A 144179-nucleotide genomic window follows, 5' to 3' on the forward strand; every position below is an offset into this window, starting at 1 on the left:
GGTGGCCGCTCAGGACCCCCGGGCGGAAGGCGCGGGGCTGGAGGATGTGGGGCACCTCTCGGTCACAGCCCGCCTGGGGACAGCGGGACGGGCAGCACGGACATTGGTGTCCAGCCTGGCAGGCGGGCGTTTTTAGCAAACAGATGTAATGACAGCAACGCTCCTTTGGAAGTCGGCTGCGTGGCTGGGCGCAGGGACCGCTGGTGAGACCACGAGTCTCTGGAGCCAACCTGGAGCTGCTTCCCAGGGGCCACGGAAGTACCTGCCCTGCCCTGCCCTTGCGCCGTCTCTAATCACGGACACAATTTTGGTCAGGGGCTCGCGGCCGGGCTTCCTCAGGGCCAGCCCAGGGAGGAATGGGGATGGGCAAGTGCCTCCTGCAGCTCCCCAGTTTGCAGCGCCCAGGCCTGGCCTCCGGTGCTGGGGCATTGGTGCGAGGGGCCAGGGGAGGTAGCGTGGGGTTTTAGGGCAGTGGGGATGTAGGAAAAAACCCCCAGCCCCGGGGTCTCGGCTCTGCTCCCCGGGGTCCCGGCCAGGGCCTCTCAGGGCGGTGCCGAGGTTGTGGCTCTCGAGGTGGCTTCTTGCCCCGCTGATCAGGGCACGAGGGTTTGGGCAGGTTGGGATGCTCTGGTGAGAAAAAGCCCTCCGGTCCTCACCTCGCTCGCTTTTCTGTGCTTAAATTGTATTTTCTCAGTTTGCAGTGTCAGGGGGCCAGGCGCACCGTGAAGCTATTTGGATTCTGCGTTGGTAAGGCGAGTGCAAACTGTCCCCGCAGCTCTCGAGAGCAGAATCAAACTGAAACTTCCCACTCAGAGTAGAAAGCACATAACACCCACAGCTACAGACATGCACAAATTGCTGCAATATAGGTTAGAAAAAGAGCCCTGTTCTGCACCCTCCAGTCTCATTAAAAACACACACGCACACACACAGAGAAAATCTTCTCTGAATGACTACAAGCACCAGTGCGTGTTCCCTCCTAAACACCCAACTAACTTGTAACGGCTTATTAAAAAGGCAAATTTTCACTTTTCATGTATCCTTGCTCCCTTTCGCACCTGGTTGCAGTTTCTACAACATTTTTAACTTTTGTTTGTTTCATGACCGGTTGCGAGTAAAGTGAGACCTCTCGGGGACACCACCCAGCCTGGGTAACTGGGTCCCCCCTGGGGACACGGCCCCGGCACAGCCAGGAGAAGCCGAGCCTTCCCCCCTTCCCAAGGAATTTCTGCATGGGGCTCGGAGGCCGACAAGAAGAGTAGGTCTTAGATCTTGTCTGCAAAGACACGCAGGACCTGTCCTTTAAAAAAACAAAGGCCATCTGAGTACGCAAGGTAGGCTGAGGGCGGGGGAAAGCGATGTGGATGCTGCCATGTAAAACTGTACTGGTAAAGGCAGGAACGTTGGGGTCTCCGTCACCCACAGCCCGGCGTCGCCGAGCGACGGCTGAGCCCTCAGCGCGGGGGAACTGGCACAGGGGTTTCCACCCGCTGGTTTTGCTGTGTGCGGCTGCAGTACTGCAGGAATCGCCGCTCTTCCCGGCGCAGCGCAGCCACTTTGAGGCAGGAATGCTGTAAGGAATCTCACTCGGTCCTCGGATAAGGAAATGATCAAGGACTTGCCTATTCACAATTAATGGGAAGAAAAAAAAAAGAGCTGAAGGCCTTTATTAATCATTGCACAATAAGGAAGTCATACTGGTTTGGCTCCCTTCAGCAGGGCTATTTGGTCACACCTGCCTCAGTGGTTTGGCATCCCAGCCATCTCCCCGTGCGTAGCCGGAGAGGAGGAGGAGGAGGAAGAGGAGGAGGGATGATGGGCCACTGCACCCGTGTGCCACGCAGGTGCCTGGCCACCAGCTCGCGGGGCAGGGAGAGCTCTGAGTGCCCGTCTCCCTTTGCCAGAGGGCCGGGCATCTCTTTTTAGAGCTCTCCGCCCAACGCACACACCGGTACCGCCCGGCCCTGTGCCCTGGGCACAGGTTTCCGCCCCAAACCCTGGCAGCAAACAGGAGCAGAAGTTCAGGGGTGCCCTATCCCGGAGTTTGCCCCCACCACAGGAGGGTCTCCTCCCAGGGTTGCGTGCCACCTGCCAGTGACCGCAGCTCCTTGCTCCGCTGCTGGGCTTCCACTCGGGGCCCGGCTTTACCTCTCATGGCAGCCAGCCTGTGTGAGCCCCAGCTCCAGAAAGCAGTTTGTGGCCAGATGCGGTGGCTGGTTGGATGCCTCCGAGCTGCCAGGAGACGGATGTTCAGGCGCTGGGCTTCGGCTGGTGCGCGGGGCTGCATCACCCCGCCCTAGGAGAGGGCGCCTGGAGAATTCTATAGCGAGTGGTAGGACAACCTCAGCACAGGGTGAGAGACAACGCTTCGGGAGCCCAGGCTACGGCTCAGGTGCTTTTCTTCGACGAGCTTGTGCGGGCCGTTTGCAGAGCTGAACGGCCAAAGCCAGCGGAGCCCGTGCTGCCTGGAGGTAGAAAGCATCATCTCACCTTCCCTGCGCTGGGTTTCCCTGTACAGAGCGCCGTTCGACCTGGGCCGAGCTGCAGGCTGTCGTGGTGGAGGTGGGCAGGCTCGGCTCTGGAGCAGAAGGCGGTGTCTGCTCGCATGTGTCTCTAAGCAATCGACATCTGACCCCCCCCTCCAGCACGGGACAAGAATGCAACTGCATCCGAAGTAGGCGCCGAGGCGGCAGGGGCTCGACGAGGATTAGCGGCTCCTCTCCCCGTCGGCCACCACTGTGAAATGCTGGGAAATCATCCCCAACCTCCCTGAAGGAGTGAAAGCGGAGTCGTGCCGCGCGTTGGAAACGCTCGAGCCTTCTGCCATTGCCGGCGGTCAGTGCAAACGTGGCCTCGATGGGCGCAGAAGAGCAAGGGAGCGGCAGCCGTGCTGGTTGCAGGACGGCCCTTTTCCAGCACCTGGTGACAATCAGACACCTGCGTTTGTGGGAAGTGTCGCATCTCTGACCGAAAGCCCCGTCTTCCCGCCGTTCAGGCAGGACTGGTCAGTGCTGGTGTCTCCACGGTCTCCGTCTGTGCCCCCACATCCCAGGCAGCTGCTCCTTCCCTGCCGCCCTGCCCCGGCCCCCCCGAGGAGGAGGACCTCCGTCTCCGTGCCAGGCCGGCTACCTTGGTGCCATCAGCCAGCTTCTCCTAGGCCATCATGGCAGACTGTGTTTTGCAGATACCTGCCCCGTGACGGGCGCATTCCTCGGCCGCGCCGCAGCCACTCAGCCCCGGCTCACGCAGTAATTAGCCAAGTGCTTCCTGGCTGCCTTTAATTACAGCCACAACTATTTCCCTCGCCCTAACGTAACGCCTCTGAATGACAGCAAAGGTTTTGGGCTGCTTTTTGCACGGTCCCAGCACGTGTCAGGACGCAGCCTTGCACCGGCGGCCGCCAATTTGAACCCGAAGGGCTCATACCCCCTCGCTGAGTCACGCGGTTCGTTTTCGACCTCAAGGCTGTAATTGCCCGTGCTGGGAATTAGCGGTGTCTCCCCCAGCACCCAGCTGAGGGACCCCGGGCTTTCCAGCCCAGTCAAGAGGGTGGGAACCTCCTCGCACTTGTGTGAGGCTCTCCCAGCCGTAACTGAGAGCAAGGTGGGCGCCCAGGCAGCCCGGGGCTCCGGGCCGGGGGCACGCCGCCTCGCAGGGCTGCGTTTTATGGCAGCACCCAAACGAGGAGCCTCCCCCCTCCCCTGCACCACGCTAACGCTGTCACGGTGAGCCAAGCTGGTGGTTGTCGTGACCGACACGCGTCCGCCGCAGCTCTCGGCCGGCGTGGGGGCTGCCGGGACCCAACGCGGCATCTGCCGGGCTCGGCCTCACCAGGCTGTGCTCTGTGACGTGCGCTGCCTTTTTATGTAATGTGTTTTATTAAACATCTTCTAAAGCTTACAAGTGTCCCCAGGACATAACTCTCCAGCGCAATGTAACGCTTTGCCAAGTAATGAAGTATGATTTATGGCGGTAACGGTTATCCTAGGTTTGGGTTTTTTTAAAATTATTACAGCAATAGCTCTGTCGAATATAGGAATATAACATGCTGCATTTGGCACGTTTATGACAACAGTGCTCTGGTTTTCTTAACTCCACAGTTCGGTGTTGGCAGTATTTCAAATTCTTGAGACAGATGTTTAAATGAATTTTTTAAGAGGACAGTGGAATACTTTTAAAACATCACACGGCGCCGAGTGTCTCAATACGAGCGGGAACGTTATTTCTTTAACGTTCAGGTAGGGCAGGGCAGCACATGGCCGCTCTGGTTTAGATCTTGCGGTGAAGGATGGCAGCAGCTCGTGTTGAGGTGGCTGTTCTGGGGCATCCAGGCCCGTTGTTACTTTTCGGCTGAGGTGGCGGCGGGGGAGCGGACACTCGGCCTTCTGCTGGATTTAGTTCGCGTTCGCATCTCGTTTGTGAGCAGCGAAACCAGATCCACATTTGTTTTGAATGCCGTTCCCACCATGTCGATACAGGACTAAGTGGTCTCACGCTGACATTCTGAGTGTGTCATTGTGGTCCCAGTGGTTAGGGTTTCAGGCCAGAAATGACAATCATTTGGAAATATGTAAATAAGAACCCTGGTCACATATCAGCACGGCAGGCGATAGCGTTCAAGGATTTCCATCGAAATGCTGAAAATTCTTGGGGCTTTTTTAAAAAAAAAGGGTACCGCCTAGAACTGCAGAGGAAGAGTGATTAACCGAGCCCGGGCGCTCGGCTCCTGCACTGCTGTTTGCAGCTTGCGGTCACGGGAAACGGGAGCCTGCAGCGGCAGAAGCCGGCATGGTTGGCGACATCGCTGTCGCCCTCGGCGCAGCGCGCGTCTGCGTCGGGGAGGGGACGGTGCCCGGCAAGGAGGCTGCGCAGGGAGAGTGAAGACAAGGGAAGCGCCAGTAAAGCAATGAACACAGATTTAATTTACATTTGACAATTTGCACATAAATAATGATGTAAACCAATACGTAAACATATGATAGTTTGTTGTTCTAGCAAAGTAAAAAGCCTGTTAACTTTGGTCAGAGTCTTTCTTAAGAGAGACAAAAAAAAAAAAACCCCAAAACACTGTTGATCGTTGCTACATTCACATGTAAAACTTCTAAGGGAAGGGGGAAACAGTAAAGAGAAGTAACAATTCTTAAAGCTGATGCATATAAATCCTTGTAAAATTTGTATCAAATACAAGAAAGCGCTACAGGCAAATAACAGGAAAAGTGTGTGTCCAGTGACAGAGTAGTGATACTTTGGTTTATCCTACAAGTAAGTACTATACTTATGAACTATTGCTACATTTAAAAGATGTCAGCCTCACAACTGGCAGGGTGGAAATGTCATGAACTGTAGTCCTTCAAAAGCTGTTGAGAGATTTGTTATTATTTCAGGAGCGTTCGGTTCTTAACAGAAGGCGTCAAAATGAAGTTTGCCAAAAAAAAAGATCACCGAATCCTGGGCTGCTGAAGTGGGCTATTGTGAAATTTGTCACGCAACCAGACAAAAAGCTGTCTGTGGAGGGGAGGTGTCTGATAATGCTAATTCCGCTTACGCGAGGCGAGCGCGCAACTCAACGGCGGGGTGAGACGAGACGAGGGGCTCGTCCCAGCTGACCCCCGCCCTGCCCTTCCCGGGCCGTGCACTCGCACCGCGCAGGGGTCGGGTCTGGCAGCTTTTCAAGGCCGTTCAGTGGCAGCTCCTGGCTGTTCGCTCGCTGACCGCCTGCCTCCTTCCCTCGGCGCGCGCTGCCAGCAGAGCCGGGGACCGCTGCCCCCCGTCCTGCTAATGGGCTCACCCACCCCCTCCGAATTCGCCGCAGCGCCACGGGTGGGTGACGTCACGGGTGCGTGATGTCACTCGCACGAGGTGTTCGCAAGCGCAGGCTTCGCCTGGACGGCGGCGCGGGCCTACTCGCAAGTGCCAAATGCCGTGGTACAGCCTTCTGGTTCTGAGGTCACTGGTAACATGCAGAACTGGAGAACATCTGATTTTCACGCTTAGATGAAAAATAGGTTTTATTACATGGTTTGGCTCACAACTTAAGTGGTATAAATATATATACATATACATATATAGTATAGTGGTATAAATATATCTATAAATATACATGTATTCTTTGCTACACCTCAAACGTCACCGTATCATCTTTGGGCTTAGCAAAACAAAAAGATAAAAGGACGTGCATTCTATCTTTCCCTGTGCACATTTTGGTTTCTTCTCTAAAGTAGCAAAGCGTTTCGATAAAACAGCATTGTCTGCACCACTGGACACAAGCACTGAGGTAATTGTTGTTCAACAACTTTGCAATGCCCTTTTCTTCTTTAATTAAATTAACCACAAAATGTACAAACACAAATACTGAGAAAAATCTGAGTCGTATGGGAAGGAAGAAAAAAAAAAATGTATGTGCCAGGAAAGGACTTTGTTCCCCACTTCTACCCAGGCAAAGTGGGAGAGGAAAATACAAGTAAAACCGAACCCCTTCTTTCTCAGGGAATCTGACCATCTTTTTTTAATCCCTGGAAGGCTCTGGCCGAAAAAAAAAAAAAGAGAGAAAAAAAGAAAGAGAAGAAAGAAGTCTGCCAAACCCCTTCTTTTAGGCAGAATATTAAGAATATTTGTGTGTTTGCTTTCGAACTGCTTTTGGAAACAAGAGAACGTGAGTGAGATTTGATTTTGGAAGAGCCACTTTAAGCTGATGCATCCTTTGGTCACAGAGTTACACGCCAACGTGTGGGGCGAGGGCTGCTCTCCAGAATCCTGGGGTGCTGCCCATGGCCGGCGGGCGGCTGCTGTGCCCCAGCTGCTCCGGGCAGCGCCGCAGGTAGAAGCACCTCTGTCCGCTCCTCAGAGAGGCAGGGGCAACAGTTTCTTCCCTGCTTGCTGCTACTCTGGGTTTGGTTTTATTTTCTCAATTCCCAGTGGGGCGATTTGCACATAAAAGTACAACAGCATTTTTTTCCAACCAACGGATCTAGGATTCTGTATGTCAAATGTCCAACTTTGGCAATATGAAAAACCACATTTTTTTAAAAGACATTGGTACATAAAACACATTTACTGAAACCCCAATCTTAGGTTCTCAAAAGAGATGTGCAGAAAAAAATATCTACAAGGAATGGCCACAAAACAAACAAAAACCCCCATTTAACGTAAAAATTACAATGAATTTTCCAGTCATTGTAAACATTTTCCTAATTATTGCTTTTAGAATGATTAATTGCATAATAAATTATGAAGTACTATCATTGAAAAAATAATTATGGATAGATGATTGTCTTTTAGTAACTGGCGAGGCAATGCGCAGTCCTTTGCCCCTTTTTATGCCCTGAGAAAACAGTAACTTTGGAGTTCCTTCTTTCAGCTGGAGAGCGTAGGGAAACTACTGTAAGCCAAGATTGCTTTGCAGCATTGACACTATGTACAAGCAACTGCTACAGGCACCCTGACTTGCCAAGTCATAAATAATAATAATAATAAAAAAAAAAGAATCACTTTGCCGAAAAGTCTTAAGGGTCCATTGGTTCAACTGTTTCTTGCTTGACCTTTACAGGTAACAGAGGTAGTGGGTGACCGTGAGGCAACTTCATAACTGACACGTCGGACGACTCGTAAAGGTTGCATCCTGAGGAGAGAAGTCCATTTCCCAGGTTCCTCTGCAGAGACGCTTTCAGATTGGCTCCTTCCATCTCCCTCCTGAGCATGGTCAGTATATCCTTCTCCACGATCGACGTGAGGTCGATATTGTCCTCCACTTCTTCCAGCTTGTCGGCGTTGTCGCTGATGTCGAACTTCTCGATCTCCTCGTTGATCCGATTCAGGTCCTCCATGGAGAGGCCGGAGGCAGGGGCGACGGGGCAGTTGCCCTTCAGGTGGACCTGGAGGCTGCAGAGGTGAATGTAGCTCTTGTGGCAGTGGATGCATTTGTGGGGCCGTTCCCGGGTGTGGAGACGCTTGTGCAGCTTCAGGTGCACAAACTGGGTGAATTTGGCCGGGCAGAGCTTGCACTGGTAAGGCTTCTCTCCGGAGTGGAGCCGCAGGTGGGTTTTGAGATTGCTGGTGCTGCTGAACCGCTTGTGACAAACCTAGTGGGGGGTGGCAGAGAAACAGCGAGTGAGTGGGAGGGGATTTCACGGTTTACATCACAGACACCTAGGAGGGGACAGCGGGATGAAGCAGCACCAGCAGCTTTTTGTACCTTCACGCTTTCTCACAAAAGGGGAAAAAAAAAAACCCCGCCTTTTTTATTTAAATATTGCTGAGCAGCATTTTGAGCGTGGCCGACGGCAAGGCTGGATCAGGCCGACATCGCTCTGGCGGGCTGGAGGCAGCCCTGCCGTCTCGCAGACGCTGCTGCGCCGGGGCCGGCAGCGGCCGTCCGGCGGGCTCCAGCCCCAGCAGCCGCGGGCGTGTGGTCCCAGCGCCCCGGTCCCACCGCCCTGCCCGCATGCCATCCCTCCAGCCCCCAAGGGAGGGGGGTCTCTCCGGCGCCTCACGTACCTGACACTCGTGGGGCTTCTCTCCCGTGTGCACCAGGTAGTGCTTCTGGAGGTGAGCCAGCTGCGTGAAGCCTTTGTTGCAAGTCTGGCATTTGAAGGGTCTCTCTCCGCTGTGTACTCGGAGGTGCACCTGGGGAGAAGCAAAGCCATTACCAACCTGCAGTTCCCAGCACCAGGACAGAAGCGCTTTCAGATGTTTCCTAAAGTTAGCGGAAGGCTCCCATTGCAAAATACAATGTTATCTCGTCAATGAGGCGGCGTCAGTACTAAACGCAGTCTTTACAACCCTGCCTTCTTGCTTGCCAGACTGATACCGAGCTGGGGAGGCCTGCCCCTACTTTTCCTACAGGGAGACACCAGAGCCTTCCAAGAAGGCTCAGCGTCTTGCTCTCCGCTGCCTACCTTCAGGTTGGAGAGCTGGCCAAAGGTCTTGGAGCAAACGTTGCATTCGTACTTGATCTTCCCATTCTGCTTCTTCAGCGGGTACGGGAGGGTTTTGTAACCGGTCACATTCCTCTTGCTTTTAATGAGATTCATGGCTTCTTCGCCGCCGGTGGCAGCCAACACCACTGAGGTAGGTTTAGGTTGCATTATGTGTTCCGAACTGGCGGCCGTCCCAGCTGTGGGCGACCCGCTGGTAGGACTGCAGGGCTTGTCCTTCATGCTGGCAGCAGCGCCCGTGACGGAGAAGGCACTGTTGGGCGCTGGGATGAGGAAGTCTCTCGGGTGATCGGGCTGCAGCAGTCGACGGCCTCCTTCACTGGGCAGCGAACTGGGGAGCGTGGTGGGGGTCAGCACGTGGTGGGGAAGGCTACCTCCACCCAGCAGGTTGCTGTAGAGAGGATACATCCGCGGGAAGAGGTTGAAATTGTTGATGCCGTTGATATTGTTCAAAGCGCTCAGGTTGTTACAGCTCATATTGAACGGAGGTAACAGGAATTTGGGGTAGTGGGGGTTATAGGACGGCAGAAAGGCAGGTGGGAGGTGGCCAGGGGGTGCATACCCAGGGTAAGACCCCAAACCTTCCGAGCCATACGATCCGTTCAAGTAAGAGTAGGGCTCTCTGTGCTCTTGGGAAGTAGGCGCCAGGGGCGAAACCGTGACCCCTGGACTGCTGTGAGGGCTTGAACTTTTTAAACTTTGGTCTGGGCTGCTCCTCCCGGAAGGACTCGGCGTAGTAGACGTCTGGATGGGTGAGTGAGTAATGTAGCTGGGTCTGTCCATCCCGTATGCTAAGGAAGCTTTCAGATAGTCTTCTGGGATGTGAGGTCGGATCGGGTAGACAACTCGAGGGAAGAAACACCTCTCCGGGCTATAGTTCTTACGCAAATCATCCAAGTCTTTTTCTGGAGTAACTGGTGAAATGTTGGTCTGGAAGAAGTCCTTTCCTTTTGGAGGATTGGATTCCATTTTCAGGATTTCTTTCACACTGTGCTCCTTCTTTGGGATGCTTTTCTGATAGAGCTCATCTTTATCAGCGCTGTGCTGCTTTGGATTAACGTGGGTTTGTGCTGAAATACAAAGACAAGGTAATGATTATTTAGCTATGCCACCGTCATTATCTCTTTTCAAAACACAGTCTAACTCCTGCAAGTTTGCTGCAAGGGAAGGGCCGCTCTTGGAGATGAGCGATCGTTTAACTCCCCAAAAAACTAATTTCTGCACAAAGAAATGCCTGCTGGTATTAAGTGTTAATCAAAAGCACTGTTAATTTAAGGGACACCAGCCAGCACATAACCAGCTCTTGACGATGATTCATTTGCAGGGTGCCAGTCTCCACTTTGCAAACTGATTTCACCTTCCCTTCCCCTGAAATCTGACAGGCTTTGCTGCCGAATGTCTATTTAAGCAGCGTTTCTAATAAACGCAGTAGCAAGCATTCGTTCACAGCACCGGTTTAATAGCAGGACTTTGCAGAACGCAAGCTCCCAGAAATGTTCCTCAGTAAAATAACAAGGCATGACAAATCGGCTTTTGCCAAGCCGCAGCAGTCACTTCACCAGCCAGTTCAATTACTTACAGTACCAAAAAACCCATGGCTGGCTAGGATGAAAGCCTTCTTCAAAGAGAAGGTACTCTCCATCAGTAAACAGATCATTACTCATTAAATGTACTGCTTAGGAACATCTACAACAAAGCAGGCTATTTGCTGCAGATTTCTGTGGCATTCAGTCTATGCAAAACTCCTCTGCTTCCAGCTGTACTTTATAAAAAAAATGCTGAAGCAAAGCAAAAGAAAGCAAGACTGGTTGGCTCCAGCTGAAGTTGAAATGTACTTTGAAAAAAAAAGGGGGGGGGGGGGAAGAAATATGTAAGAAATATGTATTTAGAAGGAAATAGATGCTAGCATCCATTCGGCTCCGTTCATTGCATACGCTGTTTATTTGTCTTCAAAGACCCTACCTCGTTTTCTGGACACAACAGACACAGTACATAGAAAAAGAAGTCTGCTTTTATCTAATCTCCCAAAGTTAACAGTTGTATCATCTTGAAATGATGACTTGTAAGATATTTTATTCTAGGTGAAAAACTACAAGAAGGTTTTGTATTTGTGGTTAGTTACGTGCAAGGTTTTCCACCAGAAGGTACACGTCAATGCCGACAGGTACGCAGCTCCAAAGCATCGCAGCCCTTCAGCCAGGCTTCTGCTCTGCTGACTGACTGCTCTTACTTCGCTAACAGGGGTGAGAAACAGTTCCTTCTGATTTTTGGAGGACCAGCTGAACCCAGTGCGGAAGACGGGAACAGGCAATGACCACGCTGCTTTCAGCGCGGATTCTCGGCCTCGCTATTCACTGCCCTGACGGAATCTACCATTTGGCAACATTACCCTATAAGGCAAAGCAACACTCATTCATTAAACGTATCCAAGAAAACGGCTGCCTTCAAAGCACGCTCCTGCTCACAGCGACCCACTTTGACGGCAGCATCCTTTTTCAAACGGCATTAGTGTAGTAGCAAGCAAATTTGGTTTGAGATACGCGGGCAGTTTGTGTGTTTTCAAGTCGCAATGAGATGCAGTTGAACGCAGTTACATTCAATTAAAGTATTTATGGTAAAACACAGGGTGTGTGGTACAGCAAGCATGTACACACGTAAGTGCGCAGATAGCTTCCCAATTACTCCTCTCGATGCTAAAGTTTAATGCAGAGCTGTTTCAAAAATACATTAATAGCGTGTCGCGTTGTCTGGCACTGAAAATCACCCACTTTCTTTGGTCATTTCGTCAGTACTCGTGAATTGGTAACTCACTTCCTAAACATCCACCCAGATTTATGGGTATAACGTCGAGGTCCCACTAGTTTCAAGAAGCTCCACAATGGCACTGTGGATAATATTATCTACATCTTCTTATCAGCTGCCTGTCACCACGCCAGCGTCTCGGAGCAAACATTCCCGGTGACGCTATCAGCATCGGGAAGTACCGAGACCGGGAAGTATTGAAAGCCGGGCGGGCAGGGGGGAAGCAGGACTTGTAAAGCCTCGCAGCAGAAAAAATAAATAAATACCACCTTATCAGGCCCCTATCAGTTTCTCAGTGGGGTCTGGCCAGCAGGAAGTTCAAATTGACACTCTTCTCTTTTAAAGAAAAAAAAACGCAGGGGGAGGGGAAGAGGAAGGAGAAGAGCTGGCGCTGCTGGAAAAGTGATAGAGCAAGTGGGGCCGCTTCGGCTGGAGGAAGGGCTCCTGCCGCCGCACGGCCGAACGCCAGGGCAGGGACCAGCGTGAGCGACAGCAAGGACGCTCACACTGAGAACGTCCTTCACTTTGTGCTACGGGCCCACGTCCCCACCTGACAGACTGAAGAGAACTGCCCTTTCCTTCCCTTCAAAGTTCTCCCTGCTACTAATTTCCACTTGTAGACAGAAGTTGGAGTATTTAAAGATTGTTTTTCAGGTCTAACTGTGACAGCTCTTTTCGATCCACAAATCCCCTCTTGGCTTTTTCCCCTTTTACCTGAGCACAAGGGATGCTTGGGAACACCAGAGAGATCAAAACACCAGCAAGTGTGTCGGCGCCATGTAAAATCAGAGCAGGTAATGTCGGCGCCCAAGGAGAGGTTCTTACGTTTTACACTGAGCGTGGATTTAAACCAGGGTTGAAACTGAGAGGTTTACAACCTTTCTTGTTGCTCTTAAAGGAGCCACACTTCAAAGTTAAAGAGACACATTTCTTATAAATGGATTTTTTTAACGTGTGATTTCAGATTTAAGTTCTTACCGATCGCAATGTCTCCTTCTCGCTACTGAAATGCATTTCTCCCTCCCACCCCCATACACACTAAACATAAGCACACACTCTTCCAAGGTCTGTCTAGTTTCTGTGGTCAGAGAGACACACAGAAAAGAGGTTCATGACAAAACAAGAACAGTGCAGCTGCAGTTCTAAGTTGCTGATCTGAAGGGAGAGTGGGGGGGAAAGAGAAAGAAAAAACCCCAGACGTGCCTCTTTCGCAGCCCGATCCACTCCTAGCCGAGGCCAACAGACTGTTTGCTCAGATCTGAGATCAGCGAGTGTGCACAAGACGAGAAATGGACAAAACTCCTGTTACTTTTAAGTATTAATAAAACTGGAGCGGAGGGGCTGCCTGAAGTCGCTCCACTGTGGGTGTTCCAGCTACAGACCGCTGCACAGCCATAGGCTTTGCTCTCATTTCTTGCGCTCCGAGCTGCAGCCTGAGAAAGGCTTCATAAAAACAAGGATCTGTTTTTTCTAAAAACTTGAAAAACGGTTGTAGGCAGACAGTAATTTCAATAGTAGTTTCAGGAGTGAGATGGTACTGAACACTTTGAGTGATAGAGCTTAATTATGCCGATTCACATTTTCGATCTAAAATAAGCACCTCTCGTGCTAGTAGAAAGAGAACCTCGAAGTTGTGAAGCAGGCAAAACAAAGAGTGTTTCCACTCAAAATGAGAATGGAGACCAACATATAGAGGTATATAATTTGATCATCTGTTTTCTAAATGTGTCCAAGGCAGGGTGACATGCCTTTGAAAACATTTTGCTCGGAGAAGGTCTTCAAGGGAGCCTTCAAATAATCCTCAATATTAGGTCAAACTTTAGCCCCCGAATTCTGGTTTTGTGAAGACAACCTTTCATACCGTTTTCCTGAGCCCTTTTGAAGATTCCAGGGGGCATTTTTTTTTTAAACAAGTGCAGATGTTTCCTCTCAATCCAAACAGAAAAGCTTCAACACCAGAAAGTGAAACTGCCCATAAACAAAAGGGAAAGCGAGCGGCAGGGCTTAGCTAATGGCCAGCGTGTCAGGGCCAGCAGGAAGAAGAAAAGAATAAATCACATTTAAGAAACAAGCATTAAAAAGTTAATCTTCAGAGAATCCGAAAGACTTTAAATCGCTAATCCTCTTAACGAAACAGAAAGATTGCAAAATGTTTTGTAAATATGCAAACTCTCTTTCCCCAACTCAAACTTTTTTCCTGAAGCTTGACCAAAAGAAGATGTCACCTGCCTGTACTTGACTGAGGAGACAAACACAACATGAGCACCAGGAAGTTGCATCACATGATTGCAATACACGAACATTATTATCAAATAGTCATGTCCTGAGTCAATGCAATTGTTTGGTTTTTTTATTGTTGGTTGGGGTTTTTTTTTGTTTGTTTGTTTTTTTTAATGTTACCCTCTCCACCCTCCAACCCCCAAAAATCCTCCTACGATGAGGCAGGAATGAAATGCTAAACTACGTGGGACCCCCGAAGCAAATTTCCTTGCCCTGTTTGCTAGCCCCAGAATAAAACACCACAGACTAAATGGCAATCTGGGGGCTCAGCTGAACGAGGTCAAGCACATTTAACAAATTACAGAAAACTGACTTTTTGGCCAGCAGAATACAGAAACCTCGTGCCATCGCACTTAAAACTGCTTACTGGGCAATGGCACCCTCCAAAGGTGACGCATCTCAAATCCTGACAGAAAACATCAGTGGCCTCAGAAGAGGCAGGAAGGAGAAGGGGATCATTTGAAACGAGACCGGGGTAACACAGAGTCTTGCCTCTACCACTATTGTGCAACCCCACGCAGGCACCTCAACATCCACTCGACGTCACGCAGCTCCACTCGGGGCTAATCACGGCCGGGAAGGTAGGCGTGTGCTTCAGCGTCCGAGGGACTGGGGCAAAGGCCCCAATTCAAGACAACACAGAGGACAGGGCTAAACCCTTAACTAAGCACCCGCCTGACTGCTCTCCTGAACCTGGCCGCTCTCCTCCTATGGCACAAAGAACGAACGCTGGAGGAGTTACCTTTAATTTGGAAGTTTGCTGTTGCAGAGGCAAGTAGATGTTACATGTGGATGTGTAAATACATTTATCCTCTAAAGTGGCAGTTCTCTCATTTTTGAGGCTACTAATTACAGGAAATCAAGCCAGAGAAATTCTCTGATCCATTTTTCCCCGGAGGCCCATCCCGCTCGGGTGCTTGAAGAAGAACTGAGATGCTGAACTCCAAGACCATATGATCCCCAAACCCCTGAGGCACCCGAAGCAGCTGCCTGCATTTTAAGTTGGCAAGACCGAGGCCGCACTGGAAGCTCTCTATAGGTGTGCGTCCCAGGCGGCCTCTCCTGTGCCGGGCCAGGCAACCAGCCAAGGCACGGCTCTTCCACAGCCTCCGGCGGGCACCGGGATGCTCCGCACACCCAGGACACCGAGAGCTGGGCGCAGCCACCACAGCCGTGGGCTGGCAGTGCCATGGCCGCGGGCTGGCCGTGCTGCTGCCCCGGCCTGTGTCCCAGCGGGAGGGAGCCCCGCGGGGACCTGGACACCGACTCTACCTCCCTCTTCCTTGGAGGGTGCAGAAAGCAGCAGCCAGGAGCTGGGAGAGGCGGCCGTGCTTGCCCGCTCCTCTGAGGGAAGCCATCCCACTTCAGACACCAAATTATCTGCGATCCGTTGGGCTGGAAAGGGCTTTCCTGACTTGGCAGCAGGCGGAGGCGGCGACCAGCGGGGCGGTCCGCCTAAGCAATGCTGTGTTACGCTGTTTTGATGGGGCAAAGCCCCACATCTGCAGCAGGCACAAGGACGCTCGCTACCTGGGGATGAGCCTTCTGCACTTCATTCACAGCTGAACGCAGCGTGAGGGCACCTCGGCCAGGCTTGCGCTGGAGAGGCAGCGGGATGTTCGCTAATCTTAGATGTAACTAGAAAAAGTGGCCTGGGAGAAAGGGATAGAAGAAAACTGAACAGCACCGACATTCACTTCGAACTCATCCGGTTCCAGTACTAACGCTGCAAAAACCATCCCTGCTCACACTGTTGCTACCGGGCCTTCAGCAAAGAAGCACCTTTGGGAAACCTCTGGATTTTTTTCCCATACTTTTCAAGAAAGGGCAGCGAAACTTTAGAAAACCTCAGTCCTTACAGCACCGGCAGGGTTTCTGGCCTAACTGCAGGCCTCAGGCTGGAATGTGTTTGTCACAAAAACGAAGGGAAAAGATAAAACCAGTGAGAACTTTTTCTCATTTTTCTGAAATGCTATTTTCTGTAGGTAGATAGGGCTAACATAAAATTTCTGAATGGTTTGAACAGAATTATCTTTACAAAGCAGAAGGGCTATTTCGATCTCAGCGTCTGGAAAGACTGCTCTTGCGAATGTCAAGGCTGAACTACACAACTGTTGCTCAAGATCCCATCTCTTTAAATCCACATATTGAGCCTACTTTCACTAGAACTGATTATTCTGCACATGTCCAGACACCCCTAGTTTTGACCTGAATAAGAGTAACCAGGGAATTAGCTGGCACTTCACAAATACGCTCCTCGCTACTTCTGCAAGGCAACCTGAGGTGCCAGCAGACACAGGAAAACTGAGGCTGCATTTGTGGATCCTCCCAGCTAAACATGTCTGGATGGATCTCTGCAAAGCCCTTCACCACAGGAACCCTTAAGGCTGTTGTCTCGCCCCGCCAAAAAGCCAACAGTTCATCGTATCGGGAAATAAAACCGCGCAGCGAGTGGTGAAATGGCATAGGTGCAAAGATGACAGAATCAGTGAGGTATTTTTTGAATAGGGAATAGAGCAGCATAGGACACCCCTCCCCCTCTTCCCTCTGCCATTAAGAGAAAGCAAATTTTCTTCTACAATTTGTTACATTTAGTAGGCAAAGACCAAAAACTGGTGAACGGACGACATCCACGGAGGACAGATGTACTTTTGATTAATCTGAACGCGTGACATCATTTTCATGATGCGGGGTTACATTTAGCTCTAACGATCCCCGAAGCAACACTGATATTTTATAACCCACTATTTGTTGCCGAGTAACAGCAAATAGTCCTTTTCATAAAAAAAACTGCTTGCAGCTTTTCCTTCAAATTTCAGCGTAGGTGCTGGCAGAAGGACGAAAGAATGCTCTGCTCTATCTCAGAGCAGCTAGGAGGAGGGGAGGCGGCCAAAGAGTCGAATGAGCAGTCAGCAAGAATCTCTCCCTCTCTTCGAGGGGCTCTGGGTGAGGTGCTAGGCCGTGATTAAGCTATGAGTAAAGCGCCAAAGCTGGAAATGGTCAGAAACCACAGAGGAACACAGAGATAAACTCCTGGAAATACCTCTTCCCCCTGCTACCAGAGCTATTATTTTTGAACAGAAAACGAAAGCTGCGATCTACAGCCAAGAAACGGGGACAAAATACACCGAGCTTAAAAAACAAGCAGCCAGATGAGAAGACCACAGGAGGGTTGCTCCTGTAAGATAAGTAAGCACAGACACAGGGCTCAAGGAGCACTACGCAGTCAACATATATTTTTGTTAGAGGCCCAGACAGAGTCATGGCACACGGCCACTTCCTCGTAGAGCGAGGGCAGCCCTCTGGGAGCGTGACTGGACAGCCTTCAGCACAGGCTACCAAAGCAGCCTTGCTCAACGCACGACGAGATCTGGACTTGGAAAGTCTGAGAGTGAACCGACATCTACAGTTCTGAAGGCAGAGGGTATATTCGGGTTATCTGTCCAGAACTTCATCAGATAAGACTCGGATTGTAAACCAGTAACTGTTCAGATTATTTATAATCTGTTTACATTTGAACGGGCACGGGGAGCTCGTTCTGTTGTGCTGGGTTTTTTAATTCCCCTTTTCCACTCCGAGCTACCTGCTGTGACACAACAGATGATGCCGCTGTGTAATTATACAACTTATTATTAGCTCACATAGGCAGAAGAGACATTGCTAGCATTCCTTGTTTATAGTGTAATCGACTTACTGAGGTTCATCATTGTCAGCTCTCTGGAGGAGGGATAGTGCAGCCTCTCTGCAAAGTCTCGGCAATACCACACAAGCAGCTCTTGGTTGGCGGGAATGGGCTTGATGGTGTAGAAGTAGATGTTCATTCCATTCTGACAAGCAGCCAAGTTCTGTTCCTGAACAGAGTAGCCGGGGTTTACATAACGCATCCAGTTGCTCTTCTCCTCGTTAAATCCGTCAATGAAGTGGTGAAGCTCACCACTTGAATAGATCTGGAATAGAGAGGAAGTGCCTATGAGTATATATACGCACGACAGGCAACACGTGCGCACAGAGTCCAGAGGGGAAAAATGATAAGCCTTGTTATTTTTCCCAATAAACAAGAAGATATTACTGAAATAAGAAGTCAAGCTGGGTTCCCCCTTTCCAGCTACGATATCCTCTGTGTTAAGAAGAGAGACGCTTATCCAAAGGTAAGTCCAGTCACCTTTTCCATTTCTGCTTAGCCTGTGTCTCTGCTGGTATGGACAAATCAGACCCAAAATCTGAAATGCAGAGTACTCTCCCTGCGTGAACAGTCTACCTTAGAGCCCTTTTCCTGGTGCTCTGACCGACAACTGGGTGATGCTAATGACGGCAGGTCTGAGTGCATGCTTGCATTAATGCTTTGAGTCACCTGTGTATAAGGCTGACTGGCTGCGCTACGTCAAGAGTCTTTCTCGCCTTTTTCTATGGCCTCTGTACTTGCAGTTTCCTACCACCTCCGCCCAAAGGTTTAAACTATGCAAACATCCTCCACCCCCCCCAGAGTCCTAAAGCAACACTTGCTCACAGTTGGACTGTAGCCCTTTTGTAGAAAGGCTGGGCGAGGCAAAGATGAACTTCACCTGCCATAACTTAACGAAGACCTGGAGAGGGGCCAGCCGATGAGAAGTCACTTTTCCTATCAAGGGACACGTTCTGGCTTGTCCACAGAGGGGAAAGAAAATGAGAATCTAAAAACTGCTCAGCGCTTTGGGGGGAAAGAAGCCCCAACCAGCGACAGAAGCTACTGTTTCTTCGAGGGGTAAGAGAATTATTAAAAAAAATTAAATAAATCAAGAAAAACCCAGGAGGTATGTTTGTTAGAGACACATCCCTTGCTCTCGGAGGGCACCAGCTCTGAGCTGGGTGAAATGGGGTTCCTGGGTTTCGCAGAACAGATGACTGGGCAAAAGCCAGTCGTCGGGGCGGGAGCAGCGCGCACCAGCGACGCGCCTCGCCGAGCAGGAAATGCCTTCCTGAAAGGGAGACGGAACTTATCTCAGGGCAAAAACACTCCGCCGCACATTCCCGCCTCTGTGCTGGCACCACTTTCGTTCGCACCTACCTGGCCGGGCAGCGTGCCCCGCCAGCGCCCACCGGCCGGCTGGGACCTCTCCTCTGCTCCCCAAGAGGCAGCCTGGCCCTTTAACGCGGGCCGTAAACACCAGAATCACTTTCTTTAAGAGTAACTTCCTGTAAACTGAGAAGGGGGAAATACATGTGGCCTCATCAAAGCGGCCTGCGAGAGATTTTGCGGTGTGTTTGTTATGAGAAGATGGAAGGGAGCCGGGCGAGTTGCGCTGCATCAAGAGGAGCCTTCGGGTTTCTCTGCTCACCCCGGCTCGCAAACTTCCAGGAACGCGGGGCTCCGGCGCTCGACGCCTGCCACCGCTTCCCAAATGGGCCCTTCGCGGTGGGGCCACGGTCGCTAGCGGTCCCGGTGCCCGGGCTGGGGGGCCCCACCGGGCTCCCCCCGGCCCTGGGGAAGGCAGGCCAGATGTGCTGAGTCACGGCGCGGTTCCCAGAAATGACGTCGGCCCTGCTCCCCTCGCGCGGGCAGCAGATGTTCCCGCTCCTGCCGGCGAGCCCGGGATGCCTTCAGCAACACGTGGGAAGTTATCTCCCACAATTTCCTTCGCATATGCAAGCCTGTTTCAGACCCCTAGGAAGGAATTCATTTTCGGTGCAGCAGCGTGTCTTGAACGAATCAAGAGATTATAACGGAGAATTTAACGATGCTTAGATGGCTCCTAGGATATGACTTCTGAGGCTCCCTCCGCATTAAGGCTTAACATCACATCACAGGAATGATGCCATCTTTCTCGCTGCAATGCACGAATCAAGCCCTGCAGTATGGTCAGCAGCCCCTCCTCCCGGTGTTTGCCACCTCGGCAGCTAGCAGGGCTAGGACTGGCACACCAGGTTCTTCCTATGCTGGACACAAGCTCCCAAAAAATTCGGCTAAAGGAAACGTTTTGCAGCCTTCCGAACGTGAAAACAGTCGCCCGCTTCGTAAAAACGCTTATGCAAATAACTGCCTGTGCAATGCTGTATTACATCGCACAAAGACGATCCGAGAAAACCAAAATGATGCAATTAGGTAGGAAGAAAGGGGTGTGGGCAACGCTGGTGCTTGCCCTGGGCTTCACCTGGATGTGAGGTCGGGATATTGCTACGGCAGGAAGGCACCTGGGCACAGAGGCTTGGATATACTCCCAAATCCACCGATTTAGACACAACCTAAATGGCTAGAAGGCAGCAAAACAAACCCATGGAAGGAGATGGGGCTGAAGGAATGCTCTCTAACAATTAATAATGGGCCTGTAAAGGAGGCTGAGGATTATGTCAACTGATAAACCGGGAGCATATTCCCCAGCACCGGCTTCCCAAGCCAAAACAAACTGGCTGGTGCTCCCTTCCAGCTTATACTATGGAGTACAAATTAGGCATCACCTCTAGGGTTTGTCTGGCATGAACAGATTTTTCTCTTCGCTAAGATCCGTGGGCTGCTCTTTTAACACCTTCTGAAGCGGACTAGAAAAGCTTACAACTTGAATGCGTATACACTGAAGACCGCCACCCCTGTGGTAAAGCAGTTCTGATCAAAACCCAGGAAAAAACGCCACAAAATGTTATCATAATTCCAGAGTAAAAGACGATGCAGTACTTTCACAGCTCCTTCATAGCTGGAAAAGTCAGGGAGATGTGACATTTGCATAAACAAGAATGACTTTCCACTGTGAAGAAATGCAAGATAACCTGCCCCTACAGCAAGCAGCAGAGCCATTTCTTCACACCATCAAGCACCGATCCGTTTCGGAAGACGGAGCCGGGCAGGGCTGTGCGTCTCCCCCTGGTCTCTCCACCCACGCGGTCCCTACATCCACGGCAGCCAGGCTTTTCCTCGGCTCAGTTCACCCCGCGGGCTCTGCTCGTGCCCGGCAGCGCGGAGCAGCTGCCCCCCGCGCTCGCGCAGGGCTGGCGCAGGAAGTGACCCAGCTTCTCAGCTGCACTCATTTAGCGATCTGCTTGCTGCAACGACGCCGTGCTGTTTTTTCCTGCTTACCCGCCAAAAGTATTTTCTGTTCGCATTCTTGGGAACCGTATCGCTGGTATAGATCTCTCCTACCAGGGGTCCAAAGCGTGTTCCTTTTGGGATGTACTCTTTGCTTATAACTCCAGTGACCTACAAGAAGAGCAGCACAGGATCAGTCCATCGCCAGCAGAAATCGAAAAGTCTGCCTTCCTCTCCCCTGTCCCCCGAACTGAACGAGGTAAAGCAACCGGTGCGAGAGATTTCTAGTGACAGGTCAGCAAAACAGAAATAAATTAACAGCCGTGTTGGATATCGATACGACCCGCTTTGTTAGATACCAGCATCTTACCGAGACGTACGGAAGCCAAGGATGAGCACCGCCTGAAAAACGTGTTTTGTGGAAATAAATTTACAAGAACAAACGGTGAGCGAAATGTACAGAGACCGTCAAATACCTTCAGAAATTATTTCTCCTATCAAAGGCAACCCCCAAAAGCCTAGTTCCAGCAAACAACAATATTCAATAGCTTTCAGTCACTTCACTGCTACAGAGCTCACTTTTCTAGTAAGTTAGGAACTGGAATGACTGCTCCTCCAGATCAAAATGAAACTTCCGCACCACCACCACCTTCTTCGTTCTATACCCGTCCTGACAGCTAAAAAGAGAACAACAACAACAAAAAAAAGACGACCTACAATTCTCTCACCAGCATACAGTGGCACACAAAACAGAGTACGAAATGGCTCTGGGACATGTACTCACAGATCACCCTCTTTTATAAAAAGGAGGCAGCAGTTCCGGTAACATATGTCAAGTGGGTTTGGTCAAAAAGGCGTAAGGGTTTTGATGAAAACGCTCCACTGTGCTAGGTCGAAGAAATGCGCTCTAGCTGTTCGGCTTCCTTCTTGACAGTAATTACACCAAAAAAAGTCACTGACCACAAATCAGGAAGCAATTCATCATTATTCAGAAGAACGTGCCTTGGAGTAACCCTTTGCAAAACACTGCTGAGTTATTGGTTTTGTCTCTCTCTGTTCCTCACCAATCTTCTTAAATTGAATGTATCCACACAATGTTAGAAAACCAACAGTTTTGTAAACCAAAAACCCCAAGCCTTTGCAAGATTGATCCTGCTGCTCAGATAGTGGGGGGGAAAGGGAGGCAAAAAGCCCACTAATTTGCTATTACAACCAAACTTTCATTGCAAAATGTATTAATCGTATCCCCTCCACACATCTTGCCACTCATCTTACTGCTCGCCAGGATTTCAGAACAAGACAGGAAAAGCAGCAGCGGCTGACGATCACCGAGCATCGGGATTAGTGCTCTCTGTACCCCACAGGGAATCAATGCTCTCACCAAAGCAGATCAGCACTCATCAGACCCTGCAGATAGCTCACTTCAGCGAGCATTTCTTCTTCTTCTTCACAGTCCTCCGCAGAAAAGGACGGTAAAAACCCCGGGGTGTAGACAGCACTTCCCAAACTAGCTAAGCCTTGTGATTTTCTCAAGCTACATCTTCTTCTGTTGTATCGCCCTTGGTGTGAGAGAGGGAGAGAGACAGGCAGAGATGTACTCGCCTGTGTATTGGTCAAGATTAAAAATCCCAGTAAACAACTAATGCCTAGCATAATTTCGCGTTAAATGTCAGAATAAGGGGGACAAATAACAGCCGTGGGCTGAAGGAAGTAATCCACCTGGAAAGGGATTGCTGGGTGTACGTCGCGGCTGTCTGCGCTCGCCTGTGTCTCAACATGTGTTTCAGCACACTACAAAAAAAAATTAAACGTCAACACTAGAGGTAGTTAAATGCTCCATTGATCTGTGCATCTGGACTGAAGAGAGAGAAACGGGACTTCCAGAAATTTTCCTACACCTACCACAAGCTGAAACAAGCTCAGTGGCTCAGTTTTATTTTTGTCTTGCTTGTACATTTCTCAGAGAGAGCTGAAAAAGGCAGATGTTCTTCTCGTCTTCCCCATATATCTTCATTTACATCCATCTGCCCTCTCAAGAAAAGTTCACAATCAAGCTACAGCACACCCTACCAGTTTTACTGCACAGTAGCTCGAGTTTCTTCATGGTTTTAAAATACCTTGCCCTTAATTAAAATGACTTTAATGAAATTCTCAGAATCTCTAGAAATCACTCCTCGAACTAGTCAACTTGAAACACTCACTGCACTGGCGTCTCTGACACAGCAGATACTTTTTGATATCCACCTTACACGCACGCAGGGTTTGCTTCTCGCCCGGCGCAGCCGAACAGGCGGACGATTTCTCACCCTGTACCCACCAGGAGGTTATTTTGGCAGAGGATGTTCTGCACATCCGCGTGTGCCAACGCTGAAGTTTTGCTAAACCAGATGAAAGCCGTCCACAGATGACTTTCAAGCGAGGGTGACTTTCCGGTCGGCAACGCTTGGCCTCCGTCGTGCCCCCGCCAGCTCGGCAGCGGTGGTCGAGGAGGGGCACCCTCCAGGGGAGGGGTGCCGGCAGCCCCCCTGCCGCAGCCAAGCTGGGCTCCCGCCTTGCCGCAGCTCCACGGCGATGGCGGCTTACCAAGAGCCTGCAAAGCAGGGAGCTGCCGAGGGCTTGCAGGCGAAGCAGCGAAGGAAGCCCACGTCCGGAGCTGAGGGGACGCCGCCTCCGAGCTGCGAGCCGCCGTCGCGGGGAGGCGTTTCGGACGCGTGTCCGCCAGGCGTCCTTCAGCGCAGCAACCTTCCCGGGCAGCACCGTGCGGGGAACCGCCGCGGAGCGCGACCCCAGCCCCCTCCCCACCTCGGGCAGCCGTCACGGACCCGCCGAGCAGCTCCCTCTCCGCAGTCCCTCTCCCTCCGCAGCTCCAGCTCTCCACGCTCCCGCGTTTTCGCTGTGGGGTTTTTGCGGCGTTCCGAGCAGGAAGGTGACGCCGGAGGTCGGCCGGGGCGGCCCGGCCCGGCTCCCGGCGCTGCGGGCCCGCCGCCCCCTCGGGCCGGGCTGCGCGGAGAGGAGCCGGGGGCCGGGCCGCAGGCGGGAGCCCCGGGCCGGGGCCGGGCGCGGCCTGGAACTGACCAGGGTCCTAACGCGGCGCCGGGGGCAGCGCCGGGCGGGCGCGCTGCGGGGAGCGGCCCCGGCACCGAGGGGCCCGGCACCGAGGGGCCCGGCAGGGCAGCGCTCCCGCACCGCGCTGGGGCAGAGGGCGCGGGGAGGACGCGCGGCCGCTGCCAGCCCTGACGGGGGGAACGGCTGGCAGCGGGGCGACCAACTGCCCTGAAACCCAACGCAACCCCTGCGCCGCCCAACCAGCCCTCGCTGGGGTCAGCCAAGTCACAGCGTGCCCCAAACGCAGGCAGCGAGGGCCATCGCCTGCGCTGGAGTCACACCGAGCTTTCTGAACTGCTACGGCACACATAAATTTCACCCCCTCGTTGACCAGTTCTCTAAAACACATGGCACAAAACAAAACGCCCTCAGACAGACAGCCTCCTCCGTGATCGCGTATGCGAGAAATAAAATCAAAGCGACTGAGGTCAGCAACGGCTCAGAATCGCTGCTGTCGTCAGGATCGCTGACTCGGGGTCTGTCTCTAGCGATCGGCCGTACCAGAGAAATGCGACGAGTAACGGGTTCGCGGGGATGCGCTGCTCTCGGCTGAGCTCACGGACCAGGACGAGACACTCGTAATATCCAAGGCAGCAGAACAACTGGCACTTTATAGCCAGGAGGGCTGTTTGAGCTTTAAGGGCTGAGACCAAAGGGAAAAATTAGTGAAAAAAACGGTTTTAAGTGTCTGTGTGAAAAAGATTATTCACATATGGCCTTCTAGAGTGTGATTTTGGCACTGCGTTTCATCAGTTTTTTGTCAATTGCCAGAACTGGAGGAAAGGATAAATAACTCACACGCAGAAATAAATGACTTCATGTAAATCTAGCAGCCTAACATGTTACGAGCAGTAGTAATTCATTTTTTAAAATGCTGACACATACTGTGAACTCATAATGAAAAATGCGTCCTTCGGAAAAATCCCCCATCGAGATCCAAGAATAAACAAGAGTATGACGTGTCATGGACTCCCTTGCAAATTCAATAAACCTGTAAAGAGGAGCTACTCGCTTCACAAAGCGTGCAAGGGAAAGAATCACAAAAAGCAACCCTCCCCAAACAACAGCGGTTGCACTTCCTCCCTCCTGAGCAGGCACGCAGTACTTTTCCTAGTCCAAGCGGAGATACAATACTAACCATGACAGCACTACGATTTCATGATCTAATCATGACAGTATTAGTATTTCACAAGCAATGTATTATGTATGTTTTGGTCAATAAACTGACTCAGCATTTAAAACTCTCGGCCAGATGAAGCCACAGCTCTCCCCAAAGTTAACAATGGAGACAGCTCACATCTGAAACCCACTGGCAAGCACGCAGGCATGCACCCCCAGAAGTCTTACCTCACCGTTTCGCAAGTGAAAAAAAACCCACCGCACCGAGCCGTCAGGACTCCAGTGGTTTTCCAGGAGGTCAAAACCAGCACCAGGCCCCCTCGTGGACCCCGCGCAAACACTGATGTGCCAGAGCAACAGGCACCCAGTCCTGACCCCACCGAACAAAAATCAAACTTGGAAGGCAGACAGAAAAGAGTAGTGTTTCACGTCAGAAGTTGCTAGAACGCGAGCAGATTATGCCACTCACAACTGTCTCACCCTGCAGACAAGTAGCAAAGGAGTGGCCTGTCCATACGTCCACAGCACCGCAGCTTTCACAGAGTATGGGGGGAAAAAAAAAAGGATCAGATCGGCCCTTTCTTTCAGAGCTGCCTTAGAAATCGTCAGGGTTGGAAAGTTCCTGTTGCTCCTTACGGTAGGTGCTATTCAGCACAAATAAAAGGCCGGGGGGAACTCTGGAGAACAAAAGGAGGATGTCCTATATTCAGACTCCCACTAGCAGGGACCTGCACGGGTCACATTTTACACGGAAGAACCAAGAATCCTTCAACGACTGCTCTCTCCCCCCCACCTCCTACACAGAGACGGCAGCAATCCTCCCACCCTGATCCACTGACCCGAGTTACAGCGCAGGCAAAGCACGCCTCGATATTTCCAAACACAGCACTGGGAATTTTGAAAGCTCCTCGGACATCTCCCGCTGTGGCGGCAGGACTGAACAGGGGCAGAGCGCAGCCCGAGCAGCCCATCAGTCACCAGCCGGCTGACGAGGATCTGCCCGAGCTGCCACGCCGCCAGCTCGTCCTTCAGCCAAAAAACCCTCCGGTATCACGCAGCGGAGTCACAGCTTTATCACCCCCCCACCCCACCAAAGTAAGACCTATCTGACGATGCAGTAACACAAAACCAGGTTTCGCACTTTTTCTTCTGGAGCCTGTCCTTCCTCTGCCAAAGTTCTGCAGGGCAGGGCAGGGCAGATGGGAAAAGAAGAGTGATTTGACAGGAGAATTTAGCTTTAACCTCTTACCAAACCTCCTAGGCACTGTATTAGGCACTGCCAAGCTAAATTCCACGGTGCCAATACCCTCCAGCTGGGGGTCCGGCCCTATTTCTGTACGCAGGATTAAACAAGTACCTGCTTCGGAAGGAAATATTTGATAGGCACGGATGAGTGTGCCTCTTCTTTTCAGCTCTGTGGTCAGTGCGTTTAGCCAAAGTAGAAGCACAGGTAATAGCTGCTGCACCACAAGTCTCAGCACAAGGAGAAATGAAGGGTTGTCCCTTGGGTTATTACCCTGCCGAACATCACACCTAGCTATAATAGCTACTCTATACGAAGGAGTAAACACAAAACCAAATTGCTCATCCGGGCTCATTTCTTTCCAGCCCTTCTGAAACAACAACAAAGAATGTACCCACTCCAGGGACACGGATAGGACAGACTCGCACGGCTAGCTACCAGTGCAGATACTGTCCCAGATAAACAAAAGTCAACTTCAGCTACGGCCACCCTTCTGTCAAGCTTTCTACAGTTCTACCATCACTTCCTTAACCGGTATGCCGGAGTTTTTAAGAATTTAGGAAGTCGGGAATACGGCAAGCTCACGAAAAGAATAAAGCAATTTCATAACCAAAGGGAAAACAAAAAGAAGTAATTAAACACATTTCCAGGAATTTGTTTTCTTCCCCCCCCCTCTACTTTTTTTAAAGCTATTTATTGGACAACTGAGGCACTTTAATCTCTGAGCCAGAGGCAATGAATGGTCCTGGCAAACAGCAGTCTAGAAATTGGCACAGAGAACTACCCCACAGTTTAAATATGCTTATTCAGATGCTGTTCAAATTGTGTGAAAATTTAACTGTTTGCGAATTGGTACAGAACCAGTTTCAGGACTGAGGCTGGCTGCGATGTCCAGGGAAAACACTACGTGACAGATGACCAGCTCACAGTTTCTTAAAAGGCTTATTAGGGTCCCACCTTAAAAGCCAGCGGGCGGCATTTGTTGTTGGTGGTGGGGTGTGTGCGCCCGTGTTAAAAGAGTGGAAACCAGGGCGAGCATACGCTTTCCAAAGCGCTGTGATTTGGCTTGCCTGACTCCCAACCTTCCCCAGAGCACTGCCACTTACCTCTTTGCAGTTAGATGCGTATTTGAAAGTCAAGTTCCTTGGCAAGGAAGCCTCTGCCTGAGTTAGGGTGCCTCCGTCGGCACTGGGATCCAACGGGTGATCGTTTACAATGTACGTGCACTTCTCTTCAAAATCGGCTTCCGTCCACAGAGTCATGTCAGCATCCTCCATGTCCATTTTCATTGTCCACTCTCTCCCTTTCACCAGATTCTTGAAACTCACAGCGTCCGAGCTACACTGCGTAGCAGCCTGGAAAATAAGAAAACAGCCTTTAATCCTCATTGTCCTTCAGTGTTGTGGTTTCCGTTGAGACAGCGTGACTAATACAGTAGTCTGTGACACTTGAAAAGCGTATGCAGGATAGTTGGTACAGTTGAGTAATAGCCAAAAAGCAGTGTAAACGAAGCTGCTCTGACTGAAGCAGCGCCTTGAGACGCCAGCCTCGGTAATAACGAGGAGGGAACAACAACAAAGAGGAAAAAATCCCTAGGCTGACAGCTGCTTTACCTTTCTCAGACCCTTTCCTTAATGCCTCAGAGGGAAAAAAACCATTCCACGCTGCAGAAACCGTGGGGTCATGGCCGCCAGACCACTCGGTCGCCTGTGGAAAAGCTGCCTCAGAAAAGTGTCACAAACAAGGAGAGGAAGAGGAAAGGAGCCGCTGTCTGCGTCTGAATGAAGCTAAAAATGGAAAGCGTGTGTTGGAAGAGCGGAACTCAGCCTTGCGTCTTCCAAATGGGGAAGCCTGAACTTTCCCACCGGCTTTCAACACACAAACAACTTTCAAAACAACCTGGCCCCCCCCCGCCTCCTCCTGACGTCCCCTTCTCCTCTGGCACGGACGGCCCAGAGAGCCGACATCCTGCCAGCATCGCCCCGCTCCAGGCGCGAACGAGAAGAGGAGCGGGGGACGCGAGCAGAACAAATAATTAAAACAAAAAAGTTTTTCGCTCCCTTCTGGCGGTGCCCCTGCGCACGGCCAGCTCCAGGCACTGGCCGGCAGCCCCGCCGAGCCCCCAGCCCCTCCGCCTGCGCAGGAGGGAAGCGCCGTTGCCAAACCTATCCCCACACGGGCGCTAGGTCGGGCTCTTTCCACAGCGTTCCGAGGGACCGAAATCCGTGCCTGCGCCGGGATCGACGCCCCAGCCCGGCGCCGGATCCCTCCATCCTCCCCTCTGGGATACGCGGCTGCCGTGAGACCCGCGCCCCTCTCTCCGGGAGAAACGCAACGCGGAGGCTGGAAGCGCCCCGTCTTCCGAGGAAGAGGTTAAGGGGCCGGCTGACTCCGGCTCAACGGGAGACCCCCGGGGCCGCGACCCCCGCGGCGGGGAGGCACGGCCGGGCCGGAGGGGCCGAGGCGAGGGGTGGCGGCCGGCGGCTGCCCGGCGCGGGCTGCGGGCGAGGCGGGCGGCGCGGCAGCCACCGAGTCTCGGCGCCGGCGGGGGGCGAGGAGGCCAACGGCGAAAGGCGGCGGCGGGGGGCGGGTGGGGTGTGAGGGGGCTGGCAGCAGCGCGGCGGAGCGAAGGGGTTAACGCCGGCGGGACGAGCGCTCCCGACCCGGCACCGGCGACGGGGAAACTTCGGGCGCCGGGCGCCGGGGAGCGGGGAGAAGGAGCCGGGGAGGCGGCGGGGGTGAGGGGACGCGGGAGGGAGTCACGGCGCTCCTTACCGGGGCAGAGTCGGCGCGCGTTCCCACAGCGAAGCCCACCGTCGGCGGCAGCCCTGGCTCATCTCTGCCCAGTAAACATTCCTCCCTCCTTCCAGCGGCTGGGTCCCCGGGAGACTGACTCACACCTCCAGCCGCCGCTCCCCTCCGCTCCTCCCCCGCTGTCACAGACAGGTGCTGCCGCTCGCCCTGCTCTTGCCTCTGCGGAACGCTGGGGGGCCGCCTGCCACAGCGCCGCCATCGCCCCGCCCGGCCCCGGCCCGCCGCTGCCCCTCACGCAACGGCCCGGCCCGGCCCGGCGCCTCCCGCCCGCTCCCCGCAGCGGGGGATCCACCTGCGGTCCCCCCCGCCCGCCCTGCGCCGAGACCCCCCCGCGACCCACCGGGGGTTTTATCAAAACTGAGAAGTTTTTCGTCCCCAGGAGGAGAGCGGCCCGGGCCCGGCGGGCGGGCCGGCCCCGCCGCGCTGCGCGGGAAGCGCACCCGAGGCAGCCGTTACCAGAAACCGGCCTGCCGTGCGAGTTTAAGCCCCGGAGACCGACACGTACCCGGGTTTCGTTCTCCCTCCACTCGACCAGACAGAACACTACAAAAACAACAATCAAACTGTCCCCCAGGTTCCAGAATAGCGACGAAATCCCGATTTAAAGCGCTTGCTCCCAAACCTGAACGATGACGGTACTTTGGCTGATGTGACCAGTGTGGGAGCTTCAGAGTCATAATTTTATCCCTTTCCCAAGTCCCTTTCTAACCAGCGCCTGGGAAAGGAACCGGGAGAAGCGTTTCAGCTCCTGCCCGCCGGTCCCATCTCCCCTCCCCTGGTACCAGCGGGGAAGGTGGCAGGGGCAGGGCAGGGCGGCCGGCGTCGCCGGGCTCGACGCCTCCTTCACAGCGCGGTGAGGGACCGCGACCGTCCGGCAGCACGCCGGCGACGGCAGGAGGACCCCGCACCCCATTTCCACCCCCCCCGTCCCGTCCCCCCCCCGATCCAAGTCGGCGTGCTGGCCGAAGGAAGGACATCCTGTGATGATGCCATACAATGTCCTGTTTGTTTATTATTAAGAGCATTCCTGCTTCTCGTTACAAAACAACCAGATGCCTGACTTCCTTCAGTGGTCCTGTCTCTTCGGCGAGGCGTCCTCCAGCTCAGAGGAACGGTGATGCACAATTCCATTTATAGCCATCCACGCTGCTTCGCCGCGGGGCAACTCTGCCACCCTTCCTTCTTCTCGCACGGCTGCGGGAGTGTTTCTCATCACTTTCCCGGCACTTTACGTGGCAGCTGGTTTCACATTCTTCTTTTAAACACACGCGCGCTTGTATTTTGGGGTGACCTGGGTGTTTCGTACTTCTTCACGGGAAAAAGGGAGAAAGGAAAAGAAGGCAGGTTTTATGCAATCGGGTGCCTGTCTGTCCCTCTGACCGGTGTACGCACATCCCTTTCCCTCAACCTGCTCCTCCTCCGTCTGCTAGAAAGATGCGCGGAAAGGATTACCTGCCCTTTTCGGACCGCGACGCTGAGAATAGTACATCTGCGTAAAGACCTTCCGTACGCGCTAGCACGGGCGGGCTCGTGGCAGCAGACATAAGTAGGGCGACTGCTCGCAAGTGAGTGTCCCGGCTTAACTTCCACCGCAGCGTAATTCCGCAAGAGAGGTGGCCCGAGCACCAGGCCGAAGGATATAAATGTAATTGGATATACCCGGTAAAACCCAGGCGCATCCAAAATGAGGTCTAGGAAGGCTCTGATGTAGGAAGAACCATTCATTAAAGGAGAGAAATCCGGCCTACTTGATTGGGTTAATTAACTGATGCTGAGTCACACCGCATAGAACAGAAAAACAATGTAGTCATACTGAAGGTGATTATTTTACCGAAAAATAGTCTCACTCTGAGAGGCAGCTGTTTCAGAGCTTTTCACTTCCCTGTTAGCTTGAAAGAAAAAAAAAAGGGGGGGGGAGGGGGGTGCAAGAGAAAAAAGGGTTGATGTGTTTCCTTCAGGGGCTGATCTTCTTAACGTGAAGGAGAGCAGGAGAAAAGCAAATCTGCCTTTCAAGGAACTGAGAGTGCTTTTGGGCTGGAGAAGAAGAGGAAGCAGAGATTAGATCAGATGAGATGAAGTGAAATATCCATCAGGACAACGGGAGGATGCCACTACCCCCGGTCCGTGTGGCTCTCTCCCCAGAGCCTGGGGAGGTGAGCGCAGCCCGTGAAGCCTGCAGACTTCAAACACCTCCGCGGCACGCTCCGAGGCTACCCTGAAGTTAGCTCCAGGTGCCCCAGTGAAGCTGAGCCCGGAACTGCCGCAGCGCAGAAGGGATTTCACTGGCGTGCAGGTCGAGCCTAACGGTGCCTGATCTGGAATAAAACTAAGTTTATCAAGAAAGAAGAGACAGAAACAAATTGTGAAGAATGTGTACTCAAGCAGGAATCACAAAAACTCTGCCATTAAAGAAATATATAGACTGACCTTCTGACCTTCCTCCTTAATAGAGAAACATGAAAAGACGTCCTGATCGACCAGCAGTTTTCTGCTCTTTTATAGAAATCTTTCATACCAGTAGCCGCTATTGTCTGGAATGTGCAATCTCAAAATGTTGTTCATTTCAAAAAGAACATTTTTAGTCATATTTTCATTTTTTCCTTCTCGCTCACAGAAAACCTCAATTACCGTATTAATCAGCATTTCTCAGGCAGTGCTCTCTGCAGCAGCTTTCAGCCTGGCAACAAATCATGAATGGCCCTAACAGCTCTGATCTCAGAAATCCCCATCCATTTCCTTTGATGCTATCACCGCCTCAGCTCAACAACAAGCCTGCGCGACTCGGCCTCAGCCGCCGCTGCTCTCCCTGCGCCTGCGAGAGCTGTAATTGCGAGGGGAAGGAGGAGGGAAGGAAGGGAGCTGGCTCGCATAGATGAAACTTCTTTAGAAAGTTGGAGGGGAGATAAATTGCACACAAGAGATTGAAGTGGAGTCTCATTTTCACATCCTCCCCTTCCCCTTACCCAAACAAGGTCAGTGGCAGATTGACCACATCAAGAGTCGCTACCAGACCCACCCCCATTTCCCACTTCCTGCATGTAGGCATCCTTGTGCTGGTAAACATTTGGGGACCAGTTGTGGTCATTGCTCGGAGAAGGTACATGATGTAGTCACAGGGCTGCACATCTTTCAAAAGCCAACCGAGAAATCAAACTCAAAGAAGAACTTGCTTTCAAGTTCTGCTGAGATACACCCGGGTTTTGGGGCCACGTTTCTGAAAACGTGGTTGCTTGTCAGATTCAAGGGGGAGAGAGAGACTCAGCACGCTCTAGCGACTGCGCAGCAGGAAAAGTTAAAGCCTTCTTCTCATAGACTGGCCTGACCTTTACAAAACACAGCCTATAGGCTTCAGATACGATCTCAAAGGCTTTGTATGCCCTGGACTACTTCAGCATGGTATAGCCTATAAGGAGAGAAATTAAAATTGCACTTGAATCTACATGAAGGTTTTTGCAAGGGCATTTTGGGTGGCGTATGTTGTAGCCAGGAGGCTTTTGAATTAACACATGCAGCTTTCAGGGACTGCCTTTAATTACAGAGCACCCTGGTCATTGCCTCGTAGCACTTCCAAAGGCCTTTACGTTTATTTTTGTCTTGGCTGTGTAGTACCAAGAGCAGATCTTTTGGCTGCACTCTCAGCTACTGCCTAGCGCAAGCCTTAGCATCTCTTGACTTCAACGTTGGTTTATCCTCTCAAGAAATTTTCCTCAAAAAGCGAAGAAAGCAATCAAACTAGACTACCGTATCCCCTTTTGTTTCCAGCTAGGCCTTATTAAAATACTGCTCAGATGACTTATGAATAAGCCAAAACAACCCTCCTCCAATGGAAAACACATTTTTGCAGCACACAGAAGCGAGAACTAAGCTTCAGCCATTTCCTCTTGTTGAGGCTCGAGTCTGAGCAGAAGGAGCAGAGGCTGTCTGGGCCTGCTATCTCGAGGGCAAGAAGTCACCGTGAGAAGCTGGGCTTCTCGTCACTGAGAACGCAGCTGAGCAGCAAAGACGAAACAGTCTGAAGCCACTTGCTCTTGTTTCCCAGGAAGCAAGCTGGGGTGAAGGTATTGAGAAAGCAGCAGCAGAGGCTATGTCACTGCACTTCTGTTTTTTGTTTTGTTCATCATGGGAGAAGGCAGCAGACTTCAGGGTCTGGACTAAACATAAGGAGCCATCTACTTGTCGTTCAGGAGGAGGGAAATGCCTCCCAGCAAAGACCACGGACCTCTTGATTACCATCAGCCTTGCCATCACACTTGGGAGCGATGGTGGTCTTGGGAAAGGCAGGGATGATAGCCAGAAGCCCATACAACAATGCTTGTGTTGTCTTTGCGCGCTTCTACCAACCCAAGCTCTTACTGGACAAGAAAACCTGAGCAAAAAAATGAACCTTCCACATCCCAAACATGGACTTTTGAACATTTTGTCCACAGCAATAGACCGAGTCTGAGGAAAAATAAAGAAAACAGGCCAACTCACTCCAACCACTTTCCGACCTTACTGGTGACAGAGGACTGAAAAAAAGCTGTGCTCTGGGAAATTTTCCTTTAAAACAGGCTGATTCCCAGATTGTTATGGAGGAGGGATAGGACAGTAGACATATGTTAGCAGGCTCACTCCTGTGAATGTTTCAAAGACATCAGCTCCGCAACAAGCCCACAACAATTTGAAATAACAAAGTCACCTCAGAATTAATTGCGTTAATTCAACTTCCGTGTCCCTTCCCAGCTTGGCAGTCTTGACACTTTTTGGGGTACCCTCTCCGTAACCTGCCTGGTAAGTCACAGTGACACAAACCACAGTCACCCTCTGGACTCTGTTCATGCACAATTCCGTTTTCATTTCAGATACTCTCCAGGCTGCCCAATCTCATGGAGCTGACGAACACAGCAGAAGGTGAGATCCACGGGTGGAACCACACCACTTTTCTCAGACAAAGAACTGGCCAGGGAGCGCATTTCAAAACAGATTAACAAAAACAACAGCTACACACCATGACAAAGCGCATATGGTGGAAACGAAAATATTTACCCACAGATTATCACAGATCCAGCAATGCGACTACCGTGCATGGAGGACCAAAGCAGTCGAAACAGGGGCTGTATGTTTAGAGCTGATTAGGGAATCTGGCCGGGGTGGGCTGAAGGACCGCTTTTTAAGCTTCTAAGAGTCCATTCGTCATTTCTCCACCTTTCCTACCCCAGGGTGGTGAAATAACAGTCTTTTCATACCTGTGTGTTGGCTGGGGGAGGGAAGAATTCCTCTGCTATTAAACACAACTTCTCATTAAATAGTTGACACCTTATCCTTCTTTAAATGTTGTAATGTTTACTTTGCAAAACCCAGGAAAGCTTTTAAAATAAAGATAGCAGAGAGATTCTTAAGCCGGGTGTCCTTGCTTATCTGCTCTTTATCAACCAGCTATTGTTTCTGGAGGAGCTCGTTGGGGAAGGTGGAGCAAAGGGGGTTAATGTTCAATAGGTATCTATCAGTTCCCCTGAAGGAATAGCGCTGCTGACAGAAGAGCAACACTGGGCTCTCAGCTACTTCCTGCAGAATGTGACAAACCAGAGAGAGAAAAAAAAAAAAAACCGAGGGCTGCAGCTACTTCTTTTTTTTCTTTTCCCTCTCCCTCTCCCTCTCCCAAAACAACTAGTTTTTAAGCAAGACATTGTCCTTAGGAGAGATAATCCCACAATAGAGAGTCCATTAGAGGTATTAAAGCATTGCCAGCGCCTGATCTACAAGAAGGGCTCTGTCCTGACAATAGACAATTAAAGCTGATAAATCTGCACTACTTGTTGCCGTTCTAATTCCTCGTAATTGTATGCTACTTGTCCCTGCCTCCTGCGTCCAGGGATGAAGCATGCTTCTTTAATCTCCAGAGTACCTGACCTAGTTCCTATGTGGTCTTTTCAGGACCTGTTTTCTTCCCATCTGGACTTCTTCCCTCCTACTCTCCTCTCCTGCTTCCCTCCCCTACGCATTAAGCAGAGGTTACGATAGAGGGCACAGAAAACACCAGAGCACAGCACCCGGATCAATAATTCTGGAGCCCCAGACAATGCACTAATCTGCAATAACAGCTAATCATGGTCAATTTGGCACACCAGTGATTAAACTGTACTTTTCATTAGGCTCAACAAGTAGAGCAGACGCACACTGACGATTCAAATTGCCCGATCAGTAAGAGCTGCCAAGCTTGCGTGTACTTCTGCGTTCGTAGCTGCTGCATCACTGGGCTTGCCAGGCTACACGCTTTCTGGGGGCTTATCTTTTTCTTCTGACATTTTACGGACTGCGACCCTTAGCTGTCTCTTCTATAAAAAGCAAGCCCCTGCCTCACTTTACTACCACGAGTTCTCCTAGTTAAAGGGCTCAGTGGGCCAAACTCTGATGCGCTGTGCAGGATGCTGAAAAACAATCATCGCAATTACGTTACCTCCTGGTGCCAACAATATTCTTGGTTTTATTTTACATCTCAAAGATATTTGCTTCTTCTGAATTTTTTTTTTTCTACGAAAGCTTGGAAGCCTACTGGTGACACAGCAGAAGCATCAAAATGTTTTCTTCTCTTGATGTTTAAATATCAGAATGTTTTCACAGGACTTCAAAAAGAAAAGGAGTAAAAATTACCTCGCATCTATTTATTTTGCAAACCGAACTGTTCAGCCAACCTCACAAAAGATTTCAAGACTGAAGACTGGTTTGGATTTTCTTTTTTTCACCAGCAGGTGAATAAGCCACTACTGTGTCCACTTTCGAAATCTGCAAAGTTATTAACCCTTCCATGCCATTTTGCTAGTGACCTTCCCATCACCCTCACAGAACAATTTCTTCTGACAACAATTTCTTCTGGTTACAATCGTACCTAGCGGACCCGTTTTGAAAACTGCCCTGAAAGCCTCACCCAAGAGTTTACCACAATCTTTTAAGCACAGCACCAAATTCCCGGACTCCTAGAGACTGACCCCACACACTCAGGGGTCTCCTTCTATTTAACTTTAGCTTATCAACCTTGTATTATACTTGAATAAGTGTTAAAACTGCACTCCAGGTTGCTCTTGAAAAAAAAAAAAAGAGCAAAGGGGAAAAAAAAAAGAGCGAGGAAGATGTCAAACGAATACAGGAAATGTCTATTCTACTATTAATATTAATGAATCCCTAATGCATTTGCAAGCCACTTGAGGTAAGTCAGTGGAGTTCTTCTGACAGCTATTCCTCATCAGACTGCTGCTGCTAAAGATGTTGATGCTTTCCCTTTTGCTTTGTAATCTTTAAACCAAGTGTAAATCGCACCACAGCCTACCACAAAATAATGTATTTTATCCTAAGTGAACACAAAGCCCTGGAGACTGAGGTTTAAAACAGCGCACATGTCCGCTCAATTTATCATTTGAAGATAGGAAGCTGCCGCAACAAACAAAACACCTCCTTGAAAGTGGGACAGCAGCAGATTGCGGTGCAGAAAGCTCTGGGATCTTTTGTTTTCCTGGAGAGCAACAACGGGGCTTTGCAGAGAAAGACAACAGGCTCCCTTTGCTGAAATCTAAATCAGTGCATATAGGAAAGCCTGCCAACTGCTAGTTAGATGGTAACAAAATATTGCAGATAATTCACTTTTCCCGATAAAGCAGAAACAAGCAGGCATGCAGCACCCAGCAGGGGCTCAACTGATAAAACGGTGTCAAACTCAAACCATTTGTCAATTGGGAGGAAAGAGAGCAAGCTGAGAGATGGACTCAGGAAGTAGATTTATCTAGCGCGACACATTAACTAGTATAAATACTAAGGAAAAAGTAAACACATTTACCCAGCAGTATCTCCAGCCAGCAAAGAAAAGGCTTCTGCGCCTCAGCCCCACGCTGGCCATCTCACCACTCAGCTGTCAGCTCCAACAGCAGTGGCATTTTTCTTCTTGTGCAGGATTGCCGTGCCATTTAATTCACGGCACTGAAAGGATTTATTAAAAGCGCACATTATAATTAAGCTAAACAAAAGCGTGACTCCTCTGCTGTTGGAGCCTCCTCCCTCCACCCAGGAGCCGAAACAGTAAAACCACCTTGGCAGCAAACAAGTCAGGTAACATACCCCGGAGAAGAGCACAGATTTGTTATATCATCATTTACTTCGCGTCTGGCTTGCTCCAAACTGCCTTATCAGAAACTCGTGTCCCGGAGTTCGGCTCCCGAGGCAACGGAGGTCAGGCACAGTAAGTCGCCAGCAGCGTCATGTGGGGCACGCAAACAAACCGGAATAACGCAGGGCAGGAGGGCTCTTTGGATGCGTGCTTCCCAACTGGAAAGTCTAAACAAATGACACGGTTTGTGGGCAGCACCACGCCGCCGCAGCCACAGGGAAGCAGGAAAACGGTTCAAAGGGACCTAGGATAGACACCAACCCTCAGCCACCTACACACGCACCTCGTGCCCGCAACCCCGTCGTATCAAAGGGGGGCACGTAACGTCAGCAAACCATTCTGACGCTCAACCCCACACAAAATTCAAAAATTAACAGCGAAAATAAGTAATCTGCAACATGCCCTCCCCCCACCCCAAAAAAAAAAGAGAAAGAAAAAGGAGTTAATTCATAAAGCAAAATACAGCACGTTTCTTTGTTCAGCCGTACCTTCGTGTGTCCCCGCTGCTCAGGTTCCCCACCTCCAGCTCACGCATCTCCGGATTTTAGTCCATATGGGAAGTCTGCCATTCACTCGCACCCCCGCGCTCTCGCTCCCCAACACGCACTGCCTGGAACCGCTCCGAGGATTTTAGAATTTCCTCTCGCTAGCAGATTCCTCCCTCCCCTCGCATCCACTCCACCCCGTTCTGTAATTAGGCTTAACAAGAGCAATTAACAAAACAAACTCCTCTCCGCCTGGTGGCCTGATAATTCTGATTGTCATAATGTATTAAGATGTGTAAGCCAGTTTAAAATAAAGGTAAATTACAACGTTGCACAAGAGCCATTTTGCACCTATTTTTACTGCTTTTATCATAGGGATAATGAACATTCAGCCACGCCTTTAATTTAAAACAGAAAAAACAAAACTCATGTCCGAACACCAGAACTCAGAATTGTCACTTTTGGACCAACGAGACTATACTGGGTTTTTCCTAGTTTATTAGTGCACAGATCCCTCTTCCTAGGTACAGAGCAAACGCCGTAGAAACATAGTTTTCTCTCTGGAACTACCCTAAAACTTTTAAGATGTAAAATCAAGTTTAAATGTGTCTTCTGGCTTTACAGGCATCCATGAATCACAGGTTTGTAACTGTTCCTTTTTCCCTGCCTGGTGTCTAATGGCACGATATGGGAGGCCAAAGCCTCAAAATTTATTTTTCTGATGTTTTGTCTACCTACTTGCAGTCTGCTTTCCTTCAGCAATCAAATCAAAGAATTTTAGTGTCAGAATAATCAAAAAAACAACAATTTCGGACTAACTGATTTCAGGTGGTCAGTGAAGAAACTTTGATATGCTTTGATTTTGGTGAGCTATGGATTCAGCCCACACAGAAAATTTACGTGCAGCCTGAATTCAGTTGGAAAACATATCTAGCTCATATTCTGCTTATGCAGTCTGGGAGCATGTAATTAAAACTGTCGACATAACATTAGTAAACATATCAAAATCATAAGCACACAGAAACTTCATGAGCAGAAGAGAAGACCAGAAAATTAAAACCAGTTTGGTACGTGACATGGACTCACGGACTCAGGTTCATATGAACTGAAAAAATATTCTGCTCCCCCAGATACGTATAACCTGATTCACAACACCATCTGCCAACTAACCACAAACAACAACAAAAAAAAAAAAAAAAGAAAAAGCAAAAAGAAAGGATGATGTTGTTAGCGTATTGTTGGAATCCTGCAGTTTCTGATAAGCTAGATATGTTTTCCTAAGTCAATGATTTCATCTCAGCTGGGTGTCAACATTTGCACAAGAATAATTTCGGGGGTCAGAAAGACATGAGCAAATGAGATTTCAAAAGGTTTCATAAGAGCACAGATTGCTCAAACACAGGGAAAGGAGGGTTTCATCTTCCAGAAGTTCACTCTTCTGCTTCTTCATTCCTCCTTCCCTGAAGCTGAGTCAAAGTTCTGTAAAAACCTACAGCAAACCATCAGATTTGCAAGACAACAGCCTCACATAAAAAGCCACGCTTTGCAGTGAGACGATCGACCCAAGATGACGGTAAAGGCAGACTATTCTGGTGCAAAACCAGGCACGCTTTCAAATGGTAGGAGATGCCAGGTGTAGAAGTGCATACAGAAAATCAGTTCTGCACTCCCGGCATCCCATGCACCATCTTTTTTTCGACCCAATCTCTTCCTCATTTTGTGTTTACAAAGAAGAGTCCTGACTAACAAAACGTCATTTTGCCAGATTTTTTCTCCCTTGAAAGGCCCCATGCCTTACTTTTACCACAGACTGTTCAAATGCAAGACAAACCTATTTCATCTTGCATTTTTCCACTTTGCTCATCGCAACTGTAGCACTTTGAATGCCTCACAAATATCAAATAATGACTAATCTGATTTTCACAATACCTCCCCCATATGCTGATGCAGGTATTCTTGCTATTCTCGCTTGCAGGAGGGGTATGGAGACCCAGTGACATGAACATCAAAAGTGTATATTGATTTTGGGATGCAGAGCAGCTGATTCACTCAGCACGGCGTATTACTTTCTATGTTCAAAGCATTTCTCTTCCTGGCATCCGTGATAGCTCTGTACTTTGCAGGGCTTCAAATCGGGCACCCAGAAGATGCCAAAATTAATGACCATCTGCAAAAGGCTTTGCTGAGGTGAACTGGTACGACCCTTACTCAGAACCAAGGGCAGAAACGCTACGTGGTTCCCGAGAGCAGAGCTCACCTGCCCCGAGAAGAGCAACACTTCTTCCTATCACAGCCATTCTACTTCCTCACACTGCAGCAAATGAGACGGGGGAAGAGGTGTCCTAAAGATAACGTTTTATTACACCACCCCGATTCATCTCCCCTAGCAAGCCTGTCTGATGCCTGAATGAGGCAAGTAACCAGTAGAAAAAAACAGTAATTAAATGAGTAATTAAAGACTGTATCATAACACATAAGAGGATCAAATTGGGGTTAGGCAAACAACCTAAACTCTAGAGAACTCGAGTTTGCAGTTTTAGTAATGTTCTTCAACACTTTTTGTGCTGATTTTTGAAACTGCAGATAGAAAAGCAGAGATCCCACGACCTGGCATCACACCAACACCCACACGGATCATCAGCAGAGCTGGGGTATTCTGACCTGCCACAGGCAGACCTCTGTGGGGAAGCTACCAGACCTGGCTCACAGCAACCATACGGCTGTTTCTAGCGAGGTCAGCACAAGCACTAGGGACACTTCTGCTGGTGGGTTCCCCCAGGTGATGTGCTGGAAGCACAGGAATGACCGCTTTCAGGCATCTCGGTTTCACACCAGGTTTGGTGTGGAGTTTGTTCCTCCTCCCCTCTCTTCCTGTCTCAGCCAATCTTCCAGACCTCACCTCAGACTTCTGACTGGTGTCCTTGCTCAGCATGTCCTCACCTTGTTCCTCCTGACCCCTCTTGTAGTTCCCCTTTCCAGTCACTCCCATTTTCCTCTCCCACACCCAGGCGCCTTGTGCCAGGTCTTCTCATCAAGCCAGTTTCAGCACCTCCCGGTTCCTCATCCGCACTGCACTTCTTTCCCCTCCTGACCTAAGGAAACATGGTAGGCTCTCCACCCCCATGTGCCCCTTCCCGCTGACACAGGCCTGGCCTCCACAGCCTGGACAGTAGCATGGTGGTGTCAAGCCTCCAGGCATCTCCTGGTGCTCCTCCGCAGGCACATAGCGGCGAGCTCAGTCCACCCTTTGAGCAGACACGGTGTCAAGCCAACTGGAAGTCCTGTGACTATGTTAGCGTGGCACTGAGCCCGAGCTAATAAGCCCTGGTGAGAAGCCGGATATATTAGCTTGGGCTTAGCACCGTGCTAATGCAGTCAGCAGCTTTTGGATCAGAGCTGGCTTACATCCCACCCACTTTTAACATCGAGCTTGCTCTTCTTTGTCTACAGTAACACATAAAGATAAATCCCTCGGTCTTGTACCAACCTTACTCTCAGTTTCCCTCCTCCCTGATACCGCTCATCTCCAGGCGGCGTGGTCTCTCCTCCTTCATAATCCCCACCAGGTTCAGCTCTTGCCCGCAGGCTTTTAAAAACATCTCCTTTTGACGACTCTTTGGCCTCAGGATGGTCTGCAGTAAGAATGCACTGAACAGGCACTCTTCTGCTCTCCGTTCAGGCACTCAGACCCAGACCCAACAGCGTTCACTCACCGAAGCAAGCCGTGAAGCCCTCCTACAGCTCCTGGGCGGGCTGCTCTGCCAGTCATCTCAGGTGGCTTCTAGGTTGGCTTCTAGCTCAAAAGCAACTCTCCTGGGCGTGGGAGTCAGTGACGGAGGCGGGGTCAGGACTGGTGTGTGTCCTGGTCTTGCTCTGACAAGCCCCAGTGATAAGTGAGGCTCCAGGAACTGGGAAGTGCTCCCAGCGGAGGGACAGTATTTGAGCATCCCTGACAACAGCAGCCACCACTCTCCCCTGCCACATTCACTGTCTTTCCCCTGGCCACTGAATTGGTCTTCTGCTCCAAAAAATGGGGGCTGTCATGGCAGAGATTACTTTTCAAAAGAAAAGTCATCTCACTTATAATGTTAGCAACACAATTTTTGACATAGCCCAGTTCTTGGAAATGGCAGAATAGATTTTGGGGAAAAAATACAGCCTGAGGAAAGTACAATGTAAGAAACAACTGTGCCACACGTTCAGATTTGGGCAGATTTATGAGCATCTAAAACGGGGATCTCCTAATGCCAATGGTCTGTCTGTCTTAGCAACAGGTGATGCTACCAGCCCTGCTTACACCAGAGATCAGTTTCCTGAGATTAACTTTAGGGGGATATTATTAAACATTCTCCTTTGTACAACAACGAGAATATGAACATAATACACAAATCACATACTAAGCACGTGCACAGATTTAAACCTTATTTCCTTGGCCCGCTATTCCTCTTTCAGTGTCCCAGGCCACGTATTCTATTAACTACGTGACATGGTAAGGTTTGATAAAGACAAAGAGGATGCTCCTGTTGCAACATGTTTACATAAAGTGCTCCCTTTCATATACTAAATCCTAAAGAGCAACGGAGACAACAAAAATGCTGATGCGACTATTTTTCATCACTGTTAAGGTTAAAAAAGTAAACAAGTGACTATCTAATTGCTGTAGTTTGCTGCAAGAAAACCAGATCCTTAAGTGACTCATCTGCTCACCAAATAATTTTTTTTTTTAAAGATAAACTTGCACCAGTCTGCCCCAGCATAGCCCTCATCTAGAATTATTTGCACACAAATAAGGCAACAGGGAGTAAGGGAAGCTTGCAATCAGCCCTAATGTCTTCCCTTCCTCTCAGCCCCCAGTACAGGACAGCCACTTCCTTTCTACAAACGCTTTGCTCAGATCTGTACACAAGACAGGCCACATCTTCCGGGGAGGCTCAAAGTCTTTGCAGACGCATGGTTGCCTTCAAAGCATCACTGGAAATCTGTGTGGGAAGAGTCTAAAATATTAAAACCATCCTCTACTCTTTTCTTCTAAGCCAACAACAAACCCCCTTTAAACTTCTCTATCACTTCTCTATTCAGTTTACTCTGGGCTGCAGAATAAACTTTCTGACTACTGAAAAAGACGCGCAGAGACTCAAGCTGCAGCACGCGTGCAAAAGAAAACAACAGAGAAACCTGTACACCCTTTTCAGAAAGACAGTTCTCTTCCAGAGCATTACAGTTATGCCTAGGCTTTTCCTCTGTTACCAAAAGCAGGCAAAAAAGCAGGCTGGTGTGAAAATACTGCACCTCAAAGTGTAGCTTATCTGTCCTAAATCCGAACTGACTTACCTTTTGGATCAACACTCCATTACCATCTTGCCCGATTTTCTTCTCACAAAGGTAACCGCTTGCCCTCTAGCAGATTCATGAGTTATTTAAGCCATGATCTTCAGCCTTAAGAAATCCCCAGCTGAAAGTTCGCTGCGGCACTCGTAACCACAGCCTAGCAGCGAGCAGCACGCGACACTGCTCTGCCTCGCCCGACAGCCAGCCTGTGCTTGCTGACTGCAGGCGAGAGATTCTCATGTTTTCTCAGTTTCCCCATTTCTAACCTGAGAGCTGCCCTGTGCAGCGGGATGGCTTTCAGCGACACATCCTTTGTACCCTCTCCTTGCTGCCAGATGTCCTCTGTAGCCAGTCCATGGCTTGTGTTCTGTATTTCACAATAGCTTAACAATTTCAGTAAAAATTCACAGACTACTACTACGGAAAAAGCAGGTATTATTCTTGAAGGTGGACAGGCCAAAACATCCGATTCTCAGTTAAATCATCTGAATTTCTCTCATTTCACATTTCTTTCTGACTGTCAAAGCCAGACTTTTGCCAGTCCTATGTATAGATAACTGGATCCTTTTGAAATATGGTCAAGATGACAAGGTGTGGGGCAGTACAACTGAGATGCTGTTTCCCTGAAATACCTGCCACGTTTGCAGGGAGCTAGGACACCAGAAGAGCGCAAATTATCACAACGCAAGGCACAGAGAGAAGAGCGCCCTAACAGACCTTCAGAGGCTCACGATCAGTTTCTGAGGACGGATGCTGTAACCCTACAGATAACAGGGAGGCTGAGTAAATTGGTTTAAATCTAGCGAAGATCTAAAGACAAACAGGTACCAGAAATGCAGGGTATGTACTGGCTACCAAAACAGACAAGACACATGGAAATATTTTTTCAGATTAATTTACATAAAAGTAGATTTGACTTTTGTACAGTAGACATGATTTTGCAAATCACCGCGCTGAAGAAATCTAAAGAAAAATCCATCTGCATTCTTATTAACACGTAAAAGTGTTTAAGGGACATAATATGTTAAAAAAGAGTCACAATAATGGTTAGTCCATGCTTCCAATTATATTTTCTTCAATTAGTCTTGAAGAAACTAACACCTCTATTAATCATTTCAATTAACTCCACGCACCACACGACATCCGCACCAGCAGCCCATATGTTGCGTTCCAATCACCCAAATATTAAAGCCTTTTTAATTGATTGATCTAAAGAACATTCAACAGGCTCAAGGTGGCAGCCAGCCAGGAAATCCCAAAAGAAGATGACAAAAAGGTGGGGGTGCTAAACCAGCTTCCCAATTTGTTTTTCCTCTTCCTCCAGGGTTCACTAAGTTAATCCAATCACAGCCCATAAAGCCCCTTTTTAATAAAATAAATAAATAGATAAGAGAACACACATGTTGGCTTTCCCCCAGAGAAGCCCCCTCCGCTAAAGCCAGAGAGCCATCCTGTTAAGAAAGTGCCGCATAGGAGGGTGCATTTTTTATCCAGCAGAAATATTTAGCTTGGCCGCCCGCCAGGGAATGCTGAAAGAATAGACTGAATTAGGGGATTTACCTTCCACGTGTTTGGCACGCGTCATTAGAGGCTCTGAAGAGCTTGACTCTCTTGCTCTCTCACTCTCCGTTTTTTTCTCCCCCCACCACCACCGCTTTGATGCAGAGAATAAAGTACGAGCTACAAGAGCAGCTGATGTGTTGCATTTCTACATGTTGGCACAGTGGCTTTTGTTCTGTCGAAGAAAACTGATGCCCAGTTTCTGAAGGTAGATCAGGTTGGTTTTTTCCAATTCCAGTCAGGTATGTTTCAAAAGCATTCACTTTAATGCAGAAAAAAAGCATGCTATTTTTCCTTCTCTCTCTTCCTTAAAAAAAAAAATTCTCAAAGTTTTTTCTAGACAGATTTAAACTTGAAGAAAGTGGCTTTAAAGTAAATTCTTTAAGTGAAACTCCAACCGCAGAGTATTTCAGGAGATCATTAGAAAGGTTAGTTTTGTAACAACAACCCATGAATTGCTCTGTCATTTGACTTTTATATGCTGTCATGTGGACTTATGTCATTTTAAAAAACACTTCTTTACATAAGTGTAAAGTGGTCCTGCAAATAACTCTTAAGATGTATCACCAGAACACATTAGTCAAGATGGTTGGCCCATACCTCAAGTAAACCATGCATCTTCCCAGCTTCTGACTTGTGAAGGGAAAGGCGATACTGTAAGTTAGCCTCTGCCCCCCTTAACTTATTGAGGGGTGGGAGGCAGAATAAAAAGAACCCGTTTCCAGCTGAGTAAAAGCATGGAGGCCCTTAAACCAACAATAAATGCAAATGTTTGTGTCTGGCACACATGCCAACCCTGTCCACAGAGCGGAGTTTTGCAGAACGACTCCCAGTGCCACCAACACCCATCCACTGAACTGGTGTGAGCCCTGCTGCAGCTGTCTCTGCTGCGGTCTCGTCACAGTATCAGATGCCCTGTTCACACACGGGTTTTATCATTATTGGTTCAAGAAAATCAGTTTGGAAGATATTTGTTGACACGCTTGCTCAAAGCAAGGTTCAAGCAGAGTTTCTGAACTGGTGCTGGCTGCATCTTTACCCTGTCTTCACTTGCAAATAGATCTGTGTCTGACTTTGGTTCAGCTAAATCCACATTACCAGATGACATCTCTTTCAGCAAAACTGGTTCATTGTGCCTTGCATATCAGGAGATCGCAGGGGCTACAGAAAAGCCACGAAAGGGATGGATACCTGCCCTCAACTGCAAATACAAGCTATTATCTCCAGCGTCAGAAGGGTGCTGCGGACCATCTCCTCGCCAAACGTAAAACACCTCAGCTACAGGGACCTCCTTGCAGCTGAAGGGCAGGCCCGTAGTTTATCACTTCTTAAATAAATCATTCATAATTCATAGCCAGGTTGAAAACCACACAAATAATGAGCTCTCAGTATTACTCAGCGGAAAGTGAGAACTGGAGTTTTCCACCCAAACCCGTAAAGGCTGACAAGCTCAGACATGTTTTCGTGAGCTCCTTCCTGGACCCCACGTCTTTAATTCAATTTAAAGAAAGCTAGTCAGCCACTTCCCCATCGTCTTTTTAAGTAAAGATGTTAACATCCGTGCTAATAATACAACTACCCCTTCTTTTATCAAAGGTTTCAGCAGTCGCGGAGGCTCTTTCCATCACAAGGAAAAACTGCGAAAACAAAGCTGCCCAGCTCTGCCGCTAACAGGGCAGGTTTGGCTCGGTACGCTGCACGGATGCCAGCCGGTGGCTGAAGCGCTGCTTTGTGTTTCCAGCGGAGCATCTCTGCTGCTAATTGAATCTCCACACGACTGGCCGTGCGGCACTCAACTACTGCAGGCCAGCAGCAGTGGTTGTTCCCACTTCATCGGAAAACGGAGTAAGTGTTCTGGACTAAGAGTCCCAAATGGGATCATCCCTCTGCGGAAAGGCTGCAGGTTTAGCAGGAAATAATTGTGAATTAAGGTGCGGGTGCTGCAGGCTTGCACTCCGTGACAAAGCACCCCGGGGCAGCTCATGCTTTTCCAGGCAAACCTGCGAGCGGAGGCGGTGGGTGCTGCCCGCTCCCCGGCACAGGGCTGCCTGCCTGCAAACCGCCCGCCGACCGACACCAAAGGTGCGTTTCTGCTCCCCCCGGCCCCCGTCACGCACGACGGCAGGAATACCCGGGGGTCCACTGCCTGCCTGCGCGGCCTCTGGAGCGGTTACAGCCAGGCCAAGCGCGTTTCAGTATTGTGACTGATAATTTGAAATTTCAGCCAACAGAGAGCGTTGGTCTGACAACATCAGTTTGGTGGCAAATTGCTTGATGTATTTGTCATAACTGCAGCAAACTTGTGTTTAAACACTGTCTGCCATGCTTATCATATTTGCAGATTAAAAACATGACCTTTATAAGTGAATTAGAAGAGCTCTTTTTCCCCTCTACGTCTCCTCCCTCCGTGTTTTTAATTAAAACCACGAACCAACACATGTATCCGTCCTCACTTCTGTAATAGTTCGGGATTCCACGCTCAAACACTACACAGATAAAACGAACCTGTATGTGTTAGCGATTCGCAACGCAGTAAATTCTCCTTTCCAAACCTGCCGTCTTCATTAAAATCTTATTTGCTTGGTAATCTCCTTTGATCGCTAAAGTTATAAGAAGCCCCCTCCTCTTCTTTTGATACTATCAGTGTAGCTTTTGACCAGAGAGCGTGATGAATTAAATGTATGACAGATATGACAGGTGAGGAGTGCTTGGAGAGGGCTTAAACAGCAGGGATAAGACAAAGCCCCCATTTAAGAACAAAACCCCTACCCGATGGCTAGCCCGTTAATGACCAACCACTCTATTTGTCCTGGTGGATGAGGAGCAAGCTGATACTACAGACAAAGCTTTGTTAGCCACGGGGCTGTCCTTCAATCAGGCCACACAACCAACTAATTGAAATGCCCAGTTTTCCCCCCTCAGGATTTGATATACAAGCTAGGGGTTTTGTAGGTATACTCTCCCCCCGCCCCCCCCCCAATAATGTATTAATTCAGCCACCACAAGTTTACAGCTGGACTAAGTGGAATTACAGCATATAAACCTGAAAATCTATCTGCAGGGATCCAGCTAAGCCCTGGAGAGAGACAAGTCCAGCAATACAAATCCAAGGAATTTTGGAAGTCAATCCATTAGGATTACTAGGCCTTTGATTTTGGAAGTCGCAGGCTCAAAATATGGAAGCAACGAACTCTCAATCTTCCTCCATTTTAGCCTCTTTTCAGAGGACTTACTGACCCCATTTTTTTTCTATTAAAGGACATTGATAAACGTGGACAGAATTATATTGTTTTTCCACTATATTTACAATGAAGGAAGACAGGAAAACATCTGCTTTGCTGAACTCATGGTTACCACGCCCTTTAAATTTCATCTGTATTTTCTACATATCTAGAGTTGTCACAAGCAAACTTGTCACCCTTCTCGTCAGCTAAAGACTGCTCTCTCCCTCTTTAAAGTTCAGGTTAATTTTCAGCACGTTTTCAGGCTCTTGTTACTTCAAACTACAGGCTGCCTCCCAGAGGTGGAGAAATCTCTGTGCCCCCCCGCAGACCAGGATTATATTCTCAATGGGCAGTCTCTTCAGGCTACCAATCTGTGGTTAGCAGAAGGCCAGCAGTTTCCTGAGGTAGGTGCCAAAGCCATACTCATTTTTAAACCCAACTGTTAAAGAAAAGCAAAATTAGATTATAGGGATGCAGTAATGAATCTGACTTTATCTTTGCTCTAGGTATAATGGAAGACACTAACTGAGGCAAACAGAGTCTTCACTCTCAGAATACATTCAATTTTTATCTCTTTGTTCCTTCCTGTCCTGCCCTCGCAGCACGCTGTAGCTGAATCACAGGTGCTGGTATCAGGAAGCCGGGGTTCTGTTCTTAGCTCTGCCGTGGGCTTCTCGCATGGCTTCTGGCATGCCTTGTACCCTCTCCGTGCCTCAGTTTCCTTATATAAAAATGCAAATATTCCTACCTATTTCAGAAAGAGTGTGGTCTAGTGGTTTAAACCACAGAATCAAGACATCCGAATTCTCAAACTGAATACAGTATCAATTTCTGCTGTGGCTTTGAAGCAACTACCCATACCCACCCAAGGGGTCAGCTTCCCCCGGTAAATATCGAACCGCCAAAACCCAGGCTTCCCAGCAGAATACGTGTGCTACTTCTCAAGTGAGCGGTGTTTCTGGCTGGAGGAGAGCTCGGCCTGACCTCGCAGCGAGGCCCCTTACCCAGAGCACAAGAGAGAAGACGGTTTGAGCGATGACTGGCAAAGCTTTCGGGAGCTGCTCTCACTAGCAGGCTACGGTGACCGCTCTCCGAGCGCCTGTCCCCGGGCCACCCAGCAGAGCTGGCCTGACTCTGGCCCAGCCACCACGGTCCTAATTCAGCATGCGGAGGCGTAAGGCTCAGGTCCCAAATCTTCCCCAAGTGGGACAAAGGGCTGAAGTGACAGCTTTCCCCTTCCCCAGGGAGCACGCGGTCACTTTGGGCTATTTCGCAGAAGATCAGTTGGTCTCTCACGCTCTCTCCTCCTCCACTTTTCCTCCGTGAAAAACTCCCCAAAGTTTCGAGTCCATTCCACTCAGAATAAGTAGCAATACGAAGACTTTCACAGAGCATAAAAAGCATTTCCTGCCTGGCTCTCTCTCATGGCTCTCTGGCTCACTGGACACTTGGCAAAGGTTAATTAAATAATGCTTAGATAGTCATAATATGCAAAGTTCCAGACAAGTGATAAGTGTTAACATTACAAAGCATAAAAGGGCCATTAAGGAATAACCTTACAGAAATCTAGAGGAAAATACTGTTAACCTTACAGAAACACACATTTCTTCACTAGGGACTCCAGGAAAGCCAGGCAAAGTTGTCACCAGGATCCTCACTAACCCCATACTGAAAAAGACAGACTGACTGTCAGGAAAATACCATAGGGATTCAGATCAGTAAACGAAGCGGGGGGAGGGGAACAAAAGGCACTAATCTGGGGTATTTTGTTTTTGAGCATGCAGATCTGAACGGAAGCTGCATTTTTTTAGACAGCTTTCCACTCTCCCTATTAGATATAATGTTATCATCTTATTACACATGTTGCCTACTAGACGCGCTCTGACTTTTATAGATGTCAACCCCATTTCTTAATTCAAGCCGTTTGTCTCTTGTGATCTCTGCGCCTCTGGGTTAGAGTTCCAGCCAAAGAGGTGAGCCAGCTCGGATCTGCAAGGCAGCCATAAAATCCTCCGGCGCTACATCCCCAAAAGCTGCTGCTGCCCTGCGAAAAGGCCTGGATTTCGTCTGTCTGCAGCTCAGCACCCAGAAAGGACATTTTGCAGAAGGGCTCGGTGGACATCCAGGAAAACTGCTTTCAGGACCTTATCTGAAGGACAATACTTAACTTTCACCACCTGGGCCTGGCCCCTGAAAGGAAACAGTCACACTCAATTATTGTCTTTTCTAGACAATTACTATTTAATCAAACCTCCAGCTGATATTAACTGGTGGAAAAAAGACTATTTTTAGTCGGGACAGTGATTCCCCCTCGCTCCTTTCATCTGTGAGTAATGTATTTCCTTTTGCTCTCAGTACCACAAACCAGTCCACACCAGATGCTCAGTATTAGGTAAAATTAAAAATGTGGGCATCATACCCTTTGAAAGATGCTTTGAACTCAAATTAATATACCTAAACCCACCACTTAAATTAAAGATATCCTGTCTCTCTGCTGTGTAAGTTTTCCCTTTTATCAGAAGGGGAATTTTAGTCCATTTAAAGGTTTTTTGGTTCAGCTCCACAGACCACGCTTTGACTTAACAACACATTGCAATTTCCTTTTAGCCACAAGAATAAAGGAAACGTATAGAAGCAACACCATAATCTTGTCAAGCACCCTCTTTCGTTTCCCTGAACAAGGCTGTTCGAGAAAATGTGAAGCCCAGGATTTTTTAAGATGTTATCTGGAAGATGTTTAGATCATGCAATACTTTTATTGAAAACAGACATATGTATTTTTATGCATTTTTACACACATAAAATATACGCCTACTAAATTCTTTTATGGACAAGAACAGAGCAGTCTGCAACCTGCAGAGGTTTTGCAGAGTTCAGTCCCCTTGCCTCAGCATTTTACCTTTTCCAGTCTTTTGCCCAGAATCAGTGTGGATACTTGGAAAAGCACCAGGAATTATCACGCCCCGGGAAGGAACAACCGGGGAGCGCCTGCACCCAGGCTCACCTGTGAGCAGGGCTCTCCAGCTGCTGTCAGAAGCAAACACGTGGGAGCAACGTGAAACACACCAATTTCTCATGTATTTCTATGTATATATAAGAAATGGGCTCCTGCGCTACTTGTGCCTTTTATTTCCATCTTTGATCTTTTTCAAAACACAGTGATTTAAACGCAACTGCTCCATTTTTGGAGAGCTACGGGACTCGATACCATTTGCCAAACACGCTCAGACTTCACATTCTATAAGTAAACACCGTCCACCTTCAGTCTACCCCCTTAATGTCACCCTTGATGTCACCAACAACAACGCGGAGCCGTGGAGCTGCGAGTGCCACGGCACCGGGGAGCTGGGCTGGCTTCGGGCCCCGCGGGCATGCCCCGGCACACTCGGCAAGCCCCGGGCAGCTTTGCCGAGGTGCCGGCGAGGCGACGGAGGGCAGCCCTGCCCCGGCCACTGCACGGGGAGAGGGTCCTGCTGGGAGAACAGCCAGCCACCAGGCTGGAGAAACCGATGCAGAAGGCGCAGTGCTGAGCGAGGGCAGAGGTCCTAGCTGGCAGAGCTAACGACGCCGAGAAAACGCATTTCAGGACAAAGCAAAGGGGCAAGTCAAGCATCTGCGAGTTCTCTCGGTGCGGGTCGGACAGCGATAGTACGGCAGTTTATCCCCAAGAGCTTTCTCTTCGCTGGAGGTGTTGAGTTAACCGGCGGTGACCTCCCACTGACCCACGGGCAGCATCTGCGAGCGGCGGGGGCAGCCGGGAAGCTCCTCTCCCAAACAGGGCCCTTCCAACGCCCCTCCGAGGGGCAACGGCCGGGGCGACCCAGGAGTCGGCCGCCCAGCCCCGGCCAGCGCGGAGGACGTCTTCCTTCACCCTCCTGGTCTTTCATCCATCTTCATTTGCTTTTCCCTGTTGCCATTTCCTCTGACTTTTCAAACTGGGGACACTGGTAGCTATTATTCATTCTCTTGTTTCTTACCGGCAGCGCGGCAAAGAGCTGCAGCTTTCTGTCAATAAATATCACATTGGTGCTTATTTAGCCACTATTTCAACCACCGATTTTTTTTTTTCTGCCCAGGTATCTCTTGAGCAAAAGCAGGTTTTACTGCATTATTGCTGTTTAGATTTCCAGGAGAGAAACATCTCAATGCAGTTATTAAATGTCAATCTGGGTAGCCGCAAAACGACTTGCTAATGAAAACTCCGAATAGGAATGAAAGTATAACTGAGGTATAAAGAAAGCAACTGCCCAAACCATTTGAGGTTAAGCAAGTATGAACAAACATCTTCATTGTGCACCCTTATTGTCCACAAAAAGGGTGAAGAGGTGAAGCAGCAGGATTTATCCCTTCCGCCACGAACAACGGTGTAAACACCAGAGGCTCTCCAATTTCCAGCTATAACAAATCATTTAGCTCTGGGTAATTCCAATAATTTTAGTCAGCAACTTGCAAAACTGCGTAATTTGTACTCAGTTGACACCAATTTGAGTAATCTTGTTCCCACGCCTGGTTAAGAGACGAGTGATTGCAGTGTATTTTGGCTTCAGAGTGGGGAGGGGGGAAGCTAGCCCTTCTCTTCCTCTCCACTTCTGGGTGGTTCAGGAGGTACGGGGCAGAAAAGGAGGTGCTGGGGGGGAGTGAACTGGGCGAGAGATGGAAAAGTGAGCAGGAGTCCTGGTGGCAGATCTGGGCACGGGATCACGTTCTCTGTTCTAAGAACAGACCCCAAAATTCCCATACCTGAATCCTCCTCCCCAAACGCAAGAAGGCAGGCTGTCCAGCTTGCATCAGTGGGCAACAGTGGTGGGGAAGGCATACAAAGACACTGCCGGTGACAAGAATCTCTCAGCTCAATAGAAAAGACAGAAGGAGTCAGAGGTTTTGAGTAAGAGGAAGAGATCAAATGACTTCCCCAAGGTTTCACTAAATGCAGACAGCACAGACAGGAGCTGAACCCACGCCTCCTGAATCACAGCCCTTCGTCTCAATCACAAGACTCTCCTTCCTCTTGTAGGCTTCGCACTTTCTAGGGTAATCAAGAAAAAGACTGCCTTGCCCTTCTAAATCAGGAATCAAATACTAAACCTATAAATCACCTAGAAAATTCAGATGTCTTGATGGAAGGGCAATGTGTTCCAAAGAAATGACAAACCTCGCTAGTGCTCCGAAAGGAGGGTGTCATTTCCGATGCTAGTCATCCGTGTTGAATCAAGATCAATTTAGATGGCAATAGGTTAGAAAAAATGCAGAGCCTTTCTTGGAAAAGATGCGAAAGAGCACATCTACACCATGCATCATGCTCAGCTGCAAAGCCTGCAGAGCCAGCTCCAAGCCTGCTGCCTGCGCAAGAGCGTAGTGTCGTGAGGGGCACTGCTGCATCAAGAGAGCAGCGCAGATACATTAGCAGCTAAATTACTAAGCCTTACAGCTCAGAAAGGCACACAGTTTTAAGTCCAGAGACATATACTTTTTCTAAGGCTATCTCAATCACTGCTCGTACTTTTGAAGTCTGCTGAACCTTGTCCCATTATGCAATGCAAGCATGATCTTTTTTGCTTTCTGACTTTGCCAAGGTTGGGAGAAGATATGGTTGTGCTCTATAAATACATCAAGGGGTAAACAGCAAGGAGATATTTCTTGAGCTCCTTCAGGTGAAGATTTTCACAGGAGAACAAAATTGATCTGAGCAAATTTGGGCCAGAAGTTCTTTAGTCTGAGAGGGTGGGTCTCTTCCATCACAGCGGTGGCTCAAAAAAGCCTAGCCTTGGTGAGACCAGCCTTGTTCATTAGTAAAACAATTCTTTTATGAGGTTGGCTTTTCCATCAGCAGACTGGGCTGAGTGACCAGGGACACCTCCTCCAGACTCATCTTTTCTAGGAAATCTCCTAAGATATTTCTAAGAAATATCACAGTGGCTCAGACATTGGGATACTTCCAGAAGCATGAACTAGTAAAGCATTATGCACACATTTTTCAGAGCAGACCACACATAATAAAACAAAACACAACTGTCCACCTTTGGAGAAAATTCTAGCTGACTGAGAAGTATACATCCATATGCATGTCCATGAAGACACACTATTTTGAGTATCAAGACCATCTTCAAGCAATTTATCACTCTTATAATGCATTTTTTATTAGATGCATGTTTTGGGGATAGGCTTTGTCTTTTAGTCTTACAGTGTGAACACCCCTTTTAATTAAAATGGGAAATACAAATTCCTCATCTAGTTCCAAGCCTGAAGCCCACTAGCACAAGCAGCTGTCTGCAGATTCAGCTGGAACCCTTTCAGCATCCTACAATAAGTCTGCTGGCGGAATTCAGGATCTTCAGACACGTGCTGAGCTGAGCTCTGCCCATTTACAGCCAGCCCGAGTTCCTTAAGCAAGTCCTGAAACTCCATCACAGATTGCTGCATTAGTACTACTTAATACCTGCACAGCTGATGAGAACGCCACCCTTGGTGGCACCTCCTTTTAAAGTCACTGCTATGTGCCGTGCCTAGTGTGATGAAGAACAACTAAATGAGAAAAGCAGCCAACATTACAAATGGAGATGGTCAAACTGCACTAGAAGTGAACTGGGGGGAGGAGGGGGGCACACACAACACTTAATGATCCTTAATGAAAAATAATCTTTCTAATTAAAACATATTTTTTTAGAAAAGCCTTCCCTTTTCTTCCCATACCCAAATGATGGCAGAAGCAAGCATTTCCTTTCCCGATGATGGAAGTGATACCAAGTATTATGTTAGTATTACGTGACTTCCTCCCATCCATTTCTGTTGAGTTAATGTCATCTGACTAGAACGCGATTAATAAAAGCAGGCTGTTCAGTTCCGACAAACTAAAGACTTGAAAGTTTACAGACATAATTGCTTCAGGCTCCCCCTATGGCTGATCAGACAGGGTGTCTTCTGAATAGACTCAAAACACATTTTCACACCTGTCAGCCCTAGATTAATATCCCCGCTAATTGCACTTCAGGAACGGCCAACTAGTTCTAGTTACAGAAGCTTTCACGGGTAAGGGGGAGAAGCAGCCTGTTACCACCACCAGGACTCACTGTTCCCCTGAACGGATCTGTGTCCCAACCTGGGTGTGCCTCAGCCATCTGACTGGAAGCCCTGCTGCACGCCGCGGCCATGGCGCCTTCTCCTAGCCCCAAACCCCCTTTAATGACGATGGAGACAGCAGAGGTGAGCGTGATCGTACAAAATGAACTAGTGCTGCGCTGCTATTACAAAGCCTAACACCATTTTGAAGCCAGAATTGGTTTGCTGAAATTTCCTAATTATCCCAATTTATTTTTTGTCTAAGATAAAGTCTTGTTTTTGCTCTAAAGGGACAGTACTTCATTTGTAATAAAACACTTGTTCCTGCGAGGAAAAAAATGCCCAATAATGTTGCTGAATTTGCAAAAGGGGGGTAAGTAAAGTTCTGGCCTTGAAGCAGCTGCCTGAAGAGTGACAACTGCCGCGCCAACACCACCGGTGGGATGTTTGAAAACAACTCAGGGACCAAGGGTTAGTCCAGCCATCCGAACGTGACAGGAAGGCTAGTTAATAAACACCAGCTAACCCCTTCAATTACAGCAATAAATTGTTCAATTGGTTGAATGTCCACAGGTTCTGCCTCAAAAACCGCTGTGAACTGTTTAATTAGCAAACTGTTGCATCACTGGGCAAACAGACCTGGGAAAGCGCGGGGGGATGCTCAGAGCAGGGGGTGCTGGTGCCCTGTGCAGCTTGCCGTCACACCACGCAACCCACAATGTTTCAACAGCTCTGAAGATTATTCACTCACTGCTGCAAATTTCTCAAAACAGAATTAAGACCCTACGGGCCAAACACGGCTCAGTCACCATTCTTTCCTCGTCAGTTTTCTGTATTTCGATAAGATGCCGCACAAATTACAGCTTCTCGCCTGCCGCGAGATTAGATAGCCGTGCACACGATACGGGTTACGCAGCGCGAGAGATACCGAGTAGCTGGAAACTGCATGCTGCACAAAACAGACCCGCAGGTTAGAAGTCAGCAGGCCTATTTCTTGAAAATATTTAACACACCAAATCTGGCATTGTCTCACTAAGAGTTAAGAACATTCGAAGCCTTTTAAAACGATCTGTCATTGAGATCACTGCTGGCTATGAAGGGTATTTCGAGTATAGCTACGAGGCATATGCCACCATAACATCAAAAAATTCTGATACAAAGAAAGTTCTTCATAAAAGCTATTTTACAAAAAAAGAAGTTATTTCTGGTGAATAAAGTGACGAGTTTAAGTTGATCACAGAGGATCAATCCAGAGTTAAAGATTCATGTAAGTCGCTTTCATTGGCCCTTTGATCACTTTGATGAACCATTGACTCTACATACTCTAACTCAAAACCACATGCTGATGCAGAGGAAAAAATGAGCCGGTTTTTAAAATTTTTGTGCTAATCAGACACATTTACCAGGAATTTAATGTCTGAAAAACAACCAGTCAAAGGAGATAAGTACTAGTTGTTATGTTTACACAATAATGAGGAGAAATTGCATTTCCCTGCTGAATTTCTCTTAATGAACTAAAACAGAGGTAAATTTATCACCATTGGGAATAAAATACACACAGTGTTTGCCTGTGTAAAGCTGCAAGTGATCGCTCCCTGTCTCTCTAGCAAAAGTATTTATTTGGAAAAGGGCTTTCGGCAGAAATCCTCCTTTAGAACTAAATTTTGTTGTAACATTGAGGAAATCTACTGTTTCGCACTTCTGCCTGAGAGGTCGAGCCTGGATCCTCAAACAATATCCAAAGTATAGACAGGCAATTCACTTTATTGGGGGAGGATGGGGTTCCACCATGTCCCATCCTCCACTTTGGAAAAATGCACAAGTCACGCTGTTGAACTGAACTCAGGATGCTTCTGGCTGAGCTTGCTGGCTCCTGGGAGTCCTCTCCTGAGCAGCCTTCTCCCAGTGAACCATGTGGCGAGCCTCAGCACCTAAGTCAAGCTTGAAGGTTCTCCCCCAGGTACCCAGATCCACCCCGGGAAACCTGCAGGTTGTGCAGTGTGTTACTACCTCATGTTTAAGGACATAATTGGTCGTCTTTGATTTAGCATGCACATCTTGCAAAGCCAAGCAAAGCGAACTCTTGAATTCGGATTCGCAGGAACACGTCTGCCGACTTCAGCAGCAACCAGGTCAATCTTGCACAGAGCATTTGGAATGAAAATTTTAATCTTTATGTTGCCAGGCCCAACAGAGAAAAAATGATGGAAAGAGACCCTTTCCTGCTAACAAATCACATCACTCACTTCATGTTTGTACGCACTTCTTAATGTTAGAGAAAATAGTTGTGTTAAGTCAGTGTCATTAAAGCTGTGCACTCAAAGATCTTGCCGAATCCAGGGTTTTAGTATCTGTGCCTCAGGAGGGGACAATTTAGAACTACTCTTTTTTTTTTTTTTTTTTTTTTTTTTTTCAGTTTTGTAGTACTAAGCGAATTAACATCTCTGAAAAGTCTGGGGTCTCAGGACAGGCTTTCAGTTGCCATCGATTAGCATAGCCTCACTGAATTAAATAGACTGAAGCAATTCAGGCCATTGAGAATCCACAGGGGCAGGGCGGGGAGAAACTGCAAATTAGGAAAAGAATAGAGAACACAATACCAGCACTGATGTCCTGGCACACAGGCTTTTATTCTGGAGGTAGTTTACAAGCAGTTCGTAACCTTTGGACTCCAGACAGTCTGCAGAACCAACACCAGGAGGTTCAAGATTTGGTCTGAACTTTCCATCCAGCCCCGGCACTGTCAATATTTGGAAGGTGCACTGGCACTCCTAAAGTCTCCATAAAATAATTGTCAGTGAAACAAAACAAAAAATCCCTGAAACGTGCCTTCATAAAGTCATTTTAGACTTTATTACTTTAATCCAAAAAGCTATTAAGGAGATAAATATTTATAACTTTGCTATGCTTAAAAGAGGAATTTCACAGCGAAACAGCTAATGCATTTTTGTTTAACAAACACGGAGTCCAAAAATGGCCTCTCGTTCCAGATTCCTAATTTCAGATTCACTTCAAAAATTTTGATTTATAATCTTAAACATTCTGCTGTTAACAGAATAATTCACAGAAATGGTCCAAGTGTGATTTTTCTGCCCAAGGAAAAAGTGACTGGAGAATTCAACAAACAAAATCATCTGTGTTTCAGGCCTGTCAGTATTTCATTGATCTGTTTAAAATAGGTTCACTTTTATTTCATTCGCCATTATAAATCAATTCAGTTATTGTATCAAAACATGCTCATGCATGAATAAGTGTGTCAAGAAAAAATGATTTTAACAAAACAACTTCAGGCTACAAATTAAGGTTTTGTTCTTTGACAGTCAGTTTGAAAGACTAAATAAGAAAAGATTTATGGCTACGTATTTTATTTTGTGAATGAAAGATTCTTTAAATAATCGTTATGTGCTCTAGAGGCTTTCATGACACGTTAACTAGAAAGTGACATTTACTATTAACTTAATTGACAGAGCCTTTGTGCAACCAGAGTCAAATGAAGTATACTGTTAACAAACAACACCAAAAAAAAAGAGTTATCTTTTAATTCTCTCATAATTTTCTTCATCACATGTTTAATGCTGTCAGTCACAGGGAACTTCACTGAATTAAATGTACTTACACCAGTGCAAGGATAACCTAAATGAAGAGGGAGCTGACTGCCCAAGAATGTTTTAACAAAAAATTTTTATGTGGTCATGAAAAATACCTTAAATGCATCAAATTCTAAACTTCTGTCCTGAAAAGAAGCTTAACAATACCTTAAATGCATCAAATTCTAAACTTCTGTCCTGAACAGAAGTTTTTATTGTAAGCAGTAGATACTCTACAGTTATAAATCCATTACTTTATTCAAAGCTAACAATCTTACTTGCTTGTAGAGGTAGGTCACTTCATTCATCACGGGAGGAAAAGTTAGTCTGAAAAAATAATCACAAAGTAACAATTTTCTGAAGTACTTAATGTATCTCAAACTAGCCATGGTCAAATAACTGAAACATCAACTTACTCTGCCCGTAACTGTGAAAAAACAAAACACACTGGTTTTGCTCTACATGCTCTTCCATGCCAAGTTCTGGGTTTCTACCTCTAGGAATGAATAATTTGCTTACGCTCAACAAAAGCCCACTTCTCTTTTTTCAAATGCATAGAGGGGATTTGCGTTTTCCATTTTGAAAAAATGAGACAATTACAACTCATCCAGAACGAGCTTTTTTCTAATAGTTCAAGAACTGTTCAGGTTAAAGATACGAACTCAACCCATTTATAAGCCAAGATGATTAATCAAGCTGACCACACCATGCCATCACTGCAAGAACTGTGCTTGGGTAAGAGATCTCTGCCATATATATAAAATGTAAATTTATGCCTTGGTAAAAGTTCAGAAAACAAGACTGTTATCCATACACCTTACGACAAGCAATTTCCACAAAGTTTTCAAAGCCCCCAGCATATAAGCAAGATCCAGAGTTTTGACTCACCTGATCTATTAGGTTTTTGCCTTGTACAGAAAGCTCAAAGTTTCAGCACTATCTTGCCCCTTCATTCATCGCACAGAGTATCTCCACACAGTAACCTCCTACATAAAGCATGATCTTGCCTATTTCTCCCTCCTTTCTCAAAGCGTGAAAGCAAAGTTACGCCAGCTATCCTGAGAAGCTTCACACTGCATCAAGCACCTGTTCAGACAACAGTCAGTTCAAAAAGCAAAGTAACAGCTGAGTTGAGGTCAGCCACCCTGCGAACTTCAGGACATATTCAGAGACCCCACTACCTTCATCCCTCCCATCTTTATTTGAAAAGAGCAGCTCTAGTAACGCGATGCCTTCCTTCCCTTCCCTGTTTGAGCAGGCAGTGAAAGCCCTCCTGCTGTCTTCTACTCTTAAGAAGAAAGCATTAGCCTCCAACCTGCGCTACGCCTGCCTGCAGAAGTAAGACATCCCGCACCGACAGCGTTTGTTTAAGGAGCCCAGGTTCAGCAGAGCGGGTTAACCATTAGCTAGCACCCTTACGGATCGTGTTACACTCACTATGCATACTTGGTAACGTATCCTTAAGCACAGTTTAGTTTAAGATGAGCACTTGGGTCAGTCAGCCTTCTCTAAGCATCGCCGAAGGGTAACACCAGCTGCCCCAAGACAGAACATGACTACGCACACCGGGCCCAGCCTTGGGCACAAGCTCCACTCCACATTTGTGGAAACGATGGCTGTCGAGTACTTCACTTGCACAACTCAAACGTGTGTTACTGGTACCAAAAACTGCTTGGGAGGAATTCACAGGCACTAAACACACATACTAGGGGTTTGCAGATTTAACACACATCCCTAAAGCCAGTCCATGCAAAAGAGGTTTCGTTCCCATCCATCCATCCATAAGCAGCTCAACGCTAGAGGCTGGAAACAGCAGCTGTCTTCCTAAAAAATAGTGGCACACTTCTCCAAAGCTTTTTTTCCAGAGTCTCACAAGTTACTCATGCTGGTCAAAAAGCTACTTAGTGCTGCCATTATTTTGTATTAACCTAAACCTTGACAAAAACTTAGCTGTAATGATACTCAGTCACGTCACATAAATTATTTTGTCAAGCCCAAAGCACAAGATTTATTACTACGGGCTTTTATTACAAAACCATCTAGAAGCCACAAGCAAGAGCACCGTGCCAGGCATCACGTAAATGCGTCGAAAGAAACCTCACCACCTCAAAGAGTTTGCAATCAGATAGAGAAGGGAGACACAACGTGAAAGCAGGGAAGTGGCATTACCTTCACTTCACAGGACAAACAGAGTATGCATGGAGGCTTAGAAAGACTAAGCCCCCTCTCCTGCAACTTTCGACTTAGCAGCTATTAACGTTAGAGGGCTTTTTATGCATGCCAGGGCTCACCAGCGCCAGGACTGAAGCACAAGGGATTGCCAATCTCCAGCAATTTAGTCCAAAACAGACACAGGAACTGAGTGCACCTCTCTCCTGTGTCCTACCCACAATTTCAACAACCCTGGCTTTACATCATTTTTACACCTATACACCCTTCTTCTTGTGACAGTTGGTGCTACCCCGTTCCTGCTTCATACTAATTCAAGACCCAAATCTAGTGCCTCGCTTTCCAATCTTTGTAGCACAAATAAGATTAATTTTTAATTTTAAGGCCCTGATTCAGCAAAACATTCAACTATGTGCTTAATTCTATCCCTATTCAGTAAAGTACTTAAGTATTTGCTTAATTCTCATTTACTCTGCTGAGACTTGAACATGTGCTTAAAGATAAGCCTCTTCTTAAGTACTTTGCTGAACTAGGGCCTAAACTGTGACCTAGGAGCCAGGAAGAACAGAAAAAAATAGATCAGTAATGTCCAGTGTTATTTCCTCACTTCTATTAGGCTGCTGAAAGGAAAAGATGAAGGAAAAAATAAAAATAAAAATCACTTTGATTCAAATAGTATACAGAGTTAGTACAGTTGTTCTATGGGAAGAGACAAACTTTATAAAATCCTATTAAGAAATCTCTCTCTAAAAATTCCTTTTTTTTTTTGCTGATTAATGTCTACAAACATGCATTACAGCAATGTGTTGAGTCAACCAATCTCAGCTACACGACGGGAATCTTAAAGTTTTTCAACACAGGTACCTGATGATTAAATATAAAATAAAATTTTGAGCAAAATCCAAATTAATGAGTACAGTGGAATAGAATTTAGTTTTGCATCAGCTTAAGACAAAAATAAAAGAGAAATTGGGAAGATGCCAGGGAAGGGACCCCATGTTAAAAGCAAAAAAGCAAAAAGCAAAAAAAGAAAGATAGACTCTGGAACTCCACCAGAAAGAAACCGCTAGAGTTGAGTCACCATCAACAGAGATCACGCAGACACTGTGTAATAAATACATTCACTTGCAAAAAAGTCTCATCATGGGTGGCTCCTTCGGCCAGCATGGAAATAATACAGGATCAGGATCAAATAACCCCCTGGCAGGTAGGAGAAAATGTGTCTATACATCTGAGCTTAGGTTTAGATAGCAGAGAAGGCAAAATATTACATTATTTAAAAAAAGACAAATGTATTTGCAAGGGGCGTATTTTCTTACGCATTTGCCTGCCCTTCCCTTATGGCCCTGAATCATTCCATAAAGCATGCTTCATCTGTGGTAAGATCCTAAACTGACCAAACATACCCTTATTACTGCAGGTTCAGCATTCAAACTATAGCTATACTGCCTGTTTCAAGGATATCAGTATCAATTCAACTGACAGGGCCAGAAAATATTGGGAAGCTACAAGTCAGGAAAAATATCTGCAAACGAAACTTCTATTTCTTCCAACAATGCATCTCTGTCATTTCATGGGAAAAAAGACTTGGTCAAGCCGAAGTACTAAAATTGGACACACATTGCTGAACGGTAGAAAGATGCTCTCACTACATTTGTGCCCACGCAACTGGAACTGGATGCCCCAGATGCCTTCTGCCCTTGGTGAAACTGGCTGCTTAGCGTTCTGCCAGGAGAAGGGTCCTCTCACAAATGTAAGACCAAACACTTACGTGTCACTGGCAGGTCTTCTGTTGGCAAGTCTTTCACGTCAGCTGCTGCCGCTCTTCCTTCAGGAACTGCTGTTCTTCTGTAGCTGGGGTCACTGTTTTTATCTACCTTTTGATTTCTAGCAAACAGGAATGCTATTTAATCTTTGCAGTTCCTAACTTGCACATATGCTTAACTTCTTGCACTGTGAATGGTTCCACTGAAGCCTGAATTACAGTACATAAAGCTAAAACATATGCCGAAGCGCCTGTAGGATTGGGGCCTAAAAACCTTGAGCATTTACCAGCTATTACCCTTTTGATGGATCCATCCCACTATAATGATGGATAAAAGCGTTTATAACAAAAGCTTTGAAGATGAGAGACACTCCGTAAGTACACGTGTGGGGCAGGGGAAGTTGACAGATTGCATTGGCCATCCTGATGTTTGCCATAGAAACCACACACCATTATTAGCAGCCGTAGGATTAAGAAGCCTCTGAGGACGAGGATCTTCCTCATATTTTGGACAAGCACAGCCAGATGGCAGAAGGTGCAGTTCCTCAGCTCCCACTTCGGTTCACCCCTGGAAAGGGAGATGCCCCAGGTGGACACACCGTTCCTTGGCAGGCTTGGCTGCGGTGGTACCCACGCTTGCCGCCAGCAGCCGCAGCTGCCCCTGCCAACGGGGCCTTCACCTCTCTCCTGCTCGTGGAGCAGTGGCCAAGGCCAACGGCTAAGGCAGAGGATGGCAGAGGGATGAAAAATGCTTAATCTGTATTCCTGTTGTCAGAAGGGTAGGAAAGGTCACCCGGCGCTCCCCTTCAATCACACAAGGAGCCAGGTAGGGGCTGTGGAGGTATAAAATATTTTCTAACAAAAAGAAACTGGATCACTTGCCTGGGGGAGTTGTAACGTTTATTCTGATGACAATGAAAGACGGCTTTGATCATAGCAGCAGCCATACATCTCTGACTGCAGACAGCAAGCCCACCTCAACACAGCTACAACGCGTGTACCCGGCCTCCTTCCTCCCGCCAGGCTGGATGTCAGGCTAATCAGTTTGATCTGACAGATTTTAATTAAATTAATTAAGGACTTTCTGAATGGACTTGATTAGTGTTCCATAGAGGAATCCGTCGTGAAAAGAAACCCTGTCAGGAAAGGCACTAATATTTTTCTCCTCTCACAATGAGAAGTTTCTTGGGTTGTTATTGGATTTTTATACTATTAATAAAAGTACTTTATAAACACATAGCATATGACAGTTTTTGAAGCTTGACACCCAATTATATTAACAATAGCCTTGTACAAACAAACACAAGATTTCATTTCCTCCTTCCAGCAATTTTGTTACTCTGCAGTGACTGCCAACGCCAGCATTTCAAATATGACCACTTATTTGGATTTAAACAGAAAAACGCAAAATCAAGATGCAAAACAATCCTGATCATTTCCAATCAGCCTCCTCAGAGAGGCTTCTTGTACAAATATTGGAAACTCAGCACATGTAGAAACACGGTGTTGCTAACACTGTGAGAGGCCACCTTGTTCACCACATTGGTTTGTGCAAGAACAAAGACCATTTTTGTTCCACGGGACTTGACTGAGATTATGTTGGCATCATTTTGAAAGGGTTCAATCTGGGCAAAACCCCCTCGTCTGCACAGACACAACAACACAACCGAGCTCGAAGGCATCATCTTGCTTCCCATTCAACATCTGCAATCTGCAAAAGCGCTGAAGCTGGAAATCCCCTGATGCTGGTAAATGATCAACAGTGGTCACAGTCACACCGTCCATGGGAGATGTCCCACACCCGAGACAGGCACAGCTAGTGCACACCAAGCAGCAGGTCCTGCTGTATCAGAGCTAGTCAAATGGACATGTGCTTCAGAAGCCTATTAAAAAGTGACATGAAATCCTAAGTTTACAAATAGAAGAGTCTGTCATACTGTATTTACAGTAAGGGCATCCCTGACTAGATGACAACCATAAAAATGCATGTAATTCTTATAGCTAGCTTAAATGAAGTGTACTCTGAAAAAGAAACTCACCTGTAAATCTTTCTTTAATTTTTCCTTGTATACCAGGCAGAAAGTGGACTTCTCTAACCACTTTCCATATCTCCTGTTTCTCCACACTTTGTACATTTCATTTAATAGTAAACAAAGTTTCTGAAGAGTTCCAAAGGATTTTGAATTCAGCCTGAGAGGAAGTAGCAGTGATCCTGATGTGACTGAAAGGATGCTAAGAGGTCAGGTGCTGAAAAACCACTGCTTCATCTACCAACACTTCCTTCTCCTCTGAAGTCAGAGTGGTCATCCAAAACACTTGATCTTCAAGTGTCAAGGGATGGTGAGCCCTACAAATTTTTTTCTGACACAGGCCTAACAAGGGGATGGAACTCAGGTAGGAATATACTGCATTTGGAATGGAAGTCAAAATGAAGGAGAAAAAAAAAAAAAGCAATAGGAAGAAAGGATGGCAAAAAGGGTGGAGCAACAAGCTCCAGAGAGATTTAAGACCCAAGGTACTCCGAGGGAGAGAGTGAATGAGATAAAACAAGAGGTGAGGCTAATGTCCTCCAGAGAAAAAAGAAAAGATCCTGAAAATGAGAAAATAGTATTGAGGCATTTATTTTATTAAATAAGAAAAAGAAAAAAAGCGCCATTATAATTTTTTTCCATACCCCTCTCTTTGCTTTATTTTTTTTCCATTTTATTTTCAACACATCTGTTACGCTATACACATCACATGAAAATCCTGTGTTTTGCTAAGTCAGCACCCACTTACTACAGTGTTTCCGTAAACAAAAACTATTCCAGCTTATGTGCTGGTTAGTCTGAATCCAGCAGACCCACGTGCGTTTTCTGGCGCATTAGAGTCTCATGGTTTCTGAAGTTCAAATTCATTTATTCCGAGCTTGAACCAACAACTAAACTCTTCTTACCGTACTGAGATTATATTTACATGTCAATTTACAAATCTTGCTCTCAAACATATACCTGGTTGCAGTATCTGTTGCAGTTTTATTCTTGTGACCGCACTCAGACAAGAAATATAAATTGGATAGAGCATAATTCTGTCTAGTAATTTCAACAGAAACATCTATTATCAGACTTTTTGGGCTATTTTATAAACACTTCGAGGATAGAAGGCAGATAAACAGAGAGGAATAGATTTACCTTTGCAGGAAACAAAAACGGTGTTTGTTCAATAAATTCTACAAAGAAAGATAGGTTGCAATAAAAGACACATCCAAGAAGAAAAAAGAATTCAGTGTGACTGACCTTCAAGTTCCCTCTACTCTTTCATTAACTGCCCACTGAGGTGATCCCTGGCCAAACGCGGGCAATTCAGAGCCTGTCATAGAATTACAAGATGAATTAGGAACTGCTGCCACAAATTTACAGCTACCAAGGCCTCTGCTGATTAAATTTTCCCAGACTTGGAAGTAATTTCATGGGAAACACTCTTAATGTGGCCCCAAGATCAGCATCAGGACAAATGAGGAAGGGGAATAACACTTTTCCCTTCCAATTATCAGATGATTTTTTCTCCTGTGTGATTTGTAAGCAAATCGACATAATTTAAGCCAGCATGACATGAAAGTGCCAGATCTAACATAGATTGCTTGCATCCTACAAAACTTCCCAGAAAAATCTCAGGTTTCAGTTCCCTTAATGAAAGGCAACTCCTGTATTTTAACTTCTGACTTGCAGAGCTTATTAAATAAAAGTTATCACACTAAACAATTACTGACTCACCGCGAAATCAATTGAAAAGCTAATGTAGCTGAAACTGTACACAGATACGCTCACTACAGGTGAGTAACTTCACATGCATGAGTAGTGTCACTGCACTCAGTGGCATAGCTCATGTGCATAACTATTTGCAAAACCAGGGCCTCAGATTGTAAACTCACTGAAGCAGAAACCAGATCTTATCTGCCTGTAAAGCACCTGGCAGTGCACCTATCTTTGCCACTACATAAATTAATTATCATTAGCATCTGAATTTTGTCAGCTCCAGCATTCTCCCCTAACCTCAAACACTGAATTTCTTCCCAGAGCCATGTTTGTGCACAGTGGATGATAATAATACATATGTGGATATTTAACAATTCTGGGATTTAATGCAGAGACATTTCAAAAATTCCAATGAGATGAACATGTGTAGGACATCTGAAAAGCTTCTAAGGTCCGAGGTCTGGGTGGGGTAAGGGAAAACTTTAAAGGTAAAAAATACACTGAATCGAAATCCTGAAACACTTTGACCTTTAAACGGACCCTTCCTCCTCTCCTGAGGTTTAAGATAAGTCCGCAAACAAAATTTCACCCTGGGCTTGACACATAATCTGCTAAATTACTGAAGAAATAAACAAACACTTTTTCCTTTAAAAAATCTCTGCATAATTTTAGGGGCAAGACAGACCCCACTTACAAATACTGGTGATGGTTTCTACATACAAGGTTACAGACAAGGTAAAGCACTCTTCGATTTTAACAGGAAATACAAATTTAGAAAGGCAGAAACAGTTGTGAAATAGCTCGAAGATAAGGAACTCTGAGCAAGATGACTTTTGGTCATTTGAAGAAAAGAACAGTCGTCTTCCTTAATCATTTCAGACTGATTGCTTCAGTGCGGTAATCTCACATTTCAATAGGTTTTTACTGCTGAACCTACAGAAACGGGGAGGGAGGATGGGACTGGAAGTGCCGGTCTGTTCACTCAACCCTTTTGGTGCACCTCAGCTAACGTTTTTAAGAAGTTCTCCAGTCCCTTCTTCAGAATGCTAGCTGATTTCATTTCATTGTTGGCAAAAAAACAACCCTGAGCAAGTAAATTGGGGAAAAAAAAAAATCTAGTGGTATACTTTTTTTTTTCTCCTTAGGAAAAAAACAGCAAATGTAAAGGGAACATTTCCATGTTTGATGATTTGCTGTCAGGCAAATCTTATTCATCAAGACAGCAGCTGGCTTTGATGCACGTATGGGTATTCAGTGCCACTCTTTTTCAGCATCCGCTTTCTCTTCTGAGGTCTAGCCTTTGCTAGTGGACTATTTAGACAGCTCCTTCAACAGGCAAAAAATATTCCAACGAACAGTGAAAGCTATGACCTGTTCATCAGACCAAAACTAAACTGAAATGGAGAAAAATAAACAAAAACAAATAAGAAGTAAACTCTTCACTTACTCATTTAGGTAAGACAGAAATCCTAACTTACTAATCGCATGCCAGCAAAGACTTTAACTGTAGTCACAAAGACTAATTAAATTACACATTACACAAAAAGACTGTCTCATTAAAATGAAAAAAAAACCCAACACAAAACCAACATTATTTTTTATTCTTGTCCGAGACTTGCTTGGCTATGTATGCACACAAGAACTCTACCTGTTACCTTATGACACCACTGTCTAAAAGCTATTTTTCTTTTACCGTTCCATAAATCACAAAAGCTCCACAAGTTGGTTTCTGGTAACACATCTTTCTTCAAATTCTTAGCTGGGTCCGCTAAAAAGAACTTCATGAAATTTTACTTGTGCTTACCATTTCTGTAGGCAGTGTGATGCAGAGTTCTACAGTTTAGAGCAATACTACTAATTCTTAAGCTTTAAAGTCAAAGCAAGCAGCATGGTTTTCAAGTTTATGATAAAAAAGAAGGGAGTGTCAGATTAAATCTGTCACAAACAGAATCATAGAAATAACAGTGTATGATTAAGATGCAAACAATGACAATGAAATCTAGTCCACAACTTCACTTCTCTCCCTGCTTGTGCTGTGTAGCAGAACACTGAATAAGCTCGCAGCATCCCACCCCAGCCAGACGAGTCTCTCTTCACACAACACACACCACTTGGCATCTAATAACGATGTACATTTAAAAAAAAAAAACTGTGATTTAAGTCGGAAGAGTGACAACACGTACAACTGCTCCTTGACTACATAAGCGATTCCTGAAGCTGTACATCGTCTTGGGGGCTGCGCCTACCTCAAGAAGCAACCCTTGGTGGCAGCTACTTACTCACAGCCCCTTTCTTCGCATGGGAAACACGAAGTGGAAGCCTCACCTTGGATATAGGTCAGAACATAACGCATAGCCTGCCGGTCAGCGCCTAGGCCAGGTGCGGACAAGGGCCGGCCACCCGCCGTCACACCGAGACCCGCGCCAGCGGCTCGGAGTCTTTATGGAGCGAGGAAGTAGAGCAGGAGCTAAGAGAGTACATCTTTTAAGCAGGATATTTAGGAGCCTCTGCAATCCTTTTACCAGACACACAAATGCAACCTGGCCGCCTTTTTTTTGCCCCCCTCCCTCCCTCCACTCTAAAAATACCCACCCTGCTCCTGCAGTAGCTGGAAGGGCCCGGGGAGGGGGCGGAGGAAGGGAAATCAGCGCGGCGAGTCACCTTCCCGCCACCCGTGACATCAGCCCGCTGCCCTGATTCCTTCATTAATACCTTTGAGCTGGAAACAATGGGCCTGCCATTCAGCGCCACACAGTTCGAGATAAGAAAGCCCTAAGCAGATAATAATCGGTGCATTTAGCTGGATTTCAAACATTCAGCTGCTTAATCATTTCTTCCTCCCGTGCGCTGCCCAAACACAGGGGGGATGCTTGGGATGCCTCGGGCTGAGGAGGAAGGAGCTGGGGCTGTGGGGAAGAGGAGGGAGAGAGCGGAGGCGCAGGACGGGGGACTGGGGGGGAGAGGGGGATTTCATTGGCAATCCTCTCCCGGGGAAATGAAAACATTTCTTAATTGCCATTAGGGAAATAGGTTAAATACAGGCTTGGTAAGCTGCTGAGGGCTGGCTACCAGATTAGAGGGGAAGGCTGTTGGAGCATACTCATTTCCATTACGTGACGGAGCAGGGAATTTTTATTTTCTTAATAGTCTTCAAAGACTGTTCCTGTCAGGCACTGGGTGTGAGAGTGCTAGTTAGATTTTAAGTAGTCACCTTCCAGCTGACGAAATGAGGCCTAATTCTCTGGCCCTGAAGTGACTGCTTTACTGCTTCATCCAAGGGAACAGAAACTGCAGGACCTGCCGATGAGGAAGGTGTTGTAACATCTGCCTGCTTCGCTCACGCAAAGTAACTATGAGTAATCGCAGAATCAGAGGAACTACAGACGTGACGCAGCATACCTGCCACACCAGCAACGGAGGGGAGAAAAGCATCTCGGGATCCCCAGACACTGAGCAGACTCCTGGGGTTAGCTCGGGCTCAACAGCAGTCCTGCCAGGGCTGAGTAACTCCTCACCTCTGAAACCGCGGGGCCCATGGCGGTGGGAGTACGGACAACTTATGAAACTCAAATGCTTGCCTGCTAAGATCTTCAAAGCCCTCTCCTTCCTCACACTCACCCAGGGAACCTCCTTCTGGTGGGGGCCCTTCCTCTTCACCTGCAGGTTCCTCAAAAGCCCCGCCTCTAGCCTGCAAAAAGGATGGTAAAAAGCTTCCAGCAAACTGAGCGGGAGCAAACGGAAACCAAGTTTCCCTCTGAATGGGCACAGTCTTACTCATTCACAAAACTAAAAAGTGGCTACAGGCAGTACACACTGCAAAGCTGAGACAGCATCCCGTAATCCTTCGTCACGCAAAACTCCCTGGGGCATGAGTGGGAGTTTTATCTGAGTAAGGTCTGAGTTTCTTAAGGAAAGCCTTTGTTCTGGGGCTCCCTGAAGCCAACACGTCGAACTATGTAGAAGATGATGGACTGGCAAGTGAAGGCGACAGGGGGATCATTTTAAGAACAAGTTTCTGGCAGCAGTGCTGGTTTAGAACGGTTGCTGCCACCCCCCGCTTTCTACGTACGGACACCTTTAGCTTCCCCCATCCCAGCCCTCCCCAGTGATACAGACACAAGCATTTGTACAGCTGTGTGCAACATGGATCAAGGAGCTGCTCCGGCTGGGCGCTCTTCCACAAGCTTTAACTTACGCCCACAAACAACTCCGAGGCAGGAACACTACGGCCATGATGTAATGAACAAGGAACAGGGACACACAGGCGACAGCCACGGCTGCAACCGTTCCACAGCACTGCAGACTACTCGCCCAGAAGGGCCTACGTCCATCCTACCAGCATCCTTTAGCCTCTACAACAGGGCTGCATCCAAGACACCTACCAGAAACTACTGCTGGTCTGTCTTTAACACCCGAACTGTGCCCAGAATTGTCCAAACTAGTGTTGGCTGAGTCAGGCCAAAACTGCTAGCAACCATCCCCACCAGTCAGCAGCAGAGATTTCCAGCACCTAGGGCTCCCATGCCCAGTAGGCTAGCATCACTAACCCTCAGGCTCAGAGACTGATTGTTAAAGGTGTTATGTCTCCTTGGGGAACAGAGAACAGCCTAGGGTGACCTCCACCATCTTTTGCTATGTCCAGTGTGTATCCATCTGCATCATCGGACATCTTAACAACCGGTGCAGATGTCTGAATGAGGTTGATAAACGTGTTGTAAAAGTTGGTTGGTTTACTGTGGCTCTGAGAACCGACTCAGGCATGTGAACCTGGGTGAAAAATACGCCAGCCCAGCTCCCTGCCCGGAATCACACTGGGGACAAAGGGAGACCATGACATTCGGTTTGGATATTCTCTCTTCCAAGTCAACCTGCTTGCCACAAGATGCAACTTAAAGCACATGTACCTGTGTGTGTAGACAGACACAAGATCGCTGTGGAGCAGCAACTGCAGCGGTAAAAAATGCCGTGCAGTGGCGTTTGCTGAGCTGCTCTGCTATCACAGGTTCAGCCAGCACGGGCACAAAGCCCACCCATCTACACAGCACCGCCCGGTGCTGTTCACTTGGCTAGCAATCCCATGCACTTCATTTGCATGGAGCGTGTTTCCCAGGAACGCACTGGATCTTGATCCGAAGTCAACAAATGGGAAACACGGCACTTTCCTTGGTTCTTGCTTCCCTTTATCACCTCTCATTCAGGAATGTTTTGCCTGCTTCCCGTACATGTAAGGTATCTGTGAACTGACAAATCCCCGGGCTACAGATAGGTATTCTTCCTGGATAATCCAAGAATTGACAGGAATATATAAATACATACGAGGGCAACTAGGGAACCAAGGTTATAGTTCGCTTGTTTAAAGAGCCTGGGACAGATCCTTTGCATCTGCCAGTCATTCCAGGTCAGAAGTTTCTGTGCATGTTTTTCCTGTGACCACATATTTAGCCACAGCACTGCCAGAAAGACAACTGAATACCAGAAGCACCCTTCTGCATGGTGGCCACACGTGGCATCCGTAGCAGCTGAATGCAGCCATGCTGGCTGAATGTAAGAAACACTGGTTTAGGTTCATGGAAATCAGTGGCAATGCACCAAGTTAGGCAAGCTGAGAATGTGCCTTTTGGATGAACTTCTGTAATGATGCTTAAATCTCTTTTTAAAAGGAGAATTATTAATACGGTGTTCATTTGTGCTGTGTCTCCTTTTTTGGTAGAGAGCGAGCAGTGGGGAAATAACAGAGGTGTCTACTGTTATCTCAGCCTTCTTGATGAGACTACTTTTTTTTCCAGCATAGGTACAGCTGAAGACTGTGCACCCTTTAAACTATTTACAGCTGGACATGCGAGCTAAGTCTTACATGCAAGTGCAAGCCTTTTCAAACACAGGACTATGCTATGGTTCAACCCGTTTTAGCAAACAGCATGCCCTTATTCTTGTTCAGGACCATCTGAGTACCTCTGAAAGGCACCGCATGCAAAGCCAGCACAATCCAGGTTCCAGCTAAGAAAAAAGATGCTGTCTTAAATGTAACAGGAGGTCAGTTAACATGTTTTTTCTGTCATTAGGGAAAGGAGAGGTACTGTTTTGAAGTCCTAGTGCAGTGGCAAAGCAGTGGACATGCGGTGCTTTGCATCAAGTACTTCCCTTGACAACACAAGTAGCATAGAGTTAAACTGGCTCTTTCTGCGAGTTGCAACAAGTCCAATTACCCTGAACACTATCTTTGGTTTAAGGCACTCGAATTCTCATTCTATAAACCCTCTAGCACGCGCATTCCTGTAATAGAACAAATTCCGTTTCCCCGCTTATTGCATTAACATTTATACTATATTTCAATACAGAAATAATGTATCTATTTTAATGAATAGTCTTCAGAGTAGTATCATGACATCAGCTGGTTACGCTTTGATGGCGTAAAATTAATCAGGTCAGTGGAAGAGGCAGTTTTACGGCAAGCATGGAGACTATTGCTGCAAACAGGGCTCCTGATTCCTATAAGTACAAATAACTTCAGGGGTTTTTTTCCAAAGTTATTCTTTATAATTTTTTTTTTTACACCTTGCATATCTGAAGAGAGCATCTCTATTATGATATCATATTCTACAAGAAGGAAAATTAACCTCATCAGCCATTCTGGAATCCCCCACATTATGAATTACATCTCAAACCACACTTGGCAAACTAAAAACGTTTTGAGGCATCCCGGACAAGTAGTTGGATGGAAGTCTACTTATAATTATGTAAATATGCTGTGCTGGGAAATAAGTTGCTTGTCAGTTAACTATTAAGGACAGACCATTTTTCATCAAGATGTTACTTGTATCCAGTAGCTTTACACCAAAGTAAAATGAGAAACAAATGGACCATATTCTACAATGGGTGCAAACATCCTCTCAACCACACTAGAGCAGCTCCACTGCAGCCCAGTAGACACATTTGCAAGAAACTGAAACTAGATGAAGTCATGGAGAAATAAAGTGGAATTTTAAAGATTCAGTTTTATTTTCAATAAATAATAACACAGTGAACCACCTGACATGGGGGGGGTCTGCATTACTTAATGCCTTTAAAAGAAGATTAGATGGCTTCCTAAAAACAAGCTTTAGCACATTCATTTAGGACATGAGATTTATGCAAGAATTACTGGGTGAATTTCTGTAACTGACGTTACAGATAAATCTACCTGATTATAACAAATTTAGACTATAAATTAGCTAAATCTGGGAATGTGACCCACCATTACTTATGGTATGACAAAAGAGCTCCCTCAACTATTCATTAAAAAAGGAAAATTAATTTTAAAGACTATTAATGGAGTTAACATTTTCGTTTTCCAAGTACAATTTTTTTCACTGTCATTCTCCTCTCCCCTCTTTTATTCAAAACACAAATACGCAAGCCTATTTCAAGACAAGACCAAATTAACGGGGGACTGACTTTGTGCATGAAAGGAAAAGAAGGCTGCTTTCCCATAAACCTTTCAAACTTTCATTCCACCTCCCTTCCCAGTTTGCACGGAGGAGTCTATTTTACAACTTCATCCATGTAATGGTCCTGCAGACCACTGCTTCATGCCAAAATTTCTCTTTGAAGTTTGCTCTCCCATTAGCGTTTCAGTGTAGGTATTCGAACTGATCGTGCAAGCAGAGCAGAACTCCAGAACTGTCCACGTTCCATCAAATACAGTTGTTTCATGTTGCCTGTGATTTACAGTCTTAATTAATGCTCAAAAGAAGAAGAGCACATCTTTGGTGGAGCGTCCCCCCTCCACACACACGCACACCCCTCCTCCTTTTTTTTTTTTTTTTTTTTTTTGGTACAAACCAGCGGTCTCAGGGTTTTGTTGGACATTGTGCAGGATGGCTTTGCCAAGCAGAATGGAACACACTTAATACTTTTCCTTTATAACCTTTGCAATAAATCAGCTACCACTCCACTTGCACGAGAACAGCCATTAGTGTCCTGTCCCCTCCCCCAGCACTTCCCGAATTTTAAACAAAGTAGGAATAAACTGAAGCTGAGCAGAGCCAGCAAGCCCAGTAAATCAGTTTAATGAGAACTGAATCAGTTCTATGAGGTCCACTACTGAACAAATAAGGTGGACAGGAGAGGCTGAGCTTTTCATGGAGGTACTGGGGATGGGGAAGCGGGAAAGCAGTGCTCACATACTTGATCTTCAGCAGGGACACGTCTGTTGTGAACACTGTTCTTTAAAATCACTTTTGCTGCAGCTTGCTGCTGCAATACATTGTTTAGATTTGGCTGTTTCCTCTCCCCTTTGTGGTTTTGTTCCTCCATGTTTTCCCACAGAACTGGAGTTTTCTGTTTATCCATTTTCACCACTTATCCCCTCTGAGATTCACTTTGACGCTTAATTTTTCCTTCTCAGGTCTCCCCTATTTCAATATCGACTGTAAGTGAACACATCTACATATATGTGCATACATACTAGTGTTCCATGCAAAATCCAGAAAGCAAATAATCCTGTATTTGCAGGAATGCAGAGTATTAAAGAAACCACATCAACTTCTGTGTATGACAGCATGTAGACTCTGGACATCCAGCATTAAAAAGACCTTCTCCAAAGTGTAAACACCCTCCCCCCTAAAAAAAGCCCCACAAACTAAACAAACCAAACCAATGTACATTTGTTCAACCATTTCTTCAAACCAGAGGCAGTAACTTGCACAAGTGGGGCCAAGTATAGTCTTCTTGGTCAAAGCGGACTAAGGGGCCTTTTACCTCCCGCTCATCCGTCCCCACCTCAGTGCCACAGCTTCTCATTGTCTGCTCAGTCTCATGCACCCAGAAAAAGGAGCTGAAAAGATGTACTGATGAGCAAAACCAGGAATTGGTATGTCCCCCTCGCACAGCGCTGTGCTACTGTCCTGCTCCAGCCACAAGAGCTGATGGACGAGGCAAGACACAGCCCAGCCATTCGGATCACCTCTGTCTCTTCCTCGGGACTGCCAAGCCTCCTTCACTCGGGACTCAGTAACACAACCTCCTCCTATCCCAGGTGCCCTGACCGCAGCTATAACTCTTCTCTACTTGAAACAGTCATCCCTTTTCAAAATTAAGGGCAGAATATGCATCACCTTTTCTCTTCTGCCTTCTTACCTCCTCCAGAAAGAGCAACCAGAGCCCACTTGTGAGATCCTGCTATCGCATGAGTCCCAAAGTTTGGACAAAGATATAAGACTGTACCACTAATTTGTAAATCTGATCCTGTTTCCAGAATATTCCTGTCTTCACTATGAGCCTAACAGAAGAGTGGAATTTGATTAATCTCTCTGAAACACTTAAACACCATATTGCCATATTTTTAATCCTAGCAGTCTGGTCAATGAAACCCACTGGAGCATCCTGTGCTGCTTCTGTGTCAGTGCATCCACTTCTCAGACGGACTATTGCCCTTTCTTTTGGATGATGTGAAAAATTTCAGTTTCCATTCAATTTCCAGACTTGTCAATAGGAAAACCTATCAGTACTGGCACCCCTCCATGAACTCCACGGCTTCTGGAAAAAGACAACTAATTAGAACCGCTAGTTAGAGAGACAGACAGAGCTCATTTTGCACCCTCTTGCCTTCTGCTTTCTCCTTTCTCAGTAAAAAGGAGAGAAGAGGACATACGTGGAGCTGCCAGCCTGGCCTGGGAGATGGAGAACCTCTGCCACTGCAGGCACAGCAGAGACTATTCTGTACAGTTAAGGGCAGCAGGTGCTCCTTAAGAATTTATGAGCACAGTATTTACGGAGGTTAAGATGATATCTATCAGATGAGGTGAGGAACAGAATGCATTTATTAGACTTAGTTTGGAGACTTTGCTTATCTACCATCAGCTTGTACTTTATGTAAGACCAGTGCTGTGAGCTCTTAAGAATTCTACTGTGAGTCTTACAAAACAGGCTTTTTTTAAAGTCTTGTATTAAAAAATCATGTGATTTTGTGGGAATCTCAGTCTTCACGGGAGAAAGAAATTAAGTGTCTAGTCTTCTTGGTGACAAAGAAAAGCCTGAAACCAAAATCCAACAGCACCACACCCAGAAGGCTAACTGAAGAACTCAAAATATTACTTTCACGACCTGTGATTTTTAAGCCAGCTTCACGACCTGAGAGCCTGACTTGCAGTTCTTGGAAGCTGGGGTTTAATTATATTACAAGTGATAATCTAAAGACCCCATATTATCTGCACCAATTAAAATTTTTTTTCTTGGCTTTTCTGCAGGTAAAAAATTGTGTCTTGATAGCCTAACTCACAATAAACTCCTTTCTCCAACCTCTAGGACAATGCTTTGCTCTTCGTTGCATTTAGCAACTCTCTTCTAGTGAAGCCTGTGGTTTTCTGACAAAGCAAACGCACTCAGCGTTTGCCATTCTCAGTAAAAAAAAAGCCCAAACGATAAAAAGACTGGATGCAAAGCCAATGATATTAACAAATAAGTAGTTTCAAGCTTCTGTTCTTCAAAAAGCACAATAAAGAACTCAATATATGACACATTAATTAGGACAAACTTTGAATGTTTCTTTCAGTCCCTGCTGTTGTCTCTGTCTCTTCTTCTGTGTCCTGAGTATTTAAACTACCTGGAATGACTTAAGGATTCGGATAATCCAACAAACTGAGCAGTTAGAGAAAACAAAACAAAACAAAATTAAAAGCATTAGAAGCCCTTGGCACAGCTAATTCACTCTTTTAATTCTAAATGGTTACATATATCTCTAATCTTTGTAAAAAGAGAGAAGCAAAGGTACTGCATTCAAAGCAGAAGATTAAGGCAATCCACAAGTTATAGTTTTTTCAAAGAGTCTAGAAAAGAGAGGGAGATTTCACTGGAAGGCAGTTGTTCTTTTCTTTCTCCTCTCACCAAAACTTTGCAGGCATCTGCGAGACAGGAATCTAAAAATTATTTATTGTAACAGACCATCATTCTGGTCATAGCCACCGATGGGCCAGATCCTAAGCCCTCTGTAATGAGAGTCTCCCTGTTGATTTCAGCGCTTTGGAGCAAGACCAATGTTTGTGCATTTCTTTCAAGGAGCAATTTTTCCAAACAAGCCTGGGTTTACTTGACATTATTCCAAGGGCTACGTGACACTTTCAAGAGTTTATATTAATCCAAATGACTTCTAGGAGCTAGTTCTCTGGTTTTTTACATGGAAAAACCTTGGGGGAGGAGGGGAGGGAAAGAGAAGCACTGCATGAGCCCATCTAGGCTTTTCTAGATGCTTCTTTGGAAGGTGTCCCTCAGGTCTGGTGGCACAGGCAGGGTAGGCAGCACCACACCATCCCATCCCTTCCTGCCAGTCTTTCCTGAGGAGCAACCACAACCTACTGAAGGAGCTCTGCGCAGCGGTGGTTATGAGGAAGGAATTAGTTGCGCTGTCCTCCCTAGACATTTCCAGGGCTGGGGACTTGGCTCGTGCCGCATTTGCTTCGCGTGTCCGGAGGCAGGAGTTTGCCTGGCATGGGGTGTCTCCCAGGTGGGGTGAACCCAGCACCTTGCTGTCCTTTCTGCCTACAGAGCTACGTCGGGAGTGCCTAGCACAGGGGGCACGGCTGCAGCACGGCAATCCCAAACCGCCAGCGCAGCTCCTTGGGCACCGTACTTCTCCAGAACTGAAAGTCATCTACTTTTCCAGTTGACTTCTGGTGCCCAGTTTTTCAGAAGTGCCAAGTGGCTTGGGCTGGACTGGTTCTATGGCTGCTATAGCTCACATGGTAGGTTGAACCAGCCCTCAGCCACCAAGTGAGGAAGGGGAGGGAGGTGAGGAAGAAAGGTGATGTAACTTCTTCCTGATCTTTCACTTTCCCTGCGTGCTGGGACATCAGAAGCTCAGAGCATCAGGACACGCTGTCTCTCGGCACAGAAAAAGTAACTGCGTTTTGATCAGTTCTCTCACTCTTTACTAGAAATAAGGATCATCACATGCTGCACCGTCTTTGGAGGAAATGTGAAGGGCTAAAGTCATTACATTTGCCTCCCCACAACAGTATCAAAGCAATCTGGTAACTGCTCTAAAGGATGAACCAGCAAAAACGAAACAGCCTTTCTCACAGTCATGGGCTGTAATTAGAGGTAAGGCTGAAGAACAGAAGTTCCACTTACTAACTGCAAACATGATTCTTTTAGTGCGTAGAAACCCTTGTGATATGTTTAAAATAAATACTCCGCTACAAAAATACTGTTAACATTAAAATTATGTGAAAAATTCCTTGGCAGACCTCCGGGATCTATCCAACCAACACTGAGTACCAGAGCACTTACAGATATATAATTAACACAGCTTGAACCGTTCAGTACAAATGCTAAGCAGCCTTAAAATTTACAGTTTTACAGCAGTACCTCTGCACAGACGGAGGAATACCATGATTTGTCACAGCAGCAGCCTGATAGAATAGCAGTGAAGACAAGACAACATCTTTATTTATTAAATCACTAACTTCCGCACTCCGTTTTTCCTTCAGTGAACTCAAAAAGGAACTCAGGCCCTTCAGTGCTGGAAGAGTATTCTGGTGGTCTCTAGGGCCAATATCCTGGGGTAGTTAGGTGCTTAACCTCCCCTGAAATCAAACAGTTTTGTTAGTATGTGAGGGACTATATTTTGCCTCTTTAGCAGCTTTTCACAGTATTCACTTAAGAAACCTTCTGCCAAAAAGCCAGGCCAAAAAGTCCTCCTGCATATGAAGCTAGATCTACCAACTTTATCTTAGCTGCTCTGAGCTGAAAATACTGTGTCCATAAAAAATTAAAAAGTCTCGATTCCACACTAGCTGTTGTACAGACCTGCTCTTATTCACCTTGCGATTTTGACTGCCTCTTGCAAGCACTACTGTGAAAACTCAGAAGTACTTTTTCAAATGAAAGAAAATCAGAGTATCTCGTGTCGGCAAGCCTTGTAAAGTCCATACATGTTTACACTTGGCATCAGATTACACACATTTGACTTCTTGATTTAGTGTGCGCACTTGTGTTTTCCCCTCTTTTGTCAGAAATAAAATACAGCTATTCTTAAGAGAAGTCTTTGTTTTTAAGAAGACCTAATTTGTACTGTATGTTAGGAGAGTTCACTTTTCGCCCCACCCAGAGGGAGAGAAGCCTGATCGAAATACTGGGGGGGGGGGGGGGGGGGCAGAGAAACAAAACTCAGAAGAGGTTAATTTAGGTAACAGTAATGCCTGTTTGCAAGACATAAAAAAGAGAAAAAGAGAGAGACAGGGCAAACAGTAGAGTCCTTGGACAGGTTTTTTTTTTTGCTGCATCACAAAAGCAATTCTGCTGAAATCTTACTCGGAACATTGCCTGAGTAAAAAAGAGAAACACAGTTCTTAAATTATTTTGTACTTTCCATGTATAGAGGAACAGTCAGAACTGTATGGGGTTTTACGCCTTCTTAGTAGCCAGATTATAAACAGCGTAGCTACCAGTCTTTCCATATGAAAAACAATGTTCTGTGGATAATAATAACATGACTAACTGCTCAAGCTTCAGGGGCAAAGAAAGCCTTCTACCTAAATAACATGTGGTATCTGGCCATCTATTAAATAACATACAACTGGTAAGTAATAAAAATGATCAAAAAGAAACATTAGACGAGAGTCAGGAATTGGGGAACAGTCTTACACAACTGAAAAGACTGCACAAGTTGACCTTTCTATCTCTTACTTCTGTGATTCTCTGAGAAGAATATTACATTAAAATTAGATGAAATCGAGGGGTTTTTATTTGTACAATGTATGTTAACAGGCCATCAAGTGGAACATTGGTACATAAGTGTTTGTAGAATCAACTCATAAAGACAGCGGCAGCCACAACAAATAGGATAACTAGGTGAGACCTGAAATTCTCAACATGTTTTTATGGATATTTATATGTAGGAAAACGAAACTCATCCAAATGTAGAAACCAGGTCAAATAAAAACAGTTGTATGACTTCCAACCTAATTCTGACATTACCCTATTGTTGATCATTATGTAAATAAAAAGCAAGTTAAATCACACACCATTTGTGCCTGTTAATAATTTGAGAGAAAACCATAATCCAAACCATTTTTTCCAAATGTAACAAACCACGTTTGTCTCAGAACATGGCTTGATGCCCTCTGCACATAGCCAGCCTAAGATCAACAAAAAATAAACCATTTATGAGCAAGTAAGCAAACAAAACGCTCAGTTACGAATCCTACTATCTGTCTAAATTGCCTATCTGACAAATGAGCATGCTTAGCTTTGCTGCCATGGGCAATCTTCTTGAATGTTTGTGGAACCAGAGCCTTACTTACATTCCCCTTGTCTATATTATTCTAGAGGGGAACAAAAAAGAAAATAATGCTTTATATGTGCAATACACTGAACCTGCACTTTTTCCAAAGTGTGTTAACCCCACCGCATTTTTCATACACTTCCTGCAGTACCTGGTACAGAAATAAGTAGTGCTTCTTACACATAGCTCTTTCATAAATCTATCACAGCTCAGTATCAAATTAACGGTGACAGAGAAATGTATATTTTCTTACTTCCATGACACTTAATGTTGGAGGCTGCGCTGTTCAGAGCTACTGTGAGCGCATGAAACAAATTCAGGCCCACATAAAACTTCCCTGACAACGCTGCAAGTGATAAGCCATAAATCGCCTTTGTGTGATTTCTGTGTGTGCTGTGAAATCCTCACTAGCTTCAACATTTGTGTTAATTCATGATCTTGCCCTGAAATCTCATGACTGAAATAAAATTCACGGTCTCAATATAAAGTCATGTTAAAATTGTATTTTTCCCAATTGCAATTTTGCCATTTGTTCAGAGCCAGAACCTAGGACCAAATTTGTAAGAGCGGACACAGACAGAATCTGAATACATTATCTACACAAACCCATGGAAAAGAAAATTTTGGAGTTTTGTTTTCAGCTGGGATGTCAAATACCCTTGTGGGAACTGGTACGAGGCAGCAATTTGGGACCTCTAGGTTCAATATGCAGAGTTATTATTTAAGCTCAGAGGCTACCACAATAAATAGCAGCCTTATGTCTTCTCAGGAATTCTCTTTGTGTTGGTAGAAATCTCTGCTCAAGCAGTCGCCCCTATGCTGGGGAAAGCTGCAGCTTTGTTATTCATCGCTCTTTCCTCATCTAAGAGATCTTAAACCAGTAGTATAGCATAGCATGCAAACAGCTTGTAGAAGCAGAGAAACCACATTTTAAATTATATGTATTAGGGTTCATTTTAATGAGTTTCAAAGAATTTTTCCCATCGTTTTTATTAGATTTTGGAAAATAAACTGTGTGACGTACTGATGAAATCCAAAATAGGAAGGTCACTACATTTGCCTTGTTTACATGAAGAACAAGAATGTTTCTCTTTAGATTACCAAAAGAGAAAATGGCATTTATTGCACAGGATTTTTTTTTTTTTTATTGCTGATGAGCAATCATTTTAGCAACTGAGCTGTGTGCTTGAATTTAGAAAGGCTGCTTGTCTGTTTTATTAACCATCTTAATTACAGTTTTATACTGAATTCTCCGGAAAGTAGAGATGTTACAACAGTAGAAGAGCACACTTCCTAAAGCGGCGTTCCTCATGGGGAATTTCGATGAGGCACACAGAGGGATGCTCACAGACCCTGGCACAAAATCCCAAACTACTTTAAAATTTTGTTTAAACATTTTCAAAAGGAAGTGCATTAACCGGGACCTCCTGCAAATGCGGACCCAACCGCTTACAAACCAGAGCAGCCATGGTACACATTCCTGTGGTAGCTACTGCTTGGCCAACACCAGCGTCATTCCTAAACCACTGTAATCTAGCACCGTCTGAGATAGCTTGCCATTTTGGTCACAGCTTCTGCAAGGAAGCACCTTGGGAAGCGGAAAGCCACGCAAGTCTATGCACACCAGCCGAGGACCAGTCTCCTTCTACCCTGCAGAAAACAACTGGTGAAAAGGACAACACCAGCAGCTCACTGTCATCTTCTTTGCACTTCTGCCGCTTGTTATATTAGAGTGCTGCACAAGCTGAGGAACTGCAAAGCTTTTTTTGCTCATGTTTTTTTCCCTTTCAACAACCATAACTGTTGACATCTTTTTAAACTAATTGGCAAGGGTATTCGCAGTTTCTTCATCATCAGGATGTGAAGATGAAGCTGTGTAGTTATGGGACCCTCCCCAAAAGCTCGTGCGAGACAGGTACTATAAGAAACAACTTGTGTTTAAGCACTACAAGGGTCTGCAGGAGACACTATTTAAAAGTGTGCTGTGTGTCTTGAGATTGTTCATCTATGGTTTCTGGTTAAGAGCTATAAACTTTTAAAGTATTCCAACATTTCTATGCTGGGCAGGATGGAGGAGGAATAACTAGGATGTAAGACCTGAAAGTGTAACCAAAGAGCTTCACACAATTGACATGGTGTTTGTGATTCAGATATTAAATTACAATTTGATTAACCTACTTAGCAAAGTTTAGATGATAAATGTGACTTTGGTGAAATTATTTTGCTGGAAACAAAAACTTCTTCAGACTACCTGAAAGACATGAGGATGTTAAATACTGTTACAGTGATTTAGTAAGTATTGGTTTCATTGCGACACTGGAAAATCAAACAAGACAGTTTCAGTTTGAACCTGAGCAGCTTCTGATCAAAGGCTTTTGTATTTTCAGTTTCATTTTAACAAATCTTATAATTTTTGTATTGTCGGATTTTGTTGAAATTATTAATGAAATGTATCTGTATTGTACAAAGGCTGCGTCACTTTGTTCTTCCAACACGGCGCGTGGATGTCTGCTGGCAAGCCTGTCCTGCACAGCCTGCACAAGTACGCTCAGGGGTCCCTCAGCAACTGAGATCACCTGAGCTTCCTCAGCTTACCCTGAGCAGTACTGCGCTTCACACATCAGTCTTTCGGACTGCGCCTCACCAGATAAAATACTTCAGACTTCGTACCTCCCTCCTATCCATCTGCTAGGCACTGGCCACGGAGCCAGTTCATTTTGTTCTAGCATTTGACTCTTTTTGATTAGGTTGTGCCTGCAAGACCTCCACCGTCCAACCAGCTCCCTGCCAACATACAGTGAACACCTGTGCCTGTGGCTTTCGGAGAGCAACTGCTTTTAGCTCATTACGGCCAAGGCCTTTTGTGCGGTGATTTATTTCACAGTGCTGTGTGACAAGGACTGTGTAGCTCCACTGACTGTTTTGGTAGGCATGGTCTCACCTGGAACCTCCAAGCTCTAAGAAAGACAAAGAAAAGTAACTGAGGCAAAAGAAATGCACCTACTAGTAAAACTAACTCCAGGAAAACTTTGTGGCAATTGAGAACGCTTTAGAAAAAAAAAAGAAAAACTTTTAGATAAACTTAGCAATTGTACAGAACACCTCCGTCACGGTAGCCAGATGACAATGAGAAACAGGAAATCTCACTCACTTGCCTAAGTGAGAAAGCCTGGAGACCTTTAGCAGTCTAACTACAATTTCCAGTATTTTGTATTGCTTACTTCATGGAGCCAGAAATAGACAAGAGACCCCATATAAACATGAAGCAGTATTACAGGAAACATGCGTTTTTCTTAATTTTAGGGAGCTGCTTGCCACATTTATTCACGGAATCATCTGTTTACAGGGACATTAACTGCATGAGTACCATCTTTCCCCTCTGTGATTTTTATACGTCGTGCACTCATTCTGAAAGTCAGTCAGTGGACCCGGTTTTATGCAGTTCAAGCCTAGCACTGCAACAGAGTCACCACGGTGCTTCCTACATGTCTTAGTTATTGAAAGGGCTGACCCCGAAGTAAAACAACGCAAATGGCGTTCAGCGCTCAAACCGAATGCCACTGGGCTGAGAGAAACGGAAAGGCACGAGTGAGTCGGCCACAGCACAGCACCAGCCGGGGCTGCTCAGCCAAGCTGCAAAGTCCTCTGTCAGGGTGGGCAGGAGGAAGCAAGCCCAGGGCCGGCAGCTTGGGAAGGAGGAGAGCGGGGGACCAGGGGATCCAGCATAATCACAGAGGAGAAACGAAAAGCAAAAGGCAGAACAAGAGAAAATACGTGCTAAAACTTGAAGGAAACCAGAGTGAAAGACACAGGTGTGGACAAGTAGAGAAAAGATGAGGGGAGAAAACAATCATCCTTATTTTAAAAAATAAGAGAGTAGATGAGAAGGGAGGAGCAAGCCCACCCTTTAGACAGGACATAGGAAAAGGAAAGGTGAGAACAAAGGTCAACATGAAAAATGGAAAAGGCAAAGGGAGAGAAACGTCAAGAAAAACGAGAAAATTGTGACGCCCCACACACACACACTCCGCCCCCCCCCCTCCCAGCCACAAGGTCTCACTTGTCTTGCTTTTCTCTTGGCAAAAAAAAATGCAGACTGAAAGAAAGCAAAAGGACAATTACAGTCTCACGGTTAGGAGATAAAGGAGGGGAGCGAACTGGCTATCAACCGTATTCATCAGAGGATATGTAAGGGAGCAGCTGAATTCAAGAACACTGCAATGCTGAAAGAACAATTCTTCAAGGAGGAAAACTATCTGTCCAGCAGAATTCCTGAAATATTACTGCAAGCCAACAACTTTGTCCAAAAAGACAGTAAATAAAACTTCTGAAACTTTTCCCACCATTCCAAGACAGTTGGTATTTAATCTAAATAACCCCCTGCTGAGTGTTGATCACAGCCTGTAGCTCTGCAATCCAGCCTCATCACAGCCCAGCCTAAATAGAGCTTTAATAAATACTCAGTTTAAATTCACTCAAATTCCAGCTTGTTTAGAGTATGATCTGTATTTCCAAACCTGTAATGGCTGAACTGAAAACTGGAACTTTGTGGTGTTTGGGGAATGCTGGATTTTCGTGCTGGGTCACAGAATCTCACAGAATCACAGAATGGTAGGGGTTGGAAGGGACCTCTGTGGGTCATCTAGTCCAACCTCCCTGCTAAAGCAGGGTCACCTACAGCAGGCTGCACAGGACCTTGTCCAGGCGTGTCTTGAATATCTCCAAAGAAGGAGACTCCACAACTTCTCTGGGCAGCCTGTTCCAGTGCTCCGTCACCCTCAGAGTAAAGCTCTTCCTCATGTTCAGACGGAACTTCCTGTGCTTCAGTTTGTGCCCGTTGCCCCTTGTCCTGTCAATGTGCACCACTGAAAAGAGTCTGGCCCTATCCTCCTGACACCCACCCTTCAGATATTTGTAAGTATGTATTAGGTCCCCTCTCAGCCTTCTCTTCTTCAGGCTAAACAAGCCCAGCTCCCTCAGCCTTTCCTCATAGGAGAGATGCTCCAGCCCCCTCATCATCCTTGTAGCCCTCCGCTGGACTCTCTCCAGTAGCTCCTCACCTTTCTTGAACTAGGGAGCCCAGAACTGGACACAGTACTCCAGCCTTCTGGTGTATCCACCACTCCTCCCAGTTCTGTGTCATCAGCAAACTTGCTGAGGCTACACTCTAACTCTTCATCCAGATTATTGATGAATAAGTTGAATACGACTGGGCCAAGTACTGACCCTTGAGGGACACCACTAGTTACAGGCCTCCAACTAGACTCAGCACTGCGGATGACAACCCTCTGAGTTCTGCCATTCAGCCAGTTCTCAATCTACCTCACCGACCACTCATCCAGCCCACACTTCCTGAGCTTCCCTAGGAGGATGTTATGGGAGACAGTGTCAAAAGCCTTGCTGAAGTCAAGGTAGACAACATCCACTACTCTCCCCTCATCCACCCAGCCAGTCATGCCATCGTAGAAAGCTATTAGATTGGTCTAGCATGATTTCCCCTTGGTGAATCCATGTTGACTACTCCTGATAATCTTCTTTTCCTCCACTTACTTAATGATGACATGCTTAGTGATGGTCTCCAGCTTTAGGACTGTTGTGAAGCCACAATTGTAGCAGCGATTTTGGCTGGAAAAAAATGGGATGTGTTTTCAAATATATGGTATGTCTACAGCTATGGCCAGACTCCAGTATTATGAACGCCTCGACGGCAGACCCACCATACTGCATCTCAGGTATGGGCTGAGAAGAGAGACCAAAATTGTATTTGTTTCAGCTGAGGTTCTTCCCACCTCACTCCCAATGCTGCTTTTTCAACTGGTTTGTTTGCTTCCACTTTGCCATATTCATTTTAGTGACGTAGGCACCTCACCCTGTTCTGTGCCTACCTTAAATCCCACTGAGCCACCCACTGTCACAGCAAATCCTCACTGAACAATAAAGTATTTACTGACATGCACAGGGGTCCAAACACGAGAAAATTAGATCTGTTCAAATCCAAACTTCATATGAAGCTGGAGTCTAAAAAACTGCAGGCACCATTTCTATTTACATGGGTATTTTTAAGCTCCCTAGAAACCCTTCTGCCATGCTGACAAGATATTTCTTCCTCGAGGAAAAAAGGGAGAGTGTCTGTTTGCAAGCAAATGAAAAGGCCTCACCCAGCCCTGGCTGAAATGCAAAGCACTTGCTGCTGCAAGAGAGCTGGGGCTGCAGTTGCTCCTTCAGCCAGATACCTCATCCAAAATAGCCCCTTCCCACCTGCCAGGTCCAATCAGCGACCCGGAGGAAGGCTTTCAGGGAGTCCAGCTCCCGTTCCCTCCTGCTTTAGATCCAGTGACCCAACGCTAACATCATTCCCTGCTACAACATCGGTGCACTGACTGACAGGGTCAGTCCTTGCTAGATGTCACTAAATCAACATCCCTCCGGGGGCTCTTTCCAAAGGGACAATACACTCTCTTGGGTGACCTTCGGAGTTCACAAGTGACTGATGCAGAAGCCCCGCGCCATCCATCACTCGGGCAGGAGGGAACATTTGCAGAGGGTCAGAATGGCACGGGGCTGCTATGAACTTCCTGCACCCTGCTTCCCCGCATACCAAGCCCCGCTGCTTGCAGGGATCCATCTATCAGGAGGAGGGAATAGAAGGTGAAGTCAATGCAGCCGCAGCGCACGCAGCAGAGGTCAGGCCCAGGAGGGAACCCAGAGTGCACACACACAAGAGACACAGAGAGAGGGCAAGCGTGTTTTCTATTAGCTGCCTGCTATAAATATTACCTTTCGGGTCAAATATTTTGTTTTGAAAATAGCCAAATCCCAAGGACTGCTTCCATCCATCAATCTAAAAGAAGGGGAAAGAAATGTCAATGCTTTCTTCATCTGAAAACTAGCTCAAAACAAACAAGGTCATGGCTGCTTCATGGCTAAGAGCGATGAGCAACTTCTATCAGCTCCGCTTTTGTTCCTTTGCCCAGTAGAGAAAAGCCAGATTTCTGATTCATGGAGGAGCAACTCCCAGGATGATACCTGGAGGAGCAGTCCCTCAATGTGAGCTGTGACCTGAAGTTCCTATGCAGCAGATCTAGAACTGACCAAACTGATTTGCGACGTGAACATGTGATACAGCTAATGCTCTACCACACGAATATCCTAAACCACATAACCAAACGTCAAAGATCACAGGGTGGATTAATTTGCCAGGAGATACGAATCTCCCTTGATTAACAGCTCCTTTACAATTAATAACTGCCTTGTTTAAAAGAAAAAAAAAGGAAAACAATACAGCCTCCTTCACCGTACATTATGTGTTGCTCTCCAAGGAATATTTGGTAAAAACCAACTGCTTGGCTGACAAGTGACACCTGATAAACAGCCCTGTTTTTCTTAACGGAGCTTTCATCAGGGATAGGAGCAGTCTGGGGGACACATATCAAGAGACTGCCTTCCGAATTCCCTCAGCCCCTCCTGTTTCAGTAGCTGCAGCAGCTCGCGGCCCCAGCTGCGGGCAGGCAGTCACCGGGAGCACCCCTGCTGCCCTCGTGCCAACGTGGGGACCACGCTGGTCACCTCTTCCACCGGTGTCTTCTCTGTCTGCCGAGCAGATGACGGCGGGGAGGCCCATGTCACTCCGCTCACAGCCACGCAGAGCGATGAGGGTCTGGGCACCACGGGTATCTCAGGTTCACGATTCTGACTTAGAAGCCCCCGTCCGAAGACATTCCTTGGAGAGCTGAATTTTCACTCATTCACACCAGGAGCTCAAGGGTGCCGCACTGAGTTTTGTAAGGCAGTGTGTAAACATCACAACACCAAAACCCAAAGCAACTCACTCCCCTCTAAATACACTATCACAAGCTTCACAGAGATGACTTTTTTCATTCTGGCAGCTGCAATTATGTATGACAGCCCCTCACAGTATATTTTTTATGGCCTGGTAAATACTCTGCGGTATATTTTGAAAAATAAGCGAAGGTTAATACAAGGAGACCACATTCCCACCCAGGAGCAGAGTGCCCTACCTGGCATGCCAGCTCTGTCCCATGAGTCCATGGGGTGGGAGGAAGGGGCTCTAGGCACACCTCACCCATCACTTCTCATCCTCGCAAGCCTCACGGAGAAGGCCTAACAGGCAGCTCAGGGCTCCAGCTCCTACCTCAAGACCAAATACACACATTTTCATCAACCACAGCCATGCCAGCAGTTATACTGCATAGCTGGTCGCTAATGATTTTTATACACCAGTGCAGCCAGCACTGTCTCAGCAGAGCTGGAAATATCAGTACTTTCTGGGATGGGAGAGGTGAGGAGCAGGACAGCAGAAATAGCTATTACCACCAGTTTGCCTGGATTGAAACACCGTTACACCCTCACTGGCTGCCCAGACTTCGGAGCCAGTGGAAGTGTTTTTGCAGCACAATGCTGACATCGTGCTGAGCTCCATCTCCAGGTGCAGCAGGGGGCCAGGAAGGCCGGGCACACAGGGCCACCCTTCTGTCCTGCAGCACCCTGAGTCGCCGCACTGAGAACGCACGCCAATGCACGCGCCGCAATGGTGGCTGTTCTGCCGTGATAGTATGTGGGACCTCCTTAAATTTCAGTAATCAAGTTGAGCATGTCCTTAACCAACTACTAAATAGTACTTTCTGCCATCTTTACAGAAAGTCTGAATGTTAAAGGAAGTGGGAACCCTCTCACATGCGTGCCTGACCAGCTGCCCTAACGCAAGCGGTACCTATGCAGGAGCTGAGCATCGTTTCTTCTCAAACCAGCCAACACCGTTTCATGGCTGAAGTACAAGGGCAAATGATCCATGTAACAGCTTAATTACATTAATGTGACTGGAAGGACATTTTTTACCTAGCAGAATACCTAACCACTTTTTTCCAAAACGTTAAGCTACTTAAAAGGCAGTGGCAGTGTGAAAAGAGTACAGCAGAAGGGCGGTGAAGTTACCCCGCTAGAGGCTCTTAATCACTTCATCGTGTACCATTTTCCTACCACGTCCACTACCTACAAAATACAGTATTGGAAGGTTTATAAAAATCTAATCTGTAAATAATTATGACTGAAAGAGGGGCACTGTCCTGTCTTACACTGCCAGATTAGGTATACCACAGCTAGCTCCCTGACAGTGACAAAATGCCTGGGCAAAGGAGGACCGTGCAAGAGGAAAGCACGAAAGAGGGACCCTTAGGTACTCGCTGTGTAGGTCTTGCCCCAGGCACAGAAAGTGGTAGGAGTAGCAGTGGGGTGAAAGGCAATGCTGATATTAAGAAAGGGTACACATTCAGCAAAAGCATGAATTGCTGTAGGTACAGAAATTGCTACACACACTGGGAACCAGAGAAGGACAGAGGCATCATCTTCCAGCTGCAGTGCTGCTCTCTGGCCAACCACGCATGAGGTCCCCCTGCCTCCTGAGGCATCTCCAGTGGGTCCACGTCTGCAATGAGCAGCTGCTACGCAATTATTTATGGCTGTTATGGCTCTCTGGTTTATGCGCTGGAATGGGATTATCCAGGGGTTTGCAGTGACTGGGCTGGGATGACGACTAGCTGGCTGAGGCTCCAGCCAACCAAGACAGAGATCACCGGGGAGGTGCAGAAGGCGGGTGGGGGTGGAGACGACAGGAAGGGTAAACCCACATCAGCCCTTCCACCCAACAGTACCGCCTTTTATACACAAATCAAGTTTGCAGCGCAGAGGTCTTGTTAGAGACAAAGCTGATACTACACCAGAGCCACATCAAAGAGCCTTTTTTCTTTGTCTGTGCCTGGTAAAGAGCGTGCGACCTCTTATTTCAGATGTGGATTTCTGACATTTACCATATTCTGGTCACCTCAAGAACAGGCTACTGTCGTGGCTTTACTGGCTTTGGTCCGTAAGATTACTCAGAAGTTGAAGTGAAATCCAGTACACAACAGCCTTAAGTGTGGCTTTATGATTGCTAATGCACAAAGATTTGTAGGTTGAATTTAACGCAACGGTATGGGGTTTTAACTGTAAATGCTTTCAGTTTCCCCAAGATATGCCTGCCTACGCTGCCACGATAGAATTCAATGGTGCTGTACGTCTGCATAAGATTACTGATATGCAAGCAGCAGCACGATCTAAAGGCTAATCTTTGGTCTGTAACCAGTTCACAGGGGAGGGAGACTTCTCTTGAGATGTCTTTTGCTATTTTTGTACTCTTCTCTCCGGTCGTCCTGGTTTTGCTTGGTTATTGAGACTGTTGGCTTTATATTTCTTGGTAGAGATAAATTTTACATTAAATATAACCAGGCAGAAAAAGGACCACTAGTCTGTGCATCTCTGAAGTAATAATACACACAGACCTCCTAGAAACTGTTAGGCACCGAATACTGCAGTTCAGTACTCTGAATTTGGTGGTTATGCTGTATATACCTCCTACATACAAAAGTTACACTGTATGATCATACAACTGTCAGTCCCCTCTACAGAGAGATGAGATACAGCAAGATAACCGCTTCTCACAGAAAATTCATACCTAGGAATTATGCATATTTAAATATACAAAGCTACATCACAGTCCCCAAGACAGATCTCACTGTAAAGTGAGCTCAACATTTCTCCACAATATAAAATAGTGTAGAAGATACTATCTCTACCACCACAAAAATGTTTTTTCTCTTTCCTATCATCCTCATTCTAAGATGGAAAGTGCTGAAAAGTTGTGGGTTTTTTCTGAGAATTATCCAAAACACAACAGTTTACAAACTTCTAAAAAGTTCAGCAAACATACTCCTGGAAACAAAGAGCTCTACAATGTTTCCAGCGTAAATGGTGCAGCAAGGTGCTGGTGTATGAGGACCAGAAAGTGAGACAGGAGTTAAGATGAACAACTTTGGTGAGATGTTCTCAATTGAGATACACCTGGAAAATAAGCTAAAAGCCTAAGTAACTAAAGAAGTAACAAACTTCTTTTTATTCTGAGAAGAAATACCCTTTTGTAAAATAGATATGAAGTTTATTACTAATTTACTACCAGCTCTGACTGCACATTAAGTATCAGCTCTTGCAGAGCTGACCAGTGCCGAGTGCAGCAGTATAAACAAGTTTATTTTTTCAAGTCAGGAGACATTCTGCTGCATTGCTTCCCTTCATTTGTTTCAAAACTCTGGAAAAGTTTGCTTCAGTAACTTCAAGCCACCCTGAGATACCAGATGCTCTCCTACTCAGATCCAAGAAAGGGACAGCAAAAAGGGGGCAGAGAGGAGGAGGAGAATTGTCTCAAAACCAGTTAAGAAGGCAGGAGGGGTTTTTTTTCTGCGCAGTGAAAAAGTTTTGTTTTGGGACGAATGAATAACGTTAAGAAATGTGAAACAAAACATGTCTCATCAAGGGTTCCCAAAGAAAGTCTGCGTATTTAAAAAAAATAACATGTTTTATTTTGCAAGGGACACTCTAAGATACTGTGCTTTGAGAATGATTAAAGAAATTAAAAGCTTAAAAAACTGAAAACTCTCCAACTCATAACCAGAACAACAAACAGAAATCATAACCAACAAAGTTAATTGCTTTGCTTTCCAGAACAGCACATTTTGGCAAACAAAATATTAGTCATGAAAAACCTCTTTAGCCTACTGCAGCTAAGGAGCACAGGACTGTTTCCCCAAATTTCAGGGCTAAAAGCGCTGCTGTGACTTGGTTCAGGTCACAGTACACCCCTCTGGCAGCGGGTGCTCTGCAGAGCTCCAGCTACACCTTATTTCCCTCCAATCACTCTGGAGACAGGACAGCCAAGAGGCAAGGGAGAGGCACGGAAATTCCCCGCCAAGGGGAGGAAGGCTGCAGGGAAGGGAAGCACGCCGGGAGTTTCCTTCTCATGAGGTGAATTTCCTGGGAGCCGCGTAGACTTGGGCGTTTGCACGAAAGCCGTACGCAACGGCTGCAGGACACGCTATCAGCTTTACTTCCATGAAGGGGAACCAGTAACACCACTGTGTCAATCAAATCTGGTTTGTGATGTACTTCAGCCACAATGTGTGTTAAGTAACCTGATTTTCTTGCATACTTCCCAAGTTATCTTCCCCCAGCAGCCTTAACACACATAACTTCAAACCACTGGCCAGGTAACCTCACTGATCATGGCTGCATCTTGATCTCTCTCTGCCTAAACACACACCACTCCCAATACCAATTTTTTTTTAAGTCCCACTTCAGTAGAAATCTCCTCCAGGTTGAAAGCTGAGGACTATTATCACTTGCCTCCGACTTTTTTCATCTATTCTAATTCATGATAGGACTTCACCACTACACTTAATTTAGTACGTTTGTGAAAGATTTTATCAAAAGAATATCCAAGGGTTTCAATTTTTGTTTTCATATATTTCTTTTCCCCTATTTTTCCTTCAGGAGAATCCAGAACACCTAGCAGCACGGTGCACCTTACAAAAACCGTGCTACTCCTCGGTATCTATTACAGTTCCTCCTTTTACTTACTAGTTACCATCAGTTAGTGTGAACAGAGATTCATTATGCTGCTGAATAATTCTTAGGAACATTATTCATGAATCTTAGGGGGAAAAAGCGTGACATATTATATCAGAGGTCTACTGCTCCCTGTGTTAATGCTGTACAGGAGAACTGAAGGTGAGTATTCTTACACCTACCACAGCCATTTAAGTCACTCTTCACTTTCTTTAGAAGTCTCCACAAAAAAAAATGCAAACTTGGGTATGTGTTTTAATGCACTTCATAAAGCTTTTTCATTTCATTCTCTGGGGGAAGGAAAAAAAGGAAATTTGTTGCCTTCTTCCAATTCCTCAACTTCATTAACTGGCAGTGAGTAACTCCCGGATGGTTATTTCCCTCCATCACCCATTGTGGTGAAGCTGACACAGTAATTCCCAGCATACAGTTGCCAGGAAAACCCCCACGATGTGTTAATTTTCATTATACAGTGCTAAAAGGATGTGCAACCGCGGCTAAGGAGCTATCACCTGAAGTATATTATAGCTTCAAGAGTACGAATGATTGCATCCATCACACCAGTACCTCTGGCAGAAGCTGCGCTGAGGATGCCAGAGGAGGGGGTGCCAGTACTGCACAGTTACTCCGTCTGCCCGAGCTGGATACATACCTCTCTTGCATCGGCAGCAGAGTGACATTGCTATAAAAAAATACTTGCCTTTACCACCTGACTCTCAGTCACAAATGCACCTGCACTTTTAAGCTCAGTTGACCAAATGACAGCAACCGTTTAAACCGTACATTCCCCCTTTTGAGGGCAGCCAGAGTTACTGGGTACAACCCTGCTGCCGCTCAGGCTGAGGACCTTCAGACCTCACCTCAGCACTCCGTGATGCAAAGAAAAGCGAGGAGAACAAACCCTCCGCGGATTTTCAGCATATGAAGTCGTCGCAAGAGGTGCCCAAAGAAATCATTTCGAGCCAAACAGCTGGTTTGATGGCTCCACTAATTCCAGGCCAGGGCTGTTCCTGTTGCGCTGAAGAAGGCCAAGGCTTGCTGTCAGGCGGCCGGATTAGCCCCCGCTGCCCACTGAGACCACCGCTTGAGTGTAGACGGGGAGGTGGAAGGAAACATAAGAAGGCGGCATGTGCATAACCAAACAGGCTACCTTGCTGAAAAGAAACCCCCTAAAGCCACATTCTGCTTCATTAGCACATGAAAATAAGGTAATTGAATACTTCATTCTCCCATCCAGAACCAAGATCCATCACTCATGGAAATGGAGTTTTGATAAGGTGGGGTGTTTAAATGAGGCAGAAAGAGTCTTTGAGTGTGTGTTACTCTGTTTATCCGAGAGAAATCCCACTTAAATACAAGCGAAAAAGACATAAAAATCACTTTATCCTATGAATCGCTGGAACACAACAAAGCCCCTCTGAGGACAAAACTTAAACCCGCCTCAACATTATTCTGAGGACAGAAGGCATTACGCTTGTTGCTGCGTGTATTTTTGTATCAAAATCCACCTTTCTCTCTTGGGTTTTTTTTCCTCCCTCCTCTCCTTCAACTCTCCATCTCACTATCTATTTTTGCTGGGTTTTAAGGTCACATTTATCAAGAGATGAAAACTGAAGCCGTTGGCAGGGCAAGGTATTTTAATCAGACTTTTGTTGTTGTTTTTTTAAGCTATGCATGTCACACTCAGGTTTTGTTGGTTTCTTTTTTTCTAAGTTATGCATGTCACATTCAAGTTTTGGGATTCTGATTTTTTTCAGCACTTCAGCTCACTACCAAAATAAGAAAATAAATTTAATAAAATATTTAGCATTCCCAATTCCAGACTCAGACAGCTCCTACTTTAGTTCTTTAGCCTTGTTTTAGGAAAAAAAAACCAAAACAAAACAAACAGGGAAGATTAAAAAAATCTAATATTTAAAGGGCAAAAACATAAGCAGAAAGTGTTTTATCTTCTTTAGCAAGCGAAACAGCAACAAATTCATTTTCTCCCACTGGCTGATCACCTTAAGTATGAAGCACAGCGAGTGGCATTTCCTCCAGAAAAAATATATTTACGTAAATACTGCAAATAGACTCCTTGCCTCAGCCAAAAATGCCTGCTATGGTATTGCCAAGTCTTTTGCAGAAAGCAGGAATTAGTGAGGCATAGAGATAGACAGACTGCACCCTTGTTCCTTGGGTTTAAGTTAAAGTGGTATAGTTTCCCAGTTTGGAAATTGTTATGCTGATACATTACTTCCAAACACAAAGAAAAATAATACAACAGTACACACCAGTCACTGGCAACCACAAGGTTTTTGATAACTTTTAAAACAAACACCACCAACCCCCAGGCCTTTTCACAGTGATGCATAAAACATCCCCAGTTTTTCTCTTGCTCTCTCATGTGTACAGACGTGATAAAACAGAGAAATGGCTTCTCTGCTTACAAAATATGTGTAATAACCACAGTGCTAGGAAAAGAGCTGCATTTTTACAACACTTTCAAGGTAACTAAACTGTGCTGGTGCTAGGGCCTTGCTACCATTCCCCCTTCTCCAGGCTGCCTGCTCCTGCCACATGTTTGCTTCTGGTAGTGGAGTAGGTCTGCTCCTGCAAAAAGCCATTTCAGGGAGATAACCCTGCAGAAAGGTACTTGATTTTCTGTGCCTTAGTCTGCAGGTGAGGGCTGTAAGGTGGCTCCTACGGAATCAGCTGTGAGCCAGCTCTAGAGCAAGGGAGAAGGCAGGAACTGGAAGGAAGGAGCGAGCTTAAGCTGCTGTGGACCTGCAGCTTTTGGAGCAATGACACTTCAGCCAAACAGCCGAAGATGGACTAGATGGAAACCTGAAGGGCTGGGACAGGGTCCAGTAGGCAAACATTTCCCCATCCCTGCTCATAGGTGACATAACAGTGGGAAAATTGAACCAGTTAGCATCAGAAGGCAAACATCCTTCAGCCTGAAGCCCAGGAAGCGATCTTTAAGGTAACTAGGTCCTAACCATATCACAAGCTTTGAAATCCATATAGCAGCATCACTTTAAAGTTAAGTCGCTACTTCATAGCTTGCCAACCCAAAACATAGGGGGCTGACAAGGAACCACGCTGCCGCTTTCTGAATAAGCAGTGGGCAAGCAAAGGAGAAGCTGGGCTGAAGGCTTTACCGGGAGGGAATTACACTACTCCAGCCTTGTGCTCGCAGCAGCACGTGCTGCTGTTGCACCGCAGCAGCCATAGGCAACGGCAAGGCTGGTAACCCCTTCTTTGTGCTGATGGCTGAATAGGCCTTCTAAGCAAAATTAGCAGGCCACGAATTAACACCCCCTTTACTGCCTGCCAACAGAAAGCAAAAATAAAATAAAACCATGTGGCCGAGGGTTGTGCGAAATGGTGTCACAGGCCTCACTGCATATTTTCCCCACCCTCTGACTGGGAGAACACACTGTGAAAACAGTGCAACCAAAGCAAACATCTGCAAATTACACCCAGCTTGTGATTTTCTGTGGAATAAATCCGCATAAAGCAAAATGAGGACTCGATCTGACCCTCTATCTTAGAAAGCATATCTTAAACCAAACTGCCCGAACAACAGTCTTTATCGCCTAGTAAGATACCGATTTCCCAGGCCTGAGTACAGTAAGCAAACAGTGCGCCTCAGGAATTCATCCAGAGCAAACTGGAGCTGCAGAGCCCACAGGGAAAGAGAAAAATGTGTATTATCAAAGCACTAATAACTTTCCACAACATGTTGAGAAAAGATTGCAAGAGGTCTTACGCACATGGAGCACGGAGAGCAAGCTAAGCTCTTGATGACTGTAGTTACCCAACACCCCTGGCTTACTACTTCTTACCAAACGTGCCCCAAAATCAGACACACGAGCAGCTTCCCTCAGGCCATGTCTACACTCAGATTTCCATGTAAAATTCTCACAGTGCTGCTGCTGGCTTCTTTGAGCCAATGGAAAATTCTTCCTGAAATTCCCTGTCGCTGACAAAGCCCCAGCGCTGAAGCAACATGATAAATTATATTATAAGTTGCCAAGATGTCTATCATGACCAAAATGTTAACACAACAGAAGCAGAAAACCACTGAAGACTCTGGTGAGGGTAGTTTTGACTCTCATTTAAAACACCTTTGTTATATAGAATCAAGTCGGATGTGTTACTGAAGCAAGCAAAAATTTGACTGTAAATGTCTCTCTACCTTAATAAATTTAAAAAGCTAGTATTTCTGATTTAAGCAAATTCAGTTTAAAAAGATGGGAATTACTGCCAGGTGTAACAGCATACATTATTATGACACAAACATGTACCAGCACAAATCCCACGTAACCTACATAAAAAGAAAGCAAGCATAGTTCTACTTATTCTGCATATCTAAAATTAAATCTAAATCTTTTTTTTATCTTTTTTTTTTTTAACTGTGTTTAACAATAGAGGAAGATTTAACAGGTGTCATTGTTTCTCCCAGGTGTAATAATCTTTTTTATTTGCCCATGTGAGAAAAGAGAAGCCATTTAATGAACAGGCTGAAAGTGATGATTAATTAAACAACTTCCAGGGCCTGGGGGATCCTCCTCCATTTGGGATACATTTCCTTTAGCTGTAAGCAAACTGGAAGGCAAGAGACAGACTCCTCCTCAGCTTTTTGTTTTAGCTGGCATGTAGTTGTAAAGGGTCGAAGATGCTTAAGCTGGTATGTGTTTGTAAAGAGCTGAAGATGTTTCTCAGTTTACTTGTCAGCCTTTCTGGCATCAGTCATCCAGGAGTAACACTCACTGCCTCAAAACACAGTATTTTTTTTTTAAAGTGCTGTGACAAAATCCCAGCACCATCCAGTGCAAGACTGGACATCAATTTTGATATTTAAGCAGCAGCACTTGCTGATAGTATTTTGTAATTTAATCATTGAGACCAGAATCTGCCTCTTTTTTAACTGAGTATCCATATGCACTAAGTGAACCCCTGAAAGTAAGTCACCTCACCAAAGCAGGCTCATGACTGATTTTCTAGTGAAAACTTGCAAACAACGAGCAAGACGACAGGTCAGAGTTGGTAAGACGTGTGGCCCCTTTCCCTTTTTCTTACTACAACACCACCTAAGGGACCTTTGATCTGAATGTCAGCGGTGAAAATACACAAACAGATACTCTCTTATTATATACTCACAGGTGTACATTCCTAAAACTGTTACATTCCATTACCTTCAGCTGTGCTGGAAAACAATACCTTCAGAAGTTGACCCCTTCTCTCCTCTGATTGCAACTGGTATCCAAGTACAAGGCATCACAGCAAGCGCGGTATTCTAAACACCAGCAATGATCACACCAACAAATCCAAGCCGCATGTATAAGGACGGGGCCAAAGTGCTGGCTGAGGTTCATCTGTATTACTTACACTGTGCACGGCTTTACAACTCGCAGAGAAAGGGTGCTTCCTATGCTCAGCAGGAACACTTCTAGGCCAGCCAGCTGGAGTTTTGATGCTGAGAAGGCTGGATTTAAGGCTAACTCGATTTGATTTCGGCAGTGCAGCAAGAATTAGAAATCTTGTTGAAATAGACAGAGCCCCTGTGGACGCTCAGATCGCTCCCCATAATCACGTGCAACAGATCATTTGTTTGGACTGGGGCTATTGAATGTAAAAGCACATCTTATCCTTGCAGAAATAATGATCCTACGTTTTAAAAATCGGTCTCCAGCTTCGGCAGCTTAACACAGCACACAGTGCTATTCTTCTGTTAAAAATGTGCCAGTATACTTCAGTAACTGGAAAGGAGGAAAAAAAAGCAGGAGGAATTTTTCCATTTTTCTCTCCGATTGTTCTGCGCGGTGTTTATCAGCAGGCTGGTACTGCGTCTCCTTTTGTTAGAAAATTAAAAGTTGAACTGCAAGCATAAAAGCCACCATGAACCATGCAGTAACCTTCAGGCATTTTAAGAGCAGCTGAGGTTAGAAGGGCAGCTCCTGACTCTAAACAGCACCTATTGTTTCTCTTGCTTCTTGAATAACAAAAGCGGAGCTGAAAGCTATTTACCTGGTTTTACCTCAGTCAGATCTCATTTCCCCCTTTATTTTCAGTAGATGATCTTATCAAATAGTGTCATTTCTAACAATTGCTTTGATCAGATGTATTTCTTCTGGGTTTATTTTTTTATTCCATTAGTAAGTTCTATAACAGATAACAGCATACGAAGTCACAGCAGAAGAGCACTTAAAAGACTTTCAGATTCTGTCAATGCATATTTAAATTAAGGTTATTTTTAAGCATACAGGTTAATATGCTTTCATTTTGAAATCACGAGGGCCATCTTAACAGTACAAGGCTCTGATCTTGCAAACACTCCCATGCGAACAACTTTCTGTCTGCACCGTCCCATGTGTTCCCCTGCCGCTGCAATCAGATTCACACAACTGGACACTTCACTTGCACAAATGTGACTGCAGAGCCAGGGTGGAAGGGTAGAAACTCCCCATCTGCCAAACTTTTGGGTGTTCCGCTACTCGGTGTAGTGTGTCCAACATATTAGTCAAATTGTTTATAATGCTGAAGCAAAAAAAAAGTTTGATTTCAAAAGAAAAACCTTACATGAGTAGGCATCATGCAGAGCTTTTGTGACTGGCAGGGAGTGATCTGTAGTTAATACATAAAATCCTCTGAGATCTAGCCTTAAAAAATCATCGCTACAGACAAAAGCAATCCACAACATATAATTTCTTCCACTGTTTCACAATATTTATAAAATTTTAAGAGAAAAAAAAAAAAGTGTTTTTCTCTTTAGGAACAAAGTTCAGACAAAACCAATCATTTCTAGCTATACTGATCTTCACTTAAAAAATTATTCTCTTTTTACTTTATCTAAATCACTTCCCAACATCCACCTTGTCTTTTGTACACTTCGGCAATTTCTTTAAAAAAGTAAAAAAAAACCAAAAAAACACCACACCATCATTACCTGAAAATATGTAACAGAAACCATTCTCCAATTCTTAAAGTGCTGCTGTTACAATCTTAAGAAGCTGAACAGATAAATTATTTTATTTTAGCTATAAATTAAATGCTAGTGAAGTATTTGCAACCCTAAAAACACCGTTAGAAATAGCAATCTACAATGCAAGTTTATGGCATTTGATTCTTCAACATTAAGTGCAGTTTGTAAATACCATACAGAAGTTAAAGAAAACCATTAAAAACAGTGAAATAACAGGACTTCCCTCTCCTATGAGAGCATCTTATAAATTTGTATTTTTAGGAAATCCTTGGATAAAAATCTGGAGGTTCAATTTTCCTTACCGTAACATGCTACCTATGAAATCTGACTTCACTGAATGTTATACTAGCAGGACCAGGCTCTTAATTCAGTATTATACCAGATCCTCAGGCGCTGTAAACTGTCATAACTCAACTGGAGCTGATGTCCCACTAGGACTAATTTAAGACCTGCAAAGTGTTTCTGACAATAAGACAGATACAAAAAAACCCAACTGAAAACATGTCTTCTTGCACAAGCTGAAAGTATATTGAGGAGACATATTTTTGAAAACAGCTAACTCTTACAGCCTTACAGTCAAGTTTAGAGAGAGTATTTTCACTTTCTGCAAACTGTATCACCGACAGAAAATAAAATCAAGACAGGCTCTGAAACGTGCTTTACTTTCTTGGCATCAACTCTTGCCCTTTTGCAGCCCTATTTCCATCCAAAGTTTTTCCTAACTACAAATGAAAAGGAAAAGCAACATCTGAGTGCCTGTAAGAACTAAAACTACTGCATATATTATTGGTTTTCTGCCTATCTTTATTGAGTCACTTGAAATGTTGTAATTACTTATATTTCCTGCTTTAATAAAATGTTGGTGAAAGGTTTAGTTACTACGGTCCTTTATAGCTCTGGAAGAACTGGCAAGCTGGAAAGAGGAAAGCAACTTTCCAGTCAGTTCAAAGGAAATGGAGTATGCTCATTTCCACTTGCAAAATCCACTCTTCATCAGACTCTGGAGACATTTCTGTGTGACCTTCTGCAGTACAGCATCTGGGCACAATATTTTCATCTTCTTACTTTTTTTTTTCACTGAAAATATTATTAGTTTATAAAGCTCAGGAAAAACTGGTCATAGGGTGAGAAGACGTTTGAGCAAGAAATGTATGATTAGGCAGTTAATCACGTTCTCCTCATAGCTGCTGGGGGATGTGTGTGTTAGGATTTATGTTTCCTTCGTTGCTTCCAAATCTGAACACACACACACACACACACACACACACACACACACTCATAAGTGTCCCATCTTTCTTCAAAACCATCAATTTTGGGCAATCATCTAACAAACTTGATTAATTTTCTGCACTACTTAACAAAGCAAGTTTTGTTAAAAATATTTATGCTGAAATTCTAAAAATGGCATTATACTTCAATAGGAAAGAACAAGTTTTAGCTTGAACTTTTCAAAATGAGTGGCTCTCTACTCAGAAACAGTTTTCCCATGTCTAACAAGAACTAATTTACTAACACTGCCTTCAAAAATGTTTATTAGAAGCTTGGAAGATAAAGAAAAATCATTTATTTCTCCTCTTTACTGCCCAAATATTATTTGAGTCATCCCACCACACAAGATGTACACACTCAGCATTTTCAATTACTTCATATAGATGATGCAGTTTAGTAACTAAAACATTAAGACACTTGGCAGACACAATAAAATTCTGGGAAATAGATGTGGGGGGCCATGTTTCTAAACTTCTGCACATGACACAAATTGCTATTACTGGGGCTACTAACAACAGTATTTAGGAACCTTTAATCACAAGCACAGTGTGATCAGGAAGCTATTTACAGTACACCTGCATCCGACAAGCTAGACAAGACTGGCGTGTTTCTGCATATACTGACACTCCTTTTCAGCTGTGATTTTGAGGAGGACAGCTACCTTCACAGGTCTGAAGAGGAGACTAGAGCATATATAATTAATAAAGCATACAACATCACGCAAAAGAAAAGCCACCAAAGGCTTGAAGGAAGACGAAAGTAAGGAAACGTTATCCCATCTTCATTCCACGCTTCTGGAATGTGGGCAGATCATAGTAAAAGTTTAAATGGCAAGAAGATTAAAGGAAAACTGTTAAAGCCAAAAAGGACACTCACATCATCTGGTGTAAGTCAGCTGTGTCTCTGCAGACTTCAGTGGAGATACGCTGATTTACGCCAGTTGATGTTTTGGCCCGACAGCTTCACAGAAGATAGTATCGATTAAATGTGTGTTCTATTTCGATTAAAAGCTTCTCTCACCATCAGAGCACATTTTGCCCCAGCTGGAAGCCATGCTGGCATTTTTGGTTTTGCTAGAAAGTACCCTATAGGCAAATTCCAAAATAATAATTAAAAAAAAAGTCTCCATAATTTGTCAACTACTGTTTGTTATTATTTATCAATTTTTGGCACACACAGGCATGCCAGGCACTTTACAGAAAATACTTTTAAGACAATTCCCTGCTCTGCAGAGCTTAAAAGACAAGGGCTAGTCCGTTCTGCAAACACAGGGCATTGCTTTACCAAAAATTATTCCAATTACTTCAGTGGCACTCCTCACAGTAGTAAGACTGTGCTTATTACACATGCTAGCAATTTCAGGTCGTAAGCGATGAACATGGCAAACATGGGAGGATAAAAGAGAAAGACATTTTGGAGAGAAATGGTTCGGAAACACTACATCTGTAAATCTTTCTGAACCTGAACACTATGCATTTAACATTCACAGTTTTCACCAAAAAAACCCCAAGTCTTCAAGCCCTTGTCTTTCAGAATGTCCTTATGCAAGTACATGATGTTTAGTGTGTGGTTTCTAATGTGATACACTGCTAATTAAGAGAGCCTTAGCACTGGCTTTAAGAAAAAAGAGGAATCGGCAACAGTGGCAACAATCCTTGAAGAGTAACACCCACATGGTTTCAAGCACAGCCACCCAGCCCCGCACGGAGCAGTACAACTGCAAACCCTGACAAGCCTTCCGCCCAGCCTTCAAAGCAAAAAGAAAAGTGGAACATGAGGCCAACTGTGAAACTGAAAGAGCTATCAGGTTTGAGGAGGGCTGCAGGGAAAAAAACTCATAAATTACAGGGCTTAACAACAAAGATCACTTTTAACTTCACATCCTGAGTATAGGAAAGCCACTATCATAATTTCAGAGCACCCAAATAGGAATGATCTCTTAACTATCAAAAAGCATTTATAGAAATACAGTGCTTTCACATCATTGAGTATCTTTCCAAATGTTACTTGGAACCAACAAAAATTTAATTTTAATGAATAGGGCAGACCCATACTGTCAATGAATGACTGAAATTAGCATATTAGCATATATAGGGAATATATACAGAAAGGCACATTCCCTGCTTTGCCCCATTCAGTGAGCCACAGGAGTTTCATGACTTCAGTACTATCTCAGGTTGGGTCTTTCACTTTTATAAAAGCTAACACTTAAAAAATTTTCATTGTGGCTACAATATGATTTGCAACACATAAAGTGGGGAAAAAAAAAATCTGTCAGACCTTCATTTGTACAAGGCTTTTAGGAAAGTGATGATTTTTATTATTTACCTATTGTTACTTTTAAGACATAGGTAGAATCTAGATTTAGCAGGTCTGAAAAATCAGGAAGATGAGATCTAGCAAAGATATTTTTATATCTCAAAATATAAATAAAAAATAAAAATCATGATCTAAGCAATCATACATGCAATTTGCAGTTAAACTGTCAATTGTACTACACTGCCTCTTCTGTAGTTTCATATTATGTCAGAATCTTTTAATTGTACAAGTGGAAAAGTCAGTATGAGTACTAGAGGTACTCAAAAAACTTTCAAAACTCCCACTGTGCAACAGCTTACTGTTTGCCAGTGTGCATGCTTCTGAAATTGTATTACCTGCTTTTTAAAGATTACTTATTTCAAATTCATGGAACAATCCTTTTCACTTCCATCCAAAATGCTTTGCAGGAATTACAGGGTGTTTGAATTTATTAGACATATTATACTGGCTTGCCTACTTTATGTAAAATTATTTCCTCTTTTTAAGTGTTTGGTAAGTACTCATTTGAAGGATGCAGTGTCCCACATAAATTTACCACTACAGAAAAACTTAAGAAAATGACACTGCTAGCAGTAGAGTCCATGGGAACACTTCAGCATTAGAAATTCTTTCAGACAATCTAATTGGCTCTTATTTGCCTGAAAGAAATCACATATTTAAGAGGAGAGAGGTACATTCTGCAAATTCTTATAGTTCATCTGGAATCAGCATTTAATATTTACCAATTGGAGCAAAACAAAGTTCAGCTGAACAGCTGAGCTAGGACTTGAGTTAATTTGACATCCACTATTACAACCTGGAAGTTCACCGAGCTTATTAAAGACAACTACTGTGTGATAAGGACAGCACAGACACTATTAACCATGTCATTTAAATTGCTTGAGTTGGCATCGTGCCCAAGTCCTTCGGATCAGTATATCAACACACTTGTTGCTGGCAGGCACTCATTTAAAGGGGGGGGGGGGAGAGAGGAACTCCCTCAGAACTGAGTGCGCTGTACAGATTTCTACAGTAACTCATGAGAATAAGCAGTATTATTCAGTCTTTGTATTTTTGATTCCTAGACAAAAGAATGACAAAATAATGACAATCAAGTGAAAGATGCTGTTCTTCCTTAGAAAAAAATACTGGGAAAGCATTTTTACAATTTTCATTTGAAATTACTTGAATTTCCACTTACTGGAACAGCGTATTTTGCTTGTAACTGCAACGCTGACAAACTAAAAAAGATACCGCCACCCCCCATCACTTGCTCTGCCAAATTTTATGATCCCGTATCTCTCCCACTATTGCCTCCTCCCCAAGATCTCCTGCTTTCACTTCATTAAGCCTGGAGGGAGAAGAAAAGTTCTGGTGGCTGGACAGTTTATGTTCAGAAGTAGTAAGAGTCATTTTATTTCACTTCAGACAGAAATCGTGCCACAAAGTAACATAACAACACGTTTGGGAAAGCTGCTATTAAGAAGGTACAAGGATATTTTTTTTCCCCAATTCGTACAGGAATTAATACTAACATCTTTGTCAGAAACAATCTACATATTCAGTTAGGCATATAACTTCCATGTGTAGAAAAGAGTCGCAACAGAAACTTTTCTCATTGTACTCTTCATCTCCTGTTTCCCTAAGCTATGTCCCGATTAAGAAAAGAAAGGGTATCCCTTGTTTGGAAGGGAGGAATTCATCAGCTCTAACAAGCCTCTCGGTGCATAAAAGCAGCTTACTTGTTTGCTAAAAAATGCTGCGCTTCCCAACATCCACCCCGTGGCCAGCAACAGCTCGGCGTTCTCCTGCCTGTCGCTTCCCTGGGACGCAGTCCCACAAGCGCGCTGGCACTGCGGGCCCGAGCGGCAGGCAAACACGCAGGTAGCCGCCGTACGTGGCCCGGAGGATGTGGTTGTTGGGGTAAAAGGCTCTCTTACCTTCCACAAACCGTCCTCCGGCGTCTTCAAGGGAACGATCTGGAAACACAAAAACAAAACCCCCTAAATTAAACAGCACAACCCGCAGCCAGCCCCGCTGCTTTGCCGTCCTCCCCAACACACCCTCCACTTTCCCACCGCTTGCACTACAAACAGCAACTTTCCCGTGGCATTTACTTTTTTTTTACTGGTGAGCCACAAAATCGCCCGCTCGCCCAATTAATGTGAGCATCATCGTTTTCGTTTACCTTTCACCATCTCCAGGGAAGGAAAGCGGAGCGTGGGGGGGGCGGGGGGAACAAAAAAGCAAATGCATAAAAGAAGCTTCAGAAACACGAGTTTCAACTCATTTACAATCCCAGATAAAGGTTAATAGTTAAACTCCTTCCTCTCCCTCCCACCCTCACAATTATTGATGCCCTTCAAGAAATGAGATGCTTTTTGTTCTCGTTTACCAGAGGCTAGACAAACTGTCAACATCTCCACTTTATTTACGGGTTGAGCAAGAGCAGTTCCTCAAACACCAACATTTTTACGTTAATCCTGGAGAGAATCCACTTCTCTAAAACTACAGAATTTGCCAACTTCTGTAGTATTTATTTTTAACGAACGAGAGCCAGAGCCTTGAGCTATCCTCCCTGCCCTCGGAAGAGAGGAAAGGGGAAAGTGCGGCTCCGCTCTCCCGGCTTTAAAGCCCTTTCCCCCTCCTTCCCACACCACTCAGCCCACGGTCACTCTCCATCCAGACACCCCCCCCCCCCTCCCCTCCCGATCCCCCACCTGCTCCACGTCCAGTGGGATTTCAAGGGAGGAAACAAAATCTGCCAAGTGGTTCCTTTCGGGCGATTTCTTCAACCCGTCTGGAGGTTTAAACCTGAAAAACAAACACCTCTATTGAATGCAAACTAAGCTTTGGGGGTTGCCGAGTTAATTCCTCGGCAGACAGCTACTCTCAGTGTCTGGTTACACAAACATACCTACAGACAGGTTGGAGGGGAGTCCCTCAGAAACCCGGGGGGGGGGGGGGGCGGGGGGAGAAAAAATAAATCAAAATGGGCAGAAAGGCTGGAAGAGAGGGGACTCGGGAGGGCAGCGGAGCGGGCAGGCTGGAGAGAGGGGAGACCCGCAGCAGGAGACAGGTTTAATATCGGGATGGGACGGAGAGAGTTAAAGCAAGGGGCAATCCGGGAAGGGGCAGAGACCCCAGAGGTCTCAAAGGGGGATGGGAGGGGGGGTGTCCTTTCGGGTGGCGGAGGTAACGAGTTTTTACGCACAGCCTAAATAAAACAAAGGAAGGAACAAACCCGTCCGGCCGCGGCGGTGCGGACGAGGAGCGGACTGCGCCGGGGGCGGGCGGCGGGGCGGGGGGGGGGGGGGGGCCAGCGTCGGGTGTCACTGCCCGCTGCCGCCCCGCTCCGCGCCCTCCCCGCCGCCCCGGCACCTCGCCCGCCCGCCCGCCCGCGCCCGGTGAAGCCGGCGGTTGCCGTGCCCGCCCGCCCCGCTTACCTGCCGCTGCCCCCGGGCGCCGCGGGCCGGACGCGCCCGCCGGCCGCCGGCCCCACGCCGCATCGCGCCGGGCACAAAGGGGCGGCGGGGCAGGGCCGCGCCGGGAAGAGCGGCGGGGCAGGAGTAACGGTGAGAGCGAAGTGACAGCGGCGGCGAGGAGGAGTCGGAAAATTGAAAAAATAATAATTAAAAAGAAAAAAAAAAAGAGAGGGAGACGACCACCCTAATAAGCCGCCGGGACCATGCCGGAGAGGCGAGTCCCTCCCCCCGGGGACAGCGCTGCGGGGCGCGCTCCTGCCCTGCCCCGCCTGAAGGGGACGCGGCGGAGGGGAGGGGAGGGGAGGGGGAGCCGCCCGCCCTGCCCTGCCCTGCCCTGCCCGGCACTGCCCGGCACTGCCCGGCCCGGCCTCCGCGCCGCCGCCGAGGGAGACGCCGGCGGTGCGGGACCGCGCGGAGGGGGGGAGGGAGCGGCGAGGCGGCGCGGGGCCGCTCGGCGCTCCTGCGGCGGGCGGGGAGGGGGCTCCGCAGCCGTCAGAAGTCATACCCACCCCCCCACGCCCCCCAGTCCGTTAACCGCCCGCCGCAGCCCCCTGCGGCCGGGCTCCTTCCCGGCTGTCACATGGCGCCGGCCGCCACCCCCAAGGGGTTTCGGGAGTCGCTTCGCTTTCGCTTTGGCCGCGCCAGGGGGGCTGCCCGCGGGGGCCGCTGCCCCGCTCCTTCCCCCGGTCCCGAGGGGCACAGCGGCCCCCATCCTCCACCCCCCCCCCCGTCAGGGTCTCCCCTCAGGCCCGGCGGGGTGCGGGGATGCCCCCGGGCCCGCTCGCCCAGCGCTGTCAGCCCTCCTCTCGCCTTTTAAGAAGGTGGGGGGGGGAAAGTATAATAATGAGGAGATAAGCGGGCCGGTGGGAGCTGCTGGCTGGGGAAGGGCACGTAAGGCTGCAGCCGGGGGGACGGGAGGAGCAGGGCACCTCAGAGCAGCAGGCAGGGACGCGTTCCCCGGCTTCTGGTGGGGCTGGCAGCGTGTGCGTCCCACCCCCCCCCCCCAACCTGCTCGATGGCTTCGGGCAGTTTATCGGCAGGAGTTGGTGAAAATGCCGCTGGAAGGCCAGCGCCGCGCCTTGCGCAGGGCGGCTCGCCTCGGGCCACCTCCTGCGTCCCTCAGGGGGACACAGCAGAGCCTCCGCAGGCCCTCTCCCCGCTTCCCGCCAAAACACTCAGCCCCCGCACCGACGGGCGCGGGCTACCCGGTGCCCCACCACCCCGCCTTTGCACCGGGGATGGATCTGGCCCAGTGCTGTATTTTTTTGAGCTCAGACTAAACACTTCCCCGGGTGGGAGGTGCACTCAAAACAAGTATGTCGAATGCCGTTGCCTCCCTGCTTGGTTTTGAAAGAGCAATTAAATGGGAAAAGGGAGTTACGACTTCTGTCTCGCTCCCCTCTTTTACTGTAGACACCCCACTCTGGTGGATGTGGCCCTCCTGTATGGAGGAGATTTTCTGCGAGCACCTCGGGTCTAAACATCGGTCCTACGCAAACGGGAGGGAAGAGAGGCGAAAAAGAGCGGCAGCCTCCTCCAGAGAGGCTCTCCCGGTGCCTCCTGTGAAATGGCCATCACCCGCACGGCGCTCGCAGGCAGGCGGTCATTAACCACGGAACAGAGCTGGTGGCTCCCAGCAGTTCCCAGAAGACACGGTGGCACTTACTTCACTATTATGGCTTCACGTGCTCTGTGCAGAGACAGCGTTGTGCTGAGTGAGTCAACTGGTGTTATGTCCTTGTTAATGCTTTTATGTAAGCTCTTTCACTCTGGCCTCCTCTCAACAGTCATCAAACATGGCACAACACACGTTCATCGCCTTTAATGAGCCGGCCTGTAACCACCTTCCTCGGAGCCGTCGTCGCAAGCACAGCAGCAATCCCGTGGGTTCCGTCGCAGTGCGGCTGATGCGAGTGCCAACCGTCAGGCTGCTCGCACGCTGTGAAGCACTAGCACGCGTTCGCACCCGGTTCCTCCGCACCTCAGCCTGCTCTCCCCAAATCTCTGGCGTGCTTTACACAGCATGAACAAGCAAAATGTAATTACGGTGGGTTTTGTTTTGGGGTTTTTATTTTCGAAGAGCAGTTAGATAAAAGATTACCACCCAGAATATGCATTCCAGTGACAAAAAATTAAGTCCCAGCACAACATATTTTAATATTCTGTTACTGTTTCTGAACTACAACCATTAGCCTTGAGATTCACTGTTAAATGGAACAAAAATGACAGTGGCAGTTGTGTTTGTGTTTCTTCCTTTTTTTAGTGTTTACCGTGAGGCAATGCGAAGCACTGAGAAATCAGACTGTGAACAAAAACGCTCCCTCAACAACCACCGGGTGCATGGCCTGTTATTCTGAGTATTGGCTAACTTGAACATTAAATTGCCATTTGAGACAAGTTCTGTATTCCACAACATTCATTATCTTTCCTTAATTTTCTCTTCAGTTACAAGGCTGAATTTGACCCCCTGTTTCTCTGCTAGAAACCCCCATGAAATCAAGAGCACTAAACAGCAAGATATTGCCAACAGGCAAAACAGAGTAGAATGTGTCCCTAATTATATAGTTCCCTCCTTGCATCCCCTCTCCGGTGACAGCATGCTCACTACCCAGGAACAATGGCCCGAAGTTAAGAGAGAAAACATTTTACAATAAGTGAAATACGGGGAAACAATAGCCTAATTTACCAAATAAGAACAGTGAGATATCATCCCTGAAAAGAGTTGAGAGTAATCCAGATAAAAGAAGAGAGAGTGAAGAGGTGATCAGGCAGTCATTCAGGCCTATCTTCTCATGCTGCCTAAAGATTAAATCTGTCCCAACAAAACAGAGCAGGGGCTTGGAATAATGTTATCTTCCCTCTCCTCCCTCTGCCCCCCCTGCTGCATTTTTATCAAGCTCTATTACCTTCGGATGCCCGGAAAACAAAAGGAAAGGGGGAAAATACAGAAAGTGAGAGGAAGGAACTTTACTTTTTCCTTTTAAATTTAAAAAGAGCCACAAACCTATTCATTTGTTATCATGCTTTCATCACAGGGCATTTTAATCTAAATATTTGCAATAAAAAGAGCATCAGTTCTACTTATAAAAGGCTAGAATTAAAGGAATATCAAGTGAAGTATCCACAAGTGTCCATGATGTTTTAGGTAAACTGGGGGGGGGCTTTGTTTGTTGGCTTTTTTAACATCAGAAAAAGTGGTCTCAAACCAGTGAAACACATTCTTAAACAAGCTGATAAAAGGCTTTCCGTCCTCAAAATTATAGGGAGGAGTGCTGCCTAACACAGAAGTATTTTAATGATCAATAGCAGAATAATCCGAGGCAACCAAGACTACGTTCACACGTCAAGATGCACAGAGAGCGCACACCAGCATGCTGAGCAGCGAAGAGATGGGTGAGTGAGCTCAGAGCTGTCCCTTTATGTAGTTTTCACGATATTCTAATTAACCAACATTTATAAGCAAAAAGTGAGACAGAAGGATAAATTAAAATGTATACGTGGCACATATTTTTGTTTCCAAATGCTTGCAAACTCTGTTGGTGGTTTAAGTAGTTCTGAGGTTATTTATGATAATAGTATGCATGAGTCTAAATGGCATGCTGTTCTGAAGAAAAGAGCTGATGGAAAAGTGCTTTGGGGCAGTCTACACCCTTTTTTGTCCTTCCGCTATAAAGACAACAGATATGGACAAAATGTGACAAAAGTGTGGTGCTGTCGTAGGTGAGCTGGCTGGATTAAATGCAGTGTGGAAATATGGTCTTGCTACGGTAATTAGAGAAGAGCTTTCTGCTTCTCAACTAGACAGACTTCCTATAACCTTGGGCGGGACATTGTGCCTTACTTTTCTGTACAAGGTAAATAATATTTCTGTGTAAAGCAGTCCTCCGTACCCGAGCAATTGTAAGGATCGTTGCTCTCAGCTTTGTAACCTGCTTCAGCAATCCCACATGGAAGGTGCTTGCTCCAAAGCGGCAGGGAGTATATTTAAGAAATTTCCTTCCCTCTGAAATTTCAGTTAGGAGAGCTATTGATACTGAAGCTCAGTCTGTACCGAGGGAGAAATTACTGTATTAGAGTCCTAGAAATTTCCTGCCTGTTTTCTTTCTAAACTTCAAACAGCTTGAATCTACTGAAGGTGTTTTCTTCAGAGTACAACACCCCTACCCTTTTTCCCTTGCCTAGAATAGATGAGTGTTTGGAAAGGCAAAGAAATAGTGTTGCAGGTCTGTAAGGGTAGTGGATGAGCATCAGTAGTTATTCCTGGCTTTATTTAATTTGAGATTTTAAAAAAAAAATTGTTAAGTCACTGTGCTTGTCCAAGGTACTTAGAACACCAGATATGCAGGCACTATCTGATAGTCTGCAAGCCGCCCAGATGTGTTGAATTAAAGTTATTCTGATTAAAGTTAAGGAACAAAAATAAGAGTCGAACTTTTCTCTTTGTAGTTTTAAAGAAATTTTACATTGCATGCTTGTACTCTTTTCTAGTTCCACTAAAAACAAATCTAAGTCCCAAAATTGGAACACAAATACAAAGATTTCCTGTGGCAATTACTTGAATTGGAAGGGAAAGTCAAACCGACTCTGGCACTTGTGAAGAACCAGATGAACGGTCATGATTCTTATTTTGAATAGGTTGAAGAGGAAACAGTTTATCGTTACACATTATCACTTAGGCAGTGGGTAATGTTTTCAAAAGCTCCCAAGTCCTATCTTCAAAAATCTGGGCGCTTAATATTTTTCTGACAGTCAATGAGACACCCGAATTCACATACGTGCTGTAAGAACATGAAGAAAAGGAAGAAACATTATTTGGTTTATTCTACTTAATATTTTAGTGTCATATTTGGTACTTCTATTCTGTGAATTCAGTTCGACTCGGTGCCAACAAGCCGGGCTAAAAGCTGTCCAGGAAAGAAAGCTTGCTCTGGGAGAGATGTAAAAACACGGGAACGATCATACTAGCTCAGTCCAAGGCGTATCCGATATTCAACCTCAAATTATGGCTGCTAGAGGCTGCTTCAGAGGAAGCTGCAAGAAGCCCAACAAAAAGCATTTATAGATTAATCGTGTTTCTTCCTATCTCCTGTTACTTGGAGATGAAGATTTGCATTGCTTCTAAGTGTGATAATACAAAAATATTCTTATCTTGATTAGGAATATAACTCTCATTATCCATATAAAATTTTTCCTTGAATTCCATCAAGACCTTGCTTTTCACGGCATCTGATGACACTGCGTTCCACAAGTTAACTACGCCTTGTACAGAAAATTCCTAAGATCTCTTTTCCATTTCCTCTTGTCTTGTTTATGTATTACTCATACAAGTCATGAGGGTGGCCAAGAAGTTCCTAATCTACCTTGTATAACACACATTATATTTTACACATCTGTGTTACTCATCTTACCCTCTGCTTGTCCCATGCTCCCCAAAGCAGCCATGGTCTTTTCAAATATCAGCGTTGTCTCTATCGCTGACAATTCGTGGTGCTTTTCCCTGAGCCATTTTATTTCTGCTCTTTTCTTTTCAAGATCCTATTCCTGGCAGGGGCTTCCCGCTGATCTACATGATGACAAAACTCATGTAAATCTTTCTCCCACGCTTGCCTCCCCTTTCCTTTGCTGTCCAATATTTAATTAGCTTCCTTTACTGTTGCTGCCCTTTGACCAGAGGTTTTCACTCTGTTATCCACAGTGATGTCCAGATTTCCATCCTGAGTCACTACAGCAAGTTGAGAGGCAAATCAATGAATGCGTTTTTCAAATCCTGTCTCTGCTGTTTGCCATTTGCCAAGCTGTTACCCGTTCTTGTGGCTGCCTTGGGCTGCACTGAAATTCCTCTCGGTCTGTCCAGCATTTGGCCAAAGTAACGCACTCGCGCCATTCAAGATGGGTAGCACTGAGTTCCACCTACCCTCCTTTCGCCTGCCAGACTGTGGGCAGGCTGGGGTTACTCGACTGAGTCGAGGAAAGAAAGTGAAGGGGAGCTGCGAGCCTGAGCCATCTTCGTGTCAAAGGGCCAAACTTTCATCTTCTGATTACGTTCTTCCTCGTTAAACAGAGGTCCCTTGGGAAATGGTGCCTCCTTTGCGGAATGGGACTGTAGGAGCCTTTTCTGATGTTTGTTTGAATCTCGCTTATCACCGGCCAGACCATGGAATTTGGAAATGGTATTTTATTTTAGCAGAGGGCACACTGAAGTGGCGTTTTTTACTTGTTCCAAAATGGCCTTAAATATCAGAAATGCTAGGAGCGATGAAACAACTCTTTTCCCCTTCTCAGTTTGGATGTATCTGCTGCAGGCACAGGAGAGAGCCCCTTCCTTCTGGATTAGTGTTAAAGTGAGAGACATTGTTAAAAGGCTAATAAAAAATCAAGGAGCCATAAATACTAAGTGATTTTTAAGTAAATATGTTTTTTTTTTTTCCCAAGGAATGCTCAACTGTTAGTGTTACGTTTGACAGCTTGTAAAAAGGTGAGTTTTCACTGAAGAGCAAGAACAGGTTGAGGAGAGACAAAGGCATGTTCTGCGGTAAAGGATCCGAGGCTAGCAGAGGTATCTGCTCCCCAGATTGGAGGTGTTGCATTACTCTGCGCAATGTCCAGAGAGGGAGAAGTCTGCACCGCAAAATGGTCATAAAATACATTTTTGCAAAGAAGACAGGAAATGTTTCTGTCCAAAAAAGAAAAGAAGAAGAAAAAAAAAAGCAGTCCCTCTGGTGCAGTTTTCCCATCTGGTGAAACAAAGTGAGAGAGATATCTCCCCCCACCCCGCCCAAACCGAGGATCTCAACCCCAGCACAGCGCCTCGTGGCAGCAGTTTCAGGCCCGGAGCAAGGCGTGGTGCCCTGGGTGCGAGGGACGCGCTGCCAGCCCTGCGTGCGCCGGCTGGGGCGGCTCTGGCACCTTCCCGGGCAGCTTAACCGAGACGGGGCGATCGAACAGACCGGCCTGCTATCACATCATGGCTCGTTCAAGTATGTAACGCAAAGGTCAGAGCGTTAGCTCCGAGGAGAAACACTTGCTGTCTCCTTCTTCCCTCAGGGTTTATGGCCGGCGTGATTATATTTTCAGGAGTGACACGGAGGCCCTGGTCTATAAATCTAAGGGAGACAGAGAGCGAGCTGATTATCAGACACCTCCTTCCCCGCTCCAGAGTCAATAACCTCAGCACCTTGCAAGGTTGCTCTCTGGAGGAAAAGCTCTCAGCCAGGCTCTGCTGGGTCGCGCTCGGTCCGTCTCCCCGGTGGCTGGGGTATCAGCAGCGTGCCGCCCACCCCAGGGCCCCAGCGACCCGCTCTGCTGTGGGCTAGCGAGACGGAGGCGCGGGTCCTCGCTGGATGAGGTGAACTGGGCTCGAAAGGGGTGATTTTGGAGGAGAGTAAGTTCTTGCTCGAAGGAAGATCGCTGTTCCCTGCTCCCAAAATCCCGCCTGTGTCTCTCTCCCCCTGCAAGCACGGGACCTCTTGCTTTTGACCCCCCGCCCCCCCGCAATAATTCTACGGTGTTTTAATAACCAGGAAGCCATTAGGGACTGTGCCAAATGTGACATTTAGGACAGTCCGAGGAAGACCTCCGCAGCCTGCCGGGATCTCGTTCCCACCCCTTGGGTAAGTCGGTTGCTGGAAGGTTACCGTCGCCGCACCCGGCAGGCAAGCGGTCAGCGCAGGCAGCCCGCAATAACAGGTCGTTCAGCGGCCGGGGAGCTGCCGGCGGGTGGGCACCGGCTTCTCTGAACCCCGTACGGGGGAACACGTTCGAGGCAGCCCCGGGCAGCGGCTCCCAGCGCCGTGGAGCCGGCTCGGCTCGGCTCGGTCCCCCCCTGCTCCCCCCGCCGCCGGCATCGCGGCGGAACGAGTTAACGCCGTGGACCGAACGCCAGCCCATTGCCGAGGGACTTCCTGTTTTAGCACAAACCCGTGCACTTTAAAGGGGTTTTTTTCTTTCACACAGACCTCCGGGAAGAAGAGAAAAACAACAAAAAACGAGATGCCCGCGGTGCTTCCCGGCACCGGCCCGGGTGCGTTTCCCCAGGGCCAGCACTCGCCCCGCCGGGGGCCGGGGCCGGTCCCCCCGCCCGCGACCCGCCGCTCAGCTCCGCGCCTCCGGTGCCCGCTCCGGGGCGGCTGCAGCCGTTCGGCCGGCGACCAGTGCGAGGGAAAAGGGGCAAAACCAGCCCCAAATCCGGCGGGGCGGTGGCAAAACGGCGGCAGCCACAGCTCCGGGCGAGCGCTCCGCGGGCGGGGGGCAGAGGACCTGGCCTGGGGGGACACCGGGGTGGCTCCCCGAGGCCCCGCCGGCGAGGCGTGATGGGCGCGGAGGGTCGAGTTAATTAGCGCAGCGTTAACGACCTCTCCTCCGAGCGGTGCTCACCGCGGGGTGACCGCGGGGCCCGGCCCCCCCCCACCTCCCGCCGCCCCGCGCACCTGAGCGGCCTCGGCGGGGGACGGGGCCGGTCGCACCGGGGCAGCGGCGAGGGGCACCCGGCTCTGCCTCCCCCGCCGCGGCCGCCGAGGGGGGCTCCGGCCGCGGGAGCTTGCCCCGGGCCGGCGGGGAGCGAGCCCGGGCGGGTTTCCACCACCCGACCCTCGGCAGCGCCGAGCCAAGTAGTGCGTTATTCCGAGAGCATGGGGCTTTTTTTATTTTTTCTTTTTTTTTTTAATTATTTTTTTTCTTTTTTCCTTCTTTTTTCTTTTCTTTTTTTCCTTTTTTTTCTTCCTTTTTTTTTCTTTTTTTCCTTTCTTTTTTTTTTTTTTCCTTTTTTCCTTTCATTTTTTTTTATGCGCACGCAAAGCGCTAGGACGAAGAGTGCGACTTAAATGTGAGCTCCGCAGCAGCCCTGGCACCATCAGATCGTGTTCATTTTCACATCCTTTCCGAAGCCTTTTTGCCTCGGTTCCCTTGCTGCAGTTGGCGTGAACGGCTCGACTCTGCGGCCATCGCGAAGCAGAAATACACGCCAATAAAGGGCAGCGCGGCGACCGGAATGAATAACCCTGGGCGAAGCGGGCAGAGGAGAGCAGAAAGTAAAGACATTATCTCCCAGAGTGTGTCTTGTGGGTGGTTTGGTTGGTGGTTTGTTTTGTTTTGTTTTTTCCCGCGAGCAGGGCGAGGTAATTTAATTAAAATATAGGTATTTTTTCCCTTGTTTGATGTGCGCTCGCGTAGCAGCAACGCCTTGAAGAACAAGACAAAGCAGACGGATTCGGGCGCCGCTAATTAGAAAGCAACGAATGCCGGCAGCCGGTCAGGACTGGGGCGGCCGGTGCGGCGGGGGCCGGCAGCGGAGGGGCAGCGCTTCCCCCAGGGCCCCCAGGGCCAGCCCCGAAACGGCTCCGCGCCGGCGCAAATAGCGCGCTTCTCCCCGCCGGGCTGCGGGGCCGGCAGCGAGCCCTGCCCGCCCGCCGCGCACCCTCCGCCGGTTTGTCCGCGGGGGGAACACTCCCTCCCCCCCCCCCCGCCCCGCGTTTCGCGGGGGTCCCCACGCGAGGCTCCCGCTCGCCTCCCCGCCGCTCAGGTCCGCGCACCCCCGCGGCTCCCCGCAGCCGGTGACGGGCGGGCAGCGCCGACCTCCCGGCCCCTCCTCGATCCGCCTTCGGGGCAGCCCCGCGGGCTAACGGCGAAGGCTTTGTGACCGCTGGAAAGGGGGAGAAGAAGTGGGGAGAGGATGGGGGGAGGCAAGAGCGGACTGGTGATGAAGAGTCTTGGTGCAGGGTGGGAGGGGAACCACCTGGAGACCAGGCTGCGGGGGGAGTTAAACACACAGCCATCCGTCCATCCATCCATCCATCCATCCATCCACCCCACTGCCATCCCCCAGCGCTCCCCCCGCCCCGTGCACCCACAGCAGTGCCGCAAGCTCGGGACCCACCTGGGGAAGGGGCGGCCAGGCCGCAGGTGTGTGGTGTGGAGCAGCGTGGAGCGGTGCAGGCCGGGGAGGAGAGCTAAGGGCAGCTGGAGCAGGAGCGAGGGTCCGGACCTGCCCGTACGCCCTCAGCACCAGTGGCCTCCATGGACGGAGTGGAGGGGGTCACCTCCGCGGGCTGGGACCGGGGCGGGTGAAGTTTTCCCCAGCAGCAGAGCCTGGGGCGGTGCGAGGAGCTGGCGAGGGAAGGGTTCCCCTCACTCGAATTACACCGGGTTTGCTTGCCCAACACCAGGGACTCCAGCAAGTGGGGAAACGAGAGCCAGCTGAGCCCTCCTGCCAGCCTCGCCGGGGCTGAACTTGAGGTCAGCGGAGCACAAAACTCCTCCGGGGAAGGAAGAAATAAATGTTCATGGGTCGAGCATCGACAAACTTGAACAAGTGGGAGGGAGAGGAGGAGAAGGGGCAGTCGGAGCTGCCTTCGTGAAACTGTAAACAGCGATGCTGGGACCCAGTTGAGAGGAAATTGCCCGGCAGCTGCTCGGAGTTTCCCTGCGAAACGCTTGTCCTAGTGAGAGAGGAGAAAGCCCTTTATGGGAAACGTGAAGTCCCCTCGCCCCCGGTAACTGCAACCTGCGGCAGAAGCTGGCCGTCCCCTGGCAAGTTCCCCTCCGGGTTGCAGTCAGGCTGGGAGGGGGGAAGCTGGGTGCTGAGAAGAAATCTCATCTCGTCACTGCTGATGAAGGCCTTCACCCGGGGACGCAATGCGCTCCAGTGTCCCGGCCCTCGCAGCTCCTCCTGCCAGGCGAAGGGGGACTGCCCCTTCAACAGGTCGCCCCTCTGTTCAGGTACTTATTAAACTGGCCCGGGGCCGCTGGCAAGGGGAGAGCTTCCCACTGATTTTTAAAAACCGTGAAGCCTTAAGCCTGCATCAGGTGATGAGAGAGAGGGGGAGATTAGGGGGTTTCAGCACTTGCAAATCTCTTCGTTTCATCACTTTAAAAAGGAATTTTTATCTCCAACCATACTGAAGATAAATGATCTATTAATAACAATAAAAGAGAGTTCCAAACAGAGAGACTCAGGTATTCAGTTTTTTTAATGGACTTCTGGTTTAGGGTTGATTTTCTGAACAATGCTTCAGCGGTGGTTTTTCATAAGATACAATATTTGATTTTTCCACGGAATATCAAGAACAGATGCATCTAAGTAAACAGATACATGTAAGTTCAGACACTCACAGAAGGCAATGCTCATTTTGTCTATGTGAGCTTGGAGAATGATTTATTTTTGTAGCCCTTAAGCATAATAATAATAATAATAGAACATATGTGTCCATTTTATTGCCATATTTCCAAAGTTCATACAACTCAGCAAGCAACGAGTTTTTTGTTTCAAGTTGGGCCTTAGACCATATACTTTATTAAAAAAAGAATTCCACAAAACCCAGCACTGGTAAAACTGTGTGCAGAGGGCCAAGGAGCTGCTTTACTACAGCAGTTGTGCCTGATGTACGCATGAAGGATCAGAGCTGGCTCCGTTCTTACTTACCTTACCAGAAAGCCTATGACATCCCAGGCTAAAGCTGTGTAATCATTCCATTACAAACCACACGTTTCTCAGTTGTAAAGGGTCACGGTAAAAGCGTATTTGTGGCTTAAGTTTGGTGAGGAGACTCTCAGACAGGATGTTTTTTTCCACTCTGAAAGATCTTGAAATTAAGCAATTTGGTCAATTATTTGGCTTTGGAAACAGTAGAAGAGGCCCTTTTAAACTTATTTCCCAGATTTTAATACTTAGAAGTGGTCTGGTATTAAAAGTGGTCTTCAGTCACTGAAGAAAGAATTTGAATCTACGCATTAAAGGGCAAGGGGAATTTGTGATGAAGTTCAGCAGAAACGGGAGAGAGCTCAAAGTTTTTCCTGACAGTTACGTGTGGTGTGTAGGCTGTGTGCTGGAGGTACAGCATAGCTGAAGTTCCAGAAGTCAGTTTGGGGGTATAAGGGCAGTGAGAGTGAGAAGTTACTATGAGTCAAATACGTCAGTGTAATGCATTTATACTGCATCTGATGTCCCTGAGGATCCGGTTCTGTATCACCCAGTATGGGTGGGGACTCTGTTAAACTTGTTGGTGAAACCTGGGATGCAGGATGTGGTGACAAACACAGCCGAGCTGTGTGATAGGCTGTGAAGTGAGTTTTGTCATCGTTCATGATGCAGTCAGCCAAGGCTGGGGCTCTGGAGGCCGAGGACTTCTCTACATCTAAGGGTCTTGCACATCACTTCTGGAAATGGCTCTCAGAATGCGATCAGAGCAAAGACACCCAGGACCAAAGATTTTACAGCTGGACGTAACAATCCTGGAAGCGTTTCTGAGCATGACTGTTTTTCCCTGCTCTGATTTCATGTTTGCTGTATAGACATAGGTATTAGATGCATTGCGTGGTAGGGTGTAGTGAAACCCTACCTAAAAAACCCCGAAAATACAGGTGTGGAAGGAGGGGGTGAAGGAAAGGACAGGGAGGAGAAAATCTACGAGATCCTATGTGGTAGATCAACTGACTGAATTAAGGATGCAGCTAGTGAAGCTGCAGGAAAGGTGTGGTGCCAAAGGCCGGTCAAACAAAAGAAAAGAGAGTCCCAAGACTCATGATACGTCTCCATCTCTATCTGCAACTATCTACCTATGTGACTCTGCATCTGACAAGTTGCTGAGACCTGGGCTGGCAGCAGGCTGGAATTTCTCCCTTCTCCACGTGCTGAGAAGAGCAGCTACCCCCTCACAGAATGAGGGTGAAAGCTGGAGGTGGGGACTGAGAAGCAAGAGGCAGCCATGCCTTGGGTGCGTCCAGCCCACACAGTGCCCTGCAGTGCTGGAGAACACTGAACGCGGGCGGATGAATGGCTGTCTCTGCTCCAGTAACACGCTACTATTCCTCAGCAGAATGGGTATCAGCGTGCTCCACCAATGCCCACAGTTGTCACTGCCACTGAACTGGGCTGCCTGAAGGCCCTGCCACAGAGTGACTGTATAGTGCGTATTCATCGAGACTACACATCTTGCACAAGCCTTGTGTAATGCGGTTTCACTGTGCGTTACGTGGGCATGGTCACGCTGTGCACGAGTATCACGTAACACTGCACGTCATTCAGCACATCCACGGCGCAAGGCCATGAGGCCTTTCCAGCATGTTCGAAGTATCCAACATAATGCACACTGAAGACTGCTCTCCAGCTAGTGCCCACGGCCAGACCCCCCGAGGTCATGCTTGGCGCTCACTGTCATTCTTCTGCTCAGGAGGTGGCCTCTGAGGGGCTACATCTACAGGGTGACTCCTAGTTCTGCCACCATGGTGATGCTTAGTACCTCTGGTGTTGGTGAGGTCCACGTTGAGGTGAATGGATCACAGGTTGAGGGAGAAAGGGTGTGTGGACCTGAGGGGCAAACATCCACCTCTCCATCAATGTCACCATGCCACGATCCTGCAAAAACAGTTTTTTAAAAAAGTCATCTGCAAAAACAGTTTTTTAAAAAAGTCATCTGTAGAAGTGGGAACTAAAAGGCTGAAAGGACTAGAGGAGACTGAAAGAGAGCATGAAAAGGGAGGCAGTTGCAATTCTTTGTTTATCCTTAGGCTGATGTTGCCGAGAGCTAGACCAAGGGCCACAGTTCCTGCCAGCAACAGGAGACAGGCCTAGCTGGCAAGGCAGAGTTAAAGAAAATGTGGCAGGTCCTGTACGGAAATTCTGCGAATGCTCTCAGTTAAACTAGTGACTGTATTTCTTCTTTGTCAACTGGCCTGGTGCATGTTGGGGCTACTCAAAAGTCTCAGTTTTTGTGGTCCAGGGGTCTCAGAACAAGCAGGTTATGTGCCCAGTCCAGCACGGGGATGCTGTGGCTGGCCCCACAGCCATAATCACCTCGAGCAGCTGAGACGCTACTGCAGGGCACATCATCTGGCCCTATGGCATCTCTTTTTCTCTTTCACGTGCTCTTCATGTTGCCCTTGCTAGTAAGAACTCCACAACACCACCTCTTCGCCGTACGAGTGGAGCAGCACTGCCACTGCCGCTCCCCTCCCGGTGGTGTCACGCTCGCTGATGCTGAAACAAATGGCAGGGGGAAAAGCTGTGACGTTTCAGTCTTGTGTGAAGCGCAGCGTTGTGAGACCCTGAGGAATGAAATGCGCTGGAAGAAAAAAAATTTAAAGGGTATTTAATTTTCCCTGTGCTTTAGTGCTACTAAACGTCTGCCAGCGATATTTAATCTAACTTCTGAAAGTGTGAGTTTAGGTACTATCAAACGGATGGTTCTGATCCTGGAAACCTCTTAGAGGCATAGCCCTAACATACATTAATTGCTTTCATTTAAGTAAGAAGATTATTCCTTTATCATCAGGTAATTGATTTAAAAGTGTTTCACCGTATGTTTACACTTGACATGAATTGGTGTGCCCAAGGGTTTAATCGTTTAATAGACTTAGTCATTTAATGAAATCTGATGGTTGTTGCATTACACCAACACCTGATAATATTCATACAGTTCTTTCTGAGGAGGAACTGCACATCTCAGTTTGTGTACAGGGATTTTAGCCTGTATTTTTTTCATCAAAGGCTTTTAAAGGGATTACCGTGCGTGAAAGGTAGGTCGCTGGGCTGTGCGCGCACACGCGAGAGCACATATTGGCAACGCACACTGTTTTACTGAGTGTGTAGTGATACATCGCTGTCTTTGTGGCATTATCCGCATACTGGTTTGCTGTGGTTTATGGATTTTTTTGGTGAAGCTATTTGTTCATCATTCAGCCTGCCTGGTGGGTTCTGTTGCTGTTGTCTACTCAATGGATGCCTGTGAAGATAGTCTCAGAGAAAATAATGAACCCACACTTATGCTTTTAGATCGGTTGCGGAGGTGAAAGGCTGCCAAGTACCCAAATCTCCTTTTGAAAACCAAATGCTAAAAAAGCTTTTTACATTTTCGTCTTACTGAGGTGACCAGCAGGGTAACGCAATAAAACATATTGCATTTAGCCCTGTTCTTGTAAAACAACTTCTATTGATATGCAAGAATGTTTGAGAAGTCTTTCATTTGGCTTTGCCTGTATCTAGGAGTAATTTGCAGGCCGGTAATAAGCAATCTTAGGGTAGTCTTTAGCAATAGATTTTAAAAGTGACAAAGTAAAAATGCTGTGTAAATATATTAGCACTGAAAACTGCCTTTCTAACAAAAATAGTTTACTGCTCTTTTTACTTGGAGTTCTATTTTAAATTACTGTTGATGACATTCATACCTTTAAAAGCAGTTATGTCAGGTTGTCACTCTCAGATGATTGAAACGATTGTAGTTAAGGATGTTTGTGCCTGAAATGCTATTGGTCTATATTCAGTTTGGAAATAATTTTGGTGGTTTCAGAGAAGCTTTATTGTTGCTCATGAGTATACATGAGCATGGGGTTCAGTTCTTTACATCTTTGCTTAGCACAGTGTTATTTCTTCTCTTAGTATGTATGTAACTGTGACATAATTTTAAGTTTATAGCAGATTTGCTCATCATTATGAATATTTCTCTATGTGTCCTATGTTTATTTCTCCAGTGAGACTTTATCTGTTGGTATATTCCATGGACTCTTTTTTAGGTCCCAAAGCAACGTGATTCATACATCTTACCCCAGAGCTACCCAGTTATTCAGCGCCTCATCACAGCTGACGGAGTGTTAATATTGAGGGAAACTGTACGAAGACAGCCTCAGTTCAGCAATCTGTACGCTCTCTCTTGCTTGCATGTAAAGATGCATTCCTCCTCCCCACCATTACCATCTTCCATAAAAAAATGTTTATAAACAACTCTTATTACTTTATATAATTCCTATTTTTAAATCGGCCATCTTCTGTTTCCCCCCCCAAATACCACAAATACGTTACTCAGCTTTTGAGACAATAGCTGTAATTTGACTATAATTAGAATCTGATCAGAGCAGGGAGAGCGGATGAATACAAAAGAAATCATCAGATTCCAGAAATGTGATACCACAGGCCAAATCCCGCTTGCTTTGCTAATGAAAGCTGACTTGTAAGACTTAGACGGACATAATTTTAATCAAAAGAAAAAAAATAATATAAGAATATCAACCGTTACAGAGCCTAAAAAGAAAAAAAGAGAGCTGAGGTCTTTGAGTAAAAAAAATCTTCAAAGGCGTACGAAGTATTTTGACTTAATCCTGCTAACATCTGCCTGTTTTGAACCCTAAAACAGCCTAATGTTTATCTAATGGTCTTAGTACATTTTGTAATTAAACTAATTAAGGAAAACATCTTACTGCTTTTCCCTGGAAAGAGACACCCTCCCCCCCTTCTCTGTCTCGTACAGAAACTGAAAATAATCTCTTTTGTTGGCAAGGCAGATAAAATGAATTCACTCTTTACGTGTATTTTTCAGCAAAAACCTTTCAATATTGGAGGCTCAAGAAGCAATGGAGTCCTGTCCAGAGGAGGCAGAAACTGCTCCCCCCTGAAACCTTTTTCTACAGAAGGAAAGTTTTTGATCTTAGGAGCTCTGCTTCCCCCCACTCTTGGCTTCCAAAGTCCATAAAAATGCTTCTAAGCAAAATTAGCTTCCAAGTCCATAAAATTGCAATATATCATTTAAATCATGACTTTTATAGCATCCTTTTTTAGTACTGGAAAGGGGAAACCCATGAAATGGCGTGAAGACATTCTAGGCTTTGAAGATGGCTAGAGATATGATGGCATTTTCAGCGCACCTTCTTATTGCCATGAAATGAAAAGTGCTTAGTTGATTATCAGGCTGATCCAACGGAGTGAACTGCAGTTAAAGTCAGTGGCAGTTTTGCCAGAGTAAGAACTGCATCAACAGCCATCCAGGGACTTCTTAACCACTTTCTCAGAACTGGAACGAAATCTCTATTTTTTTCTCTGGTGCTCCATCTACTTTTTCTTTCTTGCTCTTTATAGCTACTCCTGCTTAGATTCTCCGAGTTCTGGTATGAAATAATTTTAATCACCCTTATATGCTTAAATAAAACAAAATTTGCAAAGAGCACAGGCTTTTTGGCCTAAAGATTGTCTCTGTTTTCACCTTCTGAACAGTGCTGACCTTCGTACAGTCTAACTCTGCTTCATGAACAAGGAAGTCCAGAATTACTGTTTGTGTGAGGATTAGGGCATACTGAAAATAGCACATTAGGAGTTAATATCTAGGTATTATTGGTATTAAATGTTACTGATATGAATAGTGTATCTAGCTCCCACTCACATATGTCTGTGAACAACCAGGACAGCACGAACTATGAAAACACTCATTTTCTGAGACGTCTGCAGGTGGCACATTAGATGACATTAAGAAACTGCAAGAATCTGCTCCTGCTGGACTCCATGACAAAACTTCTATTGTCTTCCTGGGATAAAAACGTATCACCTATTACGTGTGGGCCCATGCCTGTTCTTGAGAATCAGGATTCTCTTTCTCCCCAGGGAAGCCTGTAGGCTGTGAGGCAGGAATTGTGTCATGTATTTGCTCTCTGTCAGATCTGCTTCTCTAAATGGTAAAGACCTGGTACAGGGCTGGACCAGATGTTCACCTGTCCTGACTCTGAAGGGGTCAGGGTGAGACCTCTGAAGAACTTCAGCGTCTATTAAATGAATAAATAATTTTGTTCCCTGCAGGAAACAAATAGGTGAATTACATTAAAGGATGTAAAGAACAACATTTTTTGAAAACAAGTGTGAAAAATGTCAGTTACTATTTCCAGGATTTTTTCTCTAGAATTAAATGCTGTATCCCCACATACAGTCTGTTACCTTCCAAAAACATATGGTCATGATCATGCATTCACGACTTCACATCAGAGTGTTTGACGTGCAGTTATTTTGTACATTGTGCAAGTGAATGGAAATGTCACTGGTGCTTTTCTTGCAGTCTTTTATGATTTCAATGACTACACAAGGTGCAAGCGGTGCTAAGAATGGTTCCTGTCAACTTCAGCTGATGTCTTCCCGTGTCAGGTCCAAAATGGTTTTGTGTAAATAAAATATAAACCAACATACAGACCGACAAGTCCCTCTTTCTAGCAACAATTTCACATATCGTTTCAGACAAAGACGCCAACAATGAGGAGGAACTGAATTTCCAGAGGCTGCCAAACGTCTGTGCTCAGCAGACTCATTTTAATGAGTGAAGAGGAACCTGCTCACTTGGCCAAAGAAAAACAGGTATTCAAACCAACATTAAACAAAGGTTGGACATTGTATCTCTCACTGCTCTGGCAGTTCGCAGGATTTTGTGCATGCCGCTCTTGTCTTTACTAGTAATGCTATCTGTTGGCAATGTTACAGCTTTTGAAGTGGAGCCTATGAACAGTAAGTATCAGCTAGACTGGGAACAGTTTAGAGTGAAGCTGTGATTTTACTGATGAAGTTCAGTGGATAGTGGCATGTAAAAGTTTGACATTTCTCCTGTTTCTGGAGTAATTTCTGCCTTCTTGGCTGTTAATTACATCTCCTGTTTTTCATTCTTCTTTTCTTCTTTCCTTATATTTCTAATGTTGTCAAACTGATTAGCTGTTAAATTACATTGCATTCAGGTAACAAGATCTTTGTTATTGATTTGCTCTGAAGGCTTTCTTCCACAGACAGACTGGCAGAATCCTTCATCCAGGTTAGAGAATAATCTATTTGAAGGTTCCTTCCAGATGTCACTACTATAGCAACAGCTTCTATAGTGTTAATGCTGATATTAAATAGGGTTCAGCCCTGCATTACCATCCAGCCATATGGCCCTGTTTTTTTAAACTTGAAAATGAGTTTGCTGCTTCTTCCATAGGGAGGGCTGCCTGTCTTTATCTTCTCTTTATTTCTACTACCTACTTATTTAACTCTTACAAAACCAGATTTTAAACCTCTCAAAAGACCATTAAGAATGGACACAAATTCTGTTTTCGTCTGTAGATCTGATGAGTCCTCTTCAGCAAATTATGGATATCAGTGACATTGTATAATTATCTTTCTGTTAAACTCAGGATTTCGGACATTTGCTGCTTGCTTTCAGTTGCTTCCTTTCCTAAGTAAGCTGTGTTGTGTCCGCTTCACATCCTCACATCTCTTTTCCATCTCTTATTCACAGGAGTCCCAGTCCAATCTCCTTTGTCTTCTGATTTCCTGAAGCTCCCTAATTCTGCAGGAAATTTGATATTCCTGGAGCCCAGGTCTCCTCCCCCTGCTGGTAGAAATCTCCTCGATAGGTCCTCCCCGACCCTGACACAGCCATCTTTAGTCTTTTCTCCTCCTTTTTTATTGAAGTATGAGGGAGAAGATTTAGCTAGCCAGTGCACGCTGTGACCCCATTTCATTTGTTTCAAGTAGAATCACTAAATGCACGACAGGATCAGCCCTGAAGATCTCTGGCGTCTCCTCTCTCCGGCTTCACCAGCCAGACCACAGCCAATGAAGGGAGAAACCCCACCAGACCAGAAGGCAGCGGCATGGTTGGCTGAGATGCCTGCACGGGGGGCTGTGAGAGGAGCTGTGGCCAAGGAGCAGGGGAGGGTGGTGTGAGGGAGCGGAGCAGGCTGGGCACCAGGGTGCAGGCTGGGTGGCAGGACATCTGCAGGAGGGTGGGCAGTAGCCTGTTGGGGATGAGGAAACGCAACTCTCTCTAGGGCCATGGATTCGAACCCAATGATGGGAGTCACCTGAGATCATGCAGCAGGATGCATGGACGGCTTTTTCTTCCCGTAAAGCATTGCCCAACTGGTGAGGTACATTATGGATAGAGTTGGAAGGGACAGGAAGGATGGTCTTGTAATTATGGGATTCAGTGGCAAATCAGGAAATCTGGGTTTAATAACCAACCATGACACAGATTTCCTGTGTGACCTTCTCCAGATCACTTACTCACCCCATGACTCAAGTCACAATTTGTAATATGGGGCAACAAGACTTATTTTCTCACACCTTTCATCTGTCTTATCTATTTAGGCAACTCTTCCATGGGGCAGGTGTTTCCTCCAGCTACACATAGCACCTTGCTCCAATGAGATAATTTTTACTTAGGTTCCCTTCTCATAAGTGATATTAACTTTGATTACTTCAGTTCATACAAATTGTCATGGGTCTAGAAAGAATAATCTGAGTAGCTGTTTTGACAGTATGCTTCGTGGCCATTTAGCTTTGAGAAGCCCCTTTTCATCTGAAATTACTGTACTTCTCTCAGAAGAGGAATTCAAGTGCAGTAATAAGAGAGGTGATCCCACTGATGTATCACTAAGGAAAATCTGACGTGCAGATATAATGAAAACATGAGGCCGTTTAGTAATGAAAAATGTATAGTCCTGAGCTAATGGCTTAAAAATGTTTAGTGAATGATTACACCGAAGTAAAAAACCACAAGAAAGAAATTCAGATAGATTAAACATTGGGAATTCATTTGTAAGTCCAGACAATCTATGGTCTGTAATGTACTTTTATGCTACGACAGGATGCAAAGAAACCATTTTTCAAAAGACTTATTATCCTTTCTGGGAGGACTTCTGTAGTCTTCGTCAAGCACTATGAATTTGCCTTTGAAACTTCTGTCTATCATCAGGGTCCTTTGGTGCCATACCCGCTGAGAGGTGGGCAGCGGACCAGGAGTCCAGGGCTGCCTGACGGCAAAAGGAAGTGCTGGCTATAGCTGGGGAGAGGGCTGAATATTATTGAAAAAGACTTTGTGAGACCAGACTGAATTGACTCACAGGTGAATCATTGCACAAAGTAGCACAGGAGGACTGATCGAGAAGGGAGAGAGCTGAAAATGCGTACCCCATGTGGACAACAAACAGTGCCTCCACGTCCAGAAAACAGGAGGCTGCATATAGTGAGGGAGTTGGAGGGCATCTCAAATCTGCTCTGGCAGCTGAGAAATAGGGCTTTCTGTATAAGAAGTATCGCAGGTGAGCAGAGCTATCCCAAGTATTCAGAGCAGTACAATGAGCAACAAATGTACATGCTCATGGCAGAGCCAGAGTATCCTGGATTGTGACAGGGTTAAATAGAAGTAAGAATTAACTGAGTTATCACAGTGATAACTGATGGCCCAGTGTTGGCTTAAAAAGAAATAAATTCTAGAAGTTTAGTGTGAAATGATATCCAGAGACATCTCTCCCAACTTTTAGATCTTCCAGTATCAAGGCATCTTGGAAATCTTATTATTTCTGTTTTCACCCTAACAGAATTCTGTGTGATTTTCATTTGAGAGAGATGCTCCTGGAGTGTGCATGCCAGTGGAAGAAAACCAAACCAGATAATAGTTCTTTTATTAAAATGCCCTGTCACAGGCCAGGTAGCAGTGGATGATGCTCTGGTGCCTCGGCTGTTCTTCCTAGGCACCCACCTGTTCTTACCCGGGAAGTCACCTAAATCTTATGCTGTAGTGGTGTGTCTGAACCAAACATGCCCATGATTGTGTTAGGCATTTTTAATTCTGTGAGAAAATTTGCACATAACTGACCTTTTTCTGTTGGCATGAAAGCAATCCACCTTTGTCCCACCTCCAGAAAAAGATGTTTCCCTTTCCCCAACAACTCACCAACATGTAAAGGGAGATTTACTTCTTCTATTTGTGGCTCCTCAGTGGTTCAACCACATTATTTTTTTCACCACCACCCAACTGCAATTGGTCTCAGCACTTTGTGTTAAACGACTTTTAGAGAGGTACTGCTTCTTCGATGCAAGAAGAAAAACGTCTTATCAGCTGCTTGTGAAAGATACCTTTTTGTTTACTGAAAATGTTGATTCATTGCCTTTTACCCGTCTACAAGCATTGTCTTTTAACTGACTGTGTCTTTGGGACTCTTTAAGATACCTCCAGAGAAAGAGTTCTTTGCCTCAGCCCTTTTTATCCTCTGCAAATAAACTCTTCCCTCCTCTCAGGCAGGGAAGGGGAACTCTCTGCGGCTCCTCCAGGCTCCTGCATGTCCTGGTTGGGCACTGGCACTCAGGCTGACTCCGAGGATGCCTCCAGCCAGCAGACAGTGGTCCCGGCCTGTCTCATGGGCTGTGAAGACTCTGAGCGTTACACTTCACTGCAGGCTTTCATAAAACGCTGCTCCCAGGATGGTTTGCTTCCTTGCCCTGTTGTATTTCACCAACTGACCTTGCTCCTGACCAGTCTCATCTTGCCACCTACCCACAGCGGAGGGATGTGTAAATTGTTGTCTCACCTGAAGTGAAGGGTATCCGCTCGGTGCTGGCTATGGGGACTGCTGTTCTGCCCTGCCCTTGCTCTGCTAAATCTTGCTGCTTCTCTTTTGGCTTCAGTCATACCCTCGAGGGTTTTTTTTCCCTTCCCATCACCAATGACTTCATTTTTCTAACTTTTGCCTGGCAGTAGGTAGCGTTGATTGGATTATGAGGAGGGTAGTGCTATCACAGTTTCGGACAGGGTCCAGCGGAGGGTAGGGGCCAATGGGACCAACTCTGGATGGTTACAATCGGCTTTTATGGGCCAGAGAAGAGACCTGAGATGCAGGGCCTGCCAATAATGCCTTTGTCTCAACCTTTCTTCTTTTGCCCGAGATGGCGTGTGTCAGACCCCAAGACTGGCACAGCTCCAGATCTCAGGAAACCCGGCTGGGAGTAGTCTGATATTCTCCATTTGCTAATTATGGCTCAGAGCCGTTTCTTCCCTCCCTCTGTTGAACACTTCTTTGCATGTTAGCATTATAATACTATGAACTGGTAAATTATCTCTTAACAAAGTTGCTGCCCGGCACTCAGACACATCTGGTGCATCTTAACCCACCTGAGTGTCCCAGTCAAAGCCTTTCTATCAAGCGCAGCTGGGACCAGCTCCTTCATGCTTTTGTTCTCTGGCTTTGTGGTCTGGGATTAACCCTTCTCATGCCTTCATGTTTTATAAAAGTGATGTTTTTGCAGCAGCCGTGATCTCTAACACTTTCAAAATGTGCCCACCAACATTTTATTTGAGGAGGGCAGCGAGCAGGGAAGATGCTTCACATTACCAAATTACTGGGAGCTTTGTAAGCAATTTTCTGCACAATTTTCTGCTCTGTTTTCCACTGCAGTTTTGCGGTGTCTCTTTGTGCCTTTGCTTTTTAAAAGTTGTGGAGTTTATTTTAAGCAAACTGCTCTCAGAGAATAAAAATCAACATAAAATCTTTTAAGACCTGGTTTACATTGACCAGCTGTCACAGAAACAGGGAGAAATGTGTGGGATAGTGGTGGACAATATGAGTACAGAGGAAGGTAGGCATTTTAGAGTTGTTAAATCCTACTGCTAAGCCCAGGGCTTAACAGGCTTCACATTTTTCGCTCCAGGGTATCATGGTACAGTGAAAGCAAGCTGATGGGCTCCATTAGCATGAATGATAGCTTCCTTCTACACACAAGTCAATTTGCAGGTAAAGTTTTTTTCACACTGTCAAGAGATAAAGAAAGCCTTTCTGAAAATGTCCGGAGCTGATCTTAGGGCAAGGGAGGGTCTCAGTTCAGTCAAAGCAAATGTTTGCTGACATTGTTCAGCTATTTTGGAAACTGTTAACCGTTGTTTTCAGCCTGACAAAATTAATAAGTGGATGCCCTGAAACTGAACATTAATCTCTGTCATCACCAGCTTCACTTCTTTAAACTTCAGAGGTGTTTTTGTTAAGTTCTTACTTGAATTTAAATAATAAAGGGACCCCTTCACAAAGCTGTATTGACACAATAAATGCTGTGTGCATTTGAGAAATTATTTTTTTAAAAGATTGGAGCAGTTTTATAAGTTGTTCTTGCAGGCTTCCTCTTGCTTCCATTGCTGTTTTGTTCATTTGGGTCTTTTGCCAACGAATGAAGTGGTAGAGGTGGGAGGACTTTTTTAAAAAAAATAGACTGTAAAAAGAAAGCAGCCCATGTTAGGCTATAGAAATCTAAAGAAGACATTATTAGGGCCAGACATAGAATACTTGAAGGATTTGATCCCAAAACAGCATGAGTATTACGTGAAGCATGTTCTAGCTATTAGGCAATACCTGATGTCACTGTTTGTGCTTTTAAAGAGAAATTTCACCTGCATGCTCTAATGCATCGGAGAAGTTCAAACACACATAAATTACTGCCTAAAAAGGCCACATGTGAAAACTCTTAAGTGGCAATGCTGCAGTAAATATTTACGGTGGAGTTAGGCACCTGCATATAGTGTGCCCACAATTTTCTAACAAGCTGCGATTAGAGTAGATATTATGGAAACAGTGAAAATGTAAAGAAGATAAATTGCTGTACGTCTGATCCAGAGAGTGAGTGGAAGCGCAGTGGTGAATTTTCAGCACTTCTCAAGATTGGAAAAAAAACCCCAAAGTGGCCTGGTCAGAACATTTTGTTTGTGCCTGGTCTCTGCTTGTTTTCCCTCAAAAACTTCGAGGGTCCCAGTGGTAGTTTTGTGTTGTTCCTTTCATTGCTGCTCTGCATGGAGCAGTTGAGGGTATTGATTTGAGTGAGGAGAGTTAGCAGGGCTCATGATATTATCTCTCAGGCTGCCTGCATCCTTCTGCTTCCTGGGGCTTCGCCCCCTAGGGCTTAATGTCATTAAAATTGCTGAAAATAGTACAAATAACAAGCATAGCAGCACTTTCCAAAGACTGATAAGATTGCCTGGCAGCTTCTACAGATCAGAGTGAAACTCTGGCCCCGTGAAGTCAGTGTTAACATCCTGCTAAGTTCAAGGAAGCAAGAATTTTGCCCTTCATATATATCTCTCTGTTAGAGCATGCCATTGCTGCCCCTTCATGCTCTTTCATTTTCCATTTCATTACTGAAAGGAAACACAGCCCTGGTTCATAAGGTACCAGGAACTAGAAGTGTACAAGGAAATTGGCAGAAACTGACTTCTGGTTTATGGGCAGACAGTCTGCATTTGTAATGAGGCTGGTTACAAGAACCTCCACCGCTTTCTAAAAGTTCTGTTCTCTATCCAAGGGCTTCAACATCATGGGTCTCACTCATGTATGAGCATGGTGCAGCATGCCTTGTTCACCCAGCAATGTTTGCCATAGCCAGACATAACCTTTAATATTCATTTATTTGGGGGAGATAATACAACATGCTCCACCGTGGATTACTGAAGAAGGAGAGTTCTGATGAACAGTGTTTCTAAAGAAAGCGTTTGCTTACATCCCTGACCTGCAAGTTGCTGGAGGCTAGGAGAGTGTGATGGTTGGGAAACTGTACCAGAAAACATTGCTGTATTTTTCCTTTTTGTACTCCTCCCGAGTTATATGATTTTGGCCACTGTCCCCATGTTTTCTTCCCCTTTAGGTATGGGAGGTAGCCCATCCCTAACAGGGGCTAAAAACAAGCAAACAAACAAAACCCACGGAGGGAGGAGATTTGAAGAGAATACACTGGAGAAAACCAGAGTGATCACAAGTGGCAAAAATGATAAAAAGAAATATAGGGAAGAGTCAATGGGTTAAAAATAGGGAACCAGAAGGGGACACTTGACAGGACACCCGAGCTGCACCAACTGCTCCCTTGAGGCACCGGAATAGCTTCCAGATGCTGACCAGGGGTACCCTGAAAGGAGATGTGGCAGGGCCAGGTGTTGGGAACAAGACCTGAAATCCATGCCTGCCATATCTCCCAGGGTCACAGAACTAGCTCAGAGTGCATGCGGGCCCACTGATGCTCCTTGCCTTCTCCTAGTGGGGAGAGCTCTTAGCACCCTGTATCTGGATGGTATGGGTTGATGAGGCAGTGGAATGAGAGGACAAGAACTCATAAAGGTTGTGTCAAGGTGTGTTGGAAAAGCAGTCTCTCTGGCTATCATCTTGTAGAGAGTGGGCACCTGGCAAGGCTTGTAAACTTAGCCAAGGTAAGAGACGACTGCAGGATTTAAGGGCATCTTGGACGACTGTGGGATTTAAGCATGCCCTGCAGCCCTGGAGCAGATGGGACAGGGACAGAGCGTGAAGGGCATTCTGTGAGCAGGGCAAGCAGTGAGGGATCTACCTGGCAGTGCTGACCATGGAGATCTGGTGACTGTAAAGAGCTCCCAGGTTGTGAGGAAATCCTGACAGTTTGGAGAGATGTATAAGGCATCTCAGGTTGATGGTGAAAAGTTGCTAGCTAGGTTGGAGCCATTGGAGGTGGTGGGAGAAAGCACATAGCATCCTGCTCCAAGCTGAACCATCTGTGTTGTAAATGGCCACTGGGATCTGGACATGAAATATCACTGTGTCCTGGTCTTTTCTACATAAACCATGTTCCTCAGCACAGAATCAGGTTGCAGCAAGATGGTCTCTTCATTTGTTGTCAGTGCTGGAGAGCAACTCTGGGTGCAGGTTCCTGAGGTTTTAGTGGTCCTTCTTCTTTGACCAGAGGCTGTCATGGCCCTCTTGCGCAGAAGGGAGGGCACCCTGCTCCCAGAGCACTCACCCCAGACAGCTGTGAGATCTGAGCTACGTCAGCCTGTGGATACCTGGGGATTTTAGGGGCAGCATGGCAGAAGGCCTGTGAGGATTCAGCTGCAGAGACAAGCGAGGTGAATGGTGGCACAGGGGTGGTGGAGCAGCGAGGTCAGGACTGGAGGGAGCACTCTGCCCTTTTTCCCTCCACCCCCCCACTCCCTCTGTGTGGGAGGTGCACAGGAGAGGAGGAACAGTGAGTGGGCAAGCTCTCCTGATGATCTGAGGACCAGCCTGCACCCAGGCGAACCTCTGCATGGTTACGGAGTGCACCACTGACCATGTCAGACCTTTGCTCTTGACAGGTGGTGGTGGTAGTCTGGGAGGTGGTGTCAGGTTTGTCCAGCTCCTGCTCTGCTTCACCTGGTCGAGGTGAAGGAAGAAGAGGCAGGGAAAGAGCTTCAGGGCTATGAGCTGTTGCAGCCAGCACGTCTAGGCCCTTCTTGTCCTATTTGTTATTGACAGAGACAGGATAGTGGGGGTGATGGACTTTTGGCCCCGTTCTGTTGAACCACACTTGTATTAATGTACTTTAATTTGCTGAGAATTTTGAAACGCCTTTCTGTGAATTGTGAGCTTTCTGACATGGAAATGAAACTGGAAAGAGAAAGGGAGAGAAAGATAAAAATATAGAGCAATAGAGAATATGTGGGAGGTGTATAATTCAGAAGGAGTTAGCTGCCAGTTTCTAGGAATCGTGATGGAGTCACGTTAAGTAGAGCAATCCAGTGGTAGATGGGAATACTTAGAAAGAGCTGAGGCTGCCAGCAGCGAGGATTGCTCAGGTACAAGACTCACAGTGCTAATCTTCTGCAGCCCTGTCTCTGAAGTAGTTCTGCATTGCTGTGAGGCATAGATTAGGTGTCCATCTACATTTCTAGTGCCTTTCACAGCATCACTGCACATCATGGAGAGCAGATTAGACCTCTCTGTTTCCAAACGTCCAAAATTCTTTGTTTCCAAACCGTAGAGTGTCTAAGGGAAGACAAAAACAGACGGAGCTGATCTAGTGATGCAATGGCCATCAGGAGTGAAAGATGGACTCAAAGAGAATTCGTCAGGGGCTACAATGGTGCTGGTGCCAGGTTGTGCGCAGTTCATCATGATTTTCTAGATGATGTCCTAGGAATGCCCTTAGGGACACCCAGAAGTCCTGACTTTTCATTTCACCCATCATAGCTTCTCCTTTCATAAGTACAAAATAATGATCCAAGAGATTTTGCCAGCCTAAGTATGTATTTTTTTTTCAGTGTTTAATGGGAAGAAATAGTTCAGCAGAGAAAGGGAGCATGGGAAGAGTGAAACTGAGAAAATATTTAGCAAAAAATTGAGAGGGTTAGACACTAGCTACTGCTTCTGATCCATATCGTTTGGACTTTGAGGCACTTCATGTGTCTTGTGCAAGAAACTTACTCTCAGCACCAACTTCCTGGAAAAAAATAAACACACTGCAGTAAGAAAGCACACATATCACTTTTGAGCCTGAAGCTGGCATTCATGGTATGAGAGGTCTCTTTAGTATAATTTTGACTGAGTAATTTGTGAAATTTACTTACCATTTTTGAAAATAAGGTCATGTCCTTTATGAAAAGAAGTGCTGGTTCAGCTGCACATTTCTGCCTTCCTGCCAAGGTTTAATTTTCAGGTTTAGTGGGGCTTCTCTCTAGCGAAGAGTGGGACAAGCATGTAGGCATCCTTCCTTAGATGCAAATTGCTGTAGCTGCTTTGTTTTCTGTTGCAACTCCATGTGGTGGATGAGCACCCTGCAACCCTCAGTGTGTCAGTCATTGCAAGTGAGGCAGCAGAAGGTCTGCACTACCAGAAGGAAAGGCTAGTGAAAAGATGGACAGTTATATACAGGCAGAAGTCCTCCTCTGAGCGTTTTTCTGAAGCTCCTTACAGGTGTCACAGACCTTGAGCTGCTGACCTAATGGCAAGCCACTGCTAGATTGAAATCTGGGGATGGGTCCATCTTCCTACCTGCTCCACTGCTGCTTCTGTCCTCGGTTGTGTCCTTCTCCCCGCTTCCTCAGGCACTAGGTACCTGGTTCCTTGCAGTGAGATTAGAGCTAGATGGGCTTAGCTTCTCGAACAGAGTTGCTGCTTCAGAGACATCTCAAAGAACCAGCTTGGGAGGAGCTGAACCTCAGCCCCCATTCAAGGTGGGATGTTGCTCTCACCACCCACCACACTGGGCTGACTGAGGAGCCTGTAAGAGGAAAATCCCCACACTGAAACATATATAATTTGGTAGCAAATCTGTTGCCGGTATCTTTTCACGTAGCGTTTTGCTTACAGAAATGTGACTGAATACTTCACAGCCTGTGTTACAGGTCCCAGGAATTAGAAGAATGCAGCTGCTGTGTCTCTTTTGGGGATTCTGCTTGTGCTCCATCTCTTGCACAGGTGGCGTACTTGTACCCCGAGCCACAGAGGTAGCCAAATCTCCCCTCATTTCTCTCTGTCAAGTGGAGATACCTCTGTGGTGTGCACTGTCCATTCCTATGCCTAGCACGGGGACAGTCTGAATTACCCAGCATCAGTGGTCCTACTTGTCCTAACCACAAATCCAAGGCAAGCCAGATTTGGTCTGGTGGAGGAACATGAGGAGGATCTTCTTCCCTCTGAGGGTGACGGAGCACTGGAACAGGCTGCCCAGGGAGGTTGTGGAGTCTCCTTCTCTGGAGATATTCAAGACCCGCCTGGACAAGATCCTGTGCAGCCTGCTGTAGGTGACCCTGCTTCGGCAGGGGGGTTGGACTAGATGACCCACAGAGGTCCCTTCCAACCCCTACTATTCTGTGATTCTGTGATTCTGTGGGACAGCATGAGACCACTCACTTGGCTGTGCCTGCTCACCTGCACCCTGCTCACCTGCACCCAGTGATACTCCTGTTGTTTTTCTCCATGTATTCAAATGAGGTGATTATGGGAGTTTTCCTCTCCCCTACAAAAGTTCTCAGCAATTTAAATTTCAGTTGAAGAGGAAGTTATTAAAATGTGAAGATTAGAAGTGACCTAATTCTTACACGGAAATTTAAACAAAAGTCTGAAACTTTGTCTGATCTGCACAGCTGAGATTTAATAAATAATAATATGCTTGTGTGACATGGGGATGTGTGTGACCTCAGACTGAGAAGCAGAACCAAGTTTGAAATTAAATCTGTCAACTTCTATAAATGTGATTTAAATGATAAAATTCAGTGTCTTCTCCAATAAACTTTTAGAAGAAAACAAGACCATGTAAAAATGTTTGTTTAAGGCTGCACAGACTTACCTTATCCTTTCTCTGAAGTATTTTCTTCTTTGAAATTTATAAGTATAACATACGTTATTATTAAGGCTGATCTGCATGTACATTGAATGGGGTATATGCTCCAAATACATGTTTATTAAAAAAGCACTAAAAGTACTGTTTTGAGTTCTTCTCATCTTTCTTCCTCAGCCTTTCAGACAACTTTATGTGAGAAAATACCATTTACAGACTGCTGTACCTTTGCAGAGATGTTTGCTTGGATCTTTGGCTTCAAATCAACAAAAAGAAAAAAGCCCAAGCAAACAAATAAGCTCACGCAGTCTGTCTGATTATCTAGGCACCTATCTGGGTTTACAATCTTGTTAATATCTGAGTACGCTCTACATAAAATCAACAGCTCAGTCTCTGCTGTATTCTCTGTCATCAAAGTCAAATGCAAAATGGTTTTCATCTTCCCATGACTTCACTAGTAATTTTCTATATTTTTTCTCTTGTGTTTTGGAGAGTGAATGTAGATTAACGGAATACAGGAGGGTATCTGTTCCAGGTTACTTTTCTGGTGAGAAGACTTTTCTAAAGAGAGAGATTTTGTTGAGTTTCCTGAAGGGAGACAATCTCTGGACTCAGCCATCTGATGTCCTCCGGATGCATGCTGCACAGTGGGATCCCGGGGCTGGGGCTTGCATGGCCTCCTCTTCCGGCAGCGCTGCCCAGGTTTTACCTGTCTCCTGGCAGCCACAGAGCTCCAGCCAGGCAATGTCGCATGACGAGACCCCAATTAGAAAATTAGGAAGTCGTCGTCTACTTAAGCTATTTCAGAACTTTAAATGGGTGATTGGAAGTAATACAGTATACCTGTAAATTTATGGTTATTTAAATACTTTTTTCCCTCTTAAAAACCTGCTGAAACAATTTAGATCTTACATTACTAACTTGGAGTCTTTACTGAATAATGTACGTTTCAGCTTAAATCAAGCCTCCGGTTGTTTTTCAATATACCTATAATCCAACTCTGAGGTAAATAAGCTAAATTCTGTAGAAACTACATCAAAAAAAGCAAACCTCTCCTCTTTGTTCTGGTAAATCAGAATGGTTTGTACTCCTTAGAAGTAGTCTTGATATGTATTTAAAGTAAGTTTCCAGTAACACATTTCAAAGTATTTCGTAAGGGATCATGGGAACATAAGGATTCTTCTATTCCTACAGGTATTATCTCCAGCAAGAGAAACTAGTCCCCGCACAGGAGATGAAAAGTCTCCTTTTGCTTTAATGAAGCCTGCTGCTATTATCCCTTCACGTCTGAAACAATAATTTTATCTTAGCTCTTTTAGGATGGAGTTATGTGATTCTCTTGTGGGTCACTTTCATCACCATTTGGCAATTATTTCAGCTGTGCTTAGGCACCGTCAAGGATGGATATCTACATAGCCTGCATTTCTGCTGTCTTGCACACACTGCTGAGCGAAGCACAAACACAAACGACTTCCAAGATCTGATCTGACAGGCCTAGTCCAATAAAGAGCATGGTTGCCTACAGGTTAAATGGCACAACACCTGCTGATCTCTGCCTTCCCAAACAGAGCCCCAAACTCCGGGTGAGGGCTTTGGGATGCTTGTTGAGTCCTTGAGTAGGATTTGGCATCTCAGAGTAGGTTCCAAAATGTGCGGTGCAGTGACCCACCTCTTTCTGGTACCCTGCGTATAGCTGCCTAGAGTTAGCCAAGGGGACATCTTGTGCATTGTGGTTTCTGGTCCTCCAACATCTGATTTGGAGGTGTCTGTCTTTCCCCGCTCTGGATCTGTCACTGTGCAAGGTGTAAATCATCCTGTGATGGCCCATGCAGCTGACTAAGGACAGTTCATTTCTTCTGAAACCCTGCAGGAGGGGTGAGATGTCCCACTTCAGTACTGTGGGTAGTTGTAAGGGCCCTCACCCCAGTCTCTTTCTTAAACCTTTCTCCACCAGTGATCATGAAGTAGTCCTGAGAGCAGGCTCAAGAACCCGGAGCTCTTCCCTCCTGGCCCTGCTGCCTTCCCTCCTACTCGGGAAGTCAACTTGGCTCGCTTTGGCTCCAGGGTAGGCACGAGGTTGCTCAGCCTTCGTTGTCAGGACAAACCTGGCATTGCATGCAGGTCTGGAGCTAAACACCTCAAAAGCTTTTGACCAGCAAAGGCCTTCTGGGGTTTTTGATGGCAGCTGAACAGGGGCTTTCAGTGTGGTGGATGTGGGCTGTGTCTGCAGGAGGCATGGAAGCTGACATAACAGCTCAGTGCCGCTGCTAGGGAAGGTCCCACTCTGACCCTCCCCATGCCCACTACTTCCCATCCCCAGCTGTATACTCCTTCTGCTTATTTTGTGCCATCTGTCAGAGTCTCTGAACCAATGTGGTTTGTAGCCTAGCAGAAATTCTACTTTGCAAACACAAAAAAAAGCTGGATGGGGCAGGAGCGGGCAGCCTACCAGAGGACAAAGAAGAAGGGAATGAGAGCTCTGTGAGCTCTGGCCCACATGGGGCTGCTGGCCAACATCTTGGCTCGCAGCTGGGGAACAAGAGAAATAGTGACTTCAGTCCCATCCCTGTCCTCCATTGCCTGTTAAAGACCTTTTTGAATCTGGTTCAAGAATCAAAAAAAAAAGACACCCTGTTGTAAATGGAAGAGGGGTCCAACCCATGCAGTGCCCAAGGCATTTTATCTGGAATTATCCTTCCATCTAGCCCTTCTGGAGACCAGGGCTTGCGGAGGGCTGGTGGAGTCTCCACCAGAGCCTGGGTTTTGAAAGTCACATCTCCATTTAATAGAGATCAGTGTTGTTCTGCAGAGTATGATGAACCACCCCCATCACAAATGGGCTGTGTTCATCTGTGCTGGCTGAGAATCTGCTTTTTATTCGTCTCTCAAGTTACATGGAAAAATAAATTTGGTAATAACATCATAGTTCCTACACTATAAGAGCATATCCCACAGCTGGTAACCTCTGCTGTGGAAAGAAGCGGAGCAGGACAGTGTGCAGGGCAGGGCTGAAGAGACCTGGCAGGGCTGAGGGGAGCTGGAACAACTCACACGGCATCTGCAGGCGCACCACATATGTGGACCAGCACTCAGAAAAAACCAAGGTTGTTAATATGCTCTACTGAGAGATAATTTAAAAGCCTCCCCATAAAGAGAAAGGCATTATCCCCAGAGTAGTAAAAGGTATTCCCAGCTTGGCTGGCGTTTGCTCCTCTTGCTCAGACCCCAATCCCACAACATGCCTCAGGCTCAGGCGTTGTGGAAGTGGTCACGCATGCACGTACCTTTTAGGTCTGCCCTGATTCAGGGCCTCCCCCGCCACCACGCGTGTCTGAAGCTGTGATTAGCCACCTACTTATGCAGAGGTTAAAATCTGGCCCTTAACCTCTTTCCTTTTTAGTTAAGCTTCCTGCGAAATGGGTTTAACAAATATAACTGGGGTGTTATTTAGAGTAATACTTATAACGAGGTGACCAATAAGTGTAAACAGGTTCCTAGCGATTAGCATAGATGTATCTGTTTAACCCACCTTATTTTTACCCAAGGAGATTTTCACTTGGGAAATTCAGCCCAGTTGTCAGATTATCAAGTCCTCGCTGTCAAAGATTCCCTGTTAGTGAGAAGCCTGATGTTGTAAAGGGAACTGAGCATTTCAGGTCAGTGTGTCAGGACGCGAGAGAATTAATGCTACTACAAGGCTCCTTCAACAAGCTCTTCTAACTGCAAGACTTAATTGCTTAAAGAGTTTGCACTTGAAAACCAAAGTGTAAGTAACAAGAAATTACAGCCAGGATGAACCATCTCATTTGCATGTATGTTCTCGTACGTGTAAGGTTACAGGGATTACAACACTGCAGTATTTTCACTTCCTTCTGCAAGGACTTCTGGCTTCCTGCTTTTTGGCTGTTGGCCCACATACTGCTGGAGATCCTTGGACTTCTCCGGGGTCCCTGGGAGGTATGAGACAAGCAGCCTGAGACAAGCAGGCTTTCCGTTTGCTGTGCAGGGGTGCACTCTGCCCCTTCTCCATGCGTGTCTTTCTCAGGAAAAAAAGTTAGGGATGCGTGAAAGGATGAAAACCTCTGAATTCGAGGCTGTACTTAAAAAACTGTGCTCCTACTCTCAAGGTGAAATGATAAACACGATACCAGAAAACAGGCTATTACTGCTACATTTGTCTCCAAATGAAAGTAGCTTTGTGGTAATTATGTGACAGCTCTGATGGCCGATTAATAATCAACACCAAGAAGAACAAGGGTTTCATGGTAGTTGCGGTATTTAAGAATCCGGTAGGCAAGAATGTTTGAAACCCTCTTGCTTCGATAAGCAACCTTGTGCAGGAAGGAGTCACTGCCTCATCTCTAACACTGCCGAGCTGAACTGTCAGAGGTTCAGAAAAGCAGCAAGCTCCACAGAAAGTTACACTGGAAATACCCCACACAAAGCATTGGACCTGGCTACCAGGGCTAAAATGTTCCAGCACCTTTGCCTGTTTCCAAGTGCCGGAGAAATGGCTCAGATGTCTACCCAGCTCCACCTTCTCTTTTGGGAAGTTGCAGGTGTGTTTTAGCATGGGTCAGCTTTGTTGCTGGTTACCTGCTCTGTGTCTGGAGCATACGGTATGACGCTCGTATGGATACGAGCATCATGGCTCATATTGCCATGATGTAGGGAAGCGTGGAAAAGAAAGCCAGCTAAAGGTCATCTGGAAAAGAAACCAGAGCTGAGTTCACTTTAGAAAGTCATCAGAAAGCAAATGAGGACACTAAACGGATGCAAGGGTGGGGAAAAAAAAGCAGAAGGATGATCTCGAAGAGCAGGCAGTGGAATTAGGACATTCTCCAGATGGACTTCACAAGGATTAGGCCCTAAGGCCCTAGTTAGCTGGACTGGCCTTGGAGGCTAAGCTTTCTCAGTAAGCTACTAGTACTTTTCCCCCTAGCAAAAAGCTATGAGTTCTTTTTTTAGGTGACTGAAGTTATTTAAAGTTTCGGTGTTTGTGATATGTCGCATTTTAATTAACTGATTATTTAAGAATAAGCCACAGTATAAGGTCAGTTTAAAACCCAAGCGCTATATTTGGTCAGACCGACAGGAGAAAAGGAGTATGTTCCATTTGGATCTGAAGTTGGTAATCTTTAATTCTGCCCTTTCTTGGAGTGTGAACAGTGGGAACAAGAGGCCAGCGAGGAGGTGCAGTCCAGTGTAGTGAGAGGCCCTGCTAGAAATAGACATTTAAAACCCCTGAATGTTCTGCACCCTGTAATGGTTTCACAAGCATGGGATGACACTTGATGCTGCTGTCCTCAATTTATAGCTTCAAACCAAACAGTTTAACAAAGGAAACAAAAGAAATAGTTTATTGGCATTATTAGAGGCTCTAGCCATTGATATGCAATGACATTGGTCACAGTGTAATTGAAACAATTCTCCTACAGCCAGCGAGGGGCCATTAGACCCTAATTAGAATTGGGTTCTATTTTCTGTTCCATCTAAATTTTAAGTTTTACAAAGAGGTCACTTAAAAAAAAGCCCTTTCTCCCATGTCCCTAGAGAATATTTTAGGAAGAGGGCTTTGTTTAGAAACGCCTGCTAGTTCTCATTTTTTGAAAGGAAAATATTCTGTTGTAGGGCAACTCAAACTTTTGCACACATCTACAGTCACAGGAAATGGCATAGGAAAATAACCATAAATAAATATGTTTTTGACTTGGAAATTGCAGTGTAGCAGTTATTTTAATATCTGGGCAAAGATTGGGGAAGTAGAGAAGATTATTTTTTTTGGTTGTTTTTTTGCATACTATTGAGTTCAGAAAATGAGAAGACCTATCCCCACCACGTATCTGAAAGTATTAGTAAATATTTGGTGTAATTATAATTTGCACCAAAAGAATCAGGCAAACCTACTGTTCCATTGACATGCAACCTTAATTATTCTATATAAAATAAAAAGGTGCTGTCGTTATTCATACACATTTTTTTTGATGTAGTAAAAGCTCATAATTCAAAAGAAATTTGAGTTTCTCTACCACTACAGACACACTTTCATTTTTTCCCTGGTAAAACAGGAATGCACTTTGACATCCCCAGTTTTATGTCAGGCCAACTTTGATGTAGCTTGAAATAAAAATTCCCTTTAATTTCAGACTTTTCAAAATGAGAACATCAAGATACTTTGCTTTAAGGACACACTGAAACAATTCATTTAAATTCTTATCTAAAAAAAACCTGTTCGTTTTGATCAATGTGAAATTATTTTTTTTTAGCACATAAATTACCCATGCAAGAAGAAAAATATGCTTCAGATTTCTTCTTGCTCCCTTCTTGGTCCTCTTGTAAGTCAGCATTGCCATTCCCCTGAAGGCAAGGAGATGCATTTGGGAGCTACAGGATTATAAAATAACTGTCAAACCCAGTAATCTGAGAAAAGGATGTTCTCAGTAGTAAAGCATGTATTGAAGAGGCTTCTTCAAGTTTCCTTGAAAAAGTGTGGAAGTAGAAAAAAAAAATCTGTAAGGCCTTTTTTGGTTACAGGTCGACAATCAAATAATATAAAAAAACCAGTCAAATGGGTGCCCAGCTGTGCAGTGTCATGTGCCCAGCGTTGGGAGCACCTCCCGGCTCCGGTTTTATTCCTCTTGTTTCAGACTACATTTTCTGTGAAGGTTCCTGCCCCTGCCCTTCCTGCACCTTGGCTTTGCTGATGAAGTCAAGAAAAAATCGTAACAAATCCCAGCCCTGTTGTTCTCTGCAGCTCAGGTTTTCTCAGCATTCGCCTTCCAGGGCTTGAGCGTGGGAAACTCCCCTTTGGGGGATCAGGGATGCCACTGTGGGGCCCAGTGTGTGGCCAGGATTTCCCCTGGGGCCTTACAGTAAAAAAGGAGGGGACCTGTCCCAGGTATAAAGGGAGGATCAGCTGCCGACCTAAAACCAGGTGACAGCAGCATAATCGATGTGCCTCAAAATCTGTCACACAAATAACCCTGAAATTCCGGTAAAATACCCTATGAATAATGGCATCACTATTGCACATCCTTCGCCTGTTTCAAATTTTGGGGTAAATGTTTACCAGAAAAAATGACGGTTTTTAATACTTCTCTTTTCCAAAGCTGAATCACTTCAAAAAGGCCCTTTTTGGCTCATCAGATATTTTCAGCCAACATAATGTGCAACTTGTTTGGCTGGTCAATGGATGCTGCCCATTTGCCAGCAGGGATTCAGTCTTTCCTCAAGTGATCAGTTTGTACTGTAACTTTGTGGTTGAGTCCCCATCCCTGGAGGTGTTTAAAACACGTGTAGATGTGGCACTTCAGGATATGGTTTAGTAGGCATGGTCGTGCTGGGTGGATGGTTGGACTCGATGATCTTAGAGGTCTTTTCCAACCTGTGATTCTATGATTCTATGGTTCTGGACACAGGAATAATAAAATTGGACACATGTATTGTTAGACTCTCGTCTCCAGAGAATTAAATCAACATATATTTCAGCTATGTTTTTTAAGTTTACAGTACTCTTGCAATTTTATTA

At 46.3% G+C, this 144179-nt stretch overlaps 1 protein-coding gene and 1 long non-coding RNA gene across 2 annotated transcripts; both read right to left on the minus strand.

Moving 5' to 3' along the window:
• Positions 1 to 5973: 5973 nt before the first annotated feature.
• Positions 5974 to 27864, minus strand: PRDM1 (PR/SET domain 1). Its single transcript, XM_075414299.1, has 6 exons — positions 27583 to 27864; positions 21061 to 21180; positions 17710 to 17962; positions 8895 to 10003; positions 8494 to 8622; positions 5974 to 8078 (listed from the first exon to the last, which is right to left on the minus strand). The coding sequence occupies exons 1-6, from the start codon at positions 27862 to 27864 to the stop codon at positions 7503 to 7505; spliced, it is 2469 nt and encodes an 822-aa protein (XP_075270414.1). The 3' UTR covers positions 5974 to 7502.
• Positions 27865 to 30349: 2485 nt separating this feature from the next.
• On the minus strand, positions 30350 to 106376 carry LOC142360585 (uncharacterized). The gene is made up of 3 exons (XR_012763200.1): positions 106300 to 106376; positions 105520 to 105558; positions 30350 to 30598 (listed from the first exon to the last, which is right to left on the minus strand). It is a non-coding gene; the product is annotated as an uncharacterized LOC142360585 (long non-coding RNA).
• Between the last annotated feature and the right edge of the window lie 37803 nt (positions 106377 to 144179).

The sequence above is a fragment of the Opisthocomus hoazin genome, chromosome 2, assembly GCF_030867145.1.
Source record: "Opisthocomus hoazin isolate bOpiHoa1 chromosome 2, bOpiHoa1.hap1, whole genome shotgun sequence".
NCBI classification, from domain to species: domain Eukaryota; kingdom Metazoa; phylum Chordata; class Aves; order Opisthocomiformes; family Opisthocomidae; genus Opisthocomus; species Opisthocomus hoazin.

Coding starts and splice junctions, on each gene's coding strand:
- PRDM1 (XM_075414299.1), bottom strand. CDS start 27,864: ATGAGGATTAAAGGCTGTTTTCTTATTTTCCAGGCTGCTACGCAGTGT. Junction 17,963..21,060: donor ACAGAAAATACTTTTGGCGG/GTAAGCAGGAAA, acceptor TCTCTATTCCAG/ATCTATTCAAGTGGTGAGCT. Junction 10,004..17,709: donor GCTGACAATGATGAACCTCA/GTAAGTCGATTA, acceptor TTTGTATTTCAG/CACAAACCCACGTTAATCCA.